The 144,179-nt window shown below is 42.1% G+C and overlaps 1 protein-coding gene across 2 annotated transcripts; it reads left to right on the top strand.

Moving 5' to 3' along the window:
* Nucleotides 1–26,192: 26,192 nt before the first annotated feature.
* Nucleotides 26,193–126,785, top strand: CA8 (carbonic anhydrase 8). Of its 2 annotated transcripts, XM_054985270.1 has the most exons (9): nucleotides 26,193–26,339; nucleotides 27,318–27,509; nucleotides 36,229–36,353; nucleotides 75,245–75,340; nucleotides 85,776–85,838; nucleotides 88,150–88,198; nucleotides 90,222–90,334; nucleotides 108,529–108,695; nucleotides 124,913–126,785. In XM_054985270.1, exons 1-8 carry the CDS (start codon nucleotides 26,261–26,263, stop codon nucleotides 108,661–108,663), a joined length of 852 nt encoding a protein of 283 aa, XP_054841245.1. In that variant the 5' UTR covers nucleotides 26,193–26,260; the 3' UTR covers nucleotides 108,664–108,695; nucleotides 124,913–126,785. The 2 variants fall into 2 exon arrangements, with proteins under 2 accessions (XP_054841245.1, XP_054841246.1); XM_054985271.1 differs by lacking the exon at nucleotides 85,776–85,838.
* The last annotated feature ends 17,394 nt before the right edge of the window (nucleotides 126,786–144,179 follow it).

Raw genomic sequence — 144,179 nt, 5'->3', positions numbered from 1 at the left:
TATGAAAAAGGAGGCTCTGATTCAGAAGTGCAGTGAGTTAAATTTACCTCATGAGGGGAAAAGTGTAGAAGAACTGAGAGATATACTGATACAAAGCAGTGTGGAGCCTAGGAGTACTGCATCTGAGAGAAACCCTGAGGGTATGTATAATCCTAGTCCAGAATATTTAGAGTTTCTAAGAGAAAAAAACTAGCTTGAGAAGGAAAAGTTGAAAGTTGAAGCAGAACAAAAACAGCTTGAATGGGAAAAGCTGAAAGTTGATGCAGAACAAAAACAGTTTGAGAGGGAAAAGTGGAAAGCTGAAATGGAACTTAGAGTTCAAGAGATGGAAAAACACACCAGTTTGGAAGCAGAAAGATTACAATTAGAAAGAGAGAGACTTAAGAATGGGGACAAAAAGGAGGGAAACTCTGAACCCAGAGCTGATTTACCTCGAGTTACCCCGAAAGACTTTATGGTATGTGTGTCAGGAGAAGATCCACAAATTTTCCTGTCCATTTTTGAGAGATCTGCTCAGAATTGGGAAATACCAGAAACAATATATGAAGTATTTACCCAGCTTAATTAGAGGGGAATTGGCTGAGATCTACAACACATTTCTCTCAGATAAACCTGTTGTTTATGCTGAATAAAAAGAGGCAATATATGACAGATTTAGGCTAGGTGCTGATTACTTCAGAAAGAATTTTAGAAGCCTAGTGCCTCAGAAAGAGAAGTCATTTAAGTCTTTTAGTGCCGAACTGACATACTATTTTGATAAATGGATTTCATCTGCCAAAGCTAACTCTAAAGAGGGAATAAGGGATCTAATGATTTTGGATCAGTTTTTATTTCAACTTCCTTCAGAGATCAGACTTCTAGTTAAAGATAAACTTCCAGAGAATATCAACCAAGCATCAGAGTGAGCAGATAGATTAACACTTAATAGAGGAGGTTGGGATTGCCGTGAAAAGAAAGACTGTTCCTACAAACCAGAGTTTAAATCAAGTTAAAAAACACAAGAGAGAGCTCAGATTATAAAAGGTCAGGATAAAAATATAGAGAGAAACCAAGATGGATACTGGAATGATAAAAGATGTTTTGTATGTGGTCTGAAAGGACATTTAGCTTACAAATGTCGAAAGAACCAACCCAAACAAACAACACTTGAGCATGTAAGGAGGGTCACTAGAACTGACTCCGATGATGAAGATGATAGAAACTCCAAAAGCTCAACAAACACAAATGAAACACCCAGTAAGAACACTGCCTTACACATAAACACTGAAGAAACAGTCTACTTGTGTGGGGTAAAGACAGATAAGGTCGCTCAGGATACTGAACTGAGAGAGGTGGTACAAATAAATGGGAGAGATACTTTAGCCATTCTAGACACAGGAGCCTCAGTAACACTGGTCAGAGAAGATTTTGTTGATAAGAAAAACCTGATTCCAGATAAGCAAATATCCTTGCAAGGTGTGTGGGGAAATTCTAAAAGAGTGCAACTAGCACAGCTAAAAATTAAATGGAGAGGAAAAGAAGAACATTTTCTTGTAGCAGTTATTAAAGAACAGAAAATACCAGTAGTATTGGGAAGAGATGTAATGGGAGCAAAGGCAAGAATTCAAATATGCACTGACTCCAATGATTTACTACAAGCTGAAGCTAGGGGAGCAGAAGACAAGCCCCTAGGTATCTTAGCAACAGACACAATTGATACATTGCGGGAGGGAAAGAGAGAGACAAGCTCCTGTTAGTAGTACTGCTGGAATGTCCCAAGAAAAAGCAGGAGACATAAATAAAAACTCTGAGGAGTTTAAAAAGAAAATTATGAAGGATCCTGAGTTAAAGGACATAAGAGAGGAGGCCAGGCAGAATGAGATGAATGCAGAAACAGACATTTTTGCATGGGAAAATGAGTTGTTACAGAAAAGGGTTACTAACCTAAAGCTAATTTGTGAAAAACTAGATACGTCAGAGCAAGAAAACTCTTATCTGGATATAGAAAATAGAATGCCGAAAAAGACTCTAACTAGCCAGAGAAACCTCAGATTTCAACTAGAGTCCTTAGAGAAACAGAATACACAAGTTGATGAAGAGAATGTAGAATTCAGAACTGTTGAATCTTTGAAGAGTATAAACATCAAGATGGCTCAGTTACAATTAGAAAGCAAGGAACTGGAAAGTGAGAACCTACAGCTTCAGAAAAGTCTAATGTTTATAAAAACATCTTTTAAGAAGGCTGAATGTTTAGAAGTCAGTTACTAAGGTTTGGATATAGAAAACCAAAGGCTGCAGAAAGCCCTAGAAAACAGCAACAAAAAGATTCAGCATTTAGAAATGGTGATTTATTTTGCCATTGTTACCCTTTTAATTGTCTTTCTACTAATGTACAGGAGCTGTCAGTCAGTTAGAAATAGACTTTATGTAGGAAGAGAGAAACAACTTGATAGTAAAGTTGCTGAACGGGCTGAAGACAAATGTAAAGTACTAGAAAAGTTCAGCATGTGCAAAAAACAATATAAAGAGTTAGGAAACTCCTTGAAGGATGCTAGCCTTCTAAATGAGTCACCCAGTGCGTCAAACATGAAGAGAGGATGTAAAGAACTGAGAAGCTCAAACTCTGTTCGCAAGAAAGAAATAGACTGTTTAGAAAAGAACAGAATATTGATAGAGAAACAACCCGAAGAAGTAAACAACGACCCAGTAGAGAAGGCCAAAGCCAAGATGACCTCAGCCCAGCAGTGGACCATCCCAGAGAGGAAGATGACCTCAGCCCAGCAGTGGAACATCCCAGAGAGGAAGATGACACCCCAGCAGAGGAGGAATGCAAGATAAAGAAATCCAAGACTTTTAAAAAAAAACCCACAGAAGAGTGAGAAATGGACTTAACTGGAACTGCAGAAACAATGAAACATTCCCTAAGCCAGAGGAAGCTGCACACAACTCTTCTGGAAAAGAGATGTGTTCTGCTTAAGGAGAAGGGGGGGATTTATAATGATTTCAAGTAAATGGGTGCATGTGTCTTTAAATGCTTGGTTTGAGCTAGGTGAAGAGTGGAGGTGAGAGAGGGATGAGTGAGTGATATGATTGGTTGATGACTGAGAGTGTGGGCGGAGTGAATGCCGTTTGAGACTGGGTGATTCCGCACGAATGGTTTTCCCTGCTTCAGCTTCTAAATGACCTCGATTTTTTCTTATGTTTCCGCAGGTGGGAAGGCAATCCTAGCAGCAGATTCGAAGTCACTGCACGTTTTGTCCGTTTTTTTCCCATCCTGCTTTCCCCCGACTTATTTATCCATGCGCAGCAGATTAGGGATTTTAATCATGCGGAATTCTTTATCCGATGTTCTCCCCACCCTTGCTCTTTTCTCTCGCCCTTCGAATCAACTTAATTTGATTGGCCAATCATGTTTTCTAAGCTACACCCACTACCTTTTCCCTTCCCCTCTTTTTTTTTTTAAATGTTTAAAAAGTTGCAACGTTTCTACAAATCTATGCAGAAACATATCCTGTGTCACATGACAACAGCTGACCAATAATGGGTCTATTTTACAACATGCCAAATTTGTTACTTGTTGCTCGCTGACAGCTGACAGCTTCTGAGGTAGAGTGAAAGTGTGATGGAGGGACTTCAGGGTTCAACTAGTGGTCTAGGCATTTCATGGAGGGAGAAAGAGACCGTCCTCAACACAACACCTATCACTAAACCACACCGCTCACGAAGAAAGCGGGAAAGATAGACGCTGGGTCATTGGTAACAATTTTCGCTCCAAATGTCAATAGCCAATACTCTTCCACAATATCGGCAGGAAGTGCTCTGGCCTATCCAATATGTTTATTTGATGCAACGTTTATGTGTAGCAACGTTTTTTTGTGAGAAAATTTTTTCTAATGTGTTGGTTTGATGCAATGTTTATGTGTAGCAACTTTTTTTGTGAGAATTTTTTTTCTAATGTGTTGGTTTGATGCAATGTTTATATGTAGCAACTTTTTTGGGGGGGGGAATAAAAAAATAATGAAGATGTGCATCATTCGACACTTCCCCCGGAAAAAGCAATGAGGAATCGATTTTTATCCTGTCAAAAATTCCGCATGATGGAATTTGAGCCGATGAAATGTGTGAAACAAAAACCTAATGTGGAATCGGGGAGAAGTGGATTCGTAGGACTCCACTGCGGCATGACTACTCAGAAAGTCCGATCAAAATTGATCATGCGGAATCCCCCACTGACAGGGCAGAGAGAAAGGTTTCAGTCAGAAGAAAGCAGGCTAGCTGTGTGCTGCCTGAGTATACTGAAGTATTTATGACAGAAATATAACCTGTGTAGAACCTGAAGTGAGCATGTTTGTGAAAGGACACTGAGAGGACTGAGAGCGGGACCACAAGTGACGCCTGACACAGGTTGGACACTAGTCAGCTTCCCTCAAGTTTTGATGGGAAATGTAGGCATCCTGGTCTTGCAGCTTGACTCTCTGACTGCTGTCCAATGGACTTTTCAACTGTCACTTGTCCAACATTCTGCCAAGCTGCCTACATTTCCCATCAAAACTTGAGGGAAGCTGGCAAGTGTCTAACCTGTGTCAGGCGTCACTTGTGGTCCCGCTCTCAGTCAGGGAAAGAGAGGCCAACTGTGTGAATGAGACTAAAGGAAGTAACTTTAAGAACTAAGAACTACTTTTATGAAACCAATACGCTTCTTGAAAAATAAACATTTATTTTGTTTTGTTATATCCCAGTGTAGCTGTCATTGTTATATCCCATTCATATCCTCAGGGCCACATAGAACCACGAAGGAGCCTGACGCTTAAACACGTTACCAAAGGGGAAATTGGAATAAAATATTTTGGAATAATATATTCCTGGTGGCAGCAAACTACCCAGAGGGTGTAAAGGGAAGATTAAAAGAACAATCTACCCCAAAGAAAGTACAGGTCATAACACTCCACTATGAAATATTTCAGTTTTTAACAATGAAAATTGCAACACTGAAACTAATTGGGCATGTTGTTCCAGAGGCAGCAATTCTTCTGTATGTCCAACACTCAATAAATGAAAGATGTCTTTTTATTCAGTGAATTTGGTTGGGGTTTAGGCTATATTGCTAGTGATTTGTGTGCTGGCCCATCATGAACATTCCAGACACGATCAAACCTTGCATGTCCCTGCATCAATACTTTCTTGCTGTCATCAAATGAAATATAAATAGCCCAAATTAAAATCTGGTATTCTCAAACTGCTATCCCACCATTTCTGGACATCAGAAGAGACAGGAAGAATGCAACCGATTTTAAAATGGACTCATGGGAGAATATTACTCAGACGTTTGTCATTTCTTTGCAATTGATTGATTAGAATTATCCAATGGAAGGATCACTCTCTCTTTCTCTCCCATTGTCTTTTTGCTGCAAGATGAATAGAAATAAAACAACACTGAGATAGAGTTTATGCATGTTGCCAGTATGATTTGGATAGGCTGAGCAAAATGAAAGTTTTGAATATACTCCTACAAGAAAAGCAACATGTTAAAATATGTGTAAGGTTGCAATGACTTGGGTAATCCTTTGTACTTACATGTTTCCACCTCATGGGCCCAGTAGCAGATTCATAAGATGTAAATTTCAGCTTGATTAAAAGTGAGCATTAGCCTGTAGCTGCTTTGTATGTGTAGCAGCCCAGTTTAAGCAAGACATTTAAAACACATTTAAATCAAGCCTTAAGATGGGAAGATAGCCGAGAGAAAAGGATTAAAGCTCCCTCCCACAGCCCTGCCTCCCTGACACAGTTCAGTCACCCTTCCTCATGACTGCATTTTGTTCGTGGAAGATGGTTGAAATTCTGAAGTGCTTTGTTCCAGGATTTCCTGTGTCTGTAAATAGAGTCTTAATAGTTTCATCAGGGTGAAGGTTTACTGAACATTTTCAGTATGGATCGTACTAACGTTACAGAGCCCTATTTATTTCAGTGGAGAAAAATTATATTAAGATGTAATGCCATTTTGTTACTTATCCACTCTTTTAAAAAGCAGTGCCAATATGATAATAGGCTGTTTGCGTAAACCTCATAATATGTACATTGCTGTATCAGACCTAATTTCTGGTCTGATTTTACAGTATCTGTCCTAATCCAGAAACTGTTATGATTGCCTCATATTTACTACAGGTCAAGGATCTCCTATCCTAATCCTGCTAAACAGGTCATTAGTAGTTTCAACTTTGTTTATACTGATTATTTGTTAGGGGAAAGAGGGTATTTGTACTCAGTTCTCCCCCCACCCCACACATACACATACACATAAAGTGGCCAGAAATGACAGAGAAAACAGTGCAGATAATTGGCTTAGTGATTCATGGGGCGCAAGAGCTCTAACAGCAGCCTTAATGCTGAATGTTCCCCCTCAAGAAATCTTCAATGCTGGATACCCCACCCCCGGCAACCTAGAACTGAATAAAAAGGGGATCTGTATGCAGCAATCAATTTCCATCCACAAATCAGCCTTGATGCATCAGGATACCTCTATGTGGGATTTACAGTGATGAGCATTACATAGCAACAAGATTTGCCATTCATTGTTTGAAGAAACAAGCAAAGTGTTCTACAATGGGGACAGGCTTGTGCAGTTTCTCCATTGCAGTGGCAATGGTTTTCACATGGCAGGTTTCCTGCAGTCTCTATGCCTCATTTTTTCTCCCTGGTAATAGCCATTTCCCCATGCCTACCCATGCCATTGGGGCTTTTCCATTTTTTTTAGAAATTGGCAGTTGAATATAATTCTAGAGTTATAATATTATCACTACTGATCCATCAGGTTCTCTGAATTCCTAGCTTTCATTACAAAAAAAGAAAGTCTCTAGCCCCTTTCACTGTGGAGATATAAGTGGAAATGAACCTAATAGACTGATAGTTGTAAAGTTATAATGCTATAGCAATATTCCATTGCTTTTTTAAAAAAGTGGAAGGGGAAATGGCTGCTGCTGGGAATTGGAGGAGAGAAAATGACACTGATGTGGGTGGGACTGGGAAGAACTGGACTTTCCCATCCACTGGGTGCCACCCTAGCTTTGCTGTGATCTTTTTCAAAACATTGCAGTAAAGCATGTTTGAAAGATTGCAGGAAAGCTGGGAAAAGCCAGGAGCTGAATGGAAGTACCATGCTGTGGGAAAGCCACCCCCACTCTGCCTAATAGTGTCAAAGCCATGGCAAACAACCTGTGTGTAATTGATCCAGGTTTCAGAATCACCGTCCTTAACTCATTTTAATAATGTAATTCAGAAGAAGAATGTGATGGGCAGCTCAAACCTAACCCCCAAGACAGTGTCATCACTCGTGCGTCGACGTAAATGGGGTGCCACTCCACGACTCCCTATGTACTTTTGCAGGAGAGTACCGCTGGCACCCGAGCATGGCAAGGTGAGGTGCAGCCGTTGCCAGGAGCGCCTGCCCATCGTTCCCCTGACAACCCTGGTCACACCAGCCAATGGCCACACCCCTCCACTGATAGGCAGGGAGGGGCAAGCAGCGGAAAAGCCAATGGGGAGGCCGTGATCCCCACCGCCGCCAATAGGCCCCCCTCGGAGAGCAGGCATCCCTGCCAGGGAGGGGGGCAGAGGTGACAGTGAAAGTCTGGATCGAACACCCATCCTCTCATCCATCCAGCCCCCATTTCCGACGAGGGTCAGGCCATGGCTGCAGCTTGGTGCACGTGCAAATCCACGCCACCACTGCTGCCACCACCACCACGAGTAACAGGTTCCCCCTCCCTGAAAAGTGGGACGAGAAAGCCTGCAGCACTTGGGAGCAGCCCCCAGGATTTGGAAAGGCAGGTGGGGGGGCGGGTTCTACAATGAGTGATAGGAATGCCCATTGGAAACCACACAAGAAGCCAGTTTCCCAGGCCAGGTTTTCCAAGTTCATCCCTGCTTCCACAAACAGCGAAATGGAGGGTGGTCCATCCTTCTGCAGGCAGAGGAGATCTGAAGATGTCGTTTCACATCTTCCACCTCCCTGCAGTAACTTCTGCCTTCCCCTCTGCCTGGCTTATCAGATGCCATCAGCTCAATCTGTCAGAGAATGAACATCCTCAGTGGAGCATCCCCCCGCCCTGCCAGTCATTCATGGGCCACAGTTCAATTCCCACCCCTTCAGGCCGCGGGGGCAGGGATGGGTGCCAGGAGAGAGGCTTGAGTTTTCCCATTCAATGGGCACCTATGGGCTACGCCTCCTTTTTTCCTGGCATAACTTTCTGCCACTGCAGGGGGTGTTCTCAGGGCTGGAGTGGCTTTGGAAGCGAACTAACTCCTGCTCTGCCCCCTGCCCCACCCCCTCCCACACTGGCACGGGGACTTGCACCAGACTTGCACCTCTGCTTGGCCGCCAAGCGTGTCTGCCACCGGCGACCCATCTGTGGTACCGCACCTCGGGCGGGCGCTGGCAGAGAGGGGTTTACATCAACATAAGTGCCATTTATGCCCGTGGAAGGCTTCGTTCTCTCCCTATGCATTTTCCACCCTGCTGCTTAGGATTGCACTGTAAATATATAAATCATATCATATAATTGTATGTGAAGAAAATATACAAATCCACAGGCTACAGTATGTCACAGTGTGAATCAGGACTTATAATACTAAATAGATTAAAAATACGCCAAGAGATGGTTTGCGACAAGGAAAGTGATATAAGGCTTTATTACATATTATTAAATGAATGTGCATCCATTTTAATGGAGTCCACACTATGATAAATGGAGCAATATGACAATTGATCTGGTGAAGAGCAATGCCTTTTAAAGATTGCTGGTATGATGTTGATAAATATATAGTTTCCAACCAAAGCCCGTTCCTTTGATTTATTAACTAATATTAAAATGATTTAAATGAGGAAATGAGGTTAATATAAGCAATCAATCCTACTGGATTCTTGCTTCATAATTCTGCTTCTGAAGGTCTGTTTGCCTCCAGCACCTCTTAGGACGAAAGGGCTCTCCTTATACTGAGCAACGTATGAGTCATGTTGAAATGTAAGAACAAGAAAAGTGGAAAAGACAAAGCCTCTCCAGAAATGGCCTGTTTTGCAGAACTTTCTGTTGCTTCCCTTTATGTCAGTACTTTGAAAGAAATACTATTGCTAGGAACACCTTGGGGAGTATGGAACACTATAATTCATTACTATTTAATGCCAGGAATAAAGAGGGGATTGAACAAAGGAATAATGTAGACACTGCCAATGAAGATATAAATTGAAATGGTATATTATGTGCACCATAGAAGTATGGCTGAAAATACAACTCTGGAGTTGCTCCCTTCTGTCTCCAGCCTGTCTCTTTCTTGAGAGTTGCCCCTGCTCCTTGCTTGAACAAGCTGCCTATCAGTAAGTCTCCCCTTGCCCTGCCCTTGGCAAACTTCTTTCCTTGCAGCCTGTCCACCTCTCTCCTAGTTGGGCCTGCCTTTCTATCAGGTTCCAGACTGTGGAAGTGGAAGGTGCCATTCCCACTGCAGCTCTGCCCTGCTCCAGCTGCTTTTAAATTCAGCTGGGTGGGCAGCTTTGTAGGGCCTGTATGTGGCTGTTGCGGCCCTTCTCCTCACTTGTGACAAATAGGATTTCCAGGCCCTCCATTCTACTTTGGTTGGTGGAGGGGGAGGGAAGGTGCAGGGAATGGGAGCTCCGGAGTGTACTCCTGTGAGCTCTGGAGCCTTTGTTGGGAATGACATCATTCCTGGCGTGATAAGAAAGGGAAGTAGGGTTGCCAGCTCCTGGTTGGGAAATTCCTGGAGATTTGGGGAGTGGAGCCTGGACAGAGTGGGATTTGGGGAGGGAAGGGACTTCAGCTGGCTATAATGCCATAGAACCCTCCTTCCAAGGCAGCCATTTTCTCCAGGGGGACTGATCTCTGTCACCTGGAGATGAATTGTAATTCTGTGAGATCTTCAGCCACCACCTGGAGGCTAATAAGAGCACAAAACTCCTATGGTAAGAATTAAGGTATTTAAAGTGCACCGTGCAAATAAGCAATTTCAATGTGTGATGTAAACACTACTTACAACTCAGTCCAGTACAAAATAAACAATGCAATAAATCTTACATAAAGTGCAAATGCAAGATGCATATACAATTCTTACAAAGTGCAACCGTACAATGAAAAGTTCCTTCCACAATATTGCAATTCCAAAAGAGAAGAGAGTAGGGAGTATCCTTCCACTACCCTACTGGGGTGTGGCACAGTCCTCAGAGCCTCTGCAGGATGGTTTTTAATCCTCTGTTCTTCTCAATAAGAATTGATGAGGCAACGCTGTAGAGGAGGGCCACCAACGCAGGTGTAGACAGGGTCCAAAAGCTGCTGAGAACCACTCAACAGGCGCTAGTAATTCTCCTGTTTCACAGGGCTTTATCAAGAGGGTTCAGATTCAGCCAATTTGCTACGTCTTGCCTTCCAGTGTGTTCCTTTCTCCACAATGGATGTCTTTAGTTTTTCAAGTTGCTTTTGGTAATATCATAACAATATCATAACAATATCTAAAGCCCCACTCCATTATTTCATTAAATGGGATGTACATTAAATGAATACACACCCCGTTGAATGTTTTCCTACCTCTGCTGGCGGCAACCAATGATGTAGAGCAGGGGCAGGGCAACTTACATTTTGATGATAATGCACGTTACTGGGATGAAAAGATAGCACAGTATTCCCATAGAGAGAGACAGAATTTGAAATCAACGGGTTAGACTGGAGGAACTTTTCTTAGGGTTGCACTGGATGTCATGTAGATGCTTCCAAAAAATGCCCCCAAAACCCTCACTCCAGTTTAGACATGAAACCAGATCAAAACTTCCATGTAGAAGCACCCTTAAATTGCAATTTTTAATACTCTGGGGAAGCTGTAGTAAGAAGGAATTGAAAGAAGGAAATGACACACAATTATCTCAGCATTTAAAGTGACTTCAAAGGGAGTGGAGTAAGTTCCAGTAATAAATAGTTCAACTAATACAGAATATAGCTTGAACTATACTATGGCCTTAAAATGTAAAGGAAATTAATAATATTTTGGCATAGAAATACTTACTTTAAAAATTATCATTCATTATGCCTGCGTCTTTGGGGACTGCATGCAAAAATCTCTTGTCCTGGGACAGATGAGCGGCCTTTACCAGGGGTGTGTGTTGTGTTGTCATTTTTCTAATATGTTTAATGCTTCACTGAGCCAGCCTAATGTCCTTAGACTGCTCAGATCGTGTGCGTGCTAGCCATGAAAGCTTTCTTTGTCTTCACTGTTAAGAGCAACAGTAAAACCAGCAAATCAGATAGAACTGATTTTCATTGTTCAGCATGGCTGGGATAGCTAAGTCACCCTCAATTTAACATGTACTGATCTTACTTAAGAACAGCTAGTAGCAACTGAATATGACAATTATTAAAACAGTGCACATTGTGCCATGATGAAATTACTTTTTATTTAATTGGGAGGCACAGTTACGCATAAGCTCCTCTTCTTCTACTACTACTACCTGATGATGATAATGATGATGATGATGATGATGATGATGGGAATCATATATCTGTGCCTAGATTGTATCTAGAGAGCAGGAATGAAAATAAGCAGATATACATTGGCACAGAGTACCAGTAAGGAAGAGGAGAAGAGGCCAAAGCAGTTACTCTCCTGTCTAGAGCCACAAAGGAGATTGTACTAAGAACTTTAAGGTCCTTTATCTCTGCTAGAAAGTGAAGTGTGTCTGTGTGAAATACTCTAATAAATTACTTGTTTCTCTTCTTCTTTGGGATGATGATGATGATGATGATGATAGCCCCCTGTTTCCCACCATGATGAATCAATAACAGCAGATGTATCTTTGTTCTCATGCTGGATGAGTGAAATGTGCCGATAGCACAGACGTAGCTTGCAGCTCCCCCCCCTCCCCATTTTAGTAGTGGGTATGTTTGCAGAGGAGTCAGGCCCAGACTGAAATCTCTCTTAACATAAGAAAAAAATTGAGGATAAACTGTAGATTATGCCTGAGGATATTTATAGAAACTTCTTTCCTTGTATCTTTGTATCTATCGTCCAGATATTGTGAGATTTGCCAGAATCAATCAGAAGCAGTGTTAGAGCAGCAATCTCAAGCAATGTGCTGAACTGCTGGGCCTCCTGGGTCTATCATATCAAGAACTCCGAGTCCTGGAGTTCCTTTAGCACAAGCAGGAGGGAGGGACACCTGGTGGGAAGAGCAAAGCAAAGTATCATAAGACAATGGAAGCAAGTGCTGCTGCTGCTGCTTCTGGTAGGATTTTTAGGCTCAAAATAAATGTGCCTGATTCACTCACAAGCACATAGGCTCCATGCTGCCATGTCAGATGGTGGCTATAAATACAAATCAGGCAGCCAGAAATGTAAAGAGGTAAAAGAAAAGGAACAAAAAGAAACCAAAGGTCACCAGTCTATGCTAGGGTTATTAGGTCTCCTTATCCTCCTGGTGGGAGGGGGGGACCCAGCGCTTACCTTTGTCAGGTTCAGACTGCTTCCCTGTATGTTGTAACCAAAGAGACTCCATTTTAATTCTTTTAGTGTTCTGAGTGCTTTCTTCACAGGTGCCAAGATGTTCCCTAGCAGCTATCTCTCAGACGAGGAATGTTTTGACTACAGCTTTTCCAGCCCTGGGAAACTTTCACTTTCTCCGCTTCAAAGGGATTGTTTTGAGAACTATGGGGGGAGGCTGGGCCTACTGGGTCTTGATACTTTGTACTGTATTCTTTGCCTCTCATTCGTAACAATACACGTGTACCAACCCAGATATTGCATCTGAGCCAGTGGACTATAATGGTTGCTTTTTTCAGTAAATCTTTTGAAAACAACGGAATCTTGTCTTATTGCAGAAGGTAGTCTGGATACAACTATTATTTAGCCACAGATCTGACAACCTTTACAGTTGTCCCAGCATGCTCTTTGCATGTGCATGACGTGCATGCTTTGCAGCAAGCCAATTTGGACCCCAATTTGGGCCTATTTGCGGCCAAAATTGGCCTACTGCAAAGTGTGGGAGTGCTCTTGGGGCAGTGCAATGATGTCACTCTCAGGAAGTGATGTCGTTATGTCACTCTGGGCATGCACCCGGGAAGCCTGTTCCCACACCTTTCCCTCAGCCAGCCAGGTAAATGATGGTGGAGGGCTGAGGGTGAAACCAGGAGAGCCCCTACCTCCACTGGGGGAAAGGAATCCCTAATCTGTGATCCAGTTTTTCAGTTTTCCAGTTTTCCAGTTTTTCTCTGCAGTTGGGCAACAACACAGTAATTTGGAAAGCAGGAGAGCCCCTACCTCCACTGGGGGAAAGGAATCCCTAATCTGTGATCCAGTTTTTCAGTTTTCCAGTTTTCCAGTTTTTCTCTGCAGTTGGGCAACAACACAGTAATTTGGAAAACAGATGAACAAAATCAAGATTTTATTTATTTATTTATGCTATTTATAGTTTGCCTTTCTCACTGAGACTCAAGGCAGATTTCATAATGTAAGATTGGAGGTGTAGAGTGCCCTCAGGTCAGAGATGACTTATGGTGACCCCTAGTTGGGTTTTCATGGCAAGAGACTAACAGAGGTGGTTTGCCATTGCCTGCCTATGCAGTTCTGGTCTTCATTGGAGGTCTCCCATCCAACTACTGACCAAGGCCAACCCTGCTTAGCTTCTGAGATCTGATGAGATCAGGCTCACCTGGGCTATCCAGGTCAGGGCAATGTTAGATTAGTACAGTCAATACCAAGGATATTTCAGTAAACAATGTCATAGGGTATATAAATGCAAGCTTACAAAGACATAACATGAGCAAAAATCAAATACAGAATTGAAGAAATACTGAAACAGAGTACAAGCAATTCTAGGACTGACACTAGACAACAGAATAATCCAGTAGGATCATACATAAAACAATAGGTAGTACATAGTATCACATACTTAAAGCAACAGATAGGACATAAGGCAACATAGTGGTGAAGTCTGTGGTCCCTAACTTGTTAGTGAAGCATCTCTTTGAGACCACCTCCCTACAGTACAGCCCTTCTATCAGAGTAAAAAAGTACTCTTGAATAAATCAGTTTTGCATCATTTGCAGAAAGCCAAGAGACTAGGGGTTCTCCTAACCTCCTCTGGCAGGCTGTTCCATAGGGCAGGGACCACCACAGAACATGCATGTGTACAGGCAGCTGTTGATTTTGCCGACGTGCAGGGTGGCACCTGCAGGAGACTCTATTCAGATGAGCAAAGCTGCTGTGAAGGGACACAGGCTCATAGGTATGCTGAACCAGGGCCATGAAGAGCCTTGTATGTGATAGCCAATACCTTGACCTGAGCATGGTAACTGATAGGTAGCCAATGGAATTTCTGCAGAATGGAAGTGATATTCTTGGTCCTGCTTGCTTCTGATAACAGCCGAGCCACAGCCTTTTACAGCAACTGGAGTCTTCTAGTTAACTTAGACAGGAGACCTATGTATAGTGCATTACAATAGTCAGGTCTTGATGTTACCATAACATGGATTCAGGTGGCTAGGTCGGCTGTGTCAAGTAGGAAGCCATCTTCCAGGTGAGAGTGAGGTTGTAGAAAGCATTTATTATGGCTGCCTTAACTTGCTTTTCTAGTAGTAGCTCTGGATCCAGTATAACCCCTAGTCTCTTAACTGAGTCTGCAACGGTCAGATAAACTCCAACGAAGTAGGGAGTAAGTACAATGTCCTTCAAGATGAAAATTATTTCAGTGTAGAAACTGAGTCTGTGGCAACTACTTTTTAGTGATGTGTGCACAGCCCTACGGTTTCATTACACACTGCCAGGAATTGTGGAAAAAGCTGAAAGTTGCTGCAAGTTAGCACTCATCAAAAACTGCAAGTGTTCTACAATGGGTCAAGAATGTTTAATAGAGTTGTCATCACGAGGTTGGGGGGTGGGTGGGGGTACCTACTGTTCCCCTCATGTACTTGCTCACACACTTGCTCACACATGCATGCATTCCTGCAACCTGTGTGACGCCATTGCAACATCATCATGCCAGAGTCAGTAAGAATCACTCCAAAACATAGTGTTGGGGAGGGGGGGAGGAGGTATTCTTAAAGAATTGACCATGATACAATGATGTTGCTTCTTATTACACATTGCACAGAATGCAAGAGCACTTGAGGCCATTTGCCTGGGCTGACTGCCAATAGTGGGTGATCCCTGGTCAGCAATCAGCAGATATAGAGGCAAATTGCCAGGAGTTTGCCTGCAACTGGTAGACACTTGGCAGCCCTAATGATTAAGCCACCAAGCTATCTTGTCAAGTGTGAACTTGCAAGAGAAATTAAATTTGGGGTGCTAGTTCATAATTTTGCAATGAATAAAAGGCCAGAAAAATAAAGCTTAAAGTTAACTGGCCTTATCTTTGCATAATTTTTTAAAAAATAGACATTAACATGATAATCCTTTTTTAGTGCCCCAAAAGTTACAAAATAGTTAGCAAACATGTTACTATTAAACAAAAGTTGCAAAAATAGTGATTTTTCCAGAAATGTAGACTATGTAACAGTAATTTCATAACTAAAACTTTTTTATGGTTCCTGAGATTTCACGGTTCTGTATGGGATGAGGGACTGTAGCGTTGTTGGGATGGGGCTATTTTATATGTTTGAATTGGGCTTCCAAAATAATGATTAGGCCCAGTTGCCACTGCCTTCCTCTGCATAGCAACCCCCGTCTTCCATGGTGGTATTCCATCCAAGTACTGACTGTGACCAACCCTGCTAACTGTTATAACTGAATACATTTTATGTTAAAGCAGAAGAATAAGTTTAGGTTTGTTAGGAAAGTGAGTATTGCATAAATTCCACACATATCAAGTTCTACCCCCCCCCCACTGATAAATCCCTCACATCCCCCCCCCCCCCAGCATGGATTCAAAACTTAGATAAAATTTACATCTCATACTATAGCCTAATGCATTGAACATACTTTTCAAATAATTGGTTGCTACTTAAAAAGCACACTAAATTCACTACTTTTTTATATATAAGTGAGGAACAAATTTTATGTTGTGTGGTTTAGAATCAGATTGTGAATCTCCCATATCTTTGCAGAGAAAGTCTTCTATAAGTTGTTATAGTCACATATGACCTTTTTTTGAGTGGGGAATAATATGCATGATATTCTTAGAGCTATTCACACCAATTTAGGTGAATAGCTGTGTTAGCCTGCAGTAGAACAGCAGGATTTTAGTCCAGTGGCACCTTAGAGACCAACTAGATTTTCGGTGTGTAAGCTTTTGAGAATCAGAACTCCCTTCTTCATACTGAAAACCTTGTTGGTTTCTAAGGTGCCACTGGACTAAGATCGTACTATCTAAGACAGAAGTCTCAAATGGCGATCTGGGTATTTGCCCTTCCTGCCTTGCATGGAGAAAGCTTTTGTGCTCATCACTTGTCACCAGCCGTTCATATTTTGTGCCGATAGTATTAGTAACATTCTTTCTCTCTTATCTGGGTGGCCAGTAGCATAACCTGCTTGCCCATTTCCCTCTCTATCCCACCCCTGTAGCTTCCTTCCATAAACCAAGTTTACAGCAACATCATTTCCAGGCAATGTGTTTTGTATTTCTGTTTGCCTACAGCATTTGCAATGTCTGAGCTATGTTCCCTCATAACACTCCCCACCCTTGCCACCATCCTGTTGAGTGAATGTTGAGTGATTCTTTTGTAATACCGTTGTTTAAGTTTTGCTGAGTGCTGATAGTGATCTAGGTGTTGATACATCAACATTTTATATACTAATATGGAACACAGATCCACATACCCACATTGCAGAAGTAATTTTAATTTACACTTGAATGAACATTTTAACGTGCATTGGCTGAAAACAATTTTTTTTACTCTTGTTTTGCAGAGTTGGGGAACAACCCTCTAAAAAGAGGGAACCACTCACTCTAAAAAACACATCTCATATTGTACATGTCGTATGTGTTTAAGTACTTGCACAGCTGATAATCAGACTGCAAATTGCTTTAGACTTGTTTCTGCATTCCTTGTCTCCTCTGAAAGCTATGCTGAGTGGGAAGGAGTTTTTAGAGATCTAAAAGGCAGTTTCCTAAATCCCTAAGTGAGACCAACCTTCTTACTAATCTCTTTTCACCACTCTACTTTCAGACATACATATCCACTATGTCTGTTGCCTGAGTAAGAGTACTTCATGCTTTTGGGAGATACTCTTTAATTAATAAGCTTCTTTTACAAAGCTGAAGTCTGGAAAATCATGTATTGTGCATGGGTACACCCCAGAAATGAACCTGAGATTGGAAAGCCTGGCCTTTGGGAAAGGGAGAGCTTTCAGTCTCGTAAATAACTGGCCTTTGGGAAAGGGAGAGCTTTCAGTCTCGTAAATAACTGGTACCGCATCCTGCCTGCCAGGTTGCTGGAGTGGCTGTGGTCAGCGCTTAGAACTGGGAGGTGAGGTTGCAGGTTCCTGCATATAAGTACATCAATTAGTAACGCATATAGTACAATAATAAGCATTTACACTTTTTTAAGGCCAATGAAGTGGATTGGCATAGAAGAATGTAAACTCCATTTAGGATTGCACTGATAGATTATGAGTTTATGACAGGCAGAATTTAGCTAACCATCAAGGTAAAAAAAGTAGATGAAAAACTCAAATACCAATGTTATAGAGCAAGGACAGAGGATGAGTGCTCCAAACTACCACTTCAGTGGCCTCTGTCCACATAGCTAGTGACAACCAGTGACATACATAGTGCTGATTCTGCAGCTGAGAGTGCATATGGACTGCTGCTTCTCAGAGTTGGGGCCAGTGCCCCTCCTCCCAAACCTTCCCCTTTCTCACCCCCTCCTCTGCTGCTTATACCAGAGGCAAGCTGAGATTCAGACTGCTGCTGCTGATACAGGGCTCTCTCATAGCTTTTCCTGACCCCTTCCCCCATCTGTGTGCTTAATGTTGGGGTGCTGGAGTTGGCTACTAGCAAGGGTCCTACCTCTCCTCACTCCTCTTATCTTTGTGAGCCAAACACCTTCCTCCACCCATGGTTGGATGCTGTCTGAATTTCCGCCCCTCCCCCCCAGTACTGTAGCAGTACTCTTGGAAATTTGCTGTCCCAGAGAAAGCGTAACATTTTAATCAAAGGTAGATGGATATCCAGAGAGTCACAGCAAGAGAAATACAGCCTTCTTATTGAGGCTATTGAAATGAAAACTTTTGTGCTCAGTCTTTCATACTTTCGCTGGATGTAAAATCTCTTTACCTGGCTTTCTTTGGGGTACCAGCTGCCCCTCTATACCCATTTGGTACTGTTACCTGCCTTCTTCATGTATCAGAGGTCTTCCTCTGGTCCATTCCACAAGAGAGAGAATTTGAATTGCTTATAAAACTGTTATGTGCTTTAAATGGTATTTAAATTTGGTATTTGAAATCATACACTTTGCACATCTTCACACCTAATTGGGGTAAAATAGCATCAAGGATATCTAGTTTGTTGAGCCTTACACAATAGCAATCTGGGTGTAATCAAATCAAACAGGTAGCAATCCTACCTATTTCTGGAAAAAGACAAAAGCTCATAGATAGGCAATAAATAAATTGTTTGCCATGCTATTTGTACAGTCATAGGCTCCTATTATGGAGAAAAGCAGTATATCCATGAAGTAAACAAATAATAAATATAGATGAAGATGGGAGGGCAGATAAAAGGTAAATTGTTTAGTCGGTTTGATGGAGGGAAGGAAGTGAGGAAAGGTGAACGTATGAAGGCTGCCTGGAGGAGGGAAAGAGGAAATAATGTGGGAAAGGGGATACAGGGGAAAATGAAGTACTCCCTGCTATTCCTTGCAGGTTCCCCATCACACAACCAGACCAAGTTCAGCAGGTACCACAAAACTGAGCCATAAGGGAAAAGGGGAGAGGTTGTGGGGTGGCATGGGAAGGGAAAAGGGACATGGTGGGGGAGGGGAAATTAGATCACCCCAGCAAGTCCTTGCAGGTCCCCCACTTGTAATTCCTAATGTTTGGAGCCCCAATGACGCCTACAGAAAGCAGTTTAGGCTGCTTGCAAGATAAAGAAAGTGACACTGATTTCTCAAACAGTCTGGCCTGGCTTGAGAAAGGAAATGGAAACATTTCCCAGGCAGCCTGTCATGGTGGCATGGCCATGGTTTTGCCAAGGAAGGGGGAAATAGGGGCTGACTGCATTTATGAGATCCCGAAGTAGACACAGACACCAGAAGGTCTGTTCACATTGGTCCTTTCCCACTGAAAGACTGGCATAGCTGCTTATATAATTCCCCTGCTGTCTCTTGACTTATTTGCAATGGATTAGCGCTCTGCGCTCTGAAACAGTATTCTCTCTGTCCCTTTCTTGGCACCTAAACTTACTTTTGATTTCCTCTCTACCTCTTAGTATATGTTAGGAATAAAATAGATTTAATGGCTCATAGATAAATAGGCAAATTTTATATTAAGTGTAGGGCCCTTTGGAGGTGTATCAAGCATAATAATAAAATTTGTTAAATAAATGTAGGTAGATTTAGATTAAATTAGATGATCAGTTTTGTCTGCATAAGAGTATGACATGTTCTTCCTTTCTTTTATGTGTCTGTTATGTTATGATGTGGCAGGCTCAGATGCTGTAGTTTTTTGGGGGAGAGTTTGCCAGCAGTATGAAACATGGTCATAGTGGAGGAAGTTGTTGTATAGGGACGGCTGCAAGAATGTTGCTGGTTTACCCTGAGGAGCCTTCGAGCAAGAGAATGGCACACACTCCTGTTCACAGTAGAAAGTATGCAATCCTTTAGTCTGTTGCCTCCTCCTGCTGCCTCCTCTCTTTCAAATGCTACTCCAGGTCGGACTGGGCTCACTCACTGAACTGTGCTGTGCCCAGTGCTGTTGGGATAGTTCCCACCTGCCCAACACGATCAGTTTCTGTTGTGCTTAGATCCAGAGGAGTTAGCCGTGTTAGTCTGTAGTAGCAAAATCAAAAAGAGTCCAGTAGCACCAGCAATACCCAGGGTGTTAGCCCATTTCCCAGCACTAGCTGGCCTCTGCTCCACTGTGCCATGCCCAATGCTGCCCTGGTTGAGTTTCAGTGCTCAGGGATCTTGCCCAGATTGCAGCTATTGGTATCTGAAGAAGGGAGCTTTGACTCTTGAAACCTCATACCCTGAAAATCTTTTTGGTCTCTAAGGTGCCACTGAACTCAAATCCTGCAGTTCTGCTGTGGACCAACATGGCTACCTATCTACCAGAAGCCATTTCCTAATGCCTGACATTGCTGCCTGGCCATAGTGTCTGTTGCTGGGTGCACTTGTCACATCTTCTCACTTCTTTGGGGTTGGCATAGTCACTGAGAAAGGTTCAGAAGGTTGAGGGAGACCTTTTAAATAGTAGTTTGTCCTTTTGTGTGTTTAAAATAGCTATTTCCATTTGATTTAATGGAGTTCTGGATGTTTAGAAATTCTGGATTTTCTAAATTCCAGATTTTGAATCTGAAGGGTCTGAATTCTGAATCTGGATTTTGCTGCTAGAGCAGATCTCTAATTAAATTGGACAGGTCAAATCCCTCTGTATTCTTTCCTCTGTATGTTCTGCTCTCTCCTTGATCTCAGATTGCTGTTCTTAGGGACTGCCTTCATTACAGTCCAGCTACCTCTCTCTTTGTGCTCTCCAAACCTCTCCATAGTTAGAAGGCAGTCCAGCTACCTCTCTCTTTTTCTATCACAGTGTGGATTTGCCCCCTCGTCTACAGATTGCCCAGCAATCAGTGGGAGGGGGCAAGCTCCCAGAGGTTGACCACCACCAGCAGGCACCTCAGGAACACGCACCCCGTGCATGCTCCCAGCAGGTGCAGCAATGTCACTTCTAGATGTGATGTTGTCGCACCAGCCACAGGAGCGTTTCCATGCTTCGTTTGGGGCCATTTGGGGCTGATTTGGACCCCAAATGGGCTGAATATAAGCACATTGTTATTATTATTCCCTTTCCTTGTCATGCCACAAGGCCCCCATCAGATTTGGAAATATGCTGCTCAGCCCCAAAAGTGTTCCTTTCCAGTGCACCCAGCCATATGTCATGTCTGTGCCCCATCCATGCCATCATTTGATGCTGACCTGTTGTTCTGAACCAATGTTTCACACTATAACTTGATGTCATATTACCAGTGCCATAATTGCATTGCTTTCACAGGCTTATTGAAGCTGCAGGTGTCTTACCTAATGACTTTGGAAGCTCCCAGTGCTTCTGACCTTGTACTGCTCACTCCCATGAATTACTGTGTTTCAGCTTTGATCTCCTGCTTTCTCAGTGTCTAGACTTGATAGTAGAAATAAGTGAAACATTCTCAGGATGGCTTTGTTCCAAAAGTCCTGTTTTACTGATGGTGCCAAATGCCTCAGGGTGTTTGCCAATTCTCTTTTCCTGACTTGAGCAACCTGCCCTATTTCTTCCAACTAGCTGTGGCCTATCTAGTCTATGACCAAGCCTAACTAAACACACCTCCTTCTGGGACTCCATGAAGCAGGCAAAAGAAAGGTTTCTCCAAAAGCCAATGAGATTAAACCCCAAAATTGCTGCTTGGCCAGATAATAGTGACTGTCTAACCCCATTCCATTCCATAGGAGAGTGGTTATACCAGCTGTGAGGGGATAGCTCTTTATAAAGCTTCATGTTGCCTTCTAACCATTGGCTGGATACCCTCCAGCCCTGGCCAATCCTGCCTTGTGCCTCCTTTGAAGAACGAAGTCCAGGGCAAAATAATCTATAGCATTTATGCCATGAATGGCCCTTCTTTAACAGTCAAGTTTCTTTCCTAAAGCAACAAGACTAATGTTGGCTTAATTTTAAAACAGCTCCTCTGTTTTAAAACTCCTCCTAGTGCCCAGCCTGCTCATACTAATGATCTAGACGCATGGAAAGATGGAGTCATTTTTGCATTCTTTTTTGATACGTTTGGGTAATGTCTTTAATCCTCTTCAATCACTCCTGTGTACTGAGAGTCACGAAATGAGTACCGCTCCTTTACCAGTGACAGGCAGTGCTTTGGCCTCTTCATGTAGTTGACAAGTAGTTTACCTCTCTAACAATAGCTCATAAAAGGTATTGAATATGTTACTGGAACAGGGACCAGGCTAGGTGGAAAATTAATTTTTCCAATTCACCTTTCCTTTTAGTTTAAATAATAATATACATATGATACAAGCTTTAGCCTCTGCTCTTGGTTGTTTCACTTGATTCTCCAGATTCTCTTAGGTGTGATGATAAATGATAGCACTGTTTCCTTGGGTGACATTTAATCTTTCACTCTACCCTCTTCAATAAAAAGACCAAAATGAGCCAAGAGTGTCTTGACATGACCTGATTAATTTTCCTAATTCCTTCAGGAATTCCATCTGAATTTCAGCTTCATTAAGATTAGATGAATGATCTTTCAGTACCCCATGACTGCAGTTTTATTTTGATCTGCTCTTTTTCTTGAGTATTCTCCTTGTCTTGTTTCCTTTCTACAATAATATCATCTTCTTGTAGAAATTCTGCCACCTAATGCCCTTTAAGTTTGGTTTTTGTCTTTTCTCAGTGTTACATCTCTCATTTCCTTTCTTACTGGTCTTTTCCTCTAAATACCTTAGAAACAAACTTCTGCACACATCTTTGTGTGTGTATGTGCTATCAAATTGCAACTGGCTTATGGCAACCCCAGCAAGGGGCTTTCAAGGTAAGTGAGAAGCAGAGATGGTTTGCTGTTGTCTTTCTCTGCAGAGGCTTCCTTGGTGGTCCTCCATCTAGATACCAATCCTGCTTAGCTTCTGAGATGTGACAAGATCAGGCTATAGCAGGAGGCTGCACTCACCTTACCAAAGTGAATATACTGCATTTTTAACTTCTGAGATTTTCCTTTCATAATTGATTTTGGATTTAGTAACAAATGGTAAAACATGGGACCCAGACACAGCTAAAGTGGCATATGGCACAAAATATACACATACTGTCTTCATACTTAAAGGACCATATACATTTTGCCTTTGGGTATGCTGTAGCCCTTGAGTATGCAATAGCTTATGATGCACAGTAGAACCCAGTTATGTTTTTGGCCTAGAAAAGCAGCTTTGGGAGGAGTATGGAGATGGAGGATAAGGATTCTTAACCCTTTTCCTTGAGTGGAGGCAGGAAAACTATTACCATTTTTAAAAAGTGTTTGTACTTATATATAAAATTACACTGAAGGTGCCTCTAGACAAGTGGTCCCCAAACTTTTTGAGCCTGTGGGCATATTTGGAATTCAGATACAGTGTGGTGGGCACAGCAACAATATGGCTACCATAAAATGACTGCTGCAGGAGATGGAACCAGCCAAAAAATGACTGCTGCAGCTTACCTTCAGTATATATAAATAAAGTTTCTGCCGAAGCAATGTTTTTAAACATATGCACAGCCAATCAATACTCCAATGGCCAACCAGAAGCTATGTTTTGCAAAAGCCCTACCCGGCCACACTCACTTTTAAAAACTCTTGGCAGGCACCATAAAAGGTGTTAAGGGCACAATGTTGCCCACAGGCACCACATTGGGGACATCTGCTCTATATACTATACACTGGCTAGGCCAGTCCAAGCAGAGTGGTCAAAGTCTAGTCTAAGGTCAGAGCATGAGTCCAACGCTAGAGGTGAGTCTGAAGTCCAAAAGCCAAGTCAGAAGGTCTGTAGGTCAGTTACCAGTAAGGTCACGGCTAGATGCAGGCAGCAACAAGGCACAGTCCAAAAGCTACAGGAGCAAAGTGAGGTTCAAGGGCATGATTCCATCAGGAGCAGGAATCCAGCACATTGCATCCACTCCTCCTGGTCTTCTGCAGCTGGATTTTATAGCCGGACTGGACTTGCAACCAGCTGTTTGGGAGCAGCTGGCATAAACTTAGGAGGCGTGCGCTTTGCTGTCATTCCTGTAGGCTTGCCCTTTGCCTCCGTCTGTGATGTTACGAGGGTGGGGGCAATGCTGGAGGGCTGGGAAGGAGTGACTGGGTTTCACCTGTAGCCATAGTACTGGGAGCACACAATTGGGTTGCTGTGTCAGGGCTAGAGGTGGGCATGAACAGGAAAAAAACCTGAACATGATGTTTGTTGTTCATTGCCATCCACGAACAGAGAATCATGAACAGGGAACATCCATGAACAGGGAATCACGAACACCCACGGACATGGGTGGAGGGAGGGGAGCAGACTCTGAAGGGCGTGGGGAAATGGCATGGGGAACCTCCTTCCCTTCAAAGTCTCCCTCCTTACAGCCGGCAGGAGGGGAGACTCTGAAGGGCGTGGGGAAATGGCGTGGGGAACCTCCTTCCCTTCAAACAGCGTGGGGAACCTCCTTCCCTTCAAAGTCTCCCTCCTTCCAGCCGGCTGGAGGGAGGGGAGACTTGGAAGGGAAGAAAGTTCCCCGCGCCATTTGCAAACAGTGTGGGGAACATCCTTCCTTTCAAAGTCTCCCTCCTTCCAGCCAGTTGGAGGGAGGGGGGAGACTTTGTCAGGAAACCCCTGACAAGTGGCTGACTCGGGGGTGAAGTGCCCCTCTCCCTGCTGCTGTGCAGCAGCAGGGAGAAGGGCATTTCACCCGGACAGGCTGCACTCAGACGCTTATCAGGGGTTTCCCTGACAAGCGGCTGAGTAGGGGATTTAAATGTCCCTCTTCCTGAGCTGTGCAGCAGCAGGGAGAGGGAAATTTAAACCCCAGCAGGCTGCAATCAGCCCTTGTCAGAAAGTGGCTGAGTTGGGGGTGAAGTGTCCCTGGGCTTAGATTGGGGTTTCCAGGGCAACAGGAGTTCAGACAGAGTTCAGAAAGTCAGTGCCTTCTGTTGCCAAGGGAATTGATGAAAGGCGCCAGACTGTCTGGCTTGATGAACGGCTGATTAACACCATGAACAGGGCCTGGAATGAACACATGTTCGTCAGGAATGGGGCCTCATGAACAGCTTGCACACGAACAGCTGCTCGGGCTGTTCGTGGCTTTTTTTTGTTCGTATTGCTGTTCATGCCCACCTCTAGTCAGGGCTGGAGGGTGGCTCTGGCCCAGCTGCTGGATGTGAACTTGGACTGGCCTGATCAGCCGGCAGCTGTTCCCTCTGCATGCCGGCTTCTGCTGAGTCAGCACCAGTTACCTGTGTTTCTCATGAGGAGTCCTGAGCGACACTGGGCTCCTCTTTGCTCGAGAAGTCATCCCTACTGCTGAGCCCAGGCTGGCCCATGACACTACTTTTGTGCATGGGCATGCACTCATTTTAATGTGCTCCCTCCAGTCACATGGCAGCTTAAAAAAAAAAAAAGCTCCTCAAGAGGAAGAAAGGCTCCTGCCCTCCCTGCAATGCAGTTTTCTTGTGTGAAAACCATGCTTGGGTTGGGGGGGGGAGTAATTTTGTCAATTTTGCATCTCCAGGTGCAAAATCTGTGCATGTTCTCTTTCTCTCAATATCTTGTGTTATCCTTGTCAACTTGTACCACATTTTTAAAAAACAAACCAGTGCTCACACACCACAATGTTGTCAGCTGAGCTGCAGGTCCAGACTCATCTATAAAATAAAAACAATTTATGCAGATGCTTACAGCCAAGTGTGCGGGGGGGGGGGGAAGCCCTGTAAACAAAGACACAGGGTATGTTTAGTAATAAAAAATTATTCTTATTACAGGAGCCAGACCAGTAATTGGTGCATACAGCACTAAAACAAAAAACAAATCAGTGAATCAACACAATACTGAAAAAGCAAGTTTACCTGCAACAAATGATCTAAAATTTCCCTTCCCCAAAGCATACAATTCTGGAGTGAGTTTGTTTAAAATACGGCTCTCTGTAAAGGATCTAAAGACATACAGATCCTAATCAGTTTATCTCCTTCTCCTGAAACAGCTACTTTTCTTTGTAGCCTACTTGTCTGTCTGCAGAGTCTGGGTCTGTTTTCTCACATTCTCTCTTTCTTATTGTGCATAATTTCCTTCATGGTTAATAATATCATCCCATTTCAGACTGCAGTTTCTAGAAACACATTTGAAAGGGACAGTATCTTATAGGTGTGCTCTGTTCTAATGTGTGTTTGCTATACACACAGTCAAAAGCTTAGTTGCTTTGCAAAGTAAGTCTCCAGCTCCTCCCCTCTGTCTTGGGCTTGCATGCACGCACACACACACACACAGAGAAACACACATACACAGTCTGCCTAAGGAGAACAGACTTCCGCAAGCTGCCTCACAGAGGGATCCAGACTGCTCAGACGGACAGAGGAGCTGCTGAGTGCTTGCTAATGGCTAACAAGAGCTACATCGAAGAATCTGAGCCTTTGCCTGAGAAAGAAGAGACTGTGGAGTGGGGCTATGAGGAAGGTAAGAAGCTGTGAGCTGCTAGCTGGCCTGAAGGAGGGAGACATTTCTTTGTGTGAGACAGATAAACTAGTGTGAATATAAAGTACACATTTATTCCTGCCAACCGTACATTTTGATAATACTGTCAGGTGTCATTTGAGCATATCGACTTTTATCCCTATTTTTGCTAGCTTCTGTTTCACAACGTGCACGTTTTGTATCAAGGTTAAAAAAATTATGAAAGCTATAGAATTAATTCCCTATTTAGTTCTCTCTTTGAAAAGGCAAGGCAAACAGTGCCTTTTGAGCAAATAAGTTACACATTCCCTTGCAGTATTTGAAACTCAAACATTGTCGCTCTGAGAACCTGACAGTGCTACCATCTATACACAAAAAAAGATGAATGGCTTTTGTTGCTCTTTCACTGTCCAGTGAGCACAGACTATGGCAAATAAAAGGAATTTCTAATCTCTCTCTTTTGGTAACCCAAGTAGTATTTCATAACATAGTTAAAGAAATGGGTATGGGTAGAACTCATGATGCTTAACATAACAATATTTCTTTGAAATTGTCTGTGAGACATTGTTATAGAGGGATAAGTAAACTTTTATCTTAAAACCCTTAGATATTGCTGCGATATTTGGGTGTTAATAGGATGACATGATTGTGGCTGGGAAATAAAACTTTTTCTCCAGCTCAGGTTGGCTGGTAAATACAACAGAGGTTTGGCATTTCCATAGAATGGATCACTTGCTTGAAGTGATCGAGAATTCTTATATCAAATACATTCCTTGGTGTACAGATATTTCTGGCATGATGCACCAAGCTTTGCTGTGCCTTATGCTGGCAGGATGATTTGAGCTAATCTTTGTAGAACTTTTAGGGAGCTTTTATCTGTATAGGGATTGGTCTAAATCTCCATTCCAACCCATGATGTATGACGATATGGAAATACTTTTTTAGTACATTTCATCCTACTATGTTTTGCTTTCTTTTCAGGTGTTGAGTGGGGATTAGTCTTTCCTGATGCTAATGGAGAATACCAGTCTCCTATTAACTTGAATTCAAGAGAAGCCAAATATGACCCTTTGCTGCTGGAAGTACGTTTATCACCAAATTATGTTGTGTGCCGTGACTGTGAAGTAATCAATGATGGTCACTCAGTTCAGATCCTTTTAAAATCCAAATCAGGTATGGTTTCCCAGTATTTATGGGTTTTTATAAAGATGCATCCAGGTAATCGCATTGTCATTGTAGTAATAGTTGTAGTCATCATTGTCATCTTAATACAGTATTTAGAATAGCCAGAATATTTTGCATACATTCATTCAGTAATCCTTACGAGCACCCCGTAATCTAAGTTAGCGTAATTATCACCACTCATGTTACAGATAGGAGGGGTAAAGCAGAGGGCAGGTGGTTGGTCAGAATGAATTAATAAGCTACAGTCTCTAGAGCTCCCACCAGTTAGGGGAGGGGAGTTGGCTCAATTTATAATGGTTCAGGTATTCCAGCATCTCTTCTGATTTTCACCATGTGCTGCTATCGCTATTATTAGGTTTCTCATGCATGTGCACTTCTCCCTCTTACAATTTATGCGGATGTAATACTCCCAATCCAGTGATCATGTGACCATGTGTTTCTACCTCCAGATCTTCACCAATCAGGGATAATTTTATTTATTTATTTAATCATTTCTCACTGAGACCCAAGACAAATTACACAGTGCAAGTGAAATACAATACAATCAATCAATAGGACAGTCACTAAGCAGCTGTTGATTTTACTGAGTTGTAGGGTGGTATCTGCAGAAGGCCCTGTCCAGATGAACAAAGTTGCCATGGCGGAACGTAGGGGGAGAGGCAGTTGCACAGACATGAGGGGCCAAGGCCATGAAGGGCTTTGAATGTGATAGTCATGAACTGAGAATGGGAGTAATATGCATGCTCCATCTAGCTCCTGGGATTAAATGAGCTGCAGCATTCTGCACCATCTGAAGTCTCCAAGTGGACTTTGAGGAGAGACTTATGTAGAGAGCATTACAGTAGTCATTTCAGTGTTACTGTGGCATAAATCCAGATGGGTAGATAAGCCATGTCAAGGTAGGGGACCATTATCCAGGCTAGTCTGTGTTGAAAGAAGGCCTTTTTTGCAGCTGTATTTTCTTGCTTCTCTAGCAGCAGTGCTGGGGCCAGTATAACCCTCGGCCCCTAGGATGGAAGCACAGTGTCTTTCAAGATCTCTGCTTTTCTAGCCAGCATCACCTCTGTCATGTCTGAGTTCAATTAGTTCCCCCTTTAAAAGGGGTACTGGAAAAAGGAATTGGGGAAGGATTTCAGCTCAGTCAGTGGTGGAGCATACGCTTTGTATGCAGAAGATCACAGGTTGAATTCCTAGCATCTCAAGTACTGGGAAATACTTTTCTCTGCCAGAGACCCTGGAGAGCTGCTGTTAGTCAGATTAGACAGTGAAAATTAGAAAAGTATCATCAACAAGCAGGACCAGCCAATTAAAAACAACTGCATATAAAACAACACAGTAAGTAAAATCAACAAATAAAATGATCAGGAAGAAACTAAACTAAAAGCCTAAGCAAATAAAATTGTTGACAGTAACCTAGGCACCAAGTGCCCTTTCAGAAAGAATTCCACAAAAAGGACACCATGATGGAACAAGCCCTGTTTTTTGTGTTGCAACTTGCTACCCACCTCAGCTTGAGGGGTGAGAACACAAAGAGCAAGGCTTAGGATGAAGAGTTTGGAGGGCAGCATGAAGTGGAATAGGCTGCCCTTCAGGCAAGTTGGCTTTTTGCTATTTAGGGCTTTAGAGGTAAAAAAACCCCTGCATTTTGAATTATGCCTAGAGCTGATAAGCAGCTCATATGAACCGGACTTTCTTGGGTATGGGCCCCTCTGTGTAGAACCTGCATCTCAAATTAGTTAAGGATGACAATAATAAGGAGAGATGCAAACCCTCTCCTTCACTACGCAAATGGATCATTGCTGAGGGACAATGTCTGAACCAGGCTTTATGTTTTGAAAATGTCCTTTTACTTTCAGGGTGCATAAAGACATATTTTGAAAAAAGGGATTGCTACAATTTTTTTCTGCCATGAAACAAGCATGGCTTTGACAGCCATATGTATCAATAATTCAAATGCTGATTGAATCACTCATCTCGCTCTCCCGTCTTCTACATCAGGGCAGGCTGTCTGCCTTTTAATTTTGTTCAGTATCACTCTCAGGTTTCACTGGTTTAACGATGTGTCATTAGCTTATTTATTTAATTTTTCTTTTAAAAAAATGAAAAACTGCCCACAGGAAGGGGGAGAGGGACAACCAATGCAGTGCTATGCAGAATACTCTTTACCTACAAGATGCAATTGCTTTTCCTGCGGCTCAGTCCCGGGAAGAATATATATATGAACAAAACAAAAATGAGGTGAGTGTGGGTCCACAGCAGCTTTGCTACACAAAATATGTGTACATGGATATACCTTCATGTTGAAAACACGTTTTGTACCAAAACCATGCAAAAGTAGGAAGGAACCCAAGAACTAGATGTTTTCCTTTTCTTGCTTTCAGCACATGAATTAGGGAAATGTAATGCTAAAACTGGCCCACGGCAGCAGAGCTGTTTTAAACTGTTACAGTGACAGAAACATTCTTGAAGAGGATGGATAAACTCAAGTTGTTCTGTCCATATTCTGTCCTCCTTTCATGTTCCCAACCCATTCTAAAATAGCACAGAGCTGACTTTGTGTGCTTCCCACCATTACAAATCCCCAGAACTTACTACAAATAAAATTAGCACTTAGAGTTAGCACTATCTGGTGGCCTTTTATTCTTGGCCTTTGATTGCTAAATACTATGTAACAGCTGGAGGAAAACAGGAAAAAATTCCTTTATGTAAGCAGGCAGCTGGTCAGCAGCATATTTTGAGGATGATAATTTATCAGTGGATATATCCCACTAACAGTGAAATCCTAAGCAGAGTTACTGCAGTCTAAGCCCATTGGAGTAACTCTTCTTAGAATTTCACTGTAAGGAGCGTGCAGCTTAGAGCTGGAAGAAGGTTTGCTGCACTACTTCAGAGTTGCCTCAAATGTTCTTCAGAAGCAGCAAGAGGAAGTATGAGTAGCTTACATGTCCTCTCACTGCACAGCCAGATGCAAAGAGAAGAGAGACACATGACAAAGCATTGTTTTCTGCTGATACTGGGTAGAATAGATGTCTTTCTTTAGTGATGTATGTATCTTCTGTCTTTGGAAGTGACCCAGAAGAATGGGGTGATGAAGCATAAGTCACTAATACTTCTTTTCTCACCTCGTCTGGAGAATGTCCGAAGTGGCTGGCTCCCAGTATTATGGTATCATTGGACATCACTATGCTCTTTTAAATTGGACCTCATCAAGCTCCTTTGTTGCTAGCATCAGTGGAAACAAAGTAGAGTCACATTCCACATTGATGTTCATGTTATACCAGCCTCATTAGCACTGCTCATTCATATAAATGTCGGCTATTTCAGGAGATAATATAGCATGAATACACAGGCATAGAACTGTATCTTCACTTTCAACATGAAAAAGGCATTTTGTGTAACAGCAGGTGGAGATCTGCATATTCTGCAGATAGAAGACAACAAACAGATATTTTATTCACTTTCTCAAGAGTATTCCTATTAGTTGGTTATAGCAAAGACGATGGAGGATCCTGTAGCATCAGATAAAGACTATCTGATTAATTGCAAAATGACTATCCAATAAAGTATCCCTTATTTATGAAAACTCCTGCTGCAATAAATTAGTCTCAAAGGTGCCATCAAACTCTTCTTTATTCAGTTTGGCAGTTTTTCCACTGAGACATTTCATCAAAGGGACAAAGAACTGTGAAGAAGCAATAAGTCTGTATGCCTCAAGGGCAGTGCTTTTATACACAGGATCCAAGGCAAACTGACATTTTGCCTCAGACTATGAGTAATCTCCTCAGCAGGAAGCAATAAAGACCACAAAAGTTCAACACCTTTTATCCAAATATTTCACACAGGCTTTCCTACCAAACAAATTATGTTATTAATATGTATACAGGCTCAAAGAAGCAAAAATTGCAGTTGGGGGGAAAGTTAATATATTCATTCTTCACACCGTTTGATGCTTGGCTTTCCTTTCCCCCTTTATTTAGTGCTACTTGTTTCCTTTACAAATTCCCCTATACGCATTGATATTCCTGTTTTATTTTTTTGTCTGTTACTTTCCTGAAAACATGGGTTGGGTTTCATTATAGTATTTAAATGTAAAACACAGGGACCATAATTAATTATAAATAAAACATTATTCTAAAACAAATCCCCCTTCTATATCACAGCCAAAATTCTTGTTAATTTCATCTTAACCCATGTCATCAGGGGAAAGTTCTGGAATATTCAAACCTAAGTTTCTACCTTTTAAAAATTTTTTCCAATGGGGTCTAACAGCCCCACCTAATTAAAAATCACTTCCCCAAAGAGTCCTGCTGGTTTAGTCCTAGAATCCATCTACTCTGGGCCTGACAACCAGCCGGGCGGGGGCGGGGGGGACACTTACTGGCCATGCGGGCCCTCATGGAAGTGACACCAATGTATCACTGGGGGATGCCAGGAGCACTCTGGCCTTGGATAAAGTTCTATTGTTTAACCCCCTGGTGAGATGTTGTCATTACTTCTGGGTGTATGGGATGCTGCCTGACCTTCCCCCGCCAGCCAGCTCAGTGACAGCAGGAAGTGTCGATGGGCATCGAGGGATCCTTTGCCATTCTCGGGGCAATGGCAGCCCTTTGTGGATGGCTTAGATGTCATCTGAGGAGTTATGGCTTTCATATGTGTTCACTTCTACATGGATAGCGCTTAAACTTTAGCTCACTCGCTCAAACCAAATCTATGGCATAGCTCATCATCCCATCTTACATTGGAAAGGCTGTGGCTCTGCTACAACTTAGTCATAGTTAACTTCCACAGTGGTGAAATAAAAATTAAAATATTAGATCTTTTCCAACCTGGTGACAACATTTGCTATTTCTATCATGGAGGAATATACAGGAGACCCCCTAGATAGAAAGCAAAGGCCAGTTTCTTTAAGTACAGGCACACAAGATTAAAGAGATCACTCCTTATCACTAGACTAGAAGAAGTTAATATCATCCTGGTCTGACTCTGCCAATAACTTCCATCCATGTATTCTAGTTAGTTCTAATTCATAAATTGTTCTTTGGTACTGGGAAAACTTCATCTCCCACATTCTACATCAGCTACATGACTGAATCCTACATTTGGAGAAGTCATTTCAAGGGTTCTCTTCACCTCTTATTTGTTGTAGGCTGTAGCTGCAGAAGCTCTTTAAACCCATTATCTGGGATTGTTATAGCTACCATATCTCTTCTGTCCCATCCAGTCAGTATATCTCAGTTTAATCTGTGTCAGTTAGGCCTGGGTCACTATGGTACTTTCACACAGGCATGTAAAGCACCTATTGTGTACTGAACTGTACTCTTGGCAACATTCACATTTATGACGTTAAAAATTTCAACTGTGTCTATAGATCTCAGCTATATTACTGTGAAAAAAATACTCGAGTTAAGAAAAAGGCAACCGTTCTAAACAAACTGTAAAAAAGTGACCATACAAAGGAAAATAGCCTAATACCTACAAATAATTAAAAATGAGAGAAAAATCTATTTATAAAATATGTACAAATATATAGCAGGATATAAATAATGTCTAAGACTACAAGACAACATACATTGAAAAAATACATGAGACCTGAATGACATCATACAAAAACAGCCACAAATCAAAAAGTTGGAAGTCTAATTAAATATATTACAGCTACTGGCATAATGTATCAAATGATCTTCTTCAGAAAAATAAATGTTATTCTTTTCTTCAGATATGTGGAGTAAAAATACTGCCACTTGTGTCTGCTTCATGTAGAAATTCTCTGTTATTTTCTTTGTGCTTTCAGATATCCCAGATTTTTAAAATCTTAGCAAATATAATATAGGTTGTTGAATGATAAAGTATAATCTGCATTACTATTTTCTTACACAAAATCTTCAGAATGATATTGTTAAAATTTCAATCACTCATGAACATATAAATTAGGGGATTAATGCAAATTTATTAACTTTTCCCCATTTAAACATCACAGTATCCTGAAGGCTCAGTTCTGAACTAAACAAAGGAAAAGAAAACCTAATGCCCTGGAACCTTCTGAAGACCCAGCCAAATGCCTTTCAAGTAGTTAATACTTGGCAAACACAGTATATTGCTACTTCGAATCCTAATAATGCATATTATGAGCTCTACGGGCAGGCTGCATTTTATAGACATAACAGTTACTGCGATATAGTTGCTTAAGAAAATATCCACAATGGAGATAACAAAGTTCACATATAGGTGTCCCCCCCCCCCCATACTCAGCCTCCTCGCAACATGTGTTATATATCATTGGCTGTGTGGCTATGTACCCCTAGAAGGGATAAGCACACAACATCTTTTACTTTTCCTTATAACAAGTTATTTTACCTTGCACTACTTTGTAAGTAAAAGAATATAGTAGAATAGCCTACCTTACTTTGGAAAGAAGTTTATAGCCACAGAGCAAAAACAGCTAAGGTTGCTATCCTATGAGTAGTCACCAGCGTGTAAGCCCTACTGAACTCACTGGAATGTGTTTCTGAGTAATAATAACAACAACAACAACAACATTTGGTTTACATACCACCCTTCAGGATAACTTAACTCTCACGGTTTACAAACGGTTTATTATATAGGCACACGTTTCATAAAAAAAAAAATCCCCTCTCTCCTATAGGGTTGTCATCCCTTGGCAGGGGAAGAAATTGGGAGAGGGGATTTTGCCCTTAGTTGGCAACCCCTGGGAGACTGGAGGTGGTGGGACTTACCCTAACAGAGATCTTCCAATGCCATAGTTTTCGGTGGGTAGCTGTGTTGGTCTGCACTAGAACAGCAGGATTTGAGTCCAGAGGCAACTTCGAGAACAACCAGATTTTCAGGCTGTAAGCTCTGACTCTTGAAAGCTTACACCCTGAAGATCTGGTTGATCTCTAATGTGCCATTGGACTCAAATTCTGCTGTTCCAGTGCCATAATGTCACTTCTGGCTACATAATGGGAAGTGATGTCTGTCATTCTATCTTGCCCTACACTGGACCCCTATTGCTTTTGGACTTGGTATGGTTGCTGGAGGATTTCTGCTTCCTGCTTTTGAGCTCTGGACCTGCTTACCTGGATTGGTGCCAGCTCAGGATCTTTGTCTATGGATTTTGACACTTTAGAACCTTGCTTGGACTCTTGGTTTAGCCTGAAAGGTAACCTCAGGCTGGGAGACTGAAAATATGTTTAAGTGTGTTTAGTTAGTTTTCCTCTTTGCTTGCACAGTTGTATATCTGTACCCTTCTGCACTTCTATTAATAAACTCTTTGGAGTATAACCTTGTGTGCTCTTTGGGAATTTGCAAGCTTCAGTCTGAATTCAGTACTTAGGCCCATTTTGGTGACAGCTACCCAAATAGTTGTTTAGTGGAACTTAATCTGCAAAGTGGTCTATCGTGTAAGGTTGAGTTCTTGTTTAAAACCTGGTAGGGCTGGGAACTTGCCTTTTTGTTCCACAGCTGAAGGTTTAGTCAAGAGAAGCTGTGGCACTCATTACCCTGGAAGTGAGGACTTGCTCTCAGTTTTGAGTGTTTTGCTCTTGACCTCCCACTCAGGGTGGCCTATGGATAAAGCCGTCCTTGACAATGTCATTTAGCAGGATGCTATAGGATTTACCCAAAACTCTATGATAAAAACCCATAGAGTTTCAGGTTAATCCTAGAATGCCCTGCATCATGGTGACACCACTTCTAGTTATGTAGCCAGAAGTGATATTGTGGTGTCAGAAGGTCACCATTCCACCATCCCTGCTCAGCCCCCCTCCCCCCAGCTAGCAGCCCCAATGAATGCCAGCAGGGGATGGGGGAATGTTAGAGGGTATCTCTCCACCACTGGCAGGCAAATGGCAACCCTATTCCCTACCCCAATATCCAACTTCATCTTCCTTTTGGCATTTTCCACACAGGTTATTGGCCCTGGGTTCAATGTTGTTGGGATGCATTTTTTCCTGCTTCCCCACAACATCATAATGCATTCATGCTTTCCCCAGCTTTCCCCCAGTTTTTCTCTGATCTTTCTCAAACCTGCTTTGCTCCAGTTTTGGGAAAGATTTCAGTAAAGTCTGGATGGCTGTGGAGTGTGAGGGGAAATTTGGATTTTCCCACTAACATGGAAATTTTCCTTAATGCTGTCCCCACAGCATTTCCTTCAGTGCTTTAAATTTTTTTATTAAAAAATGGCACTAGAATATTGTTATATATATATATATATCTACCATTGTAACAATACATGGAACAGGATCTTTGAATTCCCAGCTTCCAGTAAAAAACCCCACACAACCCTCTACTCTCTTTTACTTGTGGAGATATAACAGAACAGGCATATATCTGAAAACAGAAGAGGTTAGAAACTTACTTAAAAAAGATTAAAGCTGGAAGTTCACAGAACCTATTACATCTATTGCTATGCTAGTATATTGCTATAAGGATATTCTGGTGCCAATTTTTATTTAAAAATTGCAAAGTCCTGATAGGCCAGGGGTGGAGGTGATGACTATTGCAGGAGAACTGGGGCAGGGGAACTGTAGGAAAACCCGCCAGGTAGAATCCCGGGTGCCACTGTGCTTTATCAGCAGTCATACTAGCAACAGGGACTACATAAGCCCATCCCTGTTAAAAGGAACAATTGTATTGCTGTTTATTGAGAAAATTTTCACAAAAATGCTGGCTGTAAATGTCACTTGCTACAATTTGTGTTCTTTTGCAGTGTTACTAGGAGGACCATTACCTCGGGGACATGAATTTGAACTGCATGATGTTCGGTTTCACTGGGGAAGAGAGAATCAGCGTGGTTCTGAACACACTGTTAATTTTAAAGCATTTCCCATGGAGGTAAGAGAGTTCTCACTCTGTTCAGCCGCTGCCTCAGAACATTAAACCATTGCCCCAAAACCTGTTGGTTTCATTTTAACTCAACAGCTTATTGATTTATAGTAAAACCTAAAGGCAGCAATTTGAAGGAGGCATTGGGAATTTAAATGACCATGTATAATATAGTGCCTCTAGTGGAAATTCTACTGCATGATTAATTGGTCATAAAGTTAACCTACAGTACTATTAACTTCTGCATTAATAATATTCTAACAACATTGGCTCTGTTAGTGCTTCCTGTGTCACCTTGACTAATAGCTGGAAAAAACAAGTGCTAGCATACTTTGCCACGGTGTAATAAATAAATCAAGTCCAAACCATCAAGGGATTTGTTCAAAAACAGGTTTGAGTCTTTAAAAATAAGGTCATGTGCGGCACCAATGCCTTCCAGTCTTTAGTGAAACACAAACTTTCAAAACAGGCAAAAGATAACCATAGTCTTAAATTTAAATCACTTGTGCTGTTACAACTCCATCTGTTCATCAATGATGCTGGTTGGTGTTACTCAAGTATTTCCTCATGCTCTGAAGTTAATCTTTTATAGTATAAAAGTTCTTTCAGTACATATTTGCTTGGCTTTAAATATTTTCATGCTATTTATCTTAATCCTTCTAAAAGCTTAAAAACAAATTTCCTTTTCCTTTTAATTCTTTCTTGGATTTGTCATTAAGCATTAAGCTGCTCTGATAAATGCTTGTTTTCAGCCCTATGCCAAAGGAATTTTGGGTCAATATGACAGACAGGAGGCTGCCCTACCCCCGAAAGGAAAAGCAGCCAACCGTTTTGCTCCTGAGCCTACGGAAGTGCTGCCTCCAACATCCTATCACCTTTCAGAGGTGGGTGGGGAAGCAGCAGTCAGTATGGGTCTATCTGAGCAAGGGTAGATCTGACTGATAGTGTAGCAGAGTTGTTTAACTGTACTTCTGGAAGAGGACCGAGTACTTGGTTGTGAAGCCTGCCTCTGGAGATGAGTAGGCTTGTTGCTGTTTAATCTGACTCTTGGAAAAGGGCAGGCCAGTATGGGTGGAATTCTGTGTTTTAGGATCCAACCTGGTGACTAGGCGGTAAAAGCCTGCTTTCAACTGCAAGCATTAAAGGGAATTCAAATCACAATTTAAAGGCATAACTAGCTCATGTTTAAATGCCTCATCTAGGTTTTTCCTGTGACTATCTGGAGATTTGTGCTGCTGAACTATTCTTTAAAACAACCTGTACATAAATAAATCTTTGTCATTTTTATATGACTCCTGCCTCAGGGATCACCACAAAAAATTACCCTAATGGCAGTGAACCCAAAGCCTTTATACCCTCTACCCCAATTATACCTTATAACCGAGGGAAACAACTGAGGGCCAAGCTACAAGTGACGAATGACACTTGAACAGCAAGTGTATTTCTCCCTGTTCGCTTGCCCTCCACTTGATCCATTTGCCGTTCAAGTGTCATTCATCACTTGTAGCTTGGCCCTCAGGTGAAGGTTCCCCAAAAGCTTATGATGCTGTTTGGGTCCTCTCAATTAATTCATAGGAGCCTTTCACAGTCAACTTTAGATGCACAAAATTAGTTTTGCTCTACTGCTAAGAAAAAATATAAAGAAGTTAAAAATCTTTTATAATTTTTTAAAAACCATGTGGAAACTATTTGGGTTTCTTCAGAAGTTCTCCATTCCCATAGTCCTCTGTTCCCCCACCACAATACTCAGGAGTAACTGGGCATTTATTCAGAAAATGAATATAAATCTCTCAGTGAACTCTCACATAGATATCAGTTTAAAAGGATACATAAATTCTAATATTAAGAAAGTTAAGAAGATTTTGAACTTTTTCTGCCACAGTAATAGTATAATGCAGGTATTCTCAGAGAATCAAATTCAGAAGGCATCTGAGAAGATGCTTTCTTTTGCATCTTCTCAGGAATGCTTTCTATCATATAATCTAGACCATCTACACAATCATTATCTGGCATAATAAAGAGATCAAGTCAAAATGGAGGGAACAAATAACTTAAATAGGAACATCTCTTTGCTACATGAACCAGTTCTTTCACCACCTGGTCTGTGCTTCTTAGTGCAGCTGCTCTGAGCAAGTGGTTATCAATTTTAGGGTCCTGGTTAATGATGGAAAAACTAACTATGGTTAACCTGTGTGTGCACAATCATGGATAACAAGAGTTTACTGTTTAACTCAGGGCTTGAAAGGAGGAAGAGCAAGAAGTGAGGTGCATGTGTATGTCTAGCAATAACCTGCATTTGTGTACTTTGTTACTTTTTGCTGTTGTAGAGTGTCATGTCTGAATGATCCTATGTATTACAAAAAAAATGAAAAATACTGACATCCACAAGAAACTCACAAGATTGCAACCCCCAAAACTCAGCTGGAGAGAACAATGTATAGCTTATTAGAAACTGGAAATACCCTGCTAGGACAGATAAAATTTGAAGGAGAAGACTAGCTATGTGGTATTAAAGATATTTAACTAATGCGGCAATTCTAAGAGCACTTTTTGGGGACTAAACCCCTCTGAATAAAATGGGACCTGAGTAGACCTGCTTAGGATTACTCTCTGTATGTATCTCTATATTGTTATATCTCTGTATCTTTAATCCAAGAACCACAGGCTTAAGCATTGGTTTGAAGCCAACAGGAAAAATATAGGTTTGAAGTTATGTGACATATTAGCTTTGCGTATTTATTTTGTAATATTTAATTTATTAGAACTAATTTGCAGAACACCTAAAATGTAAGTACAGTAATACTTGAAACATATGATTTTTGAGAGAAGTCTTATTTTTCATCCTTGTGGAAAGACAATTTTGCCAATTTCTGTCTCCCCCACCCCAATTTTTATGAGAATTAAGCAACATCCTGTATTTTTAAGTGAGGCAATATATTCTTCCTGCACATCTGGGTAACTTCTGTGTTCAAGGTTAGGACATTTTGGTTCATGATTTAGCAGATTAGCTAGCTAGAGGGTTTCCAATGTGACCTCTGGAACTGACACATTTAAGATGAATTACTATGCTGTCTTGACGATAATTCTGCTCATGTGATTCAAAAGTCTATTTCTTCTGTTTTTGTTACCTAATGTTCATTAAAGATCTCAGTTCATGGACAAAAAAAATCCATGGCTGAAGAAATTTAAAAATCCATGGCTGAAGAAATTTTTAATAAGTTTAGTTTGAGAAATTCTCTTAAGCTAACATTTACGACAATCAGTTTAAATTGTAATTTTAAAACTCTAAGTTCATCAACAGTCCTGCCAGAAAATTTAATTCCAAATTAGAATTAGAGAAAAATGATACCTTTTTACTGAACTGGCTAGACTTTAGAGCAAACTGTATTGATTGACTTACATTTTTCAAGACATTTTCCATATAGCAACACTACCCTCTAGAAACTGAAGTGTCACTGCAGCTGCTGATATGGTACAGCAACAATGGGGCTTCCAGAAAGCAGTTTTCTCTCCATTTTCCCTGCCCTAGTTCCCTTTTTCTAACTTTAAAAAAAATGGTAATGGACACACCAATACACCATTCTATTGTTATGCCAATATCCTATTTTAAAAGGTATTTTAAAAAGAACATTTGTGGCAGGTGTATGTCGGGGGATGACTGCCATGTGAACAGGGGCTGCTGTGTGGGCAGAACTGGGAAAATCCAGACTTTCCCACTTACATGGCAGCCAGCCTGGCTTTGCTGATAACTTTTCCAAAACATCACAACAAAGCAAGTTTGTGAAATATTACATAAAAGTCAAATGAAACCAGAGGGTTCATGGAAGCACCTCAATGCTATGAGAAAGAAGGAGAAAACTCCTTTTCCCAAGTGATTCAACCTTTTGATCACTTACGCATTCCCAGCCTAACGTAACCTGTTTTGAAAATGGGGAGGAGGAGAATGATGAAAGCTGTTATGGGTCCCTCTTGTGGAGAAAGCAGGGCCCGCCCGCCCACTGAGGCTGGTGAGGCAGCCGCCTCAGGGTGCTAAGGTGCTGGAGGGGCACCGGCCCGGGGGCAGGGGCGTGCACCACAGAGCTGCCGCCGCCACCACCAGCTAGGAGCTCATGCTGGTGGCAGCAGTGTGGGGCAGCTGAGTGGGCAGCCTCCCATTCAGTTGCTCTGCAGGCAAGGTGCAGCTGGTGGCCAGAGTGGCCGGCTGCACCTGGCCCACAGAGCAACTGAACAGATGGGTTGGAAGGCCCTCCCCATGCGCGCACCCAGCCCTGCATGATGATGTCACACACAGTGATGTCATCATGCAGTCCAGTGTGCATGCTTGCACACATACAGAGGCAGCCCTTAAGCTGCCTCAGGTGCCAGCGATGCTGGAGCCAGCCCTGGGAGAAAGGCAGAACACAACTCAAACCAACCAACCAACCAACCAACCAACCAACAAAGCTGAAGATTGCGGGGGTGGAGTTGGGGAGATGAAAATTAGGTTGGTGGGTAGGTGGGAAAGAGAGAAAGAAGTAGGGAAAGATAGCCAGGAGGAGATAAACAGGAAGTAGTATCAGAGAGTGATAGAGAGGAAAGTGAGGTGCCCCTGTAAGTCTTTGCAGGTTTCCCACCACAGAACTGGGCCCAGCCTGGTATCTGGCACCACACAACTGGGCTGGGCCCATGGGCTGTTACCATGCAATCCACTGAGAAACCAGGTGGCTAACACTGTGCAACTGGGCACAGCCTGGCACCTGATAATGCACAACTGTGCTATAGTTTTCTCAGATAAAGGCTGCCATGAGTCAGGAAGGAAGGCTAAAGGTAATCATGATCATACATTATTTCCTTATTAACCTGGCTGTCGAATATAGGGATCAAACATAAATGACATTTCTGATTATGAATGATAGTGGCACCCAGAAATTCCAGGCATAAATGAATTTATATCTTTAAAAAGAGTGATCACAAATGAATACAGCAGTCCTGCGAACCTCAAAATGCCAATACAATGTTATTGCAGTAAATAGCATCAGCATTGTGAGATTGAATTGATTATGTCATGAATGATACACTCAGTAAGAGCAGATAAGCACTGAACAGGACAACAATGGCAAGTTCTACAGAAATAACATTGGGTAGGACACAGTGGTAGACTGGCCATATAACTTTTATAGAAGTTTCCCAGTGCGCCACTACCCTAGAGAGCCACTGTTGGCCAGGAGCAAGCATAACCAAGCTCTAGCAACTCTACCGGAGTCTCAGGCTTGGCTCAGACCCTTCATCGACAGCCTAAATGGGTATCAATTTATCAACTGTCTTTTCTTGCTCTGATGTGAGTTTTCAGGAGTGGTTGTGCTAAATCCCATTTCTTGCACTACTGAGTTGAGTAGTCCCTGCACTTGTCCCTGGCTTGTAGCACCCCAGAGACCACTCGGCTTGTTCCAGGGCTATTTTCACTTCCTAGTCTATTCCTAGTAGGACAGCCCCAAATCCACATTTATCCAATATTATGATTTTGAGAAAAAATGAATAGTCAAAATAGTGTCAAATTCCAAAGCCAACTATTGATCAGTTTAATTGAACACTGTCCACTAAGAATATACATTTGGGAATACATTAACTAAGAATGGACTCCGTAAATATAGCAAAAGTTTAAAATCCAAACAGATTTTTTTCTGACATTAAGGAGCGATCAGAAGCCTTCCAGTCTATCAGTTCTATGAATACTTCTGTTAATCTATCAGTTGTTTGAGTAATTCTGTCATGCAATGCAATTTAAAGAAAAGTTTCCTTAGTACAGCACTCACAGATGGAAGGGAAAGAGTTAACTGAATGGAATGAGAGCTTAATTGATAGGCTGCTCCCTCCTCTCTCTGATTGGCTAGTCAGAATCAGCTTCGGGATGACAGTTGGTGCTGACAGGATTTTCAGTTAAGTTTGAAGTTAGGAGTTGAGAGAGCATGTGAGAGAATCTGATAAGGAAGGTCAGTCAGGTACCTCTCTGAAGTGAGAGAAAAGATATCAATTGCCCTAATTGTAATACCTTTGTTTTTTGAGGAATAATTCTAGTAAAGAAATTTCAAGTGTCAAAGCCAGCCCAAACTGAAACCTGTTTACACAGCCAAAATAGAACTGGGTGTGTGTTATTGGCAGAGTGAGTGGGTAATAATTGGAGACTCCCATTGAAGCCAAGTGAATAGGGTTGTCTTCTTAATGAAGAATAATAATTCCTGCCCAGTGTCTAAAAGGGAGGTTGGCTCTAAGCAGGACCCCAGGTCTGTTGTAAAGGGAAAACAGTTTTGTGCTAGCATCAGGAAACCTGAGTTGTAAAAGGGAATTCTGAGAAGAAACATTGTTACTGAAACCAAAGTATTGAATCAACACCTCTCATTAGTAAGAACTAAGAAGGCCATTTCTGCAAGTTCTTATAGGGACAGCCCATTCACAGAACACTGGTGACTTTTCCCCAGGAATCCAGACATTTCTATTTGCAAAATGGTTGCTGGCTGTTTGGATTTCGTTTTTTTTGGAGTCTCCCTATAAGGATGTGCAGAAATGGCCGAACGTAGGAACTAAGCTTAAAAGGAAACTGTTTTGCCACTGGACTCCTGTTTTATTTTACCCAGGAACATGTTTCCCATTGAAACAAATAGCAACAACAATTAGATTTATTTCCCTTTAGGATTGTTTATTTCTGATATTAAGGAATCTACTAAAGTTTTTAAAAAGAAAACTGAGTTGACTTCAATTTTTGTTTTACTCTCCTACTGTTCATAGTGAACAGCACTTGTGAACAGACAATAAGCAGAAATATACTGATATGAATTAGCTATTAAACTAGATGCAAAATGTTGGCATGAATTTCAGCACAGGATATTAAATCTCCTTAATGAATATGTGGAACTATCCCTACACAATGCATTAATTCTTCTTAACGTTTCAAGAAAGCTCAATGGGCTATAGTTCATTGTGTTTCAACATGCAATAAAAGCAAGTCCTGATGCATAAACAATTCTATCTTCCAAAGATAAAGCCGAAGGGGGAATGCACTGAACAAAATGTAGTAACTTCATCTGAAAATAAAACAGAATAAATGCTAGAAATGGTTTCAGATGGGTAGCCATGTTGGGCTGCAGTAGAAGAGCAAGATTCGAATCCAGTAGCACCTTAACGACCATGCTACTGGACTAGAATCTTGTTAGAAATAGTATTACCAAAAGACATTTTTAAAAGGAGAACTTCCATGAGAATAGCAAGTGAACTGTTATTTAAAATATGTATATCCTACGTTCCATGTAGCAAAGTGTACAACAAACAACTTAAAACAAGTTCATGTAGAACAGAAATAAAACATTGACCGGCAACAGCAAGAAGCCATTATACAAAAAACCCAACAACGCACTAAGAAATTTCACTAACAATAACATTTGGGTGCAGTAGCCAATTCAACACAATAGCTGGTCTTCCCAGTGTATATGCACCCCCATTTCCCCAGCCTGCCTCTTTCCATGTGTGCCCATTTCCCAGGTCTGCTGCTGATAGCTGGTAATCAGAGACATGAATTTTTCTTTCTTTCTTTCTTTCTTTCTTTCTTTCTTTCTTTCTTTCTTTCTTTCTTTCTTTCTTTCTTTCTTTCTTTCTTTCTTTCTTTCTTTATTTATTTATTTATTTATTTATTTATTTATTTATTTATTTATTTATTTATAGTCTGCCTTTCTCACTGAGACTCAAGTACATTTCAATACAGTATCAAAGACATTTCCATAAACAATTCCATAAGGTAAATAGATACAAGTTTAGTATTAGCAAGAATCCAATACAGAGTATTGGATCTCGATTTTGCAGTAAAAACCTGAAAGCATAGTATTGCTCTGAAATCTACACTGATAACAGTGCTTCATTAAATATCTTTGGAAAAGTATCTTGGGTCAACTTTTCTTTTTTTGTGTGCAACTTGTTAAGATGTACTTCGGGAAGTAGCTGTAACAAGCATGTTTTTGAAATAGACACATCACACATGCTCCTGGCCAGCCAGTTTCCAAAAGGCTTTGCCAAATATACTACAGAGAGGCATATCAGAGCATTCCTCGATTAAAGACAGATCACTTTCATTGTCTGTATTAAGGGGGAGGGTGACTGGAAAGCAGCTATAAGGAAATCTAAATTCATGTTTTCTATAAAAGAAGAAAAATGGCAAGATACAAAACTTTATATTCAAGCAAGAATAAAAGCCAATAATTTGAAAGAATGATGAAGGCAAAGCCAATACGCAGAAGCTATTAAGCCACAGGCAACATATTACGGATACTGAGACGTTCAACACCAGAACAGAAAACTCTACAGTTTTCTTCCTCACAAAGTAATGTTATGTGTGGATGTATCTATAAATATGCAGTTCTGACTTATGACTGAGCACCTCCTTAAATGGCAGTGTTTGTACTGAAGTTGGAGGGCATTTTCATTTCCGTCCCTCTCTCCCCACCCCACCTCCACTTCTGAAGACTGAGGTGATAAATATGGAGTTCTTTCATATTTTCATCATCATTATATATATTTGTTGCATTACTTTCAGAGGCCAGGATACAAAATGCTCCATTAAGATCCTCTGCATATGCACACAATCTATGCCAATTTACCATTCATCATATAGGATACTCTTTATCACCCCAGTCTTCAGGAGTGGTGGTGGGGTGGGGAGAGAGGGACGGAAATAAAAATGCCCTCCAACTTCAGTACAAACACTGGCATTTAAGGAGGTGTTCAGTCATAAGTAGAGATGGGCACAATCCGCATTACGATTGAAAAAAAGCCACGATAATGGTGATCGCGCGATTGCGCGATTGCGATCCGGCGGATCGTGATCAGCCACGGCCAACGATCCAGCGATTGGGAGAGGCCTGGATCTGGGCGTTCGGGCTCAGATCGGGGATCCAGACACTCAGGCGCCAGCAATCTATTCCTCTGGCAATGGAGCCAGGGGAATGCCTGAGCTCTGTTTGCCCTCCTTCTGTCGCCCTGGAAACCCGAATGGAAGCCCAGCTTTCCTTGATCAGCAGGGCTTCCTTCCAACCACGGAGCAGCAAAGCAGTCACCAATTGGGAGAAGACACCCAGGGGAGGGAGGGGGAAGGGGGTGTTCTGTAGCCATGGGCACTCCAATCTCATCCCTGCAAACCCTGATAGGCAGCTCTGATGGCCAAACACAGACCTCCTGTGTTGCTGAATGGGACCTGAGGGGAGGCGGCTTGTTGCCGCCTCCCCGTGCCCGCCAGGCCCAGTGGCCGCCGTCATCACCCACCTTCCCACATAATGCCAGCATGCCCCGCTTTGGCATCCACGATGCACCGCTCGGGAACGGGAGATGATTGACGCGGGTCGTTGATTCGGGATCGTCGTCAGCGCCGATCCACAATCCACTGGATCATTAAAATTTTTGGGATCATGCCCATCTCTAGTCATAAGCATCCCTTTGGATCCCAGGTTATCTTGATTTTTGGTCTGTGCCACTTTCCTTGAAGAAGTTTCTGGGAGATTGCCCACCATCAGCTGGCACTGGGCAAGACTAGGGCCAGGGAATGCAGCCTTGCAAACAAAACACTATGGACTGGTGTTTGAACAGGGTTATATTCTCAGTTTCCTTGCTTCACAATGTTAATTTTCAGCAAAGGGCCAAATGCATACACTGTGTCTTTTCCATGTCACAGTCCTCAGCTAACCGTTTTGAGGCAACAGAGCATGGTGACATTACAGTAAGCTTACTGTCTTTTTAGGTACTGTGATGCATCTAAATAAATGGTAATCAGCCTGTAAAAGAAGCGTCTCTCTTTTAATGTGTAATACAGTGGGCCAGTATTTTTGTGTCAATCTGTATACTTCAGTAGACGCTTTCACCCCCTCCCTGTGCCTTGCTGCCCTCATTTAGAGGAAGTCTGTGAGGAAGCATGACTCATTCTTCCACAGCCCTCTTTTAATTCCTATACATGGCTCCTTTTCATTGAGGATTTCCTTCAAAAACCAAAATGCCATCAAAAATGAGAGAGGGGAAGGATAAGTCACTACTACGCCAAATAGTATCTCCCAGTAGTTTATTTTACTTTATATCAAATTTATATAAACTGATCTATATAGGCTGAAAGTTCATTTTCTTTTTTAAAAAAATGACTAGCCTTTCCCGTCCTTGTTTTGATGAGATGATAACAGCTATCTTAGTATCTGGCTGTGTACAAGTTAAAAGAAATTCCTGTCAATTCTGTGGATATCAGTAATATCTCTTTTACTCTGTTGTACAGTTCTGTTTTGGAAGTTACATACAAATTAGAGTCTTAAACTTATACTGTTTAACAGTCAGCCCCTCTCCCATCCTATCAGCTTTTTAATGACTGTATGCTTTCTTAGAATTCCCAGTCAATACCTACACTGTTCTCCAGTCTCGGGTAAAACAGACTTTGGGAATCAGAAATAATGTTATAATAGGGCTGATTTATTAAATTTCTATGTTTATCAATCAGTGGGATCAAGGTTGCTAACTTCTCTCTCTCTCTCTCTCTCTCTCTCTCTCTCTCTCTCACACACACACACACACACACACACACACACACACACACACAAAATCCCAAAATCATATAACCCCAACTGTTGTTCACATTCTAGATTTTCCCTAAACATTTCTTTCCTTCTGTTGCTTTCTGAATCAAATACTTGCAACTTTTTCATAAATGTAATTCTTGCATTCTCAGAAATTACAAATACTGCAATTTCTTCTTCTTATCTTCCCTGATCACTTTTCTTTAGTGCCAGACATAAATAATGACTTATTTTTCCAGCTAAGTATCCATTCATCATTTTTGTATTTCTTTTATTTTGTTAGCTGTCTCAAGCAGGTTCTTGGAGAGGTGGCTTATAGATATAAATAAATAAATAACCCTCATACAAAAACAAAATGGGATATGAAAACTTAACATCTAATAAGTTTCAATTAGGTATTACTTCCTATATAAGAGTTATTTTTGTCAAGTTGTGGAGGAGACAGAATCAGTCTGTCCACATGGCTGAGTCATGGAAACATCACCATGAGTCATGGATGCACTAGTGGCTGATTCTTGGTTGGATCCAGCCACCTTTTTATCTCTGTATCACGCAACTCCCTTCATTACTGCGACTCCTAGCTACATGGCTTTTGTGCACACAAGTCCATTGATCCTCAGCATAGCTTTTTCTGGCTGCCTGTCCTTTTTCACCTGCATAAAAGCTTGTTAAATCCAGCCCAGTGTTGGAAATACCCAGTCTTTGCTAATGTAAGCGAATAATTTACATGTTACTCTAGCCACTCTAGGAAACACTAAGGGAAATGCCATCCTATATATTAACACTTAATAGATCCCACTTTTTACAGCTACAGAGAAAGTCCTCTTGTGTGCAACCACAAGAACAGCTAGGACAGTAGAGGCTTGCATGAGATCTAGGGTTGCAAACCTTCAGGTGGTGGCTGGAGTTCTCCTGGAATCACAATGATCTCCAAGCATAGAGATCAGTGCCCCTGGAGATAATTGCTGCTTTGTAGGGCGGACTCTATCACATTATGCCCTGCTCAGGACTAGACATGGGCAGAACCAAAAAAATTTAATGACTCTGCGGTTCATAGTTTGGTGCCGATGACGATCCTGAGGTCGTGAACCGCAACAAACATTTTCTGTTGCCGAACTGGTTCGTGATTCACAGTTTGTGGGGTGCAGAACGGCTCCCATGGCACTTAGAGAGCCCATATTCCCGGGGAGTGTTTTGCAGGCTCTCCTACAGCCATCACCCAGGTATGGACAAGATTGCAAAAGGGATCTTGGAGTTACACCCTCTCCAATCCAAGGCCCCCAGGAAACTCCCACTTGATACAATTAGAGCCACTGGTTGATGTTGGCCCAGAGTACAGAAGGTGGGTGCTGACAGCGGTTGCCGGGCCTGGTGGGCACGGGGAGGCGGTGATGAGCGACCTCCCCTCAGGGGGTGGAGTGTCTGGCTACTCGTCAGCAGCACTCCCCATGTGCCTGCCCACCAGGCCAAAGAGGAGCGCGCTGGTATTCCCAGCAATGTAGTAATGGTGGGTACTGCTGGTGGCCGCCGAGCCTGGCGGGCATGGGGATGCAGCGATGAGCTGCCTCCCCTCAGGGGGCAGTGGGTCTGGCTGCTTGCTGGCGGCACCCCCCATGTACCCGCCAGCCAGGCCAAAGAGGAGCGCGCTGGTATTCCCAGCAAGGGCAGGAACGTGGTTGATGCCAGCGGTCGCCGGGCCTGGTGGGCATGAGCCACCTCCCCTTTAGGGGGTGGGGGGTCTGGCCACTTACTGGCAGCACCCCCCATGTGCCTGCCCGCCAGGCCAAAGAGGAGCACGCTGGTATTCCAGGTGCAGGCCGGAACGTGGGTACTGCCAGCGGCCGCTGGACCTGGTGGGCACGGGGAGGCGGTGACGAGCTGCCTCCCCTCAGCGAGGTATTCCCAGCGAGGGCCGGAACGTGGTTGATGCCAGCGGTTGCCGGGCCTGGTGGGCACGGGGAGGCAGTGACGAGCTGCCTCCCCTCAGGGGGCAGGGGGTCTGGCCACTCACTGGCAGCACCCCCCATGTGCCCGCCCACCAGGCCAAAGAGGAGCACGCTGTTATTCCCAGCGCAGGCCAGAAGGTGGGTACTGGCGGTGGCTGCCGGGCCTGGAGGGCACAGGAGGCGGGGGGTCTGGCCAGTCGCCGGCGGCACCAAGCCGCCGGCAGCACCAAGCCAAGCCAAAGAGGAGTGCGCTGGTATTCCCGGCATGGGTGGGAGAGGACATGACATTCGGACAGGGGCCTGATCCCCTAGCAACTGCGGGTCCTCAACTCAGGGTCCCATTAAGGAAAATTTCGACAGCAGCCGACAGTACCCACCTTCCTGCCTTGCCGGAAAGGATGGGAGGGAGAGGACATGTCATCATGAGGAGGGGGAGGGGGAAGATCTCTCAACAACTGCGGGTCCTCACCTGAGGGTCCCACTGAGGAACAGTGCAGCAGCAGCCGACAGTACCCACTTTCCTGTCTTGCTGGAATGGATGGGAGGGAGAGGACCTGTCATGTGGGGAGTAAGTGGTAAGATCCCCCTGCAACCGCCTGGCCTCACAAGAGTGTGCGTTTATTCCCGGAGCGGAGGGCGGGTGATATCCCCTCTCTTTCTATTTTAATCTCTATCTGTCTCTACATACAGTTCTCCAACCATATACCATTCTCTGTTAACATACATTCTCTGATGTTTGTGCATACATTCTAGTGTCTTTTTCATTATACTGATGCATTCTGTACTGTTTGTCTCTTTCTCTGTTTTTGATTTTCAGTCCTTTTCTCCATGGATGTGGCGTGTTCTGTTCGATTCTATATCTCCTTGATGCATTTGCATTCTATTTCTACTTCTAGAACGGTTGATATCTGTGTGCTCCTTTCTATCTGTTTCTCTGTTTCTCCCTCTCACTGTCTTTTTGCAGCTTTCTATCTCTCTCTGTCTCTTCCTATATGGTTCCACCACTATTTATCTGAATCTATCTCTTTCTACGTATATCTGCCCTTTATTATTTCTTTCCATTTCTAGCTGTCTTTTTTCTCTTTCTATAACTATATTGTTTTCTACATTCCTTTCTCTATCATCATCCATATGTAGGCTTCTGTGTCCATCTTTTTACAATGGTTTTGTTTTTGTTTTTCAGTACATCTTTCTATCTGTGTCTCTGTCTTGTTCTGTCCGACATGAGGAGGGGGAGGGGGAAGATCCCCCAGTAGCCGCAGGTCCTCACCTGAGGGTCCCACTGAGGAGTAATACGGTGGCAACCGACAGTACTCACCTTCCGGCCTTGATGGAAAGGATGGGAGTTGTGGGACACATTCCCACCCAGCTGAAAGGGGTCCCGTCAGTCCCGTTGACAGGGGAGCCGCCACGCTGTGCAACCGACTCTATTCGTATATGGTACAATTGGCTCCGTGATCGCAACCGAGCTGTGTAACCAAGGAGGGAGCAGTAACAGGATAGTCCCTTGTGAAGCAGGGGCTGACATGACCCGCCATCCTGCCTTTGCGGAAAGTAGGGGATGGGCAGGATAGGAGACATTGCTTGGACGGGTCAGAGTGGTTCTTGAGAGGGCAAGACAAATGGGACAGCAGCAGCAGCAGCTGACATCGGCCACCTTCCTGCCTTTGTGGAATGGACATGAGTCAAGGGACCTATTCCCCCCTGCTCAGAGGGCTCAGCGTTTGCGATGGATAGGGGCACCGTGCTGCTTAACTATATGTGCAACAGTTCCTGAGCTGCTGTGCAAGTGGCCAAAGGAGGCTGCCATCAGCATCACCCACTTTCCTGCCTTCGCAGAAAGGAGGTGTTATGATGATCTGGCTGTGCCAGGAAGGCCTATCAAGGTATCAGAAGCCTGTTAGCAGTGGGACTGGACCTGGCTAAACCTGACCCAAACATGCCAGCCTTCATTCGAGATACCCACAGGACTTGACGGGCAAGAGTGCATGGTGACAGCATGGCAAAACAAGGGACAAAATGTTTTAGTAACCTGCGGAAGCCCATGCACTCCACGATGGATAGGGGCAAGACATGTAGGGCAATCGTCTCTGCCAAGACATGAAGGCCCACCTCCTGAGCCATCAGCCTCAATGTTCTAAGCAGCGCTGTCCCAGGCCCCGAGGGGACAACGTCTGCGACTGAGGCCTGCCGGAGTGCTCTGCTCCCACCAGCGTCACCCTCAGGGCAAAGTAACCCTCCCACTGACCCCCACTCACAAGAGCTGGTTGCCCCCTCTCTCACCCCAATGGATGTTTCACTGGGTGAAGAGGGAGACGGCTTGGGTGGTGCTTATTCAGGTGCCGAGTCAGGACCATCGAAGACAAGTGCTTCGGGTTTTTGCCCCTGCACACCAGGACATCACAGGCATGGCACCGCACCACATGGGGGTCATCAGGAAGGGACCGAAAGTGCCTCCATACAGAGGCATTGAAACGTCAACTGCTAACTATCCCAGGGGAAGGAGGATGAACGGTTACAGGCTGCACTGTGGGGCTGGACATGGACAACGGGGTGAGGGGTGGACTGCAGGCGGGGACACCACCGAGAGTTTGGGCTGGGGATGGAAGGGATATTTCATAACACACATAGCATTCCTCCAGGGATCCATCGCCCACCAACCCCTCCTTAAAATGTTGAGAGAGATTCTCTTCCCCCTGCGGAAAGACCTCTTTGGCCTCCTCCACAGCCCCCACAGGTGAATTGGGGGGAGCGGGAGGTCTCTCTGCAGCCCCCGAGCCACACCCAATACTGCTTTCCACAACTGAACCAAGAGGACTGCCATCGCACTTCACCCCACAACCACCCTTGGCGGCCAACACTAAAGGAAGACACATTGTGCCACCAAACTAGAATTAAGGAGGACAGGAAAGGAGATGACTCTGTGTGCCCTCCACTGCGGTGCCCACTGAGCTTGGCCCCAGGGCCTGGCAGCAGCCCTGGAACCAGAAGCTGAGGCTAGAGCCCTAGCCCAGCACACCAAGATACCTGACCACCAGATCAGGCACTGAGCCCTCAGCCCAGGTGCCCACTGAGCTTGGCCCCAGAGCCAGGCAGCAGCCCTAGCAGCAGAGGGAGGGAGAGACTAGAGCCCTAGCTCACCACTTCCACAGACCTGAACAGATCAGGCACTAATAATACTGTGTGAGCCCTCAGCTGAGGTGCCCACTGAGCTTGGACCTAGGGCCTGGCAGCAGCCTTGGAACCAGAGGCTGGGGCTACAGCTGTAGCCCAGCACACCAAGATGTCTGGACAGAACAGGCACAGAGACTAAGAATAACAATAGTAATAATAATAAGAATTAAAATGATAATGATTGTGATAATAATAAGAATCATTTGGTGTGCCCTCAACCCAGGTGCCCACTGAGCTTGGCCCCAGGGCCTGGCAGCAGCCCTGGCACCAGAGGGAGGGAGGGACTAGAGCCCTAGCCCACCACTCCCACAGACCTGAACAGATCAGGCACTAATGTGAGCCCTCAGCCGAGGTGCCCACTGAGCTTGGCCCCAGGGCCTGGAAGCAGCCCTGGCACCAGAGGCTGAGGCTAGAGTCTTAGCCCAGCAGCACACCCACAAGCCTGACCACCAGATCAGGCAGTGATAATATTGTGAGCCCTCAGCCATGGTGCCCATTAAGCTTGGCCCCAGGGCCTGGCAGCAGCCCTGGAACCAGAGGAGATAGATCCCTATCCCCCAAATCCAAGCTGAATTATATTCTGTCTCTCTCCCCGAAGGCTAGCAAGTGGCAAGCAAGAGCTCTGTCCCATTCCACTGCTCACTGAAAGTGAAACCCAGCCTGACAGCCCACGGCTATTTATAAGCACAGGTCCCATTGAGCAACACGGGAGGTCTGTGTTTGGCTGTCAGAGCTGCCTATCAGGGTTTGCAGGGATGAGATTGGAGTGCCCATGGCTATAGAACACGCCCTTCCCCCTCCCTCCCCTGGGTGTCTTCTCCCAACTCGTAACCGCTTTGCAGCTCCGTGGTTAGAAGGAAGACCTGCTGATCAAGGTAAGCTGGGCTTCCATTAGGGTTTCCAGGGTGACAGAAGGAGCGCAGACAGAGTTCAGGCATTCTTCCGGCTCTGTTTCCAGGGAAGTTGATTGCTGGTGCCTGACTGTCTGGCTTCCCAAACTGCGGCCGAACACACCGAACCAGGCTTCTTCTGAACGCTGGTTCGTTGGACGAGGACAATCACGAACCGCTGGATCGCAACTGCGTGATCGCCAATTTTGTGGATTTTTGAAGTTCATAATGCGGTTCGTGCCCGTCTCTACTCAGGACCCTCTCCTCTCCAAATCCTGCCATCCCCAGGCGCTGCCCCCATACCTTCAGGAATTTCCCAATCCAGAGCTGGCAACCATAATGACATCCACTGCACTGCTTTAGGTAGCCAGCTCATTTTATATTACCTATTCCCATCAGGCTGTATAGGGTTTTAGAGGTCAAAATCAGCACCTTGGAATCTCACTGCCAGCCAATGCAGACAGGAGTTTTGCTGAATATATCATTTTTAACTACTCGACTTATGAAATAGGCTGCCATCGAATTCGGAAGTCAGTAGACTAATCAGTAATAACAACAACAACATTCAATTTATATACTGCCCTTCAGGATGACTTAACTCCCACTCAGAGCGGTTTGCAAGTTATACTATTATTATCCCCACAACAAAACACCCTGTGAGGTGGGTGGGGCTGAGAGAGTTAGAAGCTGTGACTGACCCAAGGTCACCCAGCTGACTTCAAGTGGGCGAGTGAGGAATTAAAACCCGATTCTCCAGATTAGAGTCCTGCGCTCTTAACCACTACACCAAACTGGCATGGGAGTTTGTTTCATTTCTTTTGTTTTTGCTATTCCTGTAAGTGTAACCTGTTTTGTTCAAGGGCAATATCAAATAAATACTTTTATCTAATTTGAGAACTGGGAGAGTTCATGTCTGACAGTGTGATCCCACCTTGTGACACTTGCATTTATAAAAGATTACAATGAACAAACTTGAGAAAAAAACATCTTATTTGGAACAATACAATAATAAAGCATATATAACAACAATCATGTAACAAAACAGGCCTGTTTTACTCAAGCAGACCCAGGTCTCAGTCTTTCTGACTTCTGTATGGTGGTCAGTCCCTTGAATTTCAGCAACTTGTAGCTGTGCTCTACGTTGAGATGGCTTCTGTTCTTCAAAGGAGTCCTAAAACATAAATAGAGAGTTCATAGAAAGGGGCGCTTCTGAGGAGAGAGGGCTTCTCCCTGCAGATTCAGGCCCTCCAGTCTCTCAGGGAAAATTGCACTTTTTTTTCCTTATAAGGAATACCCCAACTGTCTATCTCCCTCTAGTGGGCAAGGGTTACATAAGGACTGTTTTGTTATTGGGTGGTTTCATATGGTTGTTTCATTACTAGTACTTTCATTATTGTTTCATTTCCATAATTCTATTCCATAACTCTGTTCTGTTATGGACTCGCCTCATTCTTGGGTATAATTTCATCCAAACTGGACAAACCTCAGTGGAATTGTAGCACTCCCCTAGGAAATTCACATTCCCAAATTTCAGACAGATAGAATGAAAGAGCCTCCTTTTTTGAGGCAATGAGAAGCACCCATGTTTAACATTAAAGTAAGTAGGAGAATTGATAGGAAAAATTCCAAACATGCAGTAACACAGGCAGCAGCAATCAGTGAGGTAATTCTGCATAGCATCTGCTTAGTTTGAGGGACACTAGCACAAGGCAGACTGACAAGGCAAGGGCATTTGGTGACACAAGGAGGATAAGTCATCCGAGCAAGCATAAGGAAGAGGAGGCCCTTGAGGTAGGTTTGCTTGGACCAAGGGATAAGGTTTGAAGTATAGCAGTCAAGCAGGGGGCACAAACTGCAAGCGGAAATTTGGCACAGCAGGGCAGGCACTGGAAGGAGAGTGGAAGGCAAAGTCCCACCCCATATCCATCAAGATTGGAATACATCACACATGTATGTAAGCCTACTGGCTACAGTCAATCAAGAAAGCCTCTCGCTCCCCACTCTGCCAAAAGAAAGCAAAACCAGTAGCATCAGAGAGAGGCAAGACTGCAATAATGAAAGAGCACAAAATGAAAGAAAATCATATTTTTTTTCATTATAGACCATTTAGATGGGAAATTTATTTCATTTTCATATTATGATAATTATGAAACACTCAATTTTCTTAGCTATTGTAATTAATAATGAATAAAACAAAGTATATTAGTCAGTGTTTCTACCTAGAATTTGATGCATTGCATCAACCTTTTCCCAGGATGTCTGAGGAAAGATGCATGTCTGAACATGCACAAAAGCATGATTTTTTATTTGCATGTGATATATGCTGTTTTAAATTAATGCTGTTTTAGGTAATTAATAGCTGTTAAAATTCAATATTCTCATTGCTAAATTACCTGAAACCAAAATCCTTTTCAGAGCCTGTGAAAGTACCACTTGTATCCAATAAAACCCAACAAAACAAGCTTTGTCTCAGAAGACCTTTTCAATGGGTAATGATGTAATTGCTGCCCCCTGATGCCCCTGTCATGTTCATTTCAAAAGATGGTATCAGTTGCTTTCATTGCTTTTTTAAATTCTGCACTGGAAGGTTAGGGATAAAATTTCAATTTTATAGAGCAAATAAATCTACCTATCTGCTAGTGGGAAAACACTAAATGTGTATAGTGCTTTGTTATAATGACTAAATAGGACAGCTATCTATGAAACATCTGCTGCAACCCATTACTCATGTAGCAGCAATGGCTGCTCTAAGAGAGGGACCAATGTGATAATCAAATAAGCTGCAGTTTTCAGTTTACATGACTGCAGGGTTATTCTAGCAACCCTGGCCAAGACTCCGAAAACCTTAGTAAGTTTCTTTCTGCTGCCTCTTTTGGTCCCAAACATTTCTAAGAACTGCCCAAGTGTAACAGACCAAAGGCCAATTAACCCAGCACTTTGTCTCTATGAGAAGCCAGCTATATACCCCCAAGGAGATTTTAAAAACTGGTCACAATAGGAAAAAATCATTCGTTTTAATTGCCCAAAGCACTGCGTCTATATTTAGAAGCTCCATGGATAGGTGTAATTTTTTCAGAAACCATCTGAGTTAATTTCATAGCAAAACATTCCTGAAATGTATAACATGGACACTGATGGTCCCAACTAGAGATGGGCACAAACTAGGAAAATTTCAAACTGTGCGGTTTGTGATTCATCGTGTTTCATGAACCATGAACTTTCAAGAACTTGCCCCGGTTCACAAACCAGTTCATTCAGTTGGTGAAAATGTCACTTCCAGGTCAGCAGAAGGTCTGCAGAGAGCCCATCTCTCCCGTCGCCTAGGAAACTGATTGATCAACGCCAGGCTGTCTGCAGTGATGAACCAAAATATGAACCAAACAAACCGGGTTAAGATTTGTCATGGTTCATGAGAAATGAGCTTCCACAAACTGCCAGTTTGCGAACTATGAACTGGCCCAGTTCATGACAAACTTCCGTTCATATTTCAGTTCATGCCCACCTCTAGTCCCAACCTACTGATCAATTTTATTGGCAGACCTAGAATTAGTTTAACAGAGAAAATAAGCTCTTTTATTTCCCTCTTTATAGTTTTAGAACCTGTGTTTTTTTCCCCTTCCCCTCTCTACTCACCTTGGCAGTATTTTACCTAAGTAGCATGGTTTCCATGGCCTCCCCTCTCTTCTAAGCTGTAGTGGACTGCCACTTTCCCTTGCTTTGGTACAAACTGGCTATGCCTAGTCTGGGCTGAGCTTATGTATGGCAGTATACTTTTAAATAAAACCTCTGTTAAGCTGAAGTATCTGTTGGTTGCTTCTATGGTTGGCAATATATGACATAGTGCCAAGGACACAGTAAACTGCATAAAAAAAGAGCAGCCCTCAGCAAAAGGGCAAGGTAACCGGCTGAACAGTAGTGACAATGTACCCCTTCAAACTCCTGTTCAAGACAGGAACCTTCTGTGCTTTCTTTCTAGGCTATTACCTATAGCCAACCAGGGAATAACACTGAAGCATTCTGATTGTGAACCAGGCTATACATGATATTAAGAATGTCATAACTGGATCTTCTAACTTGTTTTTTGGACCTCAAAACAACCATGGGGCAGCCAACTTGGATTAAGCTATACTGCTGGGCGAAGGAGTTAACTCTTCCCCCCTCATGCCACTTTCTCAACTAAAAAGATCCCCTCCTAACATGCTCGTAGCCAGGAACCCCCCCCCCCCCAGATTTGATATAGTTATCTTTATTTACTAGCGGGGGCTAAACTCAGCCCAGGAGTGCTGAGGAGTAGGAAGTACAGATAAAAGCAACCTGCAGTAAGGAGTTAGAAAGAGTCCGTTTTGTCCACCAGTATTCTGCTGCTTCTGTCATCCCTTTTTTCCTCCATAAACTTGTACAAGCAGTAAGAAATATAAGATACCTTGCAGATAGGTAAGCCATTAACTATGTGGTGGCATTTGTGAGTCCTTGGCTGATGCGTTGACTATTACAAGCTTATAAAAGATTGGTTGTTGTGGGTTTTCCGGGCTGTATTGCCGTGGTCTTGGCATTGTAGTTCCTGACGTTTCGCCAGCAGCTGTGGCTGGCATCTTCAGAGGTGTAGCACCAAAAGACAGAGATCTCTCAGTGTCACAGTGTGGAAAAGATGTAGGTCATTTGTATTTACTCAGGAGGGGTGGGGTTGAGCTGAGTCATCCTGTAAGAGTTTCCCAGGGTGTGGAATGCTAATGGCGGGAGGCTTCACTGTATCCTGAGGAGGTTCTTTTGCATATGGATTGGTACTTGATGTGCTAATCTTCTCTGCAGGGCTATTGTCAAGGATAGAATGTTTTGTTAGCCTGGTGTTTTTCAGAACTGGCAACCATGCTCGGTTCATTCTTAAGGTTTCTTCTTTCCTGTTGAAGTTTTGCTTATGCTTGTGAATTTCAATGGCTTCCCTGTGCAGTCTGACAAAGTAGTTGGAAGTGTTGTCCAGTATTTTGGTGTCCTGGAATAAGATACTGTGCCCTGTTTGAGTTAGGCTATGTTCAGCCACTGCTGATTTTTCAGGTTGTCCAAGTCTGCAGTGTCTTTCATGTTCTTTTATTCTTGTCTGGATGCTACGCTTTGTGGTCCCGATGTAAACTTGTCCACAGCTGCAGGGTATACGGTATACTCCTGCAGAGGTTAGGGGGTCTCTGCTGTCTTTTGCTGATCGTAGCATCTGTTGTATTTTTCGGGTGGGTCTGAATACTGCTTGAAGGTTATGCTTTTTCATAAGCTTTCCCATCTGATCAGTAATTCCTTTGATATATGGCAAAAACACTTTTCCTGTGGGAGACTGTTTTTCTTTGGTTGTTTGCTTCATCCTGGGTTTGATTGCTCTTTGGATTTCATTTCTGGAGTAGCCATTTGCCTGAAGAGCGTGGTTTAGATGATTAATTTCCTCATTTAGTAAGTGCGGCTCACATATCCGTCTTGCACGATCCACTAATGTTTTCATTATGCCTCTTTTCTGTCGGGGATGGTGATTGGAGTTTTTGTGTAGGTACCGATCAGTGTGAGTTGGTTTCCTGTAGACCTTGTGACCTAACTGAAAGTTTGCTTTGCGGATGACCCAGGTATCCAGGAACATGAAAGACACTGCAGACTTGGACAACCTGAAAAATCAGCAGTGGCTGAACATAGCCTAACTCAAACAGGGCACAGTATCTTATTCCAGGACACCAAAATACTGGACAACACTTCCAACTACTTTGTCAGACTGCACAGGGAAGCCATTGAAATTCACAAGCTCAAGCAAAACTTCAACAGGAAAGAAGAAACCTTAAGAATGAACCGAGCATGGTTGCCAGTTCTGAAAAACACCAGGCTAACAAAACATTCTATCCTTGACAATAGCCCTGCAGAGAAGATTAGCACATCAAGTACCAATCCATATGCAAAAGAACCTCCTCAGGATACAGTGAAGCCTCCCGCCATTAGCATTCCACACCCTGGGAAACTCTTACAGGATGACTCAGCTCAACCCCACCCCTCCTGAGTAAATACAAATGACCTACATCTTTTCCACACTGTGACACTGAGAGATCTCTGTCTTTTGGTGCTACACCTCTGAAGATGCCAGCCACAGCTGCTGGCGAAACGTCAGGAACTACAATGCCAAGACCACGGCAATACAGCCCGGAAAACCCACAACAACCATCGTTCTCCGGCCGTGAAAGCCTTCGACAATACATTATAAAAGATTACAATGAACAAACTTGAAAAAACCATCTTATTTGGAACAATACAACAATAAAGCATATATAACAACTATCATGTAACAAAACAGGCCTGTTTACTCAAGCAGACCCAGGTCTCAGTCTTTCTGACTTCTGTATGGTGGTCAGTCCCTTGAATTTCAGCAACTTGTAGCTGTGCTCTACGTTGAGATGGCTACTGTTCTTCACAGGAGTCCTAAAACATAAATAGAGAGTTCATAGAAAGGGGCGCTTCTGAGGAGAGAGGGCTTCTCCCTGCAGATTCAGGCCCTCCAGTCTCTCAGGGAAAATTCATACATGTAACATTCATTTCAAATAGTCCCAACAATAATCAAAATACAACTAAGAGCCAATTAATATAAACACAATCCTCCCTTCCAGTAATAAGTATAAGAAATTCTCATACCTAAAACATTAATAGGGAGTTCATACAAAGGAGTGCTTCTGAGCTGAGAGTGCTTCTCCCTGCAGCTTCAGGCCCTCCAGTCTCTCAAGGAAAATTGCGCCTTTTTTTCCTTATAAGGAATACCCCAACACTTTATCTCCCTCTAGTGTACAAGGGTTACATTCTCCCCTACTAAAACACTGTCGCCCTGACAGAGGTAACATATTTAGAATTTTGTAACAAAATCTTTGAACCTGCTAGGAACCTTTCTAACCCTGCTAGTTCCCCTAGGCAAAGTTGTTGAAGAATTCAGCTCCACTTCCTGTTTGTCCATCACCTTCATTAACAACATCCCAATCTGCAGGACAATCTTCAGATGCATACTCTAAACTGCTCTGTACCCAATCACCTGTTTCACTGTAGTTTGAGGGTCACTAGGCATTGGTTTTGGTGAGTCAAACCACTTAGGTAAATGTTCTTCAGCTTCTGGATTAAGAGACGAGTGTGCTGTGCTTTGAAATGATACATCATTACTTTGATTAAAGAGCCCATCATTAGAAATTACGCTACAGTCCAGACTCTCATCAGAACATGCAGAAAGGAAACCACATGGACGCAACTTGTGAAGTGTTCTCTCCGGACCATCTCCAGCTTTAGGCTTTACTACGTATACAGGCAAATTATTAGGCATCTGTTTTACTACAATATGTACTAGGGGTTCCCATCGATCAGATAACTTGTGTTTGCCTCTCAAGCTTAGATTGCGTACCAAGACTCTATCCCCTTTTGAAATATGGGATATCTTCACTTTAACGTTCCATCTTTTTTTGTTGGCTGTTTGCATCTTAGAAGCCTCTTGAGTGGCTAATTCATAAGCATGTTTTAATCTTCTTCTTAAATCCCGTACATATTGGTGATAAGAAATTTTCCTATAGTTCTGTTGCTTAAGTCAAAACATATATCTATAGGTAGAAGTGGCTGTCTGCCAAACATTAGGAAATAGGGTGACTCACCAGTACTGTCATTGCGGGTGCAGTTGTATGCATGTACTAATGGCTTAACATATTTTCGCCATTCTTGTTTTTTATGATCTTCCAGTGTGCCAAGCATTGACAGTAATGTCCTGTTGAATCGTTCTACAGGATTTTCCCTAGGATGGTAAGGAGTGGTCCTGGATTTAGTGCCACACAAATTACATAGCTCTTCTATAAATTCAGACTCAAAATTAGCTTCTCTATCACTATGCATTTTTCATGAAAATCCATAATGGTTAATAAAGTTCTCCCATAAGACACTGGCAACAGTTTTTGCTGTCTGATCCTTGGTTGGATATGCTTGAGCATACTTGGTAAAATGGTCTGTTATTACTAAAATATTCCTAGTGTCTCGGTCATCTGGTTCCAGTGTTAAGAAATCAATGCATACAAGTTCCATTGTGGCATAGACCTTAATATTTACTAAGGGAGCTGCCTTTCCTGCTTTAGCCTTGTGCATAATGCATCTTTCACATGTTCTACACTTCTTTTCAACATCTGCAAACATCCTGGGCCAGTAAAATCTGCTTCTGGCTAACTCCAGTGTACGTTCCACTCCCAAGTGTCCAACTTCATCATGTATTCCTTGCAGTGCACGAGCTCTATGAGTGTATGGAACAACCAGCTGACTAATAACATCACCCTTTCTGTGAACTAGTCTGTATAGTACTCCATCTCTCAGATGTAATCAGTTCCATTCTTTCAACAGTAATTTAGCTTTGAGAGTCATTCTTTGTGTCTCTCCCCTATTAAGAGGGTTACCAGTCTCCAATAACTGAATAATCTGCAGCAAGTGATGATCGCGTCTTTGGAGTTTCTTCCACTCATTATGATGAAGCCCTGGTAGGCTAGGAGTTCCCAATAATACACTAGGATCTTCAAATTCTGGCGGAATAGCATTCTCATCACAGTCTAAAGTTTCTATTAATGTCATTGTACTATTGTCCCTTTCATCATCACTGCTATTATGAGTTTGTGCCAGCAAATATACATTCCTTGACTGGCAAATGGCTTTACATTCCATTTGAGACATTAAGTCTATACTTTCAGCATCAGGCTTGGTTCTTGTTATCAAATCAGCTACTCTTTCCAAGAATTTTTGTATCTCTTTATCATCCACTATAGGTTCATGAGGTCGACATGACAACCCATCTGCATCACAGTTTAATCTTCCAGCTTTGTAACTAATCTCAAAGTCATATGAAGCTAAAGCAGCTAGCCATCTATGAGAGGTGGCATCCAATTTTGCAGTAGTTAAAACGTAAGTGAGGGGATTATTGTCAGTGACTACTCTGAATTTTGCACCATATAGATAATCATGAAACTTTTCTGCTATGGCCCATTTGAGGGCCAAAAATTCAAGCTTATGCACTGCATATCTCCTCTCACTAGGACTCAGACCCCTACTTGCATAGGCTATGACTCGATTTTTTCCTTCTTGAACCTGATAAAGAGCTGCCCCAAGTTCTGTAAGGCTAGCATCAGTATGTAAAACATAAGGTAACTTCCAGTTTGCAAATTCCAATACTGGAGTTGTTGTCAATTTACTTTTAAGATCATCAAAAGCTCTCTGACATTCATCAGTCCACTGGTCTTCCAGATGAGGTGAAAACCTATCCTTTCTACCATTCAGGTTTTTTTTCCTGATAGGAGTGCATTTAGGGGCTTAGCCAATGTTGCATACTGTTTTACAAATCTTCTATAGTACCCAGAGAAACCCAGAAAAGACTTGTTCTGTAATGGTTTGTGGTCTTGGCCAGTCTTTTATTGTTGAGATCTTCTCTGGATCTGGACAAATTCCATCTTTTGAAATGATATGACCTAAATACGTGACAGAAGTTTGAAAGAATTTGCATTTTGAAGGTGATAATTTGAGTCCATTGTCCACAAGTCCTCATGTTCTTCCACTGTTTTGGAGAAAACAATGATGTCATCCAAAAAAGCTATTGCTCCTGTCAAGTTTATGCCACTCATAATTTTTTCCATCATACGCTGGAATGTTGCTGGAGCATTAGTGAGACCTTGGGGCATCATCTGGAACTGCCAGTTGCCTAGTGGAGTAGTGAAAGCTGTTTTGGGTCTATCTTGTTCTTCTAATTCAACCTGATAATATCCACTTTTAAGGTCCAGTGTAGAAAACCACTCAGCTCCTGCAAGTAATGAAAATGTCTCCTCTATCCTAGGGAGAGGGTAAGCATCCTTACGAGTTATATTATTTAGCTTGTGATAATCTACTACCATTCTTAGGGCTCCATTTTTCTCTCTCACTAAGACAACAGGTGAAGCATAGGGGCTATTTGTTTCCTCAATTACTCCCATAGCTAACAGTTCTATCAGATGATTCCTCAAATCCTGTACATCCGAAGGTGAAACTGGCCTAGTCTTTTCTTTAAAAGGTGTGTCATCAGACAAGTGAATAGTATGAGTGACTCCACTCACATGACCTAAATCCAGATCATGTTTTGAAAAAGCTTCACCTACTTCTTTAGATATCCTCTCCTGTACTCGAACACGAAGTTCCTGATCTATAGGAGAATAACCAAAATCTAGAAGGCATCCACAATCTCTCACTTTTAAAGCATCAGGCACTGGTCTAACCAAGTCTATCAGTTCTCCTTTGGCCAGGATACATTTCTGAGGCAAAGTTACGCAGTGAGAACTCTCATTACTGAGATGAACACTGATACGGTTGCAGGAGGCTGAGGTCTCTTTAGCAAATTGTGATTTTACTACCAACCCTGCAGGTAGAGCTCTATAATTTGGATTGGTCGCCATTACTTCAATTTATTCCTCCTTGGGGGTAACTGTCACCCACCCTTTCAGTTCTTTTGTTTCTCCTGGCTTCATGGTAATAGGTTTCTTTTCAGCTACTTTAATAGCTCTCTCTGCAGCTTGCTGCTGCATTCTTTTTGTTGCATTAAATTCAGCATAAGCTGCGGCCCACTCAGCAGCTACTGTCGAGTTCTTAGGGAAATACCATCTTCTCATATTCTGACAATCTTCTACTAACCGACTTAAAACATTGGTCCCTACAATTACTGGTACAGCTGCTTTAGGCTCTTGGTCAGGACAGACCAGGGCAAGAATCTGATGTGTCTTGTCACTTCCACAGTGCTGCTTATCAAATTTTACAGAAACACAGACATCCACAGATAAATTGTTTTATGAGGGGCAAATCATTCTTGTCCCGCCAGTCCTCTCCCTTCTCTACTATTTTCCTCCAGCAGCAATTCAGTCTATATAAATATTCTGAGGATTTTTCTGCATTCTTTTGATAAGTCTCCAAAAACTGTGCGTATAAATCATCTGCCCTCCAGTCTCTCAGGGAAAATTGCACCTTTTTTCCTTATAAGGAATACCCCAACACTTTATCTCCCTCTAGTGGACAAGGGTTACACTATGCTAACATTTTGCATTCCCATAAAGCTATTTTCTTAAGCAGCCAACATTCTGGTCCTTCTTTCCCCCTTTATGCTGTTAATGGCTAATATATATTATTTTAAATCACCTTTATTGAAATGGAACATCCCAGTACTACCCCTCTGAATCATCCCCTGTGAATTATCATATGGCTGTTCTGAGTTGCTCAGCTGCCCTCTCTCAATTGACTCAGCAGAAGTTCTCAACTCTGTCCTTATGTAGGTTCTCATGAACCATTCTGTGTAATTTTAATTTGAGAATAAGAGATAATTTTTCCAATCCATACTTTGCTAAAATATTAAATAGTTTGTAATAGCTGTTAATCAATAGGTATAGCTTTCTCATAGTTGCTTATCTTAGGCTGAATACTAGAGGTGGGCATGGACTGGATAATGGACCAAAAATATGCATGGTCCAAGGTGGTTCGGCATTCATTAGCTGGCATTTTCGTGGGATGTGCCATTTTTTACGGATGCGACAAACTTTAGCCAGTCCGTTGGTCCATCAAACCAGACATCCCAGCACTGAGTAATCTGTTTCCTAGGCAGCGCAGGAGCCACCTGCAGACCTTCAGCCACTCTTGAAGCACACCGTTCGTAGCCCCGCAAACCTTGATAGGCAGCTCTGGCTGCCAACCCACGAGCCTCCATTATTCTCTATGTGAGGGTCCAGTATATAAGACAGAGCCACTGAGCCGCGCTTTCACTTTCCGGCCTGCAGTAACCAAGTGAGGAACTGTTTGAGGCTGGACATTTTTTTGTACTGTACCAGACGGAGGGAGGACAGGGGCTTGTGTTGCAGCAAGAATCTGGGTAGAAAAAAGCTTATTGGGTTTTCTTGCCTGATGACTCATTCTTGTTTCTCCTTTTTTCCTTTCCATTCTCATTTGCTTCTGAGGCAGTGGGCTAGCCTAGCCTGGAGCTGTGCTGCATTCCAGTCTCTGGGTGCAAAGCAAAATTCTTCAGCTGATGGCTCACTCTTTTTTTGTTTAATTTTTTTCTTTCCATTCTTATTTGCTTCTGGGGCGGTGGGCTAGTCTGGGGCTGAGCTGCATTCCAGTCTCCGAGCTGCAGTCAGTCTCTCTGGGTGCAAGGCAAGCTAAGGGCTTGCTCTCCTTCTGTTTAATACATTTCTCTCTCCATTCTTCTTTGCTTCTGGGGCGGTGGGCTACCCTGGGGCTATGCACCATTCCAGTCTCTGGGCGCAAGGCAAGCTTCCTTGGCTAAGGGCTTGCTCTCCTTCTGTTTCTTAAATTTTTCTTTCCATTTTTCTTTTGCTTTTGGGGCAGTGAGCTACCTTGAGCAGTGCTCCGTTCCAGTATCTGAGCTGCAATCAGTCTCCCTGGGTGCAAGGCAAGCTAAGCTTCATAAATTTCTCTTTCCATTCTTGCGGCTCCTATTCCATGTACTGGAAGTTACCTGAGGGCAGCCACTTTGGGGGTCTGTAAGTCACATATGTGAAGTGCAATCTTGGCCAAACTTGGAGGGTGGCTGGAGGAGAGCCTGCTGAAGATTTGTTGTGAGTTTGGCATCTGTGAGTGCTTCAGGATGGGGACAGGCCCACCGGAAGTGACAGACCATGGACTGACAAACTGGTTCATGAACCGGGGGAGGGGGGCTTGTGAGTGGTCCGTGGTCCATGAAAATCGATGGACCACAGACCAGCAGTCCATGGAATTTTCCCAGTCCATGCCCACCTCTACTGAATACCCTTCCTTGTTTTTTACAATAGAATTGTACAGTTAGAACATTCTTGATGTTATCTAGTCCTTTTCACTGCATAGAAATTTTATCCTGCATTGCTTTTACTGGGATTTTTCTTCAGGTGGAATGAAGCATGCCTCTCCTTTTCGGGGGAGCTTCCATACAACATTGTGCTCTTTCTGAGCTCAACACAGGGCTTTTCCTTTTAGCTGGAGAAACACCTTTACTCCAGCTTCAACTTGGGGAAATTGCCTGCAGCCAATCTGAGGAGGGAGACAGAGCTCCACCTTCAGACTAACAATGCTGAACATTTCTATACTTTCACTACTGCTCAGCTGAGCTGAGGTGCTTCGAGCACTGAAATTCAGCTGTGAAGCAGGGTGGGAGGGTGCTGGGCCACAGGTGCCCAGAAAGATTCTCATGTTGACACTTAAGAACCAACATAGTGGATAGGTAGGGGGAGGGTGGGGATATCAATGAGCAGCAAAGGGATGGAGTATGCAGATACCATCCCAATGTGCTTCTGCTCTGCTTCCTTCTGCTTTCATGGATTGGTACATTTTTGTGCCTGATGAAGAAAATCCAAATGCTTTAAAAACACATGCATGCACGCATGCATGCACACAGTTTTCTCCAACAATCCATATAGCGCACATGGTGTATTGTGAAATATAATCTATGTGCACACATAAATGCATATATAGCTTATTAAAGTCAATTATTTACATTACTTCTCTGCATCACCTCAACATGTCAAAGGATTGCTTAGTAAACACAGCTCATTAAATTTTACAAAACAGATTGAAAGGGCTCTTACATAAGACTACTTCATAAACTTAAAGGTGTGTGTATTTACAAAACATAAGCCAAAGAACGAAAAGGGTCCTGAATCTTCCAGAACTTTATCACCATCTTTTCTTAAGACTAACATCTTATTTGCTGGATAGTCAATGCTACCTGCTCTGTACCTCAAAACAGAAAGTAGAGTGAACCTGTTCCTTGTGAGAGGAGCCATCTAGGATCAGTGACTAATATCTTGCTCTACCTGTGCAGGTTCTATTGCCTGTGCTAATCCTGCCAGGCCATCCAGACTAGCAGCAATTGAACACAGCCATTGCCAAAGTACTGATGTTAAACAGTGGTGTTTGGTGTCCTGGTTGAGGGTATGGGTGTTCTTGCAGACCCTGTTATCTTTGTAACTAACGTGGGTGCAAAACAGTTAATTCTCTTGTGTTCATGCAACAGGGTAGAACAGAAAAAGCACTGATGTAATTCCTGTCCAAATGGTTCATCAGTGTCAAAGTTTTTGTATTTATATGTTAATCATAATACAAATTCCTTTCTCTGCTCCTTTACTGATGTTGTATCATAAGAAATAAATATTTTTATAGAGGAATGTCTCCATATAAATATAAAACAAGTTTGTTCCTATTTGAGGATAACAGAAGGAAATAGGAAAGGCAGGGTTCATATTGACTTCTCTGTCCTCTGGAAGGGTGTGTTCAAATAGCCATAGTTTAAAGGGAAAAGAAGGTTACATTGCAATCTGAGGTTTGTATTCCTGGATGCCTGGGTTCAGACACCTGATATAGCATTTCCTGAAGGATTTCTTTATATCTCTCTCAGTAACAGAATTAGAAACTCTGACCTTAGAGCTTAATGTAATATTTTTTGCTGTCTGTGAACCCACAGCCTTTAGAACCTGTGCAGAAAATTAATCAGTATCTTTCCCAGTCAAAAGGACATTAATCAGTATCTTTCCTAGTGAAAAGGAACATTTAAAAAAACCAAGCTTTGCTTTTTTCAAAGCTGGTTCCCAAATACTGATAGAAAAATCAGTAGTCTAGGCAGATTCCATGTCAAAATCTACCTTCACAGGACCATTTAATGAAGACATCCGGTTTGGTATTGTGGTTAGAGTGTTGGATAAGGTCTCATGTTAAAATCTCCACTCAGCCCTGAAACTTATACAGCAACTGTGGGCCTCTCCCCGCCACTCTTATCCACCTCGCAGGATTGTTGTGAGGATAAAATGGAGGAGGAGTGAAATGTCCTGAGCTCCTGGTCGGAAGGGCAGGATAAAAACTAGATATTCATAGCCTTAGCATCAGTAGTGCACAGCCCTTCCAAGTTTATAGCTTGAACCACTAGTCACATCAAGCTTCGCTTACCATATTGTGCCTCTGCTTTTGTTTTTGCTTTTGGGAGCAGGGACAGCCTCACCAGCTGGTAGATTAGCTGGTGATCAATTAATTTCCTTTTAAAAAAATAGAATCTAAGGAGGCATAATTTACTCTAGTATTCTATCTTTATGCTCATTTCCATATTCTGCATCCAAACCCTGTCCCATTCTCAAAGCTGACCCTCAGCCTAGTCAGTAGGTGTGGATGCCGGCACCTCCTCCTAAGGAACTACACTACCCATTTAGTTGTTGTTGTTTCTGAAAAACAGCACACAAATTTCTGCTATACTAGCCATCTTGAGCAGTCACCCTTGCAGTGGTCATCTGCAAATAAAATAGCATATTTTCTAAAATCTGATATTAATTTGGAACCATATCACTGGCACATGTCAGCACTGCAGAGCTGTGGCCCTTTTGCTCAGTCTTCACTAAGCAATGGTACCTATCACAACACAATAAATGCTCACTTTACTCATTTTCAGTATAGAGTTTTCTTCATGCATGTGCACATTTTCTGCACACTCAGGTGTACATGGGGAAATGTGATACTTCTCCCAGATGGCACATCATCTGTTACTAACTAGGCACTAGTGGGGGAGAGCCTTGGCCTTTATGTTTGTTGGGCCTCCAGGGCAACTGATTGGCAGCTGTGTTTAACGGGATGCTGGACTAGATGAACCATTGGTCTGATCCAGCAGGTGGTACTTACATTGTACAGAATGGCTCTTTTGGACAAAGAAACAATTTGCATGAAAAAGGATCAGGAGGAATCTGCTGGAATTGTCCTATTTACAAAAGTATTTTACTCACTTGTTTAAACATTAACATTTGAACTGAATATTCACTCAAGCTGGGAAAAAGCTTGAGTGTTGCCAGTTCGTCAACATGTAATATTTAATGTTTTTAAATGTATTATTTAATGTTTTTAAAGATTTTTAATGGTGTTTGTATTTGTTATCCGCCCTGAGCCTGCGAAAGCGGGGAGGGCGGAATATAAATATAATAAATTAAATTAAATTTTAAAAAAATTTAAATTTTTTTTATATTGGTGAGTACATAGTTAATACATACACTCCATCATACCTAATTTATTTCAACCCCCACCCTTTCCCTCCCCCCTCCTTGTAGACTTCCAACAGCTTTCCAACCCTTAACCTATCTTATTACTTAACTTATTTTCAATTATATTCTTCTAAATCATATATGTATTATATCTCTTACTCTAAGCATATTCAAATTCTCTTATATATACTATATCAAATCCACTAATATATCCATTCTCTACATCACTATTTAAACTGTATATTTTTGATAAAGTCTCCTTAATAGTAATACCTCAGTCCTCAAATCTCCATTTCCCAACCTGGAGATGGCAAGCTTAGTCATGAGGTAAGACTCTAACACACCGAATAGCAAGATTAAAAGTAGTATTTGCATCACAGCTAGGAAGTGTACAATCATGTGGCTTAGATGTATTATTCGCTGTATACACACAATAAAAAATAGAAATTAATTAGCTGTTAAACATAGATTGTAGTTCAGCTGTTGGATTCAGATTATTACTCCCATCTCCAATATACATCATAGTTTTCACAAGCAAGCATGCACAGAAGTCTGAAATGTATGAGCTAGTTAACAGCCTTGAGATTTCAACCTGCCATCCTGAGGCCCTGAATATGATCCCCAAAATCTGAGTCTTATTATAACCCCATCCTAGACTATTTATTTCAGCAGGCTTAGACTGGAGCAACTTTGCATAGGATTTTATTGGTAGAACCAAAGCCAGAGACCTGGCAATTCTAATTGCTGAAATCAGTCCTACTAAAATCACTGGGATTTATTTCTTAGGGCAGGATCAGGCTGCACAAAGGCACAGAGCTGTTTTGAGTGGGTTGCAGTGCAAATATTCCCCATTTAGGCTGCAATCCTAAGGATACTTTCCTGGGAGTAAACCCCACTGAATAATATGGGACTTACTTCCAAGTAGACCTGCTTAGGATTGCTCCCTTAGTGCCTGAATTCTATGTGCCTGGCCACAGCCACATTCCATCCTAATTTGTTGCTTGTTCTTTCAGATCCATACATTTAGTTCAATGCATTGTTGAACTGTTTGATTATATAACAAGTTATGTCTTTCTCAGGTATAAAATAGTTACTTTCTTCTGTTCTTCCTATTCTGCAAAAGCTACAAACCAAGAAAGTATAGAAAATATGTGCCACATTTACATGCTTTAATGCATCCCGCTTCCATTAGGGTCTTTTGTTATTCAAAGTTACATTTCCCCCATTTCAAGTTCAAGTAATTGCTCTATGAAATAGTATATATTGTTTCAAGTAAATATATTTAAGACCTTACAATTATACATATAAAAATCAAGTAGCAGAATAGCAGTGGGTTTTGATGTTCCCTAATAACTTCTACAGCCATTATAAATCAAAGCTTTCCACTGACCACCACTTTCACTGGTTTCCTGATACCTTTATCCTGCCCCCACTGGGAGATTGGCAACCCTACATGTCACATGGTTGTGGAAGACACAGAATATGTGTTTTGTAATTTAATGTCAGGTACTTTTGTGTAGAAATTTTAGAAGTAAAATATGAATTGTTTTTCAGGTAGCCCAAATGAATTAAGCTGTTCTTATATGGGGGATAAAATCTTTCCACCCATTCATTAAATACAAAACAACCTTCCCAATAGGCAACACAGATTTCATTTAATATGTTATGAAATAACTGATGATGGTATTAACTTTTTACATTACAAGAGAAAAAGTTGGCTTGAACTCTTTACCTCTTTGAATGTGCCCCGTTAATAAAAGTCATTAAAAAGGTCTGGTGACTTACAAATACAGTTGCTGTAAACTTATCTATTGTAGCATTGTTACAGCTTTTGAAGGCAAGGTATACACTGACATTAAAAAAGATAATAGTTGGAGTAATTTGGCTCATTGTTTTCCCAGCAAAGCCAGCGGCAGAAACTTAACTCTTTATCAGAAGTTTCTATGAATATGTGTAAAACAAACTTTTTGATTCTTTTTCTGAGCTGTGAATTATACTCATGAGATAGCATGAGTACCCTCTAGTGGAGAAATATAAAATCAAATTCTTTTCTGTAAAATTCATGGTACATAAGACAATTAGACATCAGTAATAGGTAGCATCCTGCTTTGATAATACTGTTTCATTTTTCTTTAATTTTCTGTTGCACTAGAGAATACAGAGACTGAAATACTAACATATGATTTGGTTATTAAATGAACTATTTAACATTAGAGAAAAGTAAAATTGTATGCTTGTAAAAGAGAGGAATCCCTTAAAAGAATATTGTTAAACAGTATGATTTGCTTCTTTATAGTCATTTAACATTAAAAAGTTTTTGAATACCAAATTGAGTAATAAACAACTTTTATCTAATTGTATGTGGTTTAATTTGAAGGGTTTTCCATTCCTTGCATTTAATCATCTAGTAGCAAGTGTTTTTGAATGAAGCAGATAAAGTGTTGAAACCATAGATTTTCCTGATAGCTTTAAAATCATGTGGTATGCTTTATTAAAATACCTTTATGACATTATTCCATATCTGACCCAAAAGATGAAAGTTCTATTTTTAAATTCTGAAAGCAGATAATTTTGGCTTCAATTCCACCCTTCTTCCTAGGAATCCAGATTGGTGCAGTCCTATTTTCCCTGCTCAAAACATCCTTGCAAGATATGTTATGCTGAGAGAGACTGGCCAATAATTACCATGTCAGAAGGCTTTTCAATGTAAAAAAAAAATTAGGCCCAGTCTTGCATTCATGTAAGTTGTGCTTTCACCTGTGTTTTGATCTATACACAGCTGGTGTGTTTCATATTTCACATTACTGTGTGTCAAATTTTGGCACAAAGCCATATACTTGGTTTTTATATCACAGGCTGTAATCCTTTATAGTTAGGCTGCTCAAAGTTGCATTGATGCCAATGGGATTAGATTGCTTAAATGTGATCAATGAAGCAGTTGTGTTTGCACCCCTCTTCCTCCAAGGATCCCTCATCTGCTCTCCTTCCCTCCCTGAAATATGGGGAAATTAGAGTCTTGCTAGTTACATCTGGGCTTTGCAGTACAGACTTCTTTGTGGAGCAGCAGCAAGAGGCCAGGGAGACCAGAATCCAGTCCTTGCTCATATGTAAAGCTCCCAGCTTTACACCTACTTACTTACTTATTTATAGACCGCCTTTCTCACTGAAACTCACAGTGTAAGTCTATGAGATCAACAGCTGGGACATTCTACAGTAGCCAATGCACAGCAGAAATGAGAAAAGAAGCATACATTCAAACACAGAGATGAAACACTGCTGAAACAAAGCATAAGTAATTTGATGTGATTTATTAAATGACCTGAAACTACACAGTAGGAGCATATCTACATCAACAAACAGTTCCCAATAGTACAGTCTACAGTCCCTGTCCCCTTACCAAGAGCATCTCTCTGAACAGGGCCAGATCAATGGGGGGGCAGGGGGGTAGTCTGCCCCCAGTGCCGCCAAAGAGGGGGTGCCGGGCACAGCTGTCAGCCGCCGGGAGTGCGCCGGAGTTGGCGGCGGCAGTGCGGGCGGCTGAGCGGAGGGCTGGGAGGCTGCCTGCCCCACTGACGGGGCGGCTGGCTTGCTGCATGCGAAGGACAGGGAGTGCGCAGCAAGCCAGCCGCCCCATCAGTGGGGCAGGCGAACGGCGAGGGCAACCTCCCAGCCCTCTGCTCAGCTGCCCGCACTGCCACCGCCAGCTCCACGGCGCACCATGCACCAGGGCGGCTGGCTTGCCACACAGGTGGCATGCCTCTGGGCCTCTGCGTGATGATGCCATGGAAGTGACATCATCATGCAGTGCCAGGAGTGCGTGCACGCGCCATTCGCAGGTGGGAGGAATGCCGGTCTTGGGTTGCCCTGGGCGCTGGCAACCCTAGATCCAGCCCTGTCTCTGAACCATTTCCTTACAGCACAGCACTATTGCCTGAGTAAAAAACACCATCTTGAATAATTCAGTTCTGCATAGTTTGCAGAAATCCAAGAGAGTGTGACCTTTCCTAACCTCTTCAGGCAGGCCATTCCATACAGTGCAGGCCACTATAGAGAAAGCACATGTATAGACTGTTCTTGATTTTGTCCATTTGCAGAATGCCATCTTCAGATGAGTGTACCATGGTGGAGCATAGGGAAGAGGTGGTCCTGCAGATATGGCAACAGAGCAAGGCCACGAAGGGCTTTATATGTGATGGCCAAAACCTCAAATTGAGTCTGGTAACTGATGGGTATCCAGGGAGTGATTGCAGAATGGAATTAATATGCATGATCTGCCCAGCTCCTGATAATAATCGAGCTGCAACATTCTGCACCAGCGAAAGTCTCAGAGTTGACTTTGGAGGAATTTGGAACGCTGTTGTGAAGACAATATATGCAGGACTATATGCACCATTGTGATCCTCTGGAAGAAGAGTGAGAAAAAATGTAAATGATAAGAAATTGTTTCTTTTTATTTGTTAAAATATCAGTATCCTGCTTTCCCCACAGACCATGGTGACTCAAGGCAGTGTACAAAGGGCATTCCTAGCACTGAGAGGGATAGGCAACATCTCTGGGTGAGCCTTGCTTGTAATAACTGATTGCTCACTTTTATAACAATGGATTCCTTATAGCTATTTGGAAGAACATTATCTGTACGGGACACTGCAGAGGGTATTTAAAAGCAACCTTAACAAGGTATTCTCATATCCAGACATAGTAGATGCTTCATGCTATAACATTTCCTTCCCTCCCATCATCTCCCTGTGACTGATTAGACATGGGCACGATCCCCCCCCAAAATACCGATCAAGCTGATCGTGGATCTGCGCAGGCGACGACCCCAGATCACTGATTCACTTCGATCAAGTCCTGTTTCCAATCTGGGATCGGAGGGGCGCCCCCCCACACACACACTTAGAGCAGATGGGGAAAAAAGTTTTTAACCCGGCGATGAGCCGCCTCCCCTCAGGGAGGGGACGTTTTCTCACACACACACACACATGCGCGCGCGCGCACGCACGCACTTACAGCAGAGGGGAAAAAAGTTTTTAACCCATCCCTGCCTCTCCAAATAGAGAGAGAGAGAGACACCCCGTCAACAAGTTTCAGTCAGCTTTTAAAAAAGCAGGGATAGAATCCTCCATTCCTCCCCACCCGATTTTAAAAGCAAGCAGCCAGTCTTCCAAAAGCATATTTTAAACAGGAAGAAAGTAAAACCAGGATCCACACAAATTCTCACGGATCCTATGGTTTTTTTAATAGGAAAAACACAAATGAAACATCAAACCACATATCACAGCCGGGTCCACAGACTGAAATATAAAAAAACACAGATCCAAAAATATTTCACGCTGCCACGGTGAAAAAACATGAATCTGAGACACAGATCCTCATGAATTCATATGATTTTTACATTGAAACAAAACAAAAAGGCTGTCATATTTTAGATCTTTTGGTCCTGTTTGTGGCATTGGACATGATCTGGGACAGTATACACTCCCGCTCAGCTCCTCTGAGCCCTCTATTTACCATTGACCCACTGGGCTGAGAAGCCAGGAGGAGAGAGAGATCTCTTTTCAGTGTTAACTCTTTCAACGCACTGAATGAACTCAGGACGAGAGGAACACAAAACAGCTTCTGCTGATAGCCGCGCTCAAAGCCAGGGGTTTTTGTTTTCTCTCTCTCTTAACCCCTTCCTCTCCCAATCACTTTGCTTATATTTTTCTCAGGAAGCCACCTTTTCACTCACAACTGTTTGCTTTTCCTCGCTAGGGGAAGTATTATCAAGTTTCAAACAGAGCTCAGGCTTTCCCCTGCCTCCGTTGCCAGGGGAATAGATTGTTGGCGCCTGAATGTCTAGCTTCCCGATCCTATCACGATCGCCCCGTCCAGCCCCGGTCCAGCCCCCTCCCAACCATTGGATCGTTTGCCGTGGAAGACAATGATCCACCAGGTCCCGATTGTGCGAATGCCATTATCGTGGGGTTTTTTTTATCGTAATGCAGATTGTGCCCATCTCTAACTCTGATCTTCTTGATTGGCTTAATCACAAAAAAGTATAGAGAAAAAACTTCTTCCCCTCAAGGCTACAATAAGTGAGAAATTCTTCCTTATTGTAAAATACATTTATTTTCATCCTATCTCTGCAGTCAAAGCTTGTACATCAACATTTAATGTGTTTCAAAATGTGTAGGTACTAGACAGTACCTAAACATAGCTCCAGTACCCAAAGCTTGAGGGAATCTAATCTTAGTCAACGAGCATGTTGTTTTCCTGCAGGTGATCTTCTCTTTCTTTCCTTTTTCTTAGCTTCATCTAATTCATTGGAACTCCACAATGTACCACAGTATTGACGAGGCAATTGGGAAGAAGAATGGCATCACCATTATTGCTTTATTTGTGCAGGTAACTGTTCTCTTGTCATTATTGTGACAGATTATTGTAAAGAGCATGTTGGCTACAGCTTTTCTTGCCCCAGCATTGCAGTGATGGGAGAAATGATGGCTATAAATTGTTTTCTTGAACAGCCATTATAAAACAGAAAATGGCAGCCCTAAGTCCAGTAACAGGAATATTGTTCCTTTGATTCATATTTCATACAATGTTGAACTCATAGAGCGCTGTGTGTCTGGTTTGCAAGGTGTCATAATATGCATTATAGCTAATTTGAACTATTGGGTTTTTGGAATAATACTCTACAACATACAACAGGAATACATTGTCTTTTACAACTGAAGTGATCTTGTTAGGAAATGTAAAGGGACTGCAAAAAGAATATAATTTGATATTCTGTAGGTAATTAGGATTTGTTTCACAAAATTTTGGAAAGATCAAAAAAATTCAGATGTAATGATCTGGTTGAAGAAACTGTACGATATTTCAGTTTCAGAAAAAATAACAGTTGTAATTCAGAAAAGAATAGATACAAATTAATTGAAATTACAGTATATGCTTATATACTGCTCTTCTAGACAGATTTATGCCCACTCAGAGTGGTGAACAACGTCAGTGTTGTTATTATCCCCACAATACAGCTGAGGAGCTGAGACTGAGAGGAGTGGCTTACGCAAGGCCACCCGCAGAGCTCATGGCAGTAGTGAGATTTGAACCAGCAGAGTGCTGACTCACAGTCCAATTACTTAACCACGATGCTACAGCAGCAAATGAGATGGTAATCTTTTATTTCTTTTTTTAGAAGGGAAGAAATGTGTTTCCAAATACATATAATTATGGGGAAAGTTAATCTATGCTTGTAGGTGACATATAGAAGTATTAAGCCTATGATTAGTCTTAATCTATGATTTCTGCTTTCTCTGAGCATAGAGCAGGGGTTCCTGGGGGAAGTGGGAGGGGGGAGAGCTGTGACATTATTTTTAATGGCAGAGATAAGTATCTCCCATCCTTTTCATAAAGCAAGCCACTTTTTATGCTTTATCAAGGTTCTAAAAGCACGCATCAATGATACCAGATCTAATAGATGGACATGTTGGTTAGTGGATTTAAGAAGACAGAGTTTAGCATCCTTAAGGATCTTTTCTGGTTCCTTTACATCTGCCCTTCCAAGTCTCAGTCTCCTTTTGATTTATTGGTTTTAGTTTCCTATTTAGTTGGTGACTGAGCTAAGGAATAGAAAATCTTTAACAATTTCAATTGCTTCACCATCAGACTTAAAATTGTGTAATTCCACACACCCACCAATCTGTGGCAAAAAGCATGCTTCAAAATCATGGATCCTCATGGATCATCTTGATTTTTACATGGGGCCACACAAAATCCACCACACAACCCCCCCCCAAATCCACCACAAAAAAACCACACAAAATCCACCACAAAATCCATATCATATCTATTGCGACAAACTGCACCCAAAAAACCCATGCACTCACTGCTTTGTTGCACCGCCACGGCTCAAAAACATGCTTCAAAACCACGGATCCTCATGGTTTAGTGGCAAGGAATTCCCAAAAGGGGTGTGTGTGTTCAGATCCTTCTGGAACAAACCCAGCTATGGACGGATCCTTCTACTGGGATGCAACCAGAGGGTGGCGGGCACAGGTGGACTAGGGGATGGGAGGACCTATGAGGAAGGAGGTTAAAATTCCCCTTGTGGGGGGTTGCATTTGCACTTGGCAAGGACAGGGGGTGATCCAGAGCCCTGATCCACCCAGGCACCTTCCCAGCTGGGACAAGTGCTCTAAATAATAATGATACTGTTAATAAGTATAATATATAAAAATATTCTGTGAGTCTTCACAGGCTTAGCCCCTGAGTCTTGCTGTGGAACAGAAGCAGCCAGAATCTCAAGCAAAAGCTTCAAATACCTCCCTCTGTGACTGAAAAAGCCACCTTGCAGTTTCTCTGGGTCTTACTGCCTCCTGGAAACAGAAACCATTTGCCTGAGAGGTGAGGGGGAGAAATTACTCCTTCTGCTCTCATAGAGAAGAATGGGAGCGCTCTGTTTGACAGCCAGAGAAGGTCTGCAGACATCCCCTCCATTGCCTAGGCAACATATCTTGTTTCATGGACTAACGGACTGATGGACTGCCCCAAAAGTAGTTATGTCCATGAAAAATGCCTGTCCCACGACCCACCAGTTCGTGAACGCCGAACTGGGCTCGTCCATGTCAAATTTTGGTCCATTTTTTGGTCTGTGCTCACCTCTATTGACCAGTGGTCATTTCAAGTTTTTACTATTTTCTGCCAGTAATATGGTGTCATCAGCATATCCCAAACTGTTACTTTCCTTTCTACCAATTATCTCTCCATTTCCATCTAAATCTAATCCAGCTTTCCTTATAATATGCCCTGTACATATACTGAACAGATAGGGAGATAATATACATCCTTTGCCAATTGGAAACCGTTCTGTTTCCCTATATTCTGTCTTAACAGTAGCTTCTTATCCAGAGTACAGGTTGCACATCAAAACTATCAGATGTTGCAGCACATCCATTTCTTTTAAAACAGTCCATAAACCAGGAGTTTGGAGCTCTTTGAATTCTTAAACTTGTTTGGTTGAGCTTATAGTTATGTAACATAAACAGGAGAAAATTCATTTGTTTAAATAGTTTCAAAGGAGGGGCAGAAAGTTGTTCATATTTTATATTTATTTTTTTCAGTTTCTATTAATTTGTCATGTTTTATAATATGATTATAAATGGCCCCAAGACTCGAGCGTAAAAAATGTATTGAATGTAAAAATATATTAATTATGGTTTTGACACAGAGATGGAACTGTTAAAAATAATGAAAGTAGCTCTTATTTCTCTCAGTTCTGTATCCTAGAGGACTATTCCATAATTACTTTCTAAGTTGTCTTCCAATTTCAGCAAAGCTAACCTTAGAGTTACTCAGAAAGTTATATAAAACAAATAAATCTCTGATACATTTTTTTCTTTTTCTAATTCTCAACTCAATTTAATCAGGTATCTTTTGCATTACTAGGGTTTTTATTTTAATTGAAAATGTCTGCAACACATCTTTAAATTTGATGAAATGTAGTGTGTTCTTTGATTTATGACCTACTGGAAGAAACCCAGCTCTATCAAAGACTTTGATTCTATTGTAATTATGGGCAACTTGATTCTCGCAACAATTGGTGCAGTTCAACAGGGCTCAGCTAAGCATCAACGTGGGATGAAGATGTGCCTCCAAACACCTGTGCTTGTTGTTGTGGCTTCTGTGTATTTCCATATGGGAAGTGAGCATGCACAGGCCTGCCATGGATGTTTTCCAAAGCTCCTAGAGGGATGTGACACTCTTCTGTTTCTTGTGCTTCCACTCCAGCACACTTATAAAAGAGCAAGTGAGCAGGTCCCTTCCTCAGTTCTTCTGTAGTGGCTGCTGAAGAAAGGTGTTCTTTGCTCCTCTCCTTGGATTTACAATGTTACTATGTAAAGTGCTAATCACAGTTCTATGGCATTGAAGACTCTTTTTAAGAAATGCTCCTGTTGCGGGACAAAGATGCCCAATCTGATGGCCATGATAAATACCTGATAAATACCTGATGTATTTGGGTGAGGCACATGATACCATGAAGTGCATAGCATGGAAGCAATTCACGCCCAAAGCACACCATGAAAGGGCATCACAGCTTAAGACTGTGTTATAGGAATTGGCCCTTAAAGGTTCCACCACATTAGGTCCAGCAGCCACTGATGAACCATAGTGGCCTGAACATACTTCCTCTGTTTCACTGACAGACTACAGGCCCAGCTCTCAGGAAGAAAAAGTCTTCTGCATTCTTACCTCTGGCTGCCCCTTCAGAACCAACATCAGTTCCAAGAATACCTTTGCTGACTCCAAGACATTGGTTGGCATTGCTGCCATTGCTGTCTGAAGATGAGATCCCCAAGCACATAGAGATGTCAACGGCCATTTCCTCTGCCTCTGTCTCTGGGTCCTATGTTGGGTGTTCAAAAGGAGTCAAGGGTTCTGGCTAGTGCAACCAATTTGCTTGGAACTATCTCACTCTCACAGGCACCACCATTGATTCCAATATTCACCATATGCTTTGCCTTACCATACGGGTATGAAAGCTCCCCATTTATGTAACCTCATCATCATCACTATTATCATGAGGAAGAACCTTACATGCTTCCCTGCTTGGAATTGAGACACAAAGCAAAGCCTGCATTGGTTCTGTCTGAAGCTCTTGAGATAATTGCTGTCCATGACCCACCCTTGGAATCATCCAGACAGTCGGATGTTGACTCTGAGAGCGGGACCACAAGTGACGCCTGAAACAGGTTGGACACTAGTCAGCTTCCCTCAAGTTTTGATGGGAAATGTAGGCATCCTGGTCTTGCAGCTTGACTCTCCGACTGCTGTCCAAGGGACTTTTCAACTGTCACTTGTCCAACATTCCGCCAAGCTGCCTACATTTCCCATCAAAACTTGAGGGAAGCTGGCAAGTGTCCAACCTGTGTCAGGCGTCACTTGTGGTCCCGCTCTGAGGCTGTATACATCGCCACCTGGTGTTCTGAGGAATTGACTGTTTCTCCTATTGAAGACCTTTGAATGTATACAGAGCAGATGGTGAGAATGGTGGGCAGAGCGTGTTACAAATGTAATGAAATAAATAAATAAATCTGGATATCAAGGTCACTTGTTCATCTCCAAAATCATTGGATCCAGTATTCAGAGTGCTATATTCCAAGACTGCGAGTCCAGTGGAGTTTCCCATCATGCTGGACACACATGATGGGACCAAAGATGCAGAAGTAGAGACCCTGTTGCAAAAATGGTGCATAAAAGGGATTCCATCTACCATTTCAGATAAGAGTCCCCCCCCATTGTTTTCTAATAGAGAAAAAGTCAGGTGGTTCTCATCCTATTCTAGACCTTCATTTTCTCAACAAGCTTATTGTTGCAAAAAAGTTCTGAGTGTTATCTCTGAGAAACATTCTACCATTGTTAAAAGTTCAGATTTTAATTGTTTTTTTAATTGTATATGGTTGTAATCTGCCCTGAGCCTGCTGGTGTGGGGAGGGCGGAATATAAATCGAATGAATAAACAAACAAACAAACAAACAAACAAATAAATAAGTTTGGCTCACTCTGAGGATTTAAGAGATGTTTATTTTCATGTTACAATAAAAACAGAGTTCAGAAAGTTTCTGCTCTTCCAGTGTTACTCCAAAAAATACCAATACCCTGTTCTGCCTTTCGGTCTCTCCTCAGTCACCGGAGTGTTCATGAAGATCATGCCTGTTGTTGTAGGTCACTTCAGGGAGAAAAGTTGCATAGTCTTCCCCTATCTCGGCAATTGGTTAATTGTAGCTCACTCCAAAGGAAAAAAAAATTCTTTCATACTGAAAATTCTGAGTCAATTAGGGCAATCTAGAAAAGTCTTGCCTAACTACTCAACAGAGGATGATTTTTTTTTATAATATATTTTTTATTGGTTTTAGTTCTAGTTCACTCTGATAACAGAATTAATCGAAATCTTACATTTTTTGTTACATGTTATATACCATGCAGTTCATTCCATCTCTACAATTCCATCATATTTATATTACCTCTCACTAAGCTATTGTCATTGTAAGTCTACCTTCTTTAGTTCGAATACTTCTCCCCCCCCCTCATTTAATTGTATTTTGCTAGCATGCACCTAAATCCTTATTTTATATTTTCGTTCAATCCATCTATAGAACAGGGTCCATTTTTCTTTCCCATTATGTCTGCTTTCTTCTTTTATTAATTCTGTCAGTGTGTCTAGTTCTGCCATCTCTAAGATTTTCTCTATCAATTCTTCTTTTGTTGGTGTATCTGTATTTTTCCATTGTCTGGCATATACTATTCTTGCTGCTGTTATTATGTGAAGTGTCAAATATCTATTTTCCCTATTTATCTCATCCGGCATTATATTTAGTAGGAACATTTCCGGTTTGAAAGGTATATTCACTTCTAGCGCCTCATGCAGCAATTCATGTATCCCTTTCCAATATTTCTTTGCTTTTTTGCATAGCCACCATATAGTGAAAAAGGTGCCTGTTTTATCTTTGCACTTCCAGCATTTATTGGGTACTTCGGGATACATCTTTGCTAATTTTTCTGGTGTAACATATCAGCTATAAAACATTTTATATAGGTTTTCTTTGAAGGTGGCTGATTTTGATATTTATTCTCCATATCTGTGTTCATTGCTCCATGTCTACTCCATATCCCAGGTTTTGTTCCCACTTTGCCATATAATCTTTTAGTTCCTTCTCTTCTATCTTCAATTGTTTTATGAAGGCTTATAATTTTCTAATTAGTTTTTCATTTGTTTCTAGCCAGCAGCTTATCGAAAGAGCATTGTTACATGCAGGGCTTTTTTCTAGGAAAAGAGGTGGAGGAACTCAGTGGGTTGCCCTCGAAGAACATGATCACATGGCTGGTGGCCCCGCCCCCTGATCTCCAGACAGAGGGGAGTTTAGATTGCCCTCACGGAGGGCAATCTAAACTCCCTTCTGTCTGGAGATCAGGGGGCGGGGCCACCAGCCATGTGACCATTTTTAAGAGGTTCCAGAACTCCGTTCCCCCGCATTCCCCCTGAAAAAAAGCCCTGGTTACATGTAGAATCCTTAAGTTTTATCTTTAGTAAATCTGAATTCTATTTGCGCTCTTAGCCATCATCCTGTCTCTATGTTCTGCTCTTTTAGCTCTCCTGTTGACTTTAGCTTTCCATCCTCTCCTAGCAGCTGTTCATAGGTTTGCATGTTCTCCCATTTTAATAAATTTGGCTGGGTAAATGCTTCCACTGATGATATCCATTTGACATTTTGTATATATTTGAGGGGTTTTTTTCTCCCAAACATTCATCAGGGATTTTCTTATTATATGATCCTTAAAATATTTGTGTGTATCTATTTTTGGGTACCAGAGGAATGCATGCCATCCCAGGTTAAGATCATGTCCTTCTAATTTTAGAAGTCTTGAGATGCGCAGTAGGATCCATTCCTTTATCCATACCAACGAACAGGCCTTATAGTATAGCTCCCAATCAGGCCTTATAGTATAGCTCCCAATCAGGTAAATCGCAGCCTGCTTTCTGTTTGGAGTTCTGTAAGACTTTGAATCTTATTCTTGGTCTTTTACTTTGCCATATGAATTTTGAAATTATTTTATTTAGCTCTTGAAAATATGATTGATTTCTTATAACTGGAATGGTCTGAAATAGAAACATGTATTTTGGTAATATATTCATCTTAATTGTGGCTATTCGGCCCAAGATAGATATATGCATGTCTTTCCATTTATTCAGGTCTTCCTTAACTTCTTTTAGTAATTTCTGATAATTGTCTTCCATTAAGGAGGTAACTCTGCTGGTTATGTGGATTTCTAAGTACTTCACTTTTTTCCCCATTGAAAGCCGGATTTCTCCATTAACTTCTTGATCTGTATTTTTGTCATATTCTTGGTAATTATCTTTGTTTTTTGGTAATTAACTTTCATTCCTGCCATTTCGCCAAATCTTCTTATTTTCTCCATCAAAGGATCAATTGCTTCTATAGGTTCTTCCAGAATGCATATCAAGTCTCCACAAATGCTTGTAGTTTGTATTCTTCTCAGGGCTTTTTTTCTGGGAAAAGAGGTGGTGGAACTCAATGGGTTGCACTTGGAGAAAATAGTCACATGGCTGGTGGCCCCGCCCCCTGATCTCCAGACAGAGGGGAGTTTAGATTGCCCTCCGTGCTGCAGCGCAGAGGGCAATCTAAACTCCCCTTTGTCTGGAGATCAGGAGGCGGGGCCACCGGCCACGTGACCATTTTCAAGAGGTTCCAGAACTCTGTTCCACCGCATTCCAGCTGAAAAAAAGCCCTAATTCTTCTCCTTTTATTTTTGTTCCTTTTACTGCTTCTGTTTTTCTAATTTCATTGTTTAGCACTTCCAATGTCAAGATGAATAGGAGTAGTGATAGAGGGCATCCCTGTCTTGTTCCCTTTCCTATTTTTATGCTTTCTGTTAAGTCCTCATTCACACTTATTTTTGCCTTTTGTTCAATGTTTGTCATTTGAATCATGTTTATAAATTTGGCTCCAGATTTCATCTCCTTTAGTTGTTCCACCATAAACCTCCAATAGACATTGTCAAAGGCTTTCTCTGCATCTAGAAATATTAAGGCCATTTGTTTTTCTGGGTGTGCTTCGTAGTATTCTAAAATATTTAGTACTATTCTAACATTGTTTCTTAACTGTCTTCTTTGTAAAAAACCCATTTGGTCTTGGAGGATTATTTGATTCAACATCTTTTTCAGCCTAGCTGCTATTATTGTGGCAAATATTTTATAATCCACATTTAGCAATGAAATAGGTCTATAGTTCTTGATTTCTTTGGGGTCTGTATTTTCCTTGTACAGAGGGTGACTTTTATTGGTGCAGTCCTAGATTCTACAAAAGGTTTAGCTTACCATGCTCAGGACAGGATCACAAAACTTCTGTCTCTTAGCAAGGTTCTTGCATGCAATTACCAAAGGGGAATGGAAATTCAAAGATGGTTAGGTTTTATGGCCTCTCTCCCTCGCATAGGCCATCATGCCAGGCTGAGACTCTGTCCCTTACAAAACTTGTCAGCCAGTACTTTTCACCCACAACATCACAACCCTGTTCAAGTGATTATCTGTCACAACCCTGTTCAAGTGATTATCTGTCCCCAGGTGCATCCTCAACTCATTAACATGGTGGACTAACACCTAGAATTTATTGGTAGGCACCCCATTCAATTCTACCCCCATACACAGGCTTATGTCTAAAACGAATAAAATTTGAACAGATGTTCATAACTATTGACAATATGTATGGAAGGGTGATTAATAAAGAAGATTGTTCTTGCCTGATCAGTGACCAGAATAAAATTATTTTAAAATAGCAGACTTTCTACTGGTGTGACACAAACCCCTGTGCATACAATGTGCATAATTAACTCTGGTGGAGAGGTCCTCTCGCCCTTGTGAACAAATCCCATTCTTTTTTTTGTGTGGGCACTCCAAGTGTCCAATGGAGCTCCAACTATTTATAAGGAGTCACTGGATTCCTGTGATTAAGATCATCTTGTGATCTTCTCACTGTTGCAGTTTCCAGCAACAATGGAATCTCCTAAAACCAGCTATTCATCTGTATTATAACACTTTAACACTTATTTAAAAATTAATTAAAACTGACCACGCTCCCATAGTAGACTGTATTTAGCCTTTGTTGTGCATCATTGCTTGAGCATGCAAAAGGTCATTTGATAGAAGTGAATATAATGAAGAGTGTAGGTAGATGGATTGACCAGCAAACACTTTCCAAAACAGAGTCATGTAACACATTTTAGTAGGCCAAGAAGAATATCATAAGACAGTATGTAAGCTTTAGAGTACTTCAGAATTATACACCATGCTGCACAGTAAGTCCAAACAAAGATGGAGTAAACAGGAAGTAAATTCTTTTAGGACATGTTAGAAAAGAACCTTTCCACGATGCCTGGAAGAACTTAATTTCTTTTTTCCTCACCTCTTCTTCTTCTGGACCCAGTTTGGTGTAGTGGTTAAGACTCTAGTGGCAGGACTCTAATCTGGAGAACCGGGTTTGATTCCCCACTCCTCCACTTGAAGCCAGTTGAGTGACCTTGGATCAGTCACAGCTCTCTCTGAGCTCTCTTAGCTCCACCCACCTCACAGGGTGATTGTTGTGAAGATAATAACACATTTTGTAAACTGCTGTGAGTGGACATTAAATTGTCCTGAAGGGCAGTATAGAAATCAGATGTTGTTGTTGTTGTTATTATAAAATGACCATCCAGCTAATGAAACATTCTGGAGACCTTAAAAGCTTGAATGCTATTTTGCGATATTCAGGTTGATGTTCGTAAGCGTCCATACTTTTGGGTTTAGAACTAGTTGATGGGTTTGTCATTAGTATAATAATAACATTTGATTTATATACTGCCCTTCAGGACAACTTAACGCCCACTCAGAGGGGTTTACAAAGTATGTTATTATTATCCCCAAAACAAAACACCCTGTGAGGTGGGTGGGGCTGTGAGAGTTCCTAGAAGCTGTGACTGACCCAAGGTCACTCAGCTGGCTTCAAGTGGAGGAGTGGGGAATCAAACCCAGTTCTCCAAATTAGAGTTCTGCTGCTCCTAACCACTATACCAAACTGCCTCTCCAAGTTGGACCTCCTGTAATGATTGTCTTTTTCCTTACTTTAGGTTATGCCCCACTTCAAGGATTCAGGCTTAGACACTGATGTGTCCCATAGGCTTTAGAGTCCTGCTCTTTTAACCACTACACCAAACTGGCTCTCAGATTTCAGGAGGGAAAGTTTCCATATCATTGTATGTCAGTTCTTATTTATTGCTCATTATATTTCAGATAGGAAAGGAACATTCAGGCCTAAAGGCTGTGACTGAAATTTTACAAGATATCCAGTACAAGGTATGGCATTCTTCAAAAGAAAAAGACATATACAGTTCATTAACAGGAGGAAGGGAAGGGGCAGTGTGTACAATAAGTTAGGGGGAAATGTCAAAATGTCAATGTTAAAATATGTATAATGACTATATTTAAAAATAGAGGAAGGATGGTTTTTCCTATCTCAAAAAAATTAAAAGCAGTGAATTATTTATTATGGTCAAAGACCAGAATTGTTTACATTAAAAAGTGTTACATAGTTGATATTAAAATAGTAAATATAATTCATTAAATTAATGCAGAACTATGATAGACCTTGGAAGCAGCACAAAATCTGGTAATTCTATCCATAATCCGATGCTCATGGTCTGAGAGAAGGGGAATAGATAATTCCTCTGATGAAATCATATCTAAAGTTGCCATTAAAAGGGCAACACAGTAAAACATGCCCAACAGTTTCAACTTCCCCACTTGCACAAGGGCATATACACATTCCTGGTACTTTGCACATTTGGAGCAATGGATCTTCCAGGGTTGAATCAGGAGATAGGATTTTTCTCCCATTATAGATGTTAATTTTCTGCACTTTGCACACCTGCTGTATAAAGATAATTACAACATGTATTATAGCTAACTTCTTATTACTCTCATTTACAATACCCCCCTAACCCTTTGCCTGGGTTATAAGGACTCTTTCCTTTTCCAACTCCTAGTATCTGATGAAGGGAGTTTTGACTCCCAAATGTTCAAACCTTGGAAATCAAGTTGGTCTTTAAGGTGTTACTGGAGCTGAATTTTCCTGGTACTGTACACCATGATATCTCCTTTCCAAAAGTGCAGAGAGCACAACATTAATTTGGGCCAAAGTCAAAGCTTTACTATATTTGGGAATTGGGAAACCAGCCAGATTGTTAGATTGCACAAACTTCTTGTCTCTGAAAAAATGATATTTTGTGGCAAGACTTAAATTATGTTATAATTCAATATAGCAAATGATTTGTTTAATGACAGATTTAGCTTTGGAGTAGAGATGTGCACGAACCACAGAAAAAACGAACCACGAGGTTGTGGTTCATGGGTTTTCATGAACCAGGAACCATGAACTGGCATGAACTGGGGCCAGTTTACGAACCAGTTTGTGGTTCATGGGGTTTAAATGCCCCTTTCCAGCCGCTTAGCGGCGGCAAGGAAAGGGACATTTGACAGTTTAAAGGGTCATTTCCTGCCTTGTAAGTGGCAGGTCCTTTTAAACTATCAACTGGCAGGCAGCAGGGCCTGCCAGCTGAAAGTTTAAAGGGACCTGCCACGTGCAAGTCGCAGGGCCCTTTAAATTGCCCAAACCCCAGTGCCCACCCCCACCCCCCAGCCCCAGCCCCAGCCCCACACTTACCTTGCCCTGTGGGCCTGCGGCTTCCTCCCCCTCCTCCCACAAGGGGAGGGAAGGCCGCTTTAGGCCTCTTCTGCCACTGTGTGGGCCCACAGGGCTGCGGAGGAGGCCGAAAATGGACTTCCTCCCCCTCAAATGGCCACCATGGTGGCCATTTGAGAGGTAGGGAGACTGTTCAGCCTCCTCCACCACCCTGCGGACCCACACAGTGGCAGAAGAAACCAAAAACGGCCTTCCCGCCCCTTGCGGGAGGAAGGGGAGGACACCGCAGGCCATTTGAGGGGCAGGGTAAGTGTGGGGCTGGGGGCTGGGGTTTGGGCAGTTTAAAGGGCCCTGCAGCTTGCAAGTGGCAGGTCCCTTTAAACTATCAGCTGGCAGGTGGCAAGGGGAGGATCCCCCCTGCTGGCTGCCAGTTGATAATTTAAAGGTACCTGCCACTTGCAAGCTGCAGGAAAAGTTCACCCTTCTATTCTGGAGTGTATATGTGTTGCTTACAGTGTAGTGGGGAGTATGTATACCTTTAAGTGTTGTATAAAACAACTCTTTAAAGAATTTACCAAAATTTTGGATAAAACATTGCACATGGCACTTTGCTTTTTACTGCATACGTATGCAAATTCAATGAACTGGGAGGTTTGTGAAAAGCTGAAGTGAAACCAGCTAAGGTTCAACAAAACATTGGGAAGGATGTTTACAACAAGCTACATGGATGTTTATTTGACAAGACAAATGTAAAGATGATTTCTGGGAGATTATCGTTGAGTATCAAGATTTATTGTTTTGATTATTTCCATTGTTGGGTTTTATTTTTGTAAGGGGATGCCTTTCCATGCTTTTAAAATCATTATTGTGGTACATTATGGAATAGTTTCATTAACCATAAGATTGATAAACTCCTACTGATTCATATCATCAACTAGAGATGACTGAATTTTGTTAATTTTTCAGGGGAAGACCAAGACAATACCCTGTTTTAATCCCAATACATTATTGCCTGGTAAGTGTTCCTTCATACGCTGCAAAAAATCAAAAATATAAATTTATAGTTAACTTTTATTGCAGTCTCTTAAGCCACTCAAATGCTTTTTACCACCTATAAATTGTTTGGCAGCTTCTCTTTTTGTAAAACAGTTTTAATTTAATTGGATTACCAAAAATGATAGTGTATCTCACTAAAACAACAGTGATGATTAACAGTGTCTGTCAGCACAGTACATATTGAGTACCCACCAGGTAACATTTGTGTTCTTCACAGTTATGAGTCATTGTTCTCAAAATAGCTGTCTCTGTGCATTGCATCAAAGTCTAACTCAAATAGGATCTAAGCAGTTGGCATTTTCACCAGCAGCTGTAGCCTACAACTTGGCTACAGTTCATTTATCTAGCATTTTTACTGCGTGGAATGTTTTAGAACACTTGTTTGTTTAAGAGTGCTGTTTCACTCTGGTAATAGATGATCAGCTGAGGTTGCTTTGCATGAGAGTTGCCAGTAAATTAGTGACTGGAAAGGAACCAGGGAACTCCATAAACTTGACAGCACCTATACACAAAAAGGGTATATATACCTGACTTAAACAAAGAAGAGGAAAATTGAAAGATGCACACCAAAAATGACAATAACTTCAAATTTATTTGGCAGACATATAAATATGGACTTCTCCATCAGTCAACAATTAAGCATCAGATAATTGACTTGGTCAGCATTGGGGCAATTGGGCGTGTTCATTTTGATGACAGATGCATGGGTGAATTTCCTGTTGGATCATGCCTAAGTAAATAGATTCATACACATCTTACTAATAAGAGGTGAGCCGTATTGGGGACGAATCACTTTTTATCCTAGCAGAAGTGCACTGAGGGGCCTGCAGGTGCGCCTGAGCCAGGATAATAGTGAGTTGTCGGCATGGCCTGGCAGGGCACTGTGGGGCCTTCAGAGGTCTGCACCAGGCTTCTGTGCTGCCTGTGGCAAGCCTCTGAAGGGCCACAGAGGCAGAGCAAAGGCATAGCACAGCCCCACTGCCACAGCAGAGGCAGCGGGAAGGCTGAGGGAGGACCTTGCTCTGAGTTTGTACAGGGAGAGCCAGGTGCTGGGGGAGAAAGTTGGAGGCTTTTCCTTGGGTGGGGGATTCCATACCACAGAAAGTTTCAACCCTTATTAGATCCTTCCTGAATATAGTATCCATGTGCGATTTGTTGCAGTATTGTGGTCAGTAAGTATCTCAGCTGGGATTTGACTTGCTAATGAAACACCCCTAGAAAAAGCTACAGTGTGCTCAGCATGGGATTCTTCATCCCAGGGCAGACTGGAAGGCAAAAATGGCCCCAGAAATGGCCCTGTCTCTTGAACCACCCTGGACCCATCCCCTAGTGGAAGGGGGAAGGGCCCTTCATGCAATATTGGCTGCCAAGCTCACCTGCTGCCTTTGAAAAGCTGCTTTGCCTATCTTGCTCTTCGCTCAAGATCAGCAATGTGTCCTTCTTTCTCTTAGCCCACATACAGCTTAATGGAATATGACTGCCCATTGGCATACTGAAATGCAACACTGGTTGGCTACAGCACACAAGATGTTCTTTTTCCATCTCTGAGAAGAGCCCCGCTAGATCAGAACCCTGCTCAAGCTGTTGATTTGTGGTGGTGGTGATAGCAGCTGTTCTCACCAGCCACATGCAGCACTTAGGCTGTTGACTTCCAGACATGGCAGCTGCTCCTGCAAGCTTTGTGCAGTGGTCAAGCAGCAGCAGCTTCCACCCACTTTGTGTAGAGTGAAGGCTGCCCTTCACTTGGGCTGGTGTGGCCCCAGTGTGTGCATATGTATGACCCTAGGGCCAGCCCCAGCAGGGAAGCAACCATTGGCCCACTGGGTCTTTGTCTGGTAGCCTTAATGGTCAATCTACCTCTGTCCCTTCTATGGCTTCCACATGTACTGTAGTGTGCAATTATGTTCTCAGTGTTTAGAATAAAAGCATACTAAAGTTTCCTTAATTACTATTTTCAAACTAACGTATTCATTTGATTTCAGACCCACTGTTACGAGATTATTGGGTATATGAAGGCTCTCTTACAGTTCCACCCTGTAGTGAAGGTGTTACATGGATATTATTTAGATATCCTTTGACTGTATCTCAACTTCAGGTAATGACTGTGTTTAGAATATGATTCTCAGTGAAAGGTTATAGTGTGCAAATATACATCAGGGCATTATGGTTGTTTCATCTTGAAGATCTCATTAGATCAGTCAGTACATGCCTTTTAAAGTAAAGGTCAAATATTTTGTGTCACTGAAAGAAATGGAAAGGTCAGAAATGAAAAACTGTGGTTACCATTTATCCTATGGACTTTAAAAACAATTACTTTAGCAAAAGAAAGAAAAGATGCAGCAAAAAAGAATACAATAATACTGTATCTTCAAATAATCCCAGTTAGATGTTGACTGAACAAAGACACAAATGGAATTTAGTGTTCTGAAGAATATTATTTCTACAGGTTTACTACATTGCAGTGAATTGTTCTTGATATCTGTAGCTCTACTTGTTTTTAATGAACACTTGCTATTAACATTTTCCTCCAAATATATATTTAGTTTAATGAAAATAATATTCTAACACATCTCTTTCACATCAGTCATAATGTCTAATGGGAATCATAGTAGATGGAGGCTGGTTCACAAATACATATTGATTGGTAATTTCTCTAAGCTAGAATCATACGATGGTTGTTGTGGGTTTTCCGGGCTGTATTGCCGTGGTCTTGGCATTGTAGTTCCTGACGTTTCGCCAGCAGCTGTGGCTGGCATCTTCAGAGGTGTAACACCAAAAGACAGAGATCTCTCAGTGTCACAGTGTGGAAAAGATGTTGGCAGGTCATTTGTATCTACTCAGGAGGGGAGGGCTGAGCTGAGTCATCCTGTAAGAGTTTCCCAGGGTGTGGAATGCTAATGGCGGGAGGCTTCACTGTATCACAAGCATAAGCAAAACTTCAACAGGAAAGAAGAAACCTTAAGAATGAACAGAGCACGGTTTCCAGTTCTGAAAAACACGAGGCTAACAAAACACTCTATACTCGATAATAGTCCTGCAGAGAAGATTAGCACATCAAGCACCAATCCATATGCAAAAGAACCTCCTCAGGATACAGTGAAGCCTCCCGCCATTAGCATTCCACACCCTGGGAAACTCTTACAGGATGACTCAGCTCAGCCCTCCCCTCCTGAGTAGATACAAATGACCTGCCAACATCTTTTCCACACTGTGACACTGAGAGATCTCTGTCTTTTGGTGCTACACCTCTGAAGATGCCAGTCACAGCTGCTGGCGAAACGTCAGGAACTACAATGCCAAGACCACAGCAATACAGCCCGGAAAACCCACAACAACCATTGTTCTCCGGCCGTGAAAGCCTTCGACAATACATAAAATCATACGGTTGGAAGGGGCCTTACAGACCATTTAGTCCAATTCCCTACCCAATGCAGGAGCAGCCTAAAGCATCCCCAACAAGTACTCATCCAGCCGCTCCTTGAAGACTGCCAATAAGAGGGACTCCACCACATCTCTAGGAAGTTGATTACACTGCTGAATTTAGGGATGCTCGTCCCCTGGTGGAGGTGAGGAATCCCCCGCTCCCAGCTTCCTCCCCAACCACCACTCACCTGGGTGGCAGGGGAAAAGGTGCGGAATGGGCCTCCTGGGGTGCACTCCCGGCATGGTGCTGTAACGTCACTCCCAGGAGTGACATCATCACACAGGCCCCAGGAGCGCTCCTGTTTGGGGCCCAAATTGGCCAGGTGTGAAGCCTGAGAGCATTCCTGGAGCCTGTGTGATGACGTCATTCCCGGAAGAACATTCTAGAGAAGAATGTCAGGTCCCCTCTGGCCAGGAGGGTAAGGGGACCTGGGAACCTTAGCTGGATTACTCTTAACATGAAGCTTTCCATGGTCATAGATCCAGAGGAATTAGCCATGTTAGTCTATAGTTGCCAAATAGTAGAGTCCAGTAGCACCTTTAAGTCTAACTAACTTTATTGTAGTATAAGCTTTCGAGAACCACATCCTTTTAAGTGCTTAAAGAGAGCAATCATGTTTCCCCTCTACCTCCTCTTCTCCAAATTGAACATTCCTAGGTCCCTCAGTCTTTCCTCGTAGGGCTTGGTCTCCAGGCCCGTGATCATCCTGGTTGTTCTCCTTTGCACCCATTCCAATTTGTCCACATTCATTTTGAAATGAGGCCTCCAGAACTGATACATCCCAAGGTTGTGTTCACCTTTTTTGCTGCTGTATTGCACTACTCATATTTAGCTTCCCATCCACCCATATCTCAAGATCTTGTTCACACACATTGCTACCCAGAATGTATTCATGATCCAGTATGCACGCTTGACATTTTTGTGGAGAAACTGGCCCTTATCCATGTTAAATTGCATTCAAATCTGCCCACTTTTGCAGTGTGATCCCTTCACACCCTTGTCCAGATCATTTTTAAAAATATTGAAAAGCACTGGGCCCAGAATCAAGCCCTGTGGCACTCTACTGGACACCTCCCTTCAATCAGACATGGTGCCACTGACTACTCTTTGGGTGCAACAACTGCATTCCCGTGAATTCCTGTCATTCCTGTTACTTGGTGATAGGAGATGAGATTAGTCTGGCAGGACCCGTTGGGGATAAATCCATGTTGACTTCCCTGTATCACCATATTATCCATTAGATGCTTGCAGATTGATGACTTTAATATCTGTTCAAGTATCTTCTTGGGACGGAGGTCAGGATGACTGGCTTCTAGTTCTCAGGATCTACCTGATTAGCAGCTAGATCTGTACAGTGAATAAATTGCAAAATGCTGCTTTTGTGATGATATACAAATTCACACATGGAAACCATCAGGTATGTTGCAGTCATTATGTCCCTCCCGCCACTATCTGGTCAGCCAGAGTACAGTTGAGTCTTGTCTGAAACAGCCCATGGCTCTGGAAATCTACTTGGATAAAAACTAACTGGCCACTGAAACATGCTGCTATCATACAATATTGACCTCTGCTGCTTGTTACATCATAGGGTCAATTTTTCTTCTTCTTTTACTCCATATATTTTTAGCATTGATGCTTTTGATCTTTTTATCCTTCTCTTTTCACGCTGTTTTTTAGTGGATGTGTGCTTTCCTTGCTTCACTCATTTTTGAGCATTTGTTCTGTGTTCTTCTTTCTGTCCTTCCTTTGGAGTTCCACATGGAACCTCTTATCGTCTGGCTTTTCCCCTCTTCCTCTTTGTCCAATTCTTCATGGTTTAAATTCAGCCCACTTTTAAACTGCTGGGCTGTATCTCTAGTTTTCTTTTCCTGTCTTGCCTGTCTTTTGCTTACCTGGCCTGTCCTCTCTAATGCTTTTTTTTTTGCCTTGTTGCTATTTCTGTTTTTTTCATTATCTTAAGCTAATGTGAATTGGGTTATTGGTCTGCTCTCTTTCTTCTGTATCTGTACTGTCTTCACTCTCTCTCAACTTAAGTAATTCCTCTTTTTCTTCAAATATGGAGCCATGGTGTCCTTAAAGTAATCTTTTAAAAAAAATTAAAAGTGTTGTGCACCTTGCCATTTCCAACTTTTAAATACTGCTAAAATTTTCAGTCTTCTTCTACTACAAAGATATTGATCTCAGTTTGATGAGTTAATTTATCAGTTTCACATTTGTTCCACCATTTTCTACTGTTCTGCTCATTTGTTTTTCTCTGTATCTAAGAGTCTCTCTACATGAGGCATCTTACACGGGGATGCTCAAGTGTAGGGAGATGCAATGTTAGCTGAGAAGTGTAGTTTGAAAAGACAGAGCCACAGAGCCACAGAGCCACCTCCCCAAAGGGGAGGTGAAATTGGCAGTGCCTTTGGGGAGGCAACGATGAAATTAACAAACCCTCCAAGAAGCGAACTTCACTGCTTTTGTCTTTTAAAACTACTCTTATGTAGAGAGGTGAAATTGACAGAGCCTTCAGGGAGGCAAAGATTAAATTAACAAACCCTCTGAGGAGCTATCTCTACTGGCTCTGTCTTTTTAAACTGTGCTTCCTGGCTAACATTGCGTTTCCCTACACTTGAGCATCCCCATGTAAGATGTCTCATGTAGAAAGACCCTAAGTTTGCTCACATTTCTCCTTTGTTATGTGTCTTCTGCTGGCCTCAATTTGTGCCTGCAGGGAGGATCAGGTGAAGAAAAGGGAGAAAGAACAAGAGTCAAAAGATCTGAGTCAAAATGGCAACAGTTTTATTTATTACAACTTCACACATTTAGGTGAAGTCACAGAAAGGGATAACTGAATTATGCTTGTGGAAAACATTAAAATCTCCAGTCAACCTGCTATGAATCCTGCGGGGGATGAGTGACTTGAGCCAGTGGTTAGCCAGGGCCCATAGTGCCATCTGCCCGCATTCTGTGTTGCATCTGATGACTTAGTCCCCAACCTGACTGACCTTATCTCCACTTCCGTTAAGCCCTTGTTGAGAAGGCTTTGGAGAAGCCAATGGCATTAACCTCCTGAATATGATTCCTGTCCATTGCCCAGGCACCAGACCAGCTGCGACATGGGCAGTAAAAACATCCTATAGAACAATCTCTTTTTAAAACAGGAAACCTTTTGCTAAGAGGAAGGCAGAAACCTACATCTATCCAACCTACACACAAATAGGTACAATTCTAAACCTTAACCCAATTCTAACTCTCCCATTTATCCTAGTGCTTTTGGTAAAATCTCTTCAAACTCTCGCACTCCATTTCTCTGTCTTTATTTCCATGCTCGCTGTCTTCACTCTGTTGATACTTTCCTCTTAGTTAAAACACTTTTATTTCATGCCTCTTTTTATTCTCTCTAGCTGCTTCAAGTCTCTGGAAGTTACTGTTTCTGGTGGAGGGGAGGCATACCTTCATACAGCTGTTTAAAGTGACCTTTAAGTCTTTGATGGAATGTCCTGGTAGATTGAAGTGTTCTCCCACTGGTTTCTGGACATTGCCATTTCTAATGTCAGATTTGTGTCCATTTATTCTTTTGCCTAGAGGTTGGCTGGTTTGTCCAATGTACAGAGTAGAAGGACATTGTTGGCACATGAGGGCATATATCAGATCGAAGGATGAGCAGCTGTAAGAGCCAGAGCCAGTGTAGCTGATGCCATTGGGTCCTGTAATTGTATTCCCTGGGTAGATATAGGGGCAGAGCTGGCATCTGGGTCTGTTGCAGGGCTGGGCTTTCGGGGACGACAGTTCTCTTTGTCAGATGCATCTGGAGGGGAGGGCTGTGGTTCTTGAGGGCTTGTGCTGCAGTGGAATTGGTTGGTCTTGGAGGTGCTGCTGGACTCTTTTTGATTTTGCTGCTACAAACTAACAAGGCAAACTCCTTTGAACCTTTACAGATGCAAACTGATCCCCACATCAAAAGGAGCTGTTTGCATCTCCATATCAAAGGAGTTGTTTGCATCTCCCCTCTCCTCCCCTCCTCTATATTTGACCAGTTTCTGTTGGCCCTCCATGCATCTGACGAAGAGAACTGTGATTCTCAAAAGCTTATGCTACAATAAAATTGGTTAGTCTTAAAGGTGCTACTGGACTCTTTTTGTTTTAAAATGGACTCCCCTTTTATGCATCTTTTCCCTTCCTTTACTGACCTTTCCTTCTGTCTTTCTTCTGTATGTATTTTGAGATGAAACTCCTACAGTGCAATCCTGGGGGTGATGGTGGTGAAAGGACTCAGGGAGCCAACCAGCTGTTATGCTGGCATATCACAAAGATATGCTGGCATAGTGCCCCACTGCTCCAGCATCATGGCCAACTGCTGGCACAGCAATGCCACAGACTCCTGGCAGAACATCACTGGTGCAACTTTTGGTGCCATCAGAGGAAGAAGCAGGCCTGGGGCATGGCAGGAGTTAGTCAGCTCCCTAAGCCACCTAAGCCTGGGAAGGCCCCCAACTCCCCCAGAACTGGTATAAAGTTACACCAGCAAAAACTGCAACATAGCCCATGGGCACTCATGCAATGGAAAAGGATAATGGAAAATGCCCCCCAGGTATAGGCCCATCTGCAAGCCCCAGTGAAGCACAGGATGTCAATTAGGCTATAACAAATCACAACCCTCTCCAGTGGTGGCAAAATCCCTACCCCATACCCAATCACAGCTTCCCCCTGCACTACATGAACCTGAGCCAGGATAGCATGGGACTCTGTCTGTCTCTGAGGTCACTGAGAGTACATACTGCTTCACCCAGGTAATGTGAGATGCACTGAGAGGGCACTTAGCCCATGCAGCTAAGAGGGATGGGCAAAACTGCTTGCTCTGTGACCAAGATGTCTCATTTCAGATGTTCATATAGGAACATCATCTTTGGAAACACACACCAAAGGAGAAACCATGTACAGTCTGCTGAGCAGGGGCAGGGATCCAGCAGGCTGGGCCCAAGAGTCTGCACCCACCTCCCCATGTCCCCCTTGCACACACCTTAGGTGCTGCCTCAGCAATGCAGGCTCTTCCAGCCAAGGCTAGCAATGCATTTGTATGGGGGCAACACAAGGGCAGCTGCACCCAGCTTTATGCCTCATGTCATGCTAAGTACCTAGGAGTGCTGGCTATGATGCCAGATGCTGGCAGAGGTGCTGGCAGTCCCATTCCAGGCTGTTGGTGTGGTCCCCTGCCAGGTTGAGTCCAGGGCAGATCAGGAGTTTGTAATGTTACTGGCAGCTGCCACACTGTGCCCTTCTGGCCAAGCAACCATGGTACATATTGCCTTGCAGGATCAGAAGCAGATAAGTAGATACAGTTGAGGGCAACCCACATAACAGATGTGTAAGTGTTGTTTGGATGGCTATGGCATGAGCTGCAGGGGGTTATTCCAGTGCTCCCCTTTCCATCAAGGGGGAATGACATGCCCTATTAGGGCCCCACCAGCATGGCTGCCATGCTCAAGGACCACTGTGCTGTTTGTCATCATTACCTATGTCTCTGTTTGGTGTCCATGCAGGCAGGGATTCAGCAGGGAGGACACCTGGGAGGATGACATACCTGGTGCAGTAAGGGCTGGCTGCACAGTGACCAGTATGGATCCTGCCACTCTGTCATGGGGCTGCCATGCCTGTGGTTCCAGCCCAATTCTTGCAGCATCTTTACTCAAGTAGCCATCTGTCCAGCAAGTCCATCCTGCTCATAGGTATCCTGTGATGGGGAGGGCTCACCCTATCTTCCCATGGCTTCCCAGAGCAACCTGAAGAGGCACAGGGTGTGTATTAGATACCTCATTATGATTTCGTTGCTGCTGTTCAATAAAGTCTGAAGTGATCTACAACTCTGTCCACATCTGCTTATTGCTGAGAGGTTGAGATTTTTTCCCCACCCCTCACAGCACACACCTCTGCTCCCTTCCGTGATTTACCCATAGTGCTTCCTGGAATGAGCTCCTTTTCACACATCTGAGGCAGTGGGCTCTGACTCAGGGAAGTACAAGTTGGGATTGATGTTTTCAATCGTTATGATGCCACTGGACCTCTGTTTCATGTTAACTGCAAAATATAGCATAGTCCAACAGCACCTTCTCACTCACATACTCTCCTGTGCAGGGAACAAGCATATAGGTGATCCAAGGGGAGATATTTCAGCTGTAGCAGTTGTGGGGCCGGTCTCTGGGTCTCACACAGCTACACAGGTTGGCAGTGTAGGCACGTGGAGGGTGGAGGGGCCATACTTATGCATCACAGAAGGATCATGATTTTAAAATGGTGGGTATGTTACAATGAATCTGGTGTTAACAGCAACTATATCTCTGCTACTTTTCTTAGCAACCTCAAAACCTCTCTTAATTAACTTCCTTAACTTCTCTTCCAATGGACTTTAAATGGTCACTAGCCCAGCATTCTTCCTAGGAGAAGCATTACTTTCAAAACAGACGTGTGGAAACCAACAGTCTCCTCTGTTCCAAAGCAACACATTAACCATTAAACCACAGGGTGTGAGAACAGGGAGTTCAAGCCCAATGTCTTATCTTTTTTCTTCTTTGCCTTTTTTGTGTGGGTGGGGGGGATGAGATGTGTGGCTTGGAGTAGGGGTTAGGGTTGCCATGTCCCCTTACCCTTCCAACGGGGGAGAGGGGGACTCAATACCATTTTGTGTGCATGTGCTCCTGGTGCCATCATGATGATGTTACTTCCGGAAGTGACATCATCATGCTGGCTGTGGAAATGCTCCTGTTCTTTGTGCAGGGACATTATTTAAGAATTGGCCTCTTTGGGGCCCAAATTGGCCTCAAGTGAAGCGTGGGAGCATTACCATGGCCAGTGCAATGACATCTCTCCTGAAAGTGATGTCATCGCACCCTGCAAGTGATGTCAAGTGATGTCAAGTGCACCTGCTGCAGGCTTGCCTGGGAGGTATTTTGCCTCCTGGGTCCATTACCCGTGCCTTTCCCCACCGCTGGCCAGGTGAGTGGTGACTGGGGGCAGAGGCTGGGAACAGGGGATCCCCCCCACCAGGTGACTTGCAGCCCTAGCAGGGATGGTGGTACATGGCCAACACTTTTGCTGCTGGTCAGACCCTTGTGGGGGGACAGGTGGGTAACCTGTCCACTTCATTGGCATGCTTCACATGTGGTCTATAGGGGCATAGTTGGGTCACATGCCTCTGTTGGGGTTGCACTGTTGCTTGGTCCTTCTTCGTTGTCCTCTGGCACTCTGTGGAGGGGATGGTATCAAGGGACAATGACTGCATTGGCAGGCAGTGATTGGCAATGCCTGTGTGTGCCACTCAGAGGAACTTTATTGGGTGCCACTGCCTGATTGGTGGGCATTGCCAGAGTTACTATGGACTCTGGTGTGCATGCTATGTGGTCTCCACCATGAGGAGACAATGTTCCCCAAACCCATAGAATGTCCATAGAAATCTGACCAGTGCTACCACTATTACATAGGTGGTAGTCTGCCACCACTGCTATGGTCCTCAGGATTGGGCTGAAAGCTATCCACCTTCTTAGAAAATGAGTATTTTTCAGACATTGTCTCTAGACACCATTTTGGTTCAGTCTTGGATATTTAAATAATAGTCTACTCCAGTTCTGGAACATACAATGGATAGGAAATAACTATTCCTTTTTTTTTTAATAAGATTTTTATTGGAATTAGAATCATTTAATTTCACATTACAATCAATTCCCATTTCCCAATTTCTAACCCCCTCCCTTTCCCCCCTTTTTTGTAGACTTCCAACAGTTTTCCAACCCTTTGTCCCTTTTCCCTTACTCATTTTAAATTCATCTATCTAACAGATATATACTTTCCCTTTAATCTAAGCAATAATTCTTTAACTATTTTTAACACTCTATACCCTATCCTTAAGTCCCTTCTTCCGTATTAGACAAACGTTTTGTCCCTTTTTTCATAATTTCCTGGTTTCAAATATTTCTATAAACCATATACCATATAAACCGTATAATCCATTCATTCATATAAGTCAACCAATTTAACTTATATTCTGTATATTATTTTTTCTACATATCTTATCTTCATTCTACTTTAGTTATATTTAATTATATTATTAATTTCCTCTTTCTTTAATTATACATCTATATAACTATCGTCAAAAGTTATCAATCAATTTGATCCATATATTTCTTCAGGTAGACTTATTCAGTTTAACATGTTACACGTTTTTACCAGAAACAATATTAATTAATTGGTCCTTATAGTTAGTTATTTTCTATCCATATTCTGTATATTTTTCTATATATAACAAGATAGCTGCTTAGACATTTTCATTTCTCTCTCTACCCTCCGGTAAAGTCACCCCCCCTCTACATTTTGTCATGTTTCAATAGTTCTCAAACTGCCACAGTTCTCCTCCCACCTCCCATTTCTTCAACACATATTGCTTCAGCTTCTCCCAGTCTGTGTTGAACTGTCCTGGGTCCAGATTTCTCAATTTTCTTGTCATTTTGTCCATTTCGGCCATATACAGCAATTTGTAAGTCCAGTCCTCAATGGTTGGCACTTCTTGTACTTTCCATTTTTGCGCATACAAAAGTCTGGCCGCTGCTGTCATGTAAAATAGCAATGTTCTATATTGGGCTGGAATATTCTCCATTCCCAAGTTCAGTAGCAGGAGTTCTGGGTTCTTATTGATTTGAAATTGTAGAATCTCACTTATTACTTTTATTATTTCTCCCCAGTACTGCCTAGCTACCTCACACGTCCACCACATATGGTACAGAGAGCCCTCATGTTTTTTACATTTCCAGCATTTATTAGAAGTGTTCGAATTCCCTAGCGCAATCTTCTTTGGTGTCATGTACCAACGATAGATCATTTTGTAAATATTCTCTTTAATATTAGTACACGTTGTAGTCTTCATTGTGTTTTTCCACAAGTGTTCCCATGCCTCCATTGTTATTTCTTTGTTAAAATTTATGGCCCACTTCACCATTTGTACTTTAACTATTTCATCTTCAGTATACCATTTCAACAGTACTTGGTATACCTTGGAAATTTCCTTCTTATCCTCTTTTAAAAGTGTCTGCTCTAGTTCCGAATTCTCTGTTCTTATGCCTCCCTTTGCACAGTCCGAGTTGTAGAGATCTCTGATCTGCCTATACTGAAACCAATCATAGTTGGGTGATAACTCGTCCTGTGTCTTTATTTTAAGTTTAGAAGATTCTATTCGGGTTATCTCCTTATATGTTAAACACTGTTGCTCAGTATCGACAGCTCTCGGATCTATTACTTCATATGGAACCACCCACATGGGGGTTCCTTCTTGTAGAAAGTCTCTGTACTTCTTCCAAGTTGCAAATAGGCTTTTCCGTATGTAATGATGTAAGAACATAGAGTTCACTTTTACTTTATCATACCATAGGTATGCATGCCATCCGAATATTTTTTTATATCCCTCTAGGGCCAATAATTTCTTATTCTTCAACGTCATCCAGTCTTTCAACCACACTAGGCAGATTGCATCATAGTAAAGTCTTAGATTGGGCAGTTGCATTCCACCTCTTTCCTTTGCATCTTGTAAAACTTTCATTTTCACTCGAGGCTTCTTGCCTGCCCAAACAAAGTCTGATATTTTCCTCTGCCATTTTTCAAACTGCTTAGAGTCTCGGATAATTGGTATTGTCTGTAACAAGAACATTACTCTTGGTAACACGTTCATCTTAACTGCTGCAATCCTTCCCAACCATGACAAATTCAGTCTATTCCATTTGATCAAATCTTGCTCAATCTGAGTCCATAATTTTTCGTAGTTGTTTTTGAATAGATCTATATTCTTTGCAGTCAGTTCAACTCCCAAATATTTCACCTTAGTTGTTACTTCACAGTCCGTTATTTCCATTAACAGTTGTTGTTTTTGCTTAGTCATATTTTTGCATAGTATCTTTGACTTCTTTTTGTTAATATAAAACCCTGCCAAATCTCCGAACTCCTTGATCTTCTCTATCACTTTTGGCATATTCTCCATTGGGTCTTCCACAATTAACATTATATCGTCCGCAAATGCTCTGACCTTATAAGAAAAGTCTTTTATTTTTATTCCGCGGATTTCTTCATCTTGTCGTATTTGTATCATCAAAATCTCCAATACCAAAATGAATAACAGCGGAGACAACGGGCAACCTTGTCTTGTTCCTTTACTTATAGTCAATTTCTTAGTAGTCTCATCATTCACCACAATTGCTGCATTCTGGTCTCTGTAGATTTCTTTAACTGCTCTTATGAATCTTTCTCCCATTTGTAGCTTTTCCATAGTGGCAAACATAAAGTCCCAGTTCAAATTGTCAAACGCTTTCTCAGCATCAACAAAGAAGAAACCAACCTCTTTGTCACAACGCTTATCATAATACTCAATAGCATTGATCACTGTCCTTAAATTGTCTCTGATTTGTCTACCAGGTAAAAAACCTGCTTGTTCCTCCTCAATAACTTCCGAAAGCCATCCCTTCACTCTCTCTGCCAGTATCTTCGCAAAGATTTTATAGTCATTATTAAGTAAGGATATGGGTCTGTAATTTTTCACATTAGTCAGATCTTGGCCCTCTTTGGGGATCAATGAAATATTAGCTTCCTTCCAGGTATCTGGAATCCGTTGATCCTTTAATACTCCATTGATCACTTCTTTTAGGAATGGTACCAGTTCATTGGCCATTGTCTTATAAAATTTGGCTGTAAGTCCGTCTGGCCCTGGCGCCTTTCCCAAATTTGTTGATTGTATTGCCATTTTTATTTCCTCATCCGTTACTTCGTTGTTCAGTCTGTCTCTCCACGCTTCCGAGATTACTGGGAGCTTCATTTTCTCCAAGTATGTCGCTATTGATTCTTTATTCACCTCTTTCTTATTATACAATTTAGCATAAAATTTATAGAAGGCTCTACTAATGGATGTCTGTTCCAAATACGTTTTGTTATCTTCACATATTTTATTTATTGTTTTCTTTTCCTTTCTCTTTTTCAATTGCCATGCCAAATATTTCCCAGGTTTGTTTGCACCTTCAAACCCTTTTTGATTCAGTCTTTTAAGATTCCACTCCAATTCTTTATTATTCATTGCTGTCAGCTGTTCTTGTAATATTTTAATGTCCTGATAAATTTTCTTTTTCCCTGGTCTCTTCTTTAACTGTATTTCTTTGGCTTTTATTTTCTCCATAATCTCCTGTCTCTTCTCCTCTTTCTTTTTTCTGGCTCTTCTATTTAAGTCCATTAGTATGCCCCTAATTACCGCCTTGTAAGTGTCCCAAACCTTGTTGGTTGGTACTTCTTTATTCATGTTGTATTGTATGAAGAACTTTGTCTCTCTTCTCAGCATCTCCATATTCTCTCCCTCTTGAAGTAAGTCCTCATTTATTCTCCATCCTTTCCTTTTGCTCCTTCTCCCCAATTTCCACATAATTGGATTATGATCCGAGCCTACCATCGGCATTATTTCCACTTCTTTAGTCCATAACGCTAAGTCTTTTGAGGCCCAGATCATATCAGTTCTCGATAGTGTAAAGTGTCTTGCGGAGTAGAACGTAAATTGTCTGCTTTTCGGGTTTTGTCTTCTCCATACATCTTCTAAGGTTTCCTGTTGTATCAATTCAAAAAACAACTTTGGTAGCAATCCTCTCTTCTTTTGTGCAGTTGTTGATTTTTTGTCTAAATCCAAATTTGTCACTCCATTGAAGTCTCCAGCAAGTATTATCTGATCACATGAAAGTTCATCTAGTTGCTTCCTTAAATCCTCAAAGAAGCTTTCTTTTGCTCCATTAGGTGCATAAATTCCAACTACCAGCACTCTCTTTAAATTCCATACGCATTCCACTGCTATAAATCTGGCTTCCACATCTTTCATTACAAACTTTGGCTGCAGCTCCTCTTTAATATAAAGCACTACTCCTCTTTTTTTCTTATTAGAGGCCGCTGCAAAATCATTGCCCAATTTTTTTGATTTTAAATACTTTACATCTTGTTTTCGAATATGGGTCTCTTGCAAACATACAATATCACATTTTTGTTTTAATAGCCAGTGAAAAATGCTTTTTCTCTTATTCGGTGAATTAAGTCCGTTTACATTCCAAGATAAAACTTTACACTCCATAATCATAATCTTGTTGCTGGTAAGTCCTTTTCATTGTCTCTTATAAATCGCTCCATCTCTCGTTCAGATCTGATGCGTTTTTTGGCCCCTCCAAATTCAAAGGACACTCCTTCTGGTAATTCCCATCTGTACCTAATTTTCATGTCCTTCAAAATCTGAATTAGCGCCTTATATTTTTTCCGGTCCAATAACACCGATCTGGGTAGTTCCTTCATGATGATAATCGTCTTGCCGTCAATCTCCAATGGATCTTGAAACTGTTTAGTCACAATCTTCTCTTTCATATTTCTGGTCGTGAATTGCACAATCACATCTCTTGGTAATTTCCTCTGGGTCGCAATTCTTGAATTTACACGATATACCACGTCCAGGATAGCCACAACTTCCTCCTCCTCCTTCCCCAGGTATTCAGCTAACACCTCAGTCATCTGTTCTTGCACTGTCTTTCCTTCCACTTCCGGCAAGCCGCGAAATCTTAGCTGCTTCTCCATGTGTTTACTTTCCGTAACCGCCATTCTCCCCCTCATCAGCCTCATCTCTGTTTGTTGCGTGTCAGCTAAATTCTCCACCGCGCCTTCTACTACTTTAACTCTCTGCTGTGTTCCTTGCAGTTCATTTTGCATTGTTTCCATACCTTTCTTTACTTCTGACAGCTCACTTTTCACTGTCTGTTTAACCTCTTTGATCAGCTCCGGTTTCATATCCTTAAGTTCTTTAATCACTTCTAAGGGTTTTTTGTCTAGGTTCTCTATTGCCGATTGCCACTCTTTTTTCGACATCGTGGGGCTTGCCTTAGCTCGCTCCCACGAGTCCGCCCTCTTCCTTAACTCCGTGGCGTAAAATTTAGTGTCTTTTTAATTTTTAATTTAAATGTCCCGGTCTTTTTGCAAAGAAAAAACTTTTAGAAAATCCAAAATGTCGGGCGTCTTTTCTCTATGGTTCTTCTATGGTTTTTGTAATCCAAAATGGCTTACTTCCTCTTCCGCTGAAGCCGCGGCTTTTCCCCTTTCAAAGATGGTGATTCCCTTCTTCCTGCCCTCCGGCAGGGGCCGCTTCTCTCCAGCAACTCTATTGTTATTACGTACTTCCTGCCTCCCGACTTCCCGCAGTAGCTCTCGCGATGGTAAAATTTTCTCACAGCTCCATAACCGCAAGTATTCAAAACAATAGTCCAAATTCTTTAATAACTTCTTTAAACTTAGTCTTTTTTCTATTTCGACTCTTGCCGAGTCTTCTCCTCCTTATAGTTAGCCTGTTGCAGTTTTAAAATCTACTTTTAATCTTCTTTTCTTTTAACAATCTGTCCCGTATCAGAAGATAGTGATCTTTACCTTCCCATTCACTTTCCGTGGGTTGTAATCACTGTTTCAATCTTCGTTTCTCCTCTACTCCTCTTTCCCCTGTTGAAGCTTGGGTACGTAGGTCTTATGCCAACCGCATTGGCCCCGAAACTGCCGCAGAGATCATAGCCGACCTGTCACAGGGTGGGACCTCAAGGGTCGTGAGGGGGCCCGTCGCGTAGAGCCCCCCCTCGCCCGAGATCAACGCGCCCTGAGGTCTTGAGCGTTCTTTGCCTGCTCTCCGCCTGAGAGCAGTCGGCCGCGGGCTATTTTGCCCCCACCGGCCACTTAAAACGGCAGTCCGGTCAGCTCCGCAGTTGGAGCTGCGTCAGACCTCCATGAATCCCAAACCGGAAGTCCCCGGATAGGAAATAACTATTCCATTGGTTTCAGCAGAGCCATTGGCAGCTATACAAATTTTATATTTATCTGCAAATTATCTTGCTCTTGGGCTATTATGGTTTTTATGTTTCTGGTATTTTGGTATTCATTTGTTCTATCAAAATGTACATGATAAAGCACTTTGTGCAGACAAAGACTTCTTCATATCGAAAATGTCATAGCATCATTTTTTGTTAAAATTTTTGGATATCTCAGTATACATCATGGATATTTATTTGAAGTTCTTGCAGCACTACTCAGAAGTACTGGAAACACGAGGAAAATATTTTATTCCCTAATTTATTTTGCTTTACCTCTCCAAGATTTTAAAGACAGAAAGCTTTGGTGTGTGCTAGAGAAATCACTTATTGTTATACCAAACCATCATTATACTGTCTGGAAGGTGTTTCAGTTCTGGTCTCAGCTGAAGGGTGTTACCTTTTGATGAGCAACTCAAGCTTCTGTCTGCACTTACTTCCTCAAGAATTCTTCAGCTCTTAATGTGTTTATTTTTGAATTAACGATAAATAGATATAAAATCAATGAAAAAGAAATTTTCATAATTGTGTAGTCTTCCTTTTAAAACATTTTCCAAGACCTTTCCATATTTTACTTCCATTCATGATGTCAACACAAGACGCTCCATTATTTCAATCTTAAAATGGAACACTAGAGATTTAAGAAAATCTATTGTCAGAGGAACAAAAATCTTAACAATACAATATCTCCAGCTGTCATCAAGTAAGCAAACATAATCATAGAAGTCTTTTGATTGTCACTGCCAAATGAAGATATGAGACCCCAGGGGCAGATTGGCCATTAAAACCTCTCGTAAAAGTCCTGCGGGGGGCCTGATGGCCAGGGGCCACTCCTCAGTGCTACCCTTGCCCAGAAAGTGGTAAGACTCACCTTCTGCAGGGTGCGCGCCTCCAATGCAAGTTGGCAGCTCTCAGCACATGTAAGGCATGCATCAGCCACCACAAGCCAGCAACCCCTGCCTCACAGAAACCATGTAAGGCAGTGAGTTAGTCAGTCTTTATTACTGTCCACAAGCCATATAGAAGCAGAAAAAATCATAAATTAATTACCTAAAATGATATCTCTACATATAACATTCATCCTAGTACATCAATGAAAAGGGTTAGAGGTTATCAGAAAAAATTATACCCAAGACATTACCTCAGCCCATATTTTAATAGCAGAGGACAGAAACACAGCTACTTGTACTGTGATTCTTTGGTCAACTACAGGCAATAAAATTTTTAAGAGTTTTCTGATCAGAAAACAGTTTTTTATCAGCCAAAACAGGCTTCAGTAAATCTGTAATAAAAGTGCCACGGAAGGTGCACATCTAGGGACTTTTAAAATTGTTCTCAGAAATTTAAGTTGCATTTGTTCAATAAAAGGAACAACTGTTTGTTCCCAGACTAATGCAATGTATAAAAACAGATTTATAATCTTAGTGGCAAATAACTGAAATGCTGCAGATTCAGAAATATACTGTGCTCCTGCTGTAATTGCTCCAGTCTCCCTTTTGGCCTTAGCTTTATTTGATTCTATATGCAATTTCCAACATAGTTTATCATAAAAAAATCCCTAAATATTTATAGGACTAACAGTGAAATCCTAAGCAGAGTTACTCCAGTCTAAGCCAATTAAAATCAATGGGCTTAGACCAGAGTACCTCTGTTTAGGATTTCACTTTAAATTTGCTCAAATTTGTATTTTCCCATTGCCCAATTAATTCATTGGTGAGAGGTGGTTCAAAACAAGATGATTTTTAATTGATCAATGCTTATAGTCATTTCATTTTCAGAACAATACCTAAATAATACCAGTAAGGCTCTGTTTAATCCCACCTTTGTTAATACAAATAATAATAATATCATCTGTATATAATAATGTAGAAATCGTTTCATTACCTAGCTTAGAAACATGTAAAGTTTCTAAAAAAATTGGATTACATCACTTAAATACAAATTAAATAATAGAAGAGCCAACAAACAACCTTGCTTTATTCTTTTACACACAAGAATGTTAGAGGTAAGATAACCAAAACAGTAGAATCTATGTTGTACTTTTATTAATTTATTTATTTTTAAAAAATCAGTTTTTTCATGTGATATTTTGTCAAATATAGACTGGAAATCAATAAAAGACACATGTAGGACACAGCTACAGCAATTATCAATAGTTGATTGCTCTCAATTTACAATAGCCATCTACAGAATGTTTGTTTATATTCTGACCAGTCTGATAGAAACCCATGTAAATATAACACACAAAGTTTCCCTATAATGAACATCAAACTTATGGGTCTATAATTACTATACAGCATTCTTGCAAAAGTTTCCTGCAGATTAGGAGAGGGCTTTGATTTTTAAAAAATTCTTACTTAGAATATTGAACAGTGCTTTGAATATAGATTGAATTAGGAGGTTATGTTGTTGTTATAATATATGATTTTTATGTATAATTTTGTATCTCAAATTTTAAGTTAGATGCTTTGAACTGTAAGATGAAGTGGGATGTACATTTTAAACAATTCTGACACATTTCTTTCCATGAGCATTATATTTCTTATCTTTAATTGCTGTATGTTGCTCTTTTTTAAAAGCTCTGAATGGAACTGTGAGTTACCAAGTAAATAAATGCAATAAATAGCTTTTAGAAGTTGAATATGCTTTTCCTCACTATGGATTGAATCTTGTCAAAAGATCCACACATGCAGGTGAAGGGCAATTTCACCTTTCAGCGATGGCTCTCTAACTACCCCTCATGTTGCTCTTGGTGTTCTCCAAGAACAGCATTGGGGGGAGGTGGATTTGGTGCTGCTTTGGGAGGGATGAAAAGGGGAAGCTGTGTTTCTATGCATATGCATGGAATTTAGAAGGGATCCAATCCTATGGCTGCAATCCTAAATTCCCTTTTTAAAATAAGATTGGTCTTACTTCTGCATAGACATGCTTAGGATTGCTCCATTTGACACCTGTTTACTGAAGTGTAAAAAATGATTTCACTTGTTTTGTCAGATAGAAGAATTTCGAAGACTGAGGACGCATGTTAAAGGGGCAGAGCTCCTAGAAGGCTGCGATGGAATTCTGGGAGATAACTTTAGGCCCACACAGCCACTTAGTGACAGAGTCATAAGGGCAGCCTTTCAGTAGCAAAGAGAGACAGTGAACACATTCTAATGTTGGTAAGTAGAAGAAATCCTGTCCTTTTTTCCACCAAAGCTCCATGAGACACTGCTGTTGAGCAGCAGAAATATCTATGACTTAAAGGATAACAACAACAACAACAACATTCAATTTATATACTGCCATTTAGGACAACTTAATGCCCACTCAGAGCAGTTTATAAAGTATATCATTATTATCCTCACGACAATCACCCTGTGAGGTGGGTGGGGCTGATGAGCTCTGGAAGAGCTGAGACTGACCCAAGGTCACCCAGCTGGCTTCAAGAGGAGGAGTGGGGAATCAAACCTGGTTCTCCAGATTAGAGTCTCACTGCTCTTAACCACTACACCAAACTGGATGAAAAGACTGAAAAAAATTGCTACAGCTAAGGTTATTTTAAGATCTTTATCACAGAATAAAAAGAACAAAACATCTGGGATTGAGAGTTCAAAGTGGCAGGCTAAAAAGCAAGTAATAAAAGATGCTCTGAGATCCTTAAAAAAAAAAGGCATTCAAAAAGAATGTGGAAAGGAGCATCAATCCTACCCAAAAAGCATGAACAAAGCCGGACAGGATACAAGATGTTCAGAAATCTATCCTGGTGAACCTGAAAAGTATTAACATTAATGCTAACCAAGTAAAAGGCCCTTGCATAGTGAGGGATAGTTGAATATATACATAGGATGCTAGAGGTTTTTGGGAGGGAAGGTAAATGTCAAAATACTGAGAGGAGCAGAAATGATGTGCTCTGAACATGGTACTCAGATAATCTAGACTGGTAATACACTTCTTGATTAAGGTGAGGTGACAGACTCATGTTTCCCAAGGGTTTTCATCAAATCTGGTGTTACACCAAGGGCTATCAATTTTTCATCCAATTTTCATCTAAGATCTATAAGAGTCCGATCCCAGTACATGCAAATACCCCCTCTCTCTGAAAACAAGCGTAAGATTTAAACTGAATACAGAGAGCCATCAATGATTTCTGGCCAAATTCCTCCCAAACAGCAATGCTGAGACACAATGTGAGGGATTCCCAAGCCTCTGGAGAAATTGGATAAGGGCTTGGTCCAGGGCCTTGTTGACAGAGCTTATGCAAATAGGAGCACCAAATTAAATGAGGGGAATAACTTTTAAATTGAATGCCAAGATAGCACCAGATATGTATTTTGCACCTGGATTACAAAAGCACCTTTGAGGATAAATCTCATGTTGATTTAGCCAGTAGCAGTTGGCCAAAAATCAATGAAAATTTTTTTGTTGAGTGGAATGAAAGAGTCAGGTGGCTCTCACATAAAGATTTTGGAAGTCTAACAAAATATTTCAGGTCAATATCTTTTGGGTGGCAATTCATATCCTAATCTAAAGCATTACTTGTCCTATACTACAGTAGACTAACTCAGCAGCGAGGCTGGATGTGGATATGTAGATGAGGCCTTCATGGTAAGAGCTCTGAAAAATACATCCTTCCCCTTTAGAAGCCGATGAGGCAAGAAAAAAGGGTATTTTCCAAAGGAAACAGAGAGAGGAGGAGTCTGGATGCGTTCCCACCTTAGACAAAGAGAAGCAGCTTACTTATCAAGAGAGTAACACATACACACACAGAGAAACATATATCACCCACCCAATGTACGAGGCATGCTGAGTTGCCTATTGCAACACTTTGTTAAACCTTAATAAATACCATCTTAATCACAAGCAATTTGCACTCTTTTTGGGTATTCTACAAACTTAAAAGCAGAGTCTGGATGGTCCTGACTAAGTAATACAGTACCCATTTGATTTCACTGATCAGCTTGACTTTTCAGGCATGCATGGGTACAGTTCAGACAGAGACTATAACATGCAGGGAGAGGAAGCTTAGTTCCCTCCTCCATATAGGATTGCCAGGTCCTCCCGGGGAACTGGTGGGAGATGTGGTGGTGGCAAGAACTTATGGGGGTACACATGCTCCCCGTCATTGCACAAAGCCATCACTTCCAGTTCGACTTAGAAGCAATGCTGTCATGCCAGGGCTGGATTTTTAGCAACCAGCCCAAACCATAGCAAATTTGGCCAAAAATGCAATTTTGGGGGTGATCGTTAAAGCATCTGCTCTGGCATGATGCAATCACTTCCAAATTGCACTGGGAATGATGTGGTTGGCCAGGAATGATGGGTGTTTGCCCCCTATTATCCCAGCCTTCCTTCTTCCACTGATATTAGCAGGCAGAGACATAAATTGCTTGGGGAGTACGTGCCGAAAGCTAACAACAAAGAGAGAAAACCTTTACTGGAGACTAAAACAAAAGACTCAATATATCCTTTTCAGATTTATATTAATAAAGTGCAAGTGCAATAAGTGCATATTATATAAGTGCAAAATTCTATTTAGTTTTCATGAACAACAGTTTCATTCAATATAGTTTTCATAGACAACAATGTTATTATCATAACTTGATGGACAGAAAATCAACAGCAAAGCTCCAGACCAAATACAAGCAGCGTATGTATTCTTGAATTAACAATAGAGAATAAGCTATATAGCCCATGAAGAAGACTCCCCCCCCCATGGGTGAAATAAATAGCTAGCAGGCCTGTTGGCCAATTTTTCTTGTTGGACCACAGTTTATATACTGCATGGGATTCTCTACCACCGTATCTTCACATCTGAAAAAAGAAAAACAGGACTTCATTATTCATTTGGACTATATTTCTACATAACACTTACCTTCTATCTGGTCTGCTGAAAGCTGTTTGATGAACCCTTTTTAAAATAAAAATATGTGATTTGCATATGGTTAATTTCCATTTGCTTTGCTGTTGATTTTAGAAGGTTGCCCCAATAGTAATGCCCCTCCATAAGTTATTTTAAAGAGAGAGACAGAAGATCAGAGACAGACCAAATGAGAAGGAGGATAGAATGCAAAATATTTTCTAATTGCATGGAAACTGAAATTTAAGATGGTACAGGTTGCAGGCGAGTGCTAAGTGGGAGAGGAGAGCGGGGAGGGGGCATGGCAACAAAAACACACAGACACAGTGCTGGAGGTAAGAAGGCCACAACTTTATTGAGATTACAGCTCAGGGAGCAAAGGCACGCATAGGGCATGGATCCAAGCATTGGCTGACCCACCTGCCAAGCCCACACGCCCCCTCAGAGCCCTGCTGAGGGGGGGGGGGGGACCATGGGATGACAGTCAGTGGGATGCCACATGGCATTCTGTGTGAAACATCCCCTGCCACCTGGGAGTGAGGTGGACTGATAGACCCTGACTGGGCATGCACCGGCCATTCCTCACTCCCCAGACCCCTTAGGAGGATCCCCATAATAGGGGAAACTGAGCCCGAGGGCCCTGTTTTCCCCAAACGGATCAGTGCCCAATGCCAATACGCAGCGTACTAACTCCAAAGTTGTGACGAAAAGGAGGGTTGGGTGGGATGCTGCCATGGACCATGTGCTGAGGGGTGGGGCCTAGGGGTGTGCAAAGGCACACTGTTTCGTTATTCTTGTTTCGGGCTTACCCGAAACAAGAATCTGTTTCGGATACAGGCAAAAGCCGAAACGGCTAGCCGTTTCGGCTTTCGGCTTTCGGCTTTCGGGTTTGTTTCTGCTTGTTTCGGCTTTCTTTCGGCTTTTTCAATGGGAAAATGCCTCCGTCTTCCCGGACGCCTGGAGGAGGCATTTTCCCACCGAATCATCCCAAAATTGGTGGGGACCTTCCGCTAACCGCTCTCTAACAACCCCCCAAGTTTCAGACCGATTGGACTTTGGGGGGCCATGTTATGGCCCCCCCCAACCAGGTCCCCCTATCCTCGCATAAGAAAGGGAAGGGTGAGCATATTGTTAGCTTGCTGCTGCTCATCTTCTTCTTCATTATTTCCTATGGGGAAAAAATGAAGAGGCAGGCTTCCTTTGCCAGGGGTGGCATTTTGCATGCAAAATGCCCCCCAACCCTCAGGGGCCCTTCTCCCACCTCTACTCCCACCCCCCACCAAGGCTTAGCCTGCTCCCACTTGGGGGGGCCATTTCATGGCCTCCCCATGTAGGTGCTCTCAGCCCCCAAAGTCCACCTCCTACAGCCCCACACAAACCCAATTCCCCCCCAGCTGCCACACACAGACCCAAATCCCCACATTAGCCCCTCACAGACCCAAATCCACCCCCAGCAGCCCCACACCCATAACCCCAGGAACAGGCTGGCAAAGGCCAGCCCTCTCCCTTTGTTCCCTATGCTGGGAACTTCTAAACTCTCTTTCCCTGGGCAATTCTGCACAGCCCAGGGGTGCCACAATGGTGGGCACACTTCTGAGTGCCAGCTGGTCCCTGTGAAAGAGCACCTGAACCACAGACACCCTCCCTCAAATTCCCCCACCACCTACAGAGATGCCCCATTGTTCCCTATGATGGGAACCAACTGCACAACAAAGAATAAAACACGAACAACACAAAATAAAGTTTTTTAAAAATTATTTTCTCCCTTTCAAAGTACAAGTAGGCAAAGCATTATGACACATTACACCAGCAGTCCCCCACACAGAAAAATAACACAACTCACTTCACATCAGAGAATCACAAAGCACAATTCCTGTCAAAAACACTTTATTTCTTGAACAGCTTTAGGTTACACAGCAGGGGGGCACACCAAAGGGCATGGCAGCAGTATCTTACACAAAAATAACACAACTCACTTAACATCAGAGAATCACAAAAGCACAATTCCTGTCAAAAACACTTTATTTCTTGAACAGCTTTAGGATACACAGCAGGGGGGGCACACCAAAGGACATTCCAGCATTCCACCTCAGAAAAATAACACAACTCACTTCACATCAGAGAATCACAAAAACACAATTCCTGTCAAAAACACTTTATTTCTTGAACAGCTTTAGGATACACAGCAGGGGGGGGGGGCACACCAAAGGACATTCCAGCATTCCACCTCAGAAAAATAACACAACTCACTTCACATCAGAGAATCACAAAAACACAATTCCTGTCAAAAACACTTTATTTCTTGAACAGCTTTAGGTTACACAGTAGGAGGGCACAACAGGACATGATAGCAGTGTACTACACAAAATAATACAACCCACTTCCCCGTTTTTGACAGCAATTGTGTTTGGGTGATTCTCTGATGTGAAGTGAGTTGTGTTATTTTTGTGTAAGATACTGCTGCCATGCCCTTTGGTGTGCCCCCCTGCTGTGTAACCTAAAGCTGTTCAAGAAATAAAGTGTTTTTGACAGGAATTGTGTTTTTGTGATTCTCTGATGTGAAGTGAGTTGTGTTATTTTTCTGAGGTGGAATGCTGGAATGCCCTTTGGTGTGCTCCCCTGCTGTGTAACCTAAAGCTGTTCAAGAAATAAAGTGTTTTTGACAGGAATTGTGCTTTTGTGATTCTCTGATGTGAAGTGAGTTGTGTTATTTTTCTGTGTGGGGGACTGCTGCCATGCCCTTTGGTGTTCCCCCCTGCTGTGTAACCTAAAGCTGTTCAAGAAAAAAAGTGTTTTTGACAGGAATTGTGCTTTGTGATTCTCTGATGTGAAGTGAGTTGTGTTGTTTTTCTGTGTGGGGGACTGCTGGTGTAATGTGTCATAATGCTTTGCCTACTTGTACTTTGAAAGGGAGAAAATAATTTTTAAAAAACTTTATTTTGTGTTGTTCATGTTTTATTCTTTGTTGTGCAGTTGGTTCCCATCATAGGGAACAATGGGGCATCTCTGTAGGTGGTGGGGGAATTTGAGGGAGGGTGTCTGTGGTTCAGGTGCTCTTTCACAGGGACCAGCTGGCACTCAGAAGTGTGCCCACCATTGTGGCACTCCTGGGCTGTGCAGAATTGCCCAGGGAAAGAGAGTTTAGAAGTTCCCAGCATAGGGAACAAAGGGAGAGGGCTGGCCTTTGCCAGCCTGTTCCTGGGGTTATGGGTGTGGGGCTGCTGGGGGTGGATTTGGGTCTGTGAGGGGCTAATGTGGGGATTTGGGTCTGTGTGTGGCAGCTGGGGGGGAATTGGGTTTGTGTGGGGCTGTAGGAGGTGAACTTTGGGGGCTGAGAGCACCTACTTGGGGAGGCCAAGAAATGCCCTCCCCCAAGTGGGAGCAGGCTGAGCCTTGGTGGGGGGTGGGAGTAGAGGTGGGAGAAGGGCCCCTGAGGGTTGGGGGGCATTTTGCATGCAAAATGCCACCCCTGACAAGACAAGCCTCCCCCAGCTGTAAGTAGTAGAGAAAAGAGCACCTACTTGGGGAGGCCATGAAATGCCCCCCCCCAAGTGGGAGCAGGCTGTGCCTTGGTGGGGGGTGGGAGGAAAGGTGAGAGAAGGGCCCCTGAGGGTTGGGGGGCATTTTCCATGCAAAATGCCACCCCTGGCAAGACAAGCCTCCCCCAGCTGTAAGTAGTAGAGAAAAGAGCACCTACTTGGAGAGGCCATGAAATGCCCCCCCAAGTGGGAGCAAGCTGTGCCTTGGTGGGGGGTGGGAGGAAGGGTGGGAGAAGGGCCCCAGAGGGTTGGGGGGAATTTTGCATGCAAAATGCCACCCCTGGCAAAGGAAGCCTGCCTCTTCATTTTTCCCCCATAGGAAATAATGAAGAAGATGAGCAGCAGCAAGCTAACAATATGTTCACCCTTCCCTTTCTTATGCGAGGATAGGGGGACCTGGTTTGGGGGGCCATAACATGGCCCCCAAAGTCCAATCGGTCTTAAACTTGGGGGGTTGTTAGAGAGGGGTTAGAGGAAGGTCCCCACCAATTTTGGGATGATTCGGTGGGAAAATGCCTCCCCCAGGCGTCCGGGAAGACGGAGGCATTTTCCCATTGAAAAACCCAAAACAACCCGAAACGTTTCGGGTTATTTTCTTTCGATTAACCCGAAACGTTTTGGGTTTCCCAAAACCTTTCGGATAACCTGAAACAACCCGAAACAAGTTTGTTTCGGGTTTCTTTCGGGTTTCAGAAACCCAAATTGCACACCCCTAGTGGGGCCCAGCTTTCGAGACCAGGGGCCTGCCCTGGCTGTGCCTGGGCATGCTCCCCTGGCCCCTGGTCATTTCCCATCCCTCCACAACATGGCAGCCACCATGCCATCTCCCCACCCGCCTCCACCGCATCGCCAACAATCTGGCCCTCAGGTAAGTCTAGGAGCTGTTGTTTTTCATATTCCTGCATGATAAGTCCCCCTCTTGACCGCCACACCCTCCTTGCAGCCGCCCTTGAGTTACTTCATGGTGGTGCCGAGGCTTATGATGATTTTGCAGTAGCCAATCTGTCTAATGTGCCTGAATTTTAATGTGTTAATGCGTTAAGGTTTTTATTGTATTTTAACAGTATATTTGTTGGAAGCTTCCCTGAGCCCGCTTGCGGGAAGGGCAGGTTATAAATTGAATAAAATAAAAAATAAATAAATAACTTGCACTCTGCCAAAATTCTCCCTTACACTAGTATTAAAAGGTCATGTGATAACCCTCTAGGAAAATGATGCACATTCATGATAAAAAATTAAAAGTTGGTTTTCCATATTGCCGTGTGTAATTAAAGGTAGGATCTAGTTCTGACAGTGCTGAAGACTGCAGTGTAGTCCAGATAAAGCAATCCCGGTCCACTCTGCCTGCAGAGTTGTTTGCTTGGTTGAGCTCCATTGTCAATATGTCCTTCACCCTTCTGGAATTTCAATTACATGGCACTTTGCTGCAGTCACAAAAATGTCATTACTTTATGTTTGAAATGGGTGATTTCAAATGCATCTCGATTCTTGCATAGAGATTACATCGGGGAAGACAGACATATTCATGTCAATTTTATTTGTCTGAGACTGAATAATGTCTTAAAGCCATTGCCAGTAATTCAGATTTTGGTAGCACTTAAATTATTTGACCTGATAACTTTGAATTTTAAGCATGAAAGAGGTACCTCTGAAACGTACTGATCTGAAATGGGAAGCTATTTCAGCGCACTTGGCAACACTTAAAAATAATTGTTTGAAACAATTTTATTACTGTAGTCATCACTGATAAAATAACATGTAATTTTAGAGCTCAGATAACCGAACTGAAAATGTAGGACTGGGATTCAGTGGAAGGCTGCTGTGAATGAAGTTCTGTCTATAATATTTTCCCATAAAGATCAAGTTTCAGTTCAAAGATCCATATTTCAGTTCCATTTCTCCCTTGTGAGAAATGAACCTGTAAGTCTTTTTTTAATATTAGTTTCTCCTTCCTTGCACTTAATTTCCTTACACCTTTCTTTACACCCTTCTCAGTCCCTCCCGTTGACTGTTCAGGCTACCTGGGGTTGTTGGTTCTGCTGCTTACCAGGGCTGACTGTTCCATCAGGGGTTGAGTTCTTCCAGCTGCTCAGCCCCATCTCCTAGCTACTGTTTTTGTTGTATGATTGTATTGTGATTTTTAGATTGTTGTTTTTTTCGTTTTTGTAAGCTACTTAGAGTTTTGCTTAGCAAGAGAAAATTGGGATAAAAACATTCAAATAAATAAAATACAGTCCTCTTAAAATTAACACTTGTTTCAGCACTATTTTTGCATCAGTTGCATGGCATATAATGTGTGTCTAGTATATAAGAAAAAAAAGAATAGTTGACAAAGAAAAAAATTAAAAAGAAACTAAAATGCCTGTGTCCCTAAGTCAGGTCTTTCAACTCATATGGATTTGCAATTTTGTCCACAGCATTTTATTGAAGGACATATTATTTTCCATTTTGGATGTATATCACCAACACCTAATCAAGATTTAAGACAATGTTCTCTGTTTCATAACGACCTCAAATTATTCTTTTACAATGAAATTCGCATTCTTGTCTTCTGGCTGTTGTTTGATCCCTTATTAAAAATTCTGTAGCATGGTGGTTAAGTGGTTGGGTTGCAAATCAACACTCTGCTGGTTTGAATCCCACTACTGCCATGAGCTCACTAGGTGGCTTTGGGTAAGCCATTGAGAGCAAGTTTAGTTTAGTGATTAACTGTGGCTGGACTCTGATCTGGAGAACCATGTTTGATTCCCCACTCCTCCACTTGAAGCCAGCTGGGTGACCTTGGGTCAGTCACAGCTCTCTGGAGCTCTCTCAGCCTCACCCACCTCACAGGGTGATTGTTGTGGGGATAATAATAACGTACTTTGTAAACTGCTCTGAGTGAGTGTTAAGTTGTCCTGAGGGGAAGTATATAAATCGAATGTTGTTGTTGTTGTTATTATTATTCCACTCAGCCTCAGCTCAGCTGTATTGTGGGGATAATAACAATACAGGCTTTGTTCTCTACTCTGAGTGGGGCACTAATCTGTCTAGAATAGTGGTATATAAGTGCAATTATTATCATTACTATATGGTTTAAAGCTTTTTGCTCATCTAAACAAGACGTTACTTTATTAACAAAGGCATTCTTTAAAAGTCAAAAGGAGGCAAGAGATTTAATAATAAAAGTTTTATTTAAAAAGAAAAGATAGAAATGACAGATTTCCACAGTATAAGTTTTCAAGAGTCAACGCTCTCCTCATCAGATACATTGTCGAATGAAGGGAGTTTTGACTTTCAAAAGCTTATATCCTGGAAATCTTGTTGGTCTTTAAGGTGCTACTGGACCCAATTCTTGCTTTTCTACTATAGACCAACTGGCTATCTGAAACTAATAAATAAATAAAAACTCTTGTTCTCAATGTAGGTTATTAGCCCGTCAAAAACTAAAGAAGATTTTTAGAACTGATCCGAAGTTGTCTTGCTAGGTAACTTCTTTAGTTGTTTCTGCTCTGTATAGTACCATAAAACAGTAGTTTTGGCAAATTTTGGAAATGAAAAATAAGAAAATTCCTTCTAATTTAAGGCCTATATCAAGATTTTTTATCACCCAGGTAAGATACTTCACTTGCAGAGTGATGCTGGCCCAGTAAGTGACAATGGACATAAGCTACAACCACTAGTCTCTCCTGTGCCACTGGAAGGTGGGAAAAAGACAAATTTCAGCTGTGTGTTGGTGTCCTCTTCATTATGCCACTCAAAGAGGATAGCTTGAGTGTTTTGGACAGAGAAGTGTCCCTGAACCAACCCTCCAGCAAATTGCAACTTAGTTCATAATGGTTTTGGTGTCAGTCCCCCCAATAGTCCATTTACTTCCACATTCCTTCATTTTCCAAATATGAGACTCTAGAGGACTCTTAAGTCCTCTAGGGCTGCTAAATCCAACTTAGGAAATTTGGGGTGGTGCCTGGGCAAGGCGCTCAGCAAATACGATGTCACAGCCAGGGTCCAATCCCTGAAGCTGCCATTTCCCCCATCTCTGGAGATCAGTCATAATTCCAGGAGGACTTCATGCTCCACCTAGAAGTTGGCAACCCTAAAGTTCTCCTGGTTCTTTACTACCTGCAGTGAAGATTTCTGAGCATGCTTGGAGCCTTTATAGCTGAAACAAATAGTAGGAAGAATAGCTTTCGTTCTGAAAAGACTTGGGATAACCCAGTATATTCCAAATTGAGAAAATGTTGACCATCACTAAGAAGAAGAAGTTCAAGATGTAAATAATAGTAGGAAAAGCAGACTGTATGACTCAGCAAGATTTACATGGCACCCAACGGGCACCATGGTACCCACCAGCATTTTTCATGGCACCCCGCCAGGGCTTTTTTTCTGGGAAAAGAGGTGGTGGAACTCTCTATCAACACATGTGTGCACGCGAAGCACGCACGCGCTCCCAGAAATGTGATGATGATGTCACTTCTGGAAGTGACACCACTTCCTGGAACCCAGCACAATGCATTACAACGAGATAAATGTTAGTAAGCTTGGAAAGTTACACTGTTATGAGAAAGGTTTTTTTTCCTTTCTGTGTCCTCTACAAAAAGTGAAATCTTCCATTCCTTTTCCCAAACATTTCATATCTTTGGAATCATATTTTAAAATATGCAAGAAGAAGGGGGCCTCTAAAAATCCAAAACCTATCTCACAATTCTAAATTCTAACAGATTCCCTCTGCCAGCGTAGAAAAAAAAATCCAAAATTCTTTCTCAAAATTCCCCAGAGTCTGAAATTCCTAATCTAATGAATATTGAATTTTCATATTTTCAGGGAGGGTTTTGCTTTACTGGAGCAATTCAGAAGAAGATACTCAACTATAGCAGCATTAGATTTATACTTAGTATAAAATGGCTTTTTTTTGTTACCTGCCAACTCTGCCTTACCAATGGCTAAGCTGTTGTGACATTGTGAAATGCTCATAAATATTCCAATGTCCCAGACAAACAATATTCATAAAAACTTCCTTAACACCCATATGGCAATTTCAGTTATGTTAATCAGCTGAGGGTGGGGAGGACTATTTGAGTTACAGCTATTAAGACATAGCATAAAACTGGAATAACCATTACTGATATTTTAACTAATACAAATAACCATAATTGATATATTTAACTAACACAGAATGAATCTGCATTCAAAAGCTGTGGGAACCATAACAATGTCAACTTCAGTCAACAAAAGAATGAAAGCAACACACACATATATGCACAGCCCCACCCAGCCCCATGAAAAGAAAGAATGAACTCAAAGCAGCACACACACACGCACACAGCTCCCATCCCCCTGAAAAGAAAGCAGAATTAACTCAAAGCAGCACACACACTCAGCCCCACCTCCCCTGAAAAGAAAGCAGAATTAACTCAAAGCAGCATACATACACACACAGCCCCACCCATCCACTCTCCCAATGAAAATAAAACAGAATGAACTTAAAGCAGCACACACATGCACAGAAACCCCTGAATGAAATGAAAGCAGAATGAACTCAAAGAAGCTTAGCCTCCTCTGGAGAGCCGGCCCCAGCAGCTCTGCTTGCGCTCTCCCTCCCTCCGTCCCTCCCCCCTCTCTCTCACACACACACACTCAGAGCCAAGCTACAAGTGATGTCTTACACAGGTTGGACACTTGTCAGCTTCCCTCAAGTTTTGATGGGAAATGCAGGCATCCTGGTCTTGCAGCTTTAATAGAGAGCCAAGTTGTAAAACCAGGATGCCTGCATTTCCCATCAAAACTTGAGGGAAGCTGACAAGTGTCCAATCTGTGTAAAACGTCACTTGTAGCTTGGCTCTCACTCATTCACAGAGGAATGAAAAGAAAGCAGAATGAACTCAAAGCAGCTTAGGCTCCTCTGCAGAGCCCGCACTGGGCCCCTCTGCAGAGCCTGTGCTGGGCCGAAGGAGGAAGGAATCATGTGGGCAGATTCCAGAGCTGCTGGAATGCTGTTCCAGGGAGTTCACCCTCAAAAAAAGCCCTGGCACTCACAAACTTGTTTTTAGAAAGTGGGAGGGGCAAGGTGGGGCTTTTTGAAATTTTTAGTGGTATAATTCAAACAGTGGCTTTATGTAAATGTGCAAATAGTAGCATGATATTCTTAAAAACACAGTGGGACTTCATGACTAAAAACGATTGAGTCACAGAGCTAAAATGCTTAACAGACCTAACTGAAACTTCTAATGAATTAATCAGATCTTCCCAGTTTTAAGGTATTTTTATTGTTCAGGTGGAAGTTAATAACCTCACTATATTGAATTTTGATTTCAAAAATCATGTTCCTATCAAAATCTGGCCAGAATGTCTCTCTAACTGTGCAAGGAGCTCTCACCACCCCTTCAGCCCCAATTGTTACAAGTAATAGTGTAGGTTGAAAATGATGGGGGATAGCTAGGAGAAGAAATAGTTTTCCCATTTTCTTTTGCAAAAATAAGTGCATTAGATGCCTGCAAAATGAAGACAGATACTATCAGATGAGAGTTCCTTAGCTAGCTCAAAAGGTATACTTATTTTGTGTGTTTGCAAGAAAAATATTTTTAAACAATATGTTAAATTTAAAAGGCATCCCACTAAACAGAGCTTCTGCCTGAAATGTTGAAGATTTACTATCAGAGTTATGCATAATCTCACTCCCTATCATTTTGTGGTTGATTCTGCCTCTGGTGGTATCCATTTTGTGGTTGTGCCCATCATCCTCTGTCAGAATTCCAAAAGTGCCCACAGGCTGAAAAAGAAGTTCTTTATGATGAACTTCTAAAAGGCATAATTCTAGCCCTTTTAGACAATTTTGGCATTCCTGCCACATGTAATAGGAGGACATGCTATGCATAATCCTCCCAATAGGCGCAATTGCCATTTTGTCTGAATCTATCACCAGCCATATTTCCATGCATGCACAGTTGTATGCTCATGGAAAATTCCTATGTACCATATGTTGCCATTACATGCAGTTGGAGCCCCCAAAATTGAATGACTAAAAAAGGTTTCCCACTTCAAAGGATCCAGTTAAGAATCCTTCAGTGTTCTTTGTGCGCATACAATATGTTGTATAGAATCCTAGCAAAAACTGGTGTTTGAAAGAGGACAGTGTAAAGGAAAATAAAGGACAAAGCAGTTGTTCAGATTACAGATTCCCATCTGTAGATCATACTGAGTTACACTAAATAAGGTGGACTATAAATAACAAATAATATAAATAAATATAAACATAAAGATGATTAAACTAACCAAGCACTCTCCTTTTTTCTCCTATGAAGACTCTCAGACCCAGAGGATGTTAAATAAGAAAATTGATCCTGGGAATGAGCTTATTTTCACATGAATCTGAGGACTTTTTTCTGAAGAGAGGACTCTGAAGAGGCAGCATAGAAATATCCTAAATAAATAAATAATAAATGACCAATAAAAATTAAGGTAAAAGGGTGCCTTCAGGAATTCGTTTTCAGTACCGTTTTAAAACAAGCAGTAATTTCTGCCACTGCCTTCCTGTAGGAAACTTTCACAAACAGGAAGAGTTTGAAATGGCATGGCCATATTTCACACCTCTTTCTTACAGGAGAATTCTCCACACATTACTTGTCTACCATATTCTCGGGATAAAGGAACGAGATACATTTCTCAGCTCAGAAATTTGTTTTTCAGTATTATGCACTGAATAAAGCACTTTCATCCCACTTTTAATGCACTTTAGTGATCATTTGCAAGTGGTCCTCTCATTCCACACAGTAAAATCCAGCAGCATAGTGCATTGAAAGTGGATTGAAAGTGCTTTATTCAGTGTGTGAGAAAGTGCCTTTTATTGGCACCTTTATGGAAGCAATTTCTGAAAATGATGCTCCCACATCTCCACATAAAATGCTCTACCTTGGTTGTTTTACAGCAGCATTCCTAACAGCTGTCAGAACTGCAATACTCATTGAGTACACAGAATCTCCATGGATAGAACTTTCAGGGCTTTCTTTGTAGCTGTGTTCAAAAGTTAAGTGAATGTATGTACAATCTGTGAACAGTGTACACTTGATTTTTATTTATAAGCATATTGAGTAATTTTCATGTTACATTCAACACATGTACAGCTAAACATGCGATTGAAACCGCACATTTATCCAGGTACTGGTCTGATTTCGTTTGTAAAGTGAACATACATTGGCTGTTTCTTATAAACAGGTGTCTGAACATATAGAAGGATGTATGAGCATTCACTGTAACATGTGAATGGGGCTTCTCTCTTCTCTGTGCTGCACAGTCCAGTCATCTTTGTTCCTCTGAGAACACTTTGTGTCTACTCTAAGAGGCTGACTGGGCAGCTGTTGCCCCCTCAGTCGGAATGAAAGGCAGACACAGTATTTGGGTTCTAAAATGGGCCGCTTTATTAAAATTACAACAATTAAATATAAACTACGGCAAGGGCCTAACTAGCGGTACAGGTCAGGCCCTGGGGTCACTCCTGGACCCCGCCCTGACCTGTCTGGGCAAGCCCTGGGGTCACTCCTGGACCCCGCCCTGACCTGTCTGGGCAAGCACCCGCTGCAAGCACCCGGGTGCAAGCCATCCACAAAATGGCTGGGACCCGGCCTGGCCAGGCGGAGGCGGAATGGTTCACCCCTGTAAAGCTCCCCCACCCGGCCGTACGGCAGCGGGGGGAGACTGGCTTGTCCAGGGGTTCCCCACCCAGGGCGTCTGACCTCGCAGCTGGGCCGTACGGCAGCCAGCCGCTCCTGAAAGACCCCAATTCCCCACCAATGGGGAGGTGCCAAGGGTGCTCACCGGCCCGCTACAGATTTTCCCTAACTAAAATCCTGCCACCAGGGAATTACCTCAGTCCCACCAAGCCAATTACCTTCCTCTTCTCACAGTGCAAGGTAGGCGAAAAAACTCCATTCCCAAGTGCCAATCAGGGACAAGGAGAGAAAAATTCCTACCTGGCCCAAAAGGCGACCGGCTAATCCTGCACTGCAATAGGGTGAGGTGGGTGGGCCGAGCATGAGGCACAACTGAATGCAATGGGGCGGAGAAGCCAGCTAAGGCTACAGGCTCCGCCCCCAATGCTAAGCCCTGGATGCCAGGGTGTGCCTTCTGCTTTCCTCCTTCCGAGGAGGGAAAAGCAGCCACCGGCCTGAGTGGCTGTTGCCACTGGCCGGGATGGCTGAATTAGTTGAATACAAGATCACAGTGGCTAGGATTCCAAGCTCCCTTGCCACTTGTGGTAAGCCTTCTACTAGTGGAAGAGGGGGAGGATGATTTTTGCTGACTGCCCTTTACCTCAGCCTCCTACTTTGACTACCAAGTTGTTACTGCACGTCTGGGGGCACAATATTGGGAGGCATGAATGACTGCAGTGGAAGGGGGGAAGTAACCACTTATGTCACTCAGGGCCAAGCTACAAGTGACGAATGACACTTGAACGGCAAGTGGATTGAGTGGAGCGCAAGTGAACAGGGAGAAATACACTTGCCATTCAAGTGTCATTCGTCACTTGTAGCTTCGCCCTCAGTTCCTCTTGTGTTGCATAGGATCAAAGAGCTTAAAATGTTTACACTACATAACTTCCACAATACTAACCAAAGGAAATGTGTGGAAAACCTTGTGTGGAAAAAAACTGAATTTTTGACACAGATTATAAAGTGAAATGATATGTTACAGTTATATGTTTCCCATGCAGAAAGGTCACAAAAAATTAATGATGATCAAGCGGCACCTATTTTGTCAAAATCTGCTGTAAATTGATTGGTTTACAGCAGATTGCTGAGAAATCTGGCGATATCATATTACAACAGAGGTATTTTATTTATGTAGATTTCAGTATACAATTTATCTAGATTTTATGAAGAATATACCAGAATACTGTTTAACTGTATACCTTAATATATGTCTTCACAAGTACCGAAAACTGAATGTAAGAAAGTTTGATTACCATTATATACTAACAGAGATTAGTACATTAACTGGGTAATGTATGTACTCTTTCAACTCCCAGATCCCTTTGATAGTGACTTTGAAGCAGAGGATCCTGCCCCAGAGATCATGTTGTCCCTGAAGCTGCCCAAAACAGACCAAGGGGAACACTCTATGTATCTCTGGGAAGGAAGATGTGATGCTGCACTCTGATCCCAAGATAAGTGACTTTCTGGCAAAGAGTTCAAAGATACAATCCAGAACACTGTTCCTTTCAACTTTCACTAAAAGGCAGAGCTCAGGTAACTGTCAAGCTTCCATTGGGATATAAGAGCTCAAGTCTTTGTCAGATCAACTTCCCCATTACCTATGGGGCTGTTTTTGTTTCTACATACCCCTTGGTACCCACAACTTTGCTGCTTACTAATTCAGATGACTCACTATTGTCTATAGTTTTCCATCTGCTACCAATCACCTCCAATGTACCCGGTCAATCCCTCATGGATTTGCACAGTACTTTTCACTCCATCTGCAACTGGAACCCTAAAATTGGTTGATTATATCATGTGCAAATTTGTTTTTCTATTCTGAAAACTGGGGTGGTGGTAGTGGTGGGATTTGGAGGATTTCCTCCTAATATTTAACTGTAAGGATAAGTCTACCTAACTATTGTGACTTCCTCAAGTAAGAAACTCACTTCTGTTTTCTATCTTGCATATTCTTTTGCAAACAATGAAAGGAGCAGCTGTGCTCTGGAAGCACATGGACTATGTTTTTGTTACACGTACATAACATTTTCCAAAGGTGAAGTTGAAGAAACTAGTACTATAAATTTGTAGTGGAAATTAGTTTTTTCACAGCGTTGATTGCCTGCTGGCTTGCAACATCATAAATCGCTCCTCCTAGGAACACTTAAAACTTTTAGAAGTTTGTTTCTTTCCCTCCCTCCCCACTAAAAAATGTCAAATGAATGGCTGATTGCCTAAATATATAAACAGCTCTGAAAAATAAAAAGATAGCTTACAGGGATAAGGCACAAAGCATGTGAATGAATCAGCATTTGATTTATTGATAATGTACATTTGAAGGCAGGAGAAGGAGTGCAGCAAGCCATTTTTAAAGGTACATTATTTCTTACATACTCACCCTGTTATTTTAGCATTAGTCCATATCTCAGAACGTCATGTACAGTTGGGGGTTCAAAGGCCAACAACTCTCAGCCAGTTCCAATCAGGTTGCTCGTATGTGTGAATGTCCCTAGTCTTGTTCTTCCTTTAGAAGCCATTGCGAGTCACTTTCCACTGGTTAGGATGTTAGCACTGGTGGACAAACAATTTTTAACATACTGATGAAGAAGTTTCAACTTGTAAGATAAGCGAAACCAGACTAAGATATATATACATACATATATATACACACACACAACCATATGTAATATCTAATATAATAATTACAATAGTATTGATATATAATATAACTGTTAGTATTGGCAATAATTTTTTCATGATTTTCAGGTAATTGTACAGACATATTTTCATTAGGAGAATGTAATATTTGTTAAAAGGCGCATTCAAAATGATTGGAAATTCCACAAAAATGTAGGAAAAGTCACCATTTTCATGTATTTATTTACTAAGCAAAACTGGATTATATTAATTTGACAAAAATATCTTCAGAATTCCCCAATGAAACTGCAGCTTTTTAGCACCTTTCATATTTAGATTTTGAAAGCTGAAAAATTCAACACACCCTAGTACATATACTTCCTTGTATAATGTCTTTCCTACACTACATCCCCTTTACCACAGAGGCTATGATTCTCCTACAATCATGTACATTTTGTACTATCTACTTGCAATTCATATGCTTTAATGAACAATTAAAGGTGTTGCAATATATCCTTTTTAAGTAAGATTGAATAAAAAAGGCTGATTTCTGCCAGCTTAATATTTTCATATGCCTTGATGTTTCTAGTCAATGTTTCTATTCTACTCTGATCACTGGAAGTCTTTGTAGATTTTCTGGGTTTGGGTAAAGAGGTGCGTAAGGGTTGGGGGGTGGTGAGAATCTAGTAGTCTGGAATTTTCTTCTTTTTTGCTAAGTTAACTCAATTGCTGGAATGAGCTCCCACAAATTCTTCTTCATTCTCTGTTTTTGAAAACATAAACATACGCCTATTGGAAATATAAATATTGATTTCTAGTAAGCAAAGTGAAGGAAAAATAATTACACATTTTAAAATACTGTTCAGCTAATTATCTTAATACCAGCCATTTTATTTTATGTTGTATTCAAAAAGGAGGTTTTAATCTCACCACTTACCAGGATGGCCATACAAGGCGTGTAGAAGCAGAGGATAGATGAAGTCCAATCTTCTGTATGGAAATGCAAATTAAGGTGCGAAAAGAAATAGAAGAAATAGAAGAGTGCTGCTTATTTCCATGCAATTCACATCTATCATTACCAACAAAATCAGAATATTCTGAATGCTAAACCAAGCAAGCATTCTTAAACAGAAATACTCAATATATGCACATAGGCACTGATCTCCAGTATTTATAAAAACATTCCAGTACAAATTCCTGAAGTCTAGCTACACAAACTCTCCACAAAATAAATGTTTTAACTTAACTTTCTGTTCAATGGTTTGAATTTTTGGATTCCAACCCATTAATCACATGAAATCCAATAGAAGCTTCTGGGAAATCATAGAACTAATTGAGCAATTTAATACTCAAAGAACAATTGCATCGAGAAGCAACCACAGGAATTAGCACATTTATCAAAGGGATTATACCCTACTATATTTTTGATATAGTAAATGGGAGGGGCACTTTTTCCTCTTTAAAATGAAAAAAAAGCAGAATGTTGTATCAATGGGAGCTAATAAGATGTTCCCCTGAAGGCTGAGAATCTTTCTGCAGTTCTTGAAATGTAATCTCATCTGAGTTTGGGAGGTACTACTCACCCCTGAGTGGGCAGTGCAGAGGAACCATTGGATTCATTTGCAATTTGAATGCAGAGAGAAAGGGGAAGGATGTATTTTTCAGAACTCCTGCCATGAAAGCACATCCAGCCTCTATGCTGTATTAGGCGGCCATGGTAAATGCTTTACACTAGGACTCTTTCTTTCAATATATTGCTGTGAATGGAATCTAACTCAATAAACTGTGTTGTATATTTTCTACAGTTTGATTGCCTGCACATTGGGGAAAACACTTCTGACTGGGTTACTCTGCTACCAAACAAAATATTTCTAATATGCACTGATTATCACTGAGATAAAGTGTGCTATTTTTATTCACAGTCATCAATAATTCTGGAAGTAAATGGATAAACTTTGCACATTTTTATAGCAGCTTATATGCAGGTTTGTTGGATATGATTCAGACTTCAAGATTTATACAATGGTGAAATTAGATCATTTTAGTCTCTGACAATGGTCTTATGGCAACCCCCTTCATCATGAGATCTGATGAGTTTTACAGATACTAATAAAGTTCATACTCATTTTGGCTTAGGTTACAAGATGAGATTCCTAGTTACACTACAGATCTTGTAAAATGCTTAGATTAAACATTTAAAACACTTACATGCATATTTATTAAAGAAAATAAAGAAAATTTAAAAAGTTGACGTCACGGTTCCCCAACATGGCACCCACCAGTACTTCTCCTGGCACTCATCAAGCTTTTCAGAAAGTGGGTGTGGCCATTTTAAAGCAGGGCTTATTATCAGCTGCCTTCATTCACTTGAAAGGGGTTTTCCACAGCTGCAACTGCAGCCACAGCCCCTGGAGGATCAGGAGGAATGTAAGCACTTGGACTTGTGATTCCATTGCCCCTTCAGGCTTTCCTTCTTTTCATTCTTCTTCATCTTTCTCCCTTGTCTTCCCTTAATTGCTCTTTCCTTTATTTCTCTTTATTTACCTTCTGTGATCCTTTTGCAAACTGAGGAGGGAAATATTGTATTTTGCTCTGCCTCCTGAGGTAGCCATTTTTGGTTTGGCTCTGCCTCCCATGGAAGCCATTTTGAGGTGGCACTCACCACCCCTTTGCAAGTTTCCAACAGTGCCCACAGGTTTAAAAAAGGCTGGGGACCCCTTATATATAATAATAAACATTTTAAGTAACACAACTTGTCTGTTTGTGTCAGCTTGTGTTTGATATACTGATATGATAAAATATTAAATGTCCATGTTTGCTGCCAGTCATGTTTCACATCTTTAATACAATGGGTGCTCACATGCCAATATAGCTTAGTTTCATTTAGTTAGATTCCTAAATGAGAATTCAGCTTGAATGTGAAAAGTCTATAATGTGTAAATTCAATTACAGAGTAATTAGATACTCAATCACTCTTACATCACACTTGGGACCACCTAAGAAAGAAAGAACTGCTGTTCACAAATATATAGGAGAGTTGAGTTAATTAGTTTAGCGTTAATTGAAGCTGAGAAAGTATGTGCATGCCCCAAGATAGATTTTGCCAAATGCTGTCGTAACAGCAATGTTAGTGCATTGTAATATGTAACTTGCACACGAGCTATAGTACACAAAAATTGATGTTGTTGTGTTTGGTTAAGTGGTTCTTGAAGTAATTTTGTCGAACCTGGTTCTGTGCTTTTGTAAAGTCAGTGCTAATGCCCTCATATTTCTTGTTAATCAAAGAATCTGTAATTGTATTACTGATGAAATAATTAAGAGTTGGTTCAAATTTCAGTCCAGTGAACGGGATCTGTTTTGGGGAGTAGAAAATCAACATCCAATATTAACAATGAGATTTCTAAATTGTTTTTAATAATGTCTAGCTTAATACAATTATAGGGCTCTTTTATTCACTGATTATTTACTCTACAAGACCTGTAAATGTAGTTCTGCTTAAGAATATTTGCTGAACATCCTGAGGGGGCTCTGGATCAAGGTTGATTTCCCCAAGATACTTCATCATGGTTGAACAGGTGTGTGTGCGAGGCTCTGGGTCATTACTAGTTAACCCCTAGTGGTGTCTATTGTGGTAATGGAGATGGACTAGGGTCTGGGAGACCCAGGTTCAAATCCCAAATCTCCCATGGAAGCTTGCTGGATGACTTTGGGCCAGTCACACACTCTCAACCTATCCTACCTCACAGGGTTGTTGTGGGGATAATATGGAGGAGAGGAGAACAATGTAAGCTGCTTTGGGTCCCCATTGTGGAGAAAGGTGAGATATAAATGAAATTAAATAAAAATAAAATAAATACCATTAGATATGTAGACAACAAATGCTGGCAGAAATGCTGACCTGAGCTCAGAGCTAAAGCAAGATTTCCAATAGCATAGATATACCCATTAAACATATCAAAAGGTAACCCACACCAAAGGATCCGAGTTATGAAGACCTGTTGTTAGTTAATAAACTCTGTTTGATACAAATTATGTGTTTGGAGCCTCCATTTGCTCTGGATGTTGATTTGATTTCCCCATTTCAGGATGGGTGGGCAATAATGTATTAGTAATTATGCTGTATTACTTTCTGTGAGGCTTAAAGACATTAGACAGACTAAGCCCATACAGATCAGTTACTAGTAGGCATTTTAGATTAATTATGTGGTCTTTGTGAAGGCAGCAATATCGAAACTATAGAAATGAAGAAGTTGTTTTAAAAAAGGCATGGTCCAGTCCATGCACTACAGCAACAGTGCGCATGCATGGCACTCATGAAGGCTGAGCTCCTTCTGTGTGGCAGGAGGGCAGCTGGGATAGAGTAGATGACAAAGTTGTCCCACATGTGGAGCAGTGTGAGATGGGGAAATGGATGAAGTGGCTTGGGGCTGGACCATTTCCTAGGTTTAGGTACAACAAAAGTTAGTAGTAGAGATTATGATAAAACTACAGTAACAGACTTGTGATAATAGGATGCAATTAGGAACTTCTAGAATGTGCTGTATTGAGAAAACCTAGTTGGGTGTGGAGCAGGAACCTCTGAGAGACCGTAGTTTTGACAATTATAGACAGCTAAATTGTTATCCATAAAATTCACATCAGTGCACATGTAAAAGATAAAAATCTTAGGTAATTAGTGAGCTCATCAGTGACCTTGAGGACAATAGAAGTACAAAACACATGCACAGTGAAGTAAACATCTGCAACACAAATTAGTGATTATCAAAACATCTTCATGGGCTGATGATAAAAGTTAGCAATTAGCAAAATCTTTATGCAAGACTGAGAATAAAAGAAATCAATTTGCAAAACATCTGTTCAAAATTGATGACATGAGGGAAAAAGCAAGATTGCTTATTATAAGCTTAAAAAAATTCTTTTATGACAGTGAATCTTCCAATATAAAATAAATGGAAATCAACTTTCTCAATCTCCTACAAAAACATCAAAGCCCTTCCTTCAAGCAAGGTTATCAGTCAGTTCACCCAAATCCAGAACCTTAATTATTAACTAATTATATCTCTAACCTTAATTAACTGTTACATAATCACTAGGATCATCTATTATTTATTTTATTTTGTAGATTTATATCTTAACCATCAGCCCAAAAGGCCTCAGGGCAGCCTATAACAAAATATCAGAACAAAATAACACATCATTATACAAGCTAAAATCTTTTCTTAATAATCTGGGAAGAGTAGTGATGATAATAACTACAAAAATTATCAAAAGTAATTAGCAGTATTTTAATCTGCATTAACACAAAGCAAAGACAATGAAGCTGCAACAAAAGTAGATCACCATCAACTATAAAACATTTATAAAAACAGCAGAGCAAACCAATATCAAATCACAAACTAAAAAAAAAGATAAAATGTGAGCAGTCAAATATATTTTCATTTGGCTTTGGAGACTCAATAAAGCTTATACCTTGTGAGCAGGTTGGAGGAGGGCATTTCACATCCAGTGTGCAACCAAGAAGGCTCTGTGTATTGTATCAGCCCACCTGATCTCAGTTACTGGTGCCTCATAAAGCAGAGCCTATTATGTTGATTTCAACATGCATGGGAATTGGTGGTCCTTTAAGTATTCTGATCCTACACTATTTATGTTTTTAAAGCTAAAAGAACAAATAAATCCACTGCACTTTGAATTATGCCCCAAAACAAATCAACAACAACAGCAAATGTCTTAAGACCAGTTTAACATGTACTACTTTGAAATCTTAACAAGAATATGCCAACAAATATGGAAAACAAAACTATGGAAATGCTCAATTTATATTCCAATTCCAAAAAAAGGAGATGGCAAAGATTGCAGCAACTATCAGACCATCACACTGATTTCCCATGCAAGCAAAGTGCTGCTGAAAATTCTACAACAAAGACTCTTACCGTATATGGAATGAGAAATGCCAGATGTTCAAGCTAGATTCAGTAAGGGAAGAGGCTTAGAGATCACATTACAAATTTACAATGGCTAATGGAGCACACCAGAGAACTTCAAAAAGAAAATCAGATTACCCAAGTCAGAAGTCGTGAAAACTAACGAAACCAAGTAACATTAAATAAATACCAATTTCAATCCACTATTTTCAACATACAAAATATTTCATTTGAGAGGTGAGTGTAATTGTTGCAATTGATGGTAATTCCTATGAGAAAAATCAGTCCCACATTAAAAAAAGCCAACTAAGGCAAAGTCCAGTTCATTCCAAACAGTTCATAGGCTCGTGTCCAAGTATAGGTCCGATTGTGCAGGATATTGTAGACCATCTAACGGGCTGACTGGTTCATTTGGAAGGTCCCATTTCTGTATCTTTTTCAAAGACGGTTTTAACACAACAACGTCATTTTCTTCATTTCAAATACCTTATACAAAAAATCACACAAAGCATTGAAATACCTTATTACATGTGATACACCATTCCTCAGATCAAATATTTATATCATATTTAAACATAAATAATGCAAACGCTGGTGACCAGCTCCTACAAAAGACTGCATACACACTCAATCAAAGGTAGTCCTTTATACTAAATAGCTGGAAAGCAGCGTAATTGTTAAAGCAATATACAGACAGTAAGCCTCCATTAGAGAAAGCACGTATAGTCATTATTGATGTTTAACCCCCTTGGGGCTAGAGTGTTGAGTTTATAAATCCAAAAAGTCTCCTTACGGTGTAAATCTATATCTATTGCTTCCGGACCTTTTTCATTTGATGTATTCAAAATGGTATACTTTAAATCCGTTTCCTTATGCCCCACCTCCACAAAGTGGTTAACCACAGGGGCTTCAACCACCTTATTTTTTATTCGTGAGAGGTGTTCAAGTGTCCTCAGTTTAATGATCCAATTTGTTTTGCCTACATAAAGGAGCATGCACTGACACCTAATTAGATATACCCCGTTTGCCATATTGCAGTTGGTAAAATAGTGTGACATTTTTAATCCCATGTAATTAGCTCCTGCATGCTCATAATGAGTGGACAGACTCTGCAATTACCACAGGCATGGTGCCCCGCAGATAAATTTCTGGGTATAATCCTTGTGGTGCTAACAAATTCAGATCGAATCAACATGTCCTTAATATTTCTAGTCCTACGAAAGGCAATTACGGGAGGGTCTGTGCAGCCAGGAATGTCCTCAAGTAACTGCCAGTATTTAAGAATGATCTTCTTAATAGTCGGGGCTAATGGTGTATAGTCTAACACACAAACTACCCTGATGGTTTGCTCCCAGTCTTTAACAAATCTTCCTTAGAATATTGTTCTGTCTGTCGTTGTGCAGAACCGATGATATGAGAAGGAAAGCCCCTAAGAAGGAAATCTCTCCCCAGCTGTTTGCTCTGTCTCTCAAAATCCCCTGGCTTGGATAAGTTCCTTTTAAGCAGTAAAAACTGTCCCAGTGGGATATTATTTCTAATATGGGGGGGATGGAAGGAGCGATAATGCAGGTAACAATTGTGGTCCGTCCTCTTCTTAAAGGGATGGGCGGCCAAACAGTTGTCTAAATCCCGATAAATGATTACATCCAAAAAATTAATTTCCTGCTCACTATATTGCCAACAAAATCTTATGTTAGGGTGGACTCCATCCATCCAATGGCAGAGGCTATCTACACTATTAAAATCATTATAAATGATTAGAAGGTCGTCTATGTAATGATGGAATGCTAAGATGCGTGTAAAGTATGGATTTGTAACAGGGTTGCAAAAAAATTCGCGCTCCAGTTTATGCATGAATAGATTCGCCACCGAAGGTGCTGCTGTACAGCCCATGGCTACACCCCTCACTTGCAAATAAAACTGGTTGTCAAATTTAAAGTAGTTTTACTCCAATATAATCTCCACCAAGGACACCAGAAAATGGGTGGGGGGAGTCTTATCAGATCATAAGTTTAAAGTCTCCTCCACCACCAGTCGTGCCTCCTCATGAGGAATGTTCATATATAAGGAAGCTACATCTACCGTTAATAAGACTGCTCCAGGCGAGAAATTTGGTTTTCCCGCTTGGGTTTACCCAAAGTGGGAAAATGATCTGTAATACCCCAAAAGCCAAAGCGACAAGCCACTTTGGCTTCGGGTATTTAAATTGCTTCGGTATGCTCCATAAAGATTCAGAGCATACCAAAGTGAGGAGGGAAGCTGCCTGTCTCCCACCCTCAGCCCCCCAATTAGTCCCCCGTCCCCTGCTTTCAAGCTTCCTGCCTTTTTTACCCAATGGGAGGGAGAGAAGGGGGTTGTAGCAAATCACAGCAGGAAGCTCAAAACATCACTTTTCTTGCTGTTTGCAAACAGCAATAAAAGTGTTCCTTTCAAGCAAAGTGCTGTGACTGCTGCCACTCTACCAGAAGCTTTCTAAAGCGTTCCGAAGCACTTCAGAAAGCTTTGCTTCAGTATTTCTGAATTGGCTCAGCAATGCTGGGGCTGATTCAGAAACACTGAATCGTTCCAAATCGGGCCTGAAGCGCACACCCCTAGTTAGGAAAGCTCTAACTTTCCTGGCCTTCTGTAAATGATGTAAAACTGTATTGTTCAAGAGGTTTTTTTGCTCAGATGGGCGGGCTTTACTACTATTTCAATAAATAATGAGGGATCATAGAGTTCACTACTATTGCTGTAAACAGCGTGGGACCATAGACTTCACTACTACCGCCATAAGTATGATCTTCCTGGGCAATTTTTATGTTGTTTAATATATCAGTCATGGAATATGCCTGTGTTCTCTTTCGACACTGTTAAATCTTTCTTTCTTTCTTTCTTTCTTTCTTTCTTTCTTTCTTTCTTTCTTTCTTTCTTTCTTTCTTTCTTTCTTTCTTTCTTTCTTCCTTCCTTCCTTCCTTCCTTCCTTCCTTCCTTCCTTTCTTTCTTTCTTTCTTCCTTCCTTTCTTCCTTTCTTCCTTTCTTTCTTTCTTTCTTTCTTTAAATCTTGCAAATCATATGTGTATAACTATTACATGTATATTGAAATGTCATGACATTGATTGTACTGACTCACACCACGTAATCTGCCTCATATCTCAGTGAGAAATGCAGATTATGTGTTATGTAAATAAATAAGTAAAATGAGGGAACAAGGGTCACTGGAAAAGTTAATAATGCTGGAAAAGGGAGGCAGTAGGAAAAGAGGAAGATCCAGAATGAAATGGCTGAACTCAATAAAAGAAGCCTTCACTTTGCAAGATCTGAGCAAGGCTGTTAATGATGTGACATTTTGGAGATCATTAATTGATAAAGTCGGCATTAGTTGGAAGCAACTTGACAGCACATAACACGCACACAATACAGACTCTGTAATGAACATTGCCCAACAGACTGGCTGCCATACTTTGTACAAATTTCAGTTTCTAAATGGTTTTCAAAGGCAGCCCCATGTAAAGCAAATTGCAGTAATCCAACCTTAATGTGGTCAGAGCTTGAATAACTATGGCCAATTGTTATGTTGATGTGGCTACTATGTTTTTTGCTACAACTTGAAAATTTTGCAACTATATGTTGACAGGTTCTTAAAAGCCATATTTTGAATGTAAAGTTACTGTACCACATTAGAGCTTTATAGTTTTTAATGAGCCTGATAATATTAAAATAATAAACATGCATACAAGGCTAAATCCACTGGGATAACATTTCAAACATGTAAAAGTGTCAGTTGTAAAGCTATTAATTATTAATGTTCCACAGTACGTTAATCTTATAACAAGCCCTATTTACATGTTACAGTAAATTCATGTACCTCCATCCTGTACATTGCATACGTCCATCTGTAAGAAAGAGCCATGCATCTTCACTTTATGCATGAAACCAGGGACCAGTCCCTGGATAAATGTGGGGCTTGTATTACATGAGAATTACTTACAAACACCAATCAAGTGTATACTATACATGTACTATACATGTGTTTACTGTAACTTATGAACAGGGCTACATTGTGTTCCTTGCAGAGCACAACTAGACAAGATGTGGGAGATCTGTGACTAGATTTGAGCTATTTTTTCAAAATGCAGTTGCACCCCCCCCCCCCCCGCCCGCAGTGATAACAATAATGAAAGCATGGTATCCCCCTCTTCTGTTATGCTGTTTCCCAGATCCAAATTAGGTCCTTCCACCTTATTTTTAACCATAGAAATAAATTGAGAAACCATGTCATGGATCTTTTATGCTTCTATCGAGCCAAGGGCAAAGCTTTCTGTTTATTGGTAGGCAGGTAGAGCTGTAGAGGAATATTGGGAGGGATAGAAGTGGAGGTCCGTGAAGACAGATTCTGTCCTTCCAGGGATAGCTAAGCACTTGCAGAAGACAATACAAGTAAATGCTGCACTTGCAGACAGGCAGGTGCTGCTGCAGAGAAGACTGAGAGAACAGAATCAGAGGTCCTCCCAAATAGTAATACACGCAACTGTGTCAAATAGTTTCAGGTGGGTAGCCATGTTGGTCTGCAGTAGAAGAGCAAGATTTGGATCCTGTAGCACCTTGACCAACTAGATTTCCAAGTTATGAGCTCACTCATGAAAACTCGTACCTTAGAAATCTAGTTAGTCTTTAAAGTGTTCTAAATCTAAGTAAAAAATGACATCAGATATCAGGGATAGGGAAGGATCCGTTTATCGCTCTTTCTGAAAGAGAACTGCTGATTTAAGGTAGCTCCCCCCAAAATTCTTAAAGTCTATTTTTGCTTTTTGTTAATTGATTATTGACGAAATTATCTTATTTGGGCCCACCCTGCCCATTAGGGCCCATTAGTTCCCAACACTTGTGTCTGTCTCTTCTTTCCATCTGGGGTGGCAATTCGGCCCACCCAGCCAGCAGTGTAGCTGCTTAAGGCTGGGGGCTGCCTTTTGCCTCCCCGCAGGAAGAAGAGCTGATCGGGGATTAAGGAGGGGGCAGAGCCAAGAACCTTATAAGGTGGCTCCACCCCTGCTCCCCTGCAGTTGCCTTGAGCTCGGAACCCTGCAGTAGTACAGGATTAACCGGTTGCTGTTTACCAAGGCCAGGTAGGAATTTTTTCTCCTTTCTCCATTTTGGCTTTGGAGAAGGAAGTTTTTTGCCTACCTTGCACTTCTTGCATGGGTTGTGGTAATTGGCTTATGGTGGAGCTGTAATTGGATGTCCCCTGGCAGGATTAGGAGGGGGAGAAATGAGCGGGCAAGTGAACACCCTTGGCACATCCCCATTGGGGAGGGAATTGGGGTCTGTCAGGATCACTGGTACTGCTTTACGGCTGCCAGCTGAGAGGGCAGACTGCCGTGTGGATCCCCTAGACAAGTATGGCTCTCCTGCTATACGGCGAGGTGCTATAGGCTTGGAGTGGGGAAACATTTGCCTGGCTGGCCGGGTCCCAGCTATGCATGTGGATGGCTCATGCCCAGGGCAGTGAGGTTCACCCAGACAGGTCAGGGCGGAGGTCTAGGGTGACCCAGGGCCTGACCTGTACCACTAGTTAGGTCCTTGCCATGTATATATGTTCAATGATACGTTGTTGCCAAATAAATATGGCCCATTCGTTCCCAACACGTGTCTGTCTCTTCTTTCTGTCTGGGGTAGCAAATAGCATTTTTCTCAAAAAACATTTGTGAGAATTCATGTGAAAGTGGAACACTCTGCTTAAGTGAACCATTTCATGCTATGTTATAGATCCAGAGGAGTTAGCCGTGTTAGTCTGTAGTAGCAAAATCGAAAAGAGTCCAGTAGCACCTTTAAGACTAACCAACTTTACTGTAGCATAAGCTTCTGTTATGTGTTATGTGCTTCTGCTATGTTATGTGTTTATATATTTAGATACAGCATTTTTGGCACCAAAATAATATCAAGAAAGAGAATTAGTGAAACAAACTGATCTAATCTACAATAGTGACTCTTGACTTGGGAAGTTGCCTAGGAAATCTGGGTGGCTATTTTTCCTGAAAGTCACAGATCATTTTCTGGAGGAGGTGTATGGTATGTATGATTGCTCTAAGTGTGTGAAAAAGGGATCCAAATGCTCAACCTCCAATGGAAACTTTCCAGAACTGAGCTCGTGTTGATATTTGTGTTTTTTCTTTTTAGAACAGAAGGGAAATTCGGTATTATAATTTTATATAGAGGATTTCTTCAAAGATATGATTTGAGTTTTTCACAGTTGCATATACCATTTGAAATGTTACTATTATACTTTTTTGTGAAAAGTATACTTCAGCTTAGCCTTGGAAAGAAGGGTTGCAATTGATTGACCCTAATAAAAATCCCTGTAGCGTATGGTGGAGCAGTGCTACACAAATGTCAGGCATAACTGAGGCCTGTTTTTACTAGTTCCACACCATTAACATTTGTGGATTTCAGCCCCCCTGATTTATACTGCTCCAAGAGAGGAGCATCAGGCCCACTAAAGAATATACCCCAAAACTTCCACCCCTGCTGTCATGAAACTCCTTTCAGTTTTCACTGTCTCCCTGGCTGGATATAAGCAGTCTTTCAGACTCACTGTGGAATTTCAGTAACATAATTGTTCCATTCTCTTTTCAGAGAGGGGAAAGACAATGTTCTCACAGTGCCCTTGGATGAGAAAAGGAAACTTTTGAGGCTACTGCTTCAGTTTCTCCACAAAGCCAGTATTGTCTGTCTTCATCTAATTCAGCCTTGACAGACATCTGTGACAGTTGGCCTGTCCGCACGGTCCAGTGAAATTCTGGGAATGAGCTTTATATTACAAGAAGAAAACACATTAAAACTTCAAGCTCACTACTCTTAACTTTTTATTGCTTATAGCATCCAGGTTTTATCCTGTGATATTCAATAATGGTCCAAAACTGATAGTGAACTCGATGGGAAAATGAGTTTGAGCACATATAGAAAGTATTTCATTGTTTTGACTCAGTTTCAAATGTCCACAATTTTGGAATAAAAAAGTAAATCAAAGGTGTAGTAATTGCTTCCTCATGGAGATGAGCATGTACTATCAGGAGAAAAAAGATTATCATTTATTATTTTAAAAATAAGTGCAAACTTGTCAGAATTTCCTTGCTAAAAATACGAAGATATGCATTTTAAAACATTTACTTAAAATTAGCTGGAAGACATTTATGCAATGAAACTGCATTTTCAATGTTAAAACACTGACTTTTAAATACACTGAATTGTCTTGATTATTTTATGGTAATTGAAAATTACAGGGGAGTTTTATGGCTTCTTTAGAATTTTTCTTACATGTATTTCCAAACCCTACTAACCAAGATTCTTTTAAATCTGAGGGCCAAACTACCTCTTTTTTGATGTCTAGGGCCAGCATCCCCCTGATCTGACACTCCCTCTGTCAGATGGCAGCTTCTGGTAACTAATTTCAAAAGTGCCACAGGGGCACAATTCAGATCAGGAGAACTACAGTGCAGGAAGGGAAGGAGCTAAAGCCCCCCCTCCCTCAGACTGTTTTCCAGACCTGAAACAGTCCCAGAGGAACGACTGGCCCTGTTGGAGGGCTGCATATGTGTGTGCATTCATGAAAATCACTCCAAAGTTGTGGTTTTTCATATCAATTAAATGTGTTCAAAGATAATATTTGGGTAATGATCAGTGCTAAAAATAATTCATCGAGATCCTCCTTCTACAAGACTAAATCAAAATGTTCAGAAAAGCTACCCTTCCTCAACAATGCAACATTTAGCACTGGGTATTAAAGTATTAAGGTTACAACAGAAACCATAATAAACACAGGAAAAGAGCACAGGAAAGGAAAATAATAGTTTCTTTAAAAGGGAGACATTACATCATTTGCTTTGCAACAGAGTCACTGTTTCACAGGCCAGATAATATGAACAATCCTAGATAAGAACACATTTTCTCAGTGCAACTCTACCTCACTGTACTGTTATTTGTATGACGGCTCCCTTCCCTTCACTGATACATGGTGCTAATACGTTAGGCTTTTTCTGAATGGGCCTCACCACAATTCCAACACTAAGTAGTTCAGAAGTCTCTCATCACATGCTGAAAGGCTTATTTACAGTTTACAGAAAGATGAAGACACAAGGCGCAATTTCCCATACATAGACATTGGTATGGCTTCTAAAGAATCCAAAATCTTGAAGCACAACATAACTGCTAGAAAAAAATTCAAACTATTTGGCACCCAGGGAGAAGTCTGTTGCTCTGCATACTGCTAAAATGTACCCTTTTTGGTCCTAAAGATATTAGAAACAACAGTCTTCTACTGATGTGGAGCTGGGTTGCTTCTCACTAGACTGGTTGAAATTCAAAAGGAGTGAGTGGGTCTTTCTTTCATTTCTTCATTAATGACAGAAAAGGACTTGTGAAATACAAGGCCACTCGTGGGGATTTGCAACAAGATTCTGTGGATATTTCAGCTTCCTCATATACCTCTTAAATCCAGTCCTATATGGAAACTGTAGGATGGGGTATGAGTTATGGAGTTAACTGGGAACAAACTGAAAACATACCATGACATTTTGTTGTTGTTTCCTAGTTTTAGGATTGAATGTCTGTATCCTTTCCCAGTTCTCTTCCATTCTACTCCACTTCTTTCCCACTTAAAAAAAAAATCTGTTCCCTTTTAGTCCCTTTATTTCATTTTTTCTTGTCCATTTACCTTGCTTTACCTTTGCTTGCTTTACCTTTCCTCTGCCTTTCCCCTCCTTCTTCCCACTTTATATAGTACACTACTCCCCGCCCCCCGCATCCTCCTGTTCTGTCTAGAGGTGGGCATGAACAGCAATACGAACTAAAAAAACCCATGAACAGCCCAAACAGCTGTTCGCGAACAAGCAGTTTCTGAGGCACCATTGTAAACGAACAAGTGGTCATCGCAAGCCTCGTTCGTTGAGTTCATCCGCTGTTCGTGAAGCCAGACAGTCAGGCACTTTCAATCAATTCCCTTGGCAACAGAGGCAGGGATTGCCTGAACTCTGTCTGCACTCCTTCTGTTGCCCTAGAAACCCCAATCAAAGCCCAACTTAGCTTAATAGGCAGGTTTTCCTTCCAACTGTGGAGCTCCAAATTGGTTACAATTGGTTACCTGGGAGCAGAGACCAGGGAGGAGGGAGGGGTGTTCTGTAGCCATGGGCATTCCAGTCTCATCCCTGCAAACCCTGTTAGGCAGTTCTGACTGTCAACCACAGACCTCCTGCATTTCTCTATGGGACGTCTGGTTATAAAAGGAAGCGTGCTCCAAGCTCTGGCTTTCAGTTTCAGCAAGCAGTGGAGTGGGAGAGGGCTGTTGCTAGCCTTTTGGGAGAGAGACAGGGAGAGTGTATTGGAGCTGGGATTTTTTGTGTGCGTGGTGGGATAGGGATCTATCTCCTCTGGTTCCAGGGCTGCTGCAGGCCCTGGGGCTAAGCTCAGTGAGCACCTCAGCTGAGGGCTCACACTGATTACTATCAGTGCCTGATCCGGTCAGGTATCTGGGAGTGCTGGACTAGGGCTCTAGCCCCTCCCTCTGGTTCCAGGGCTGCTGCCTGGCTCTGGGGCCAAGCTCAATGGGCACCTTGGCTGAGGGCTCACACTGATTACTATCAGTGCCTGATCTGGTCAGGTTTTGTGAAGTGCTGGGCTAGGGCTCTACTCCCTCCTTCTGGTTCCAGGGCTGCTGCCAGGCCCTGGGGCCAAGTTCAGTGTGCACCTTGGCTGAGGGCTCACACTGATTACTACCAGTGCCTGATTTGGTCAGGTTTCTGGAAGTGCCGGGCTAGGGCTCTACCCCCTCCCTCTGGTTCCAGGGCAGCTGCCAGGCCCTGGGGCCAAGCTCAGTGGGCACCTCAGCTGAGGGCTCACAGTATTCTCTCCTTCTCATTCTTCCTTAATTCTTGTTTGTTGGCACAGTGAGGCTTCAGGCGGGGGCCAAGGGTGGTCATAGGGGGAAGTGCAAAGATTGTCCCAGTTGCCACATGGGAAGCAGTACTGGATGGGGCTCAGGGGCAGCAGAACTGCCTGCTCCCCAAGATTCAGCTGTGGGGGCTGTGGAGGAGGCCGAAGAGCTCTTGCTGCTGTGGGAAGAGGATCTCCTTAAACTGTTTGAGGAGGAGGAGGAGAGCTAGGGGTTCATGGAGGAATGGTTGGGGTTTGATGAAACATCCATCCCATTCCCATCCCAAAATCTCCCTGCTGTCCCTGCCTGCAGTCCACCCCTCACTCTGTCTTCTAGTGCCAGCTCTGCAGCATTACCTGTAACCCTTCATCCTCCTTGCCCTGGAACAGTTAGTGGGCCATGCTTCAAGCTCTCCATATGGAGGAACTTTCAGGCCCTTCCAAATGACCCCCGTGTGGTGCAGTTCCATGCCTGCAGTGGCCTGGTGCACATGGGGCAATGACCTGAAGCACTGTCATCAACAGTCCTGAGTAAGCACCTGAAGACGCACCACCCGAGCCTGTGGTCTCTGTCCTCAGCCAGCGAAACATCTGGTGGGGAGAGAAAGACTACCAGCTCTTCTGACCAGGGATCAGTGGGAGGGTCACCGGAATCCACCCCAAGCAAGAAGCCTTGCCTCGAGACTGCTGCTGGTGGGAGCAGAACGATCAGGCAGGTTGCCCTTGCAGAGGTTGTTCCCTCTGGGGACAGTGCCACTGAAAAGGGTGAGGTTGAGGGCTCAGGACGTGGGCATTCACATCGTGGCAGAGATGATTGCCCTACAAGGAGTCCCCCTATCTGTCATAGAGGGTGTGGGCTTCCGCAGGCTGCTTCAGCATTTTGCCCCATGGTTCTCCGTGCCGTCACGGCTCACCATTGGGCGTCGAGTCCTGCCTACCCTCTACCAGTGCGTGTGAGACATGGTGCTCAGGGAGCTGTCGGCTGCCAAAGGCTGTACCATACACTTCATGGCAGACCTCTGGAGTGGCTGCCATAACAGCTACCTTGGCATCACCACCCATTGGTGGCAAACAGAGGACCTCCGCCATCCCAGGCCAAGAACGGGCATCCAAAAACACGTGCCATGCTTGACACCAGGATACAGGGTAGTTCTTCTCCAGGCCCGGGGGATGGACGATGTTCATACTGGGAAGAACATTGCCACCACTGTAGAGGCTGCTCTGAGGGAGTGGACAGCCAGGGGGGGGGAAGGGTTTGTCCATGGCATCATGGTGACGGACGCGGGAAGCAACATGTTGGCAGCCCTGAAAGAGGCATCCCTCCCGGGCCTGTTGTGCATGGCAGACAAGCTGCACCTGGTGATGAGGGATGTTCTCAGGCTAGGGAGCAAGCCGAGGGACAGCTACACTACTTAACATCTGAGATAAATGATACCTATATCCACTGTTTAAGAAATTTCAAAATAAAGTATTTTTCCTGTGTCCTTATTTTATCTTCCTTCCCCTGTACTTAATGATAGGTGCTAATTTCATCAATGACAAGGTCTTATACATTCTCTTTATCAGCTTCAATCATTTGATTTCCAGCTGGATGTTAATTCCACCCTGGCTGTAATAAGAAGATTAATTAGTAATTTCTGGTCCTGTTCAGCAACAATATCCTTTGCAGAGCCAAGGGAATAATCAAAGAGTTTAATAGTAGGCCATAACCCAAAAGATAGATATCTTTAATTACATTAACAATTCATTTAAAGAATTCTGTAACTATACTGCAGCTCCATCAGAAATAAAAATAATCTCTGTGAACACTTCGAGCAGTTATTTTGATTCATCAATTCACTTTCTATAGATTGGTTGGGCCCTGTACTACTTATATAAATTCTTAAAGTGATTTTCTCTCTAGCCTGTCAAGATCGTTCGTATAACTTCTGGTACCTGAAAAAGGAGAGAGTGGCAAGTCTAGGGCCCTGTGACCTCAGCGGGAGGCCAACTAGAAACCCTTCCCTTAGCTAACAGGAAGAAGTGGTGGTCATTGGAGCTGCTATTATACTGGCTCACTCTCTCATTGACTTTCTGAGATTACAGAACTCTTTGCATCCCCCTTCTTCTGCATTTCGTATTGTTCTCTTCAGCCACA

Source organism: Eublepharis macularius, chromosome 7 (genome assembly GCF_028583425.1).
Source record: "Eublepharis macularius isolate TG4126 chromosome 7, MPM_Emac_v1.0, whole genome shotgun sequence".
NCBI classification, from domain to species: Eukaryota; Metazoa; Chordata; class Lepidosauria; order Squamata; family Eublepharidae; genus Eublepharis; species Eublepharis macularius.
The sequence above is the reverse complement of the archived record's forward strand: the minus strand, read 5'-3'. Positions and strand labels throughout refer to the sequence as shown.

Coding starts and splice junctions, on each gene's coding strand:
- CA8 (XM_054985270.1), top strand. CDS start 26,261: ATGGCTAACAAGAGCTACATCGAAGAATCTGAGCCTTTGCCTGAGAAA. Junction 36,354..75,244: donor TTAAAGCATTTCCCATGGAG/GTAAGAGAGTTC, acceptor CCTTTTTCTTAG/CTTCATCTAATTCATTGGAA. Junction 88,199..90,221: donor TCCCAATACATTATTGCCTG/GTAAGTGTTCCT, acceptor ATTTGATTTCAG/ACCCACTGTTACGAGATTAT.